Below are 144179 nucleotides of genomic sequence, written 5' to 3'. Positions count from 1 at the left end.
GACTCCATTTATTCCTATGCTTTCCAGTGTTTTAAATAGGAATGGGTGGTGTATTTTGTCAAATGGTTTTTCTGAACCTATCAAGATAATCATATGATTTTTGTTAGTTTTGCTGTTGATATGGTCAACTATTCTCATAGTTTTCCTAACACTGAACTAGCCCTGCATTCCTATTATAAATCCTATATGGTGATAGTGTATTATCTTCATGATAAATTGTTGTAATCTCTTTGGTAATTTTATTTATAATTTTTGCATCTATATTCATTAGGGAAATTGGTCTATAAATTTATTTCTCTGTTTTGACCCAGATTTAGGTATTAGCACCATATTTGTATCATAAAAAGAATTGGGGAGGGCTCCTCCTTCACCTGTATTCCCAAATAGGTTATATAGTATCAGAATTAGTTGTTCTTTAAATGATTGATAGAATTCACTTCTAAATCCATCTGGTCTTAGAAATTTTTTCTTAGGGATTTCATTGATGGTGTGTACATTTTCTTTTTTTCTTTTTTCTTTTTTTTTCTTGTTTTTGGTTTAGGCAATGGGGTTAAGTGACTTGCCCAGGGTCACACAGCTAGTGAGTTTTTTGTGTGTGAGGCCAGATTTGAACTTAGGTCTTCCTGAATCCAGGGACAGTGCTCTATCCACTGTGCCAGCTAGCTGCCCCCTATTTTCTTTTTTCTGAAATGGGATTGTTTAAGTATTTTATTCTCTCTTTCTTTAATCTGGGCAATTTATATTTTTGTAAATATTCATTAAGATTGTCTAATTTATTGTCATACAGATGGGCAAAATAGCTTCTAATTTTTTTTTGCTTTCCTCTTCATTGGTGGTGAAAATTTGATTTTCTCCTTTCTTTTTTAAAAAAATCAAATCAACCAAAAGTTTATCTTTTTTTTTCATAAAACTACCTCTTAGTTTTATTTGTTAGTTCAATAGTTTTCTTAATTTCAATTTCATTAATCTCTCCTTTGTTTTTTAGAATTTCTAATTTGGAATTTAATTGAGGATTTTCAATGTGTTCTTTTTTCTAGCTTTTTTAGTTCCATGCCCAATTCATTGATCTCTCCTTTTTCTTTTTTATTCATATAAGAATTTAGAAGTATAAAACTTCCCTCAAGAACCATTCTTGCTGCATTCCATAAATTTTGGTATGTTCTCATTGTTGTCATTCTCTTGGATGAAGTTATTGATTGTTTCTATGATTTGTTGTTTGACCAACTCATTCTTCAGATTAGATTATTTAGTTTCCAATTAATTTTTAGTGTATCTTTCCATGACATATGATTTTTATTGCACCATGATCTGAATAGGATACATTTAATATTTCTGCCTTTCTGCATTGGAGTGTGAGGTTTTTATGCCCTAAATATGGTCAATTTTTGTGTAGGTGCTATGTACCACTGATAAAAATGTATATTCCTTTCTGTCCACATTCAGTTTTCTCCAGAGGTCAACCATATTTAACTTTTCTAAAATTCTATTGATCCCCTTAACTTCTTTCTTGCTTATTTTGTGGTTAGATTTATCTAGTTCAGAAAGAGGGAGTTTGAGGTCCCCCACTAGTATAGTTTTGCTGTCTGTTTCTTCCTATATCTCCCTTAACTTCTCCTTTAAGAATATGGCTGCTATACCACTTGGTCCATATATGTTTAGTAATGATATTACTCCATTATCTATGGCATCTTTTAGCAGGATGTAGTTTCCTTCCTTATCTCTTTTAATTAGATCTATTTTTGTTTTGCCTTGTCTGACATTAGGATTGTTATCCCCTGCTTTTTTTTTTTACTTCAGTCAAAACATAATATATTCTGCTCTAGCCTTTTACCTTGATTCTGTGTGTATCCCTCTGCATCAAATGTGTTTCCTGTAGACAATATATTGTAGGTTTACAGTTCTTAATCCACTCTGCTATCCATTTCCATTTTATGGGAGAGTTCATCCAATTCACATGCACAGTTATGATTCTATCTGTGTCTTCCTCTCCATCCTATTCCCCGTCCACTTGTCTATGATTTTTTCTCCCCTTTTTCCTTTTCCCTCCTCAGTAGAGTTTTGCTTTTGACCACCACGTCCCTGAGTCTGCCTTCCCTTCTATTAGTCCCCTCTCTTTTCATTCTTTTTGACTTTCTATAGAGTATGTTAGATTTCTATACCTAACGGGTTATGTTATTCCCTCTTTGAACCAAATGTGATAAGAATAAGGTTCAACCAATGCTCATCTCCCTCCTTTCTTTCCCTCTATTGTATTTAGTTTTTGTGCTTTTTCATATGATGTAATTTATCCTTGTCTGTCTCCTCCTTTCTTCTTCTCCAAGTACAATACCTTTTCACCATTTAATTAGATTTTTACCATCACATCAAAGTCAACTTAAACCCACACCCTCTATCTAAATATACCCCTTTTAAATGTCATGATGACATTACAATTCTGAAGAGTTACAAGTGTTATCTTCCCTTGTAGGGATGTAAGCAGTTTGCCCTTATTGATAATATGATGTTGTTATTTTTTTTTCTTTCCTGTTTACCTTTTTATGCTTCTCTTGAGTCTTGTATTGAAGGTCAAATTTTCTGTTGAGCTCTGGTCTTTTCATCAGAAAGGTTGGGAAGTACCTCATTTTGTTGAATGTACATCTCCTCCCCTGAAAGATTATGCTCAGTTTTGCTGGGTAGTTGATCCTTGGTTGTAATGCAAGCTCCTTTGCCTTGCATGCTCTCTAATCTTCTAATATAAAAGTTGCAAGACCCTGCATAATTCTGACTGTGGTTCCATGACATTTAAATTGTTTCTTTCTGGGTGTTTGCAGTATTTTCTCTTTATCTGGTAATATAGGAATTTGGCTACTATATTCCTTGGCATTTTCAATTTGGGATCTCTTTCAGGAAGTGATTGGTGGATTCTTTCCATGACTAATTTGTCCTCTGGTCCTAGGGCTTCAGGGCAGTTTTCTTTCATGATTTCCTGAAGGATGTTATCCAGGCTCTTTTTTCATTATGGTTTTCAGGTAGACCAATAATTTTTAAATTGTCTCTTCTGGACCATTGTTCTTCTGGTTCTGCTCACTTCACTCAGCCCCAGTTCATGCAAATCTTTCCAGGTTTTTCTGAAGTCAGACTGTTCATCATTTCTTATGGAGCAATAGTATTCCATTACATTCATACACCACAATTTGTTCAGCCATTCCCCAATTGATGGCCATCCCCTCAATTTCCAATTCTTGGCCACCACAAAAAGAGCTGCTATAAATATTTTTGTACATGTGAGTACTATTCCCATTTTTATGCTCTGTTAGGGATATAGACCTAACAGTGGCATTGCTGAATCTAAGGTTATGGAGAGATTGGTTGCCTTTTGGGCATAGTTTCAAATCGTTCTCCTGAATGGTTAGATCACTTCACGACTCCACCAACAATGCATTAGTGTTCCAATTTTCCCACATCTCCAACATTTATCATTTTCCTGTTTCATCATATTAGCCAATCTGATAGGTGTGATGTGGAACCTCAGAGTCATTTTGATTTGCATTTCTCTAATCAGTAGTGATTGAAAACATTTTTATATGAGTATGGACAGCTTTAATTTCCTCATCTGAAAACTGCTTGTTTATATCTTTTGACCATTTATCATTGGTTAATGGCTTGTATTCTTATAAATTAAACTCAGTTCTCTATATATTCTAGAAATGAGGCCTTTATCAGAGACACTGGCTGTAAAAATTGTTTCCCAGCTTTCTGCTTCCCTTCTAATCTTGGTTGCATTGGTTTTGTTTTGTGCAAAAAAATTTCAATTTAATGTAATCAAAATTATAAATTTTGCATTTTAAAATGTTCTCTATCTGTTGTTTGGTCATAAATTCTTCCATTCTCCAGAAATCTAACAGAGAAACTATTTCTTGTTCTCCCAATTTGCTTATAGTCTCACTCGTTGTATCCAAATCATGTACTCATTTTGACCTTATTTTGGTAAGTGGTTAAAATGTTTGTGTATGCCTAGTTTCTGCCATACTATTTTCCAGTTTTCCCAGCAGTCTTTGTCAAACAGTGAATTCTTATCTCAGAATCTGGAGTCTTTGGGTTTATCAAATAGTACATAACCATAGTCATTGACTGATGTGTCTTGTGTACCTAACCCATTCCACTAATCCACCACTCTATTTCTTAACCAGTCACCAGTTTTGATCATTTCTACTTTAAAATACAGTTTTGTATCTGATACAGTTAGGTCACCTTCCCAGGCATTTCTTTTCATCAATTCCCTTGATATTCTGGACTTTTTCTGCTTTCAGAGGAATTTAGTTGTTATTTTTCTAGCTCTTTAAATTTTTCTTGGTAGTTTGATTAATTTAGGTAGAATTGTTATTTTTATTATTTTAGCTTGGCTACCCATGAGCAACTGATATTTTTCCCAATTATGTAGATCTGACTTAATTTTTGTGAAAAGGGTTTTATAATTGTGTTCATATAGTTCCTGTGTTTGTCTTAGCAGGTAGACTCCCAAATATTTTATGTTGTCTACATTTCCTTTAAATGGAATTTCTCTTTTGACCTCTTGCTGTTGGAATTGTCAGTAACACAGAGAAATGCTGATGATTGATTTGGGCTTACTTTCTATCCTGCAACTTTGCTAAAGTTGTTAATTATTTCAAGTCATTTTGTAGTTGATTATTTAGGGTTCTCTAAGTATACCATGATATCATCTGCAAAGAGTGATAGTTTTGTTTCCTCATTAAGTATTCTAATTCCTTGAATTTCTTTTTTTTTTCTCATAGCCAAAGCTAACATTTCTAGTGGTATACTGAATAAATTGGTGATAATGGACAGCAATGTTTCACCAATGATCTTATTGGAAATTATTCTACCTCATCCCCATTACATATAATGTCTGTTGATGGTTTTAGATAGACACTACTTATCATTTTGAGGAAAACTCCATTGATTCTTATGCTCTCCAGTGTTTTTAATAGGAATGGGTGTTGCATTTTGTCACAGGGTTTTTTGTTCATCTATTTAGATAATCATATGATTTCTGTAAATTTTGTTATTGATATGGTCAATTATATTCATAGTTTTCCTAATATTGAACCAACCCTGCATTCCTGGTATAAATCCCCACTGGTCATAGGTTATTATCCCCATGATAAGTTGCTTTAATCCCTTGGATAATATTTAATTAAAATTTTTTGCTTCTATATTCATTTGTGAAATTGGTCTATGACTTTTGTTCTCTTTTGGCTATTCCTATTTTAGGCATCAGCACTATATTTATTTCATAGAAAGAATTTGGTAGGACTCCTTCACTTATTTTTTAAAATAATTTACCTATTATTGTCATTAATTGATCTTTAAATGTTTGGTAGAATTTGCTTGTAACTCCATCTGGCCATGGCAACTTCTACTTAAGGAGGTCATTGAAGGCTTCTTTAATTTCTATTTCTAAAATGGGGTTATTTGATTATTTTATTCCCTCTTCTGTTAATCTGGGCAACTTATATTTTTTGTATCTATTCAGCCATTTCACTTAGATTGTCAGATACATCAGCATACAGTTGGGCAAAGTAGCTCCTTATTATTGTTTGAATTTCCTCTTCATTGGTGGCAAATCCACCCTTTTCATTTTTGATACTGGTAATTTGGTTTTCCTTTTCCTTTTTTTTAAATAAAATTAATCAAAGGTTTATCTATTTTATTTTTTTTCATAAAACCAGCTCTACATTTTATTTATTAATTCAATAGTTTTCTTACTTTCAATTTTATTAATCTCTCCTTTGATTTTCAGAATTTCTAATTTGGTATTTAATTGGAGATTATTAATTTGTTTTTTTCTAGCTTTTTAAATTGCATATCCAATTAAATGATTTCCCTTTTCTCTATTTTATTCATGTAAGCATTTAGAGATATTAAATTTCCCCTAAGAAACATTTTAACTGCATCCCATAAATTTTTTGGTATCTTGTCTCATTATTGTCATTCCCTTGGATGAAATTATTGATTTTTTCTATGATTTTTTGTTTGACTCACTCCCTTTTTAAGATTAGGATTGCTACCCCTATCTTTTTTTTTCTTCAGCTGAAGCATAATATATTCTACTACAGCCTTTTACCTTTACTCTGTGTGAATCCCTTGGTTTCAAATGTGTTTCTTGTAAACAGCATATTGTAGGATTCTGGTTCTTAATTAATTCTTCTCTCTGCTTCCATTTTATGGAAGAGTTCATCACATCCACATACGCAGTTATGGTTACTATGTTTGTCTTTCTCTCCATATTATTTCCCCCCATTTATGCTTTCCTCTCTCCTTTCTCCCTTTCCCACCTCACTAGTGTTTTGCTTCTAACTACTGCCTCCCTCAATCTGTCCTCCCTTCTGTCAACAAAGCTCCCTTTTCTTTCCACTTTCTCATACTACTACTTTCCTCTCTTTTTCTCTGCCTTTTATACACCTCTTCCCTTTTCTTTTCCCTTTCTTCTCCTACTTCCCTATAGAGTGTGATAGTTTTCTATAACCAACTGAATGTGTATGTTATTCCCTCTTTGAGTCAAATCTGATGAGAGTAAGGTTCAAACAATGCTTGCCTCTCTCCCTTCTTTTCCACTATTGTAATAGATCTTTGCTCCTATTCCTCTGATTTAATTTACCATATTCTGCCTCCCCCTTTCCTCTTCTTCCAGTACATTTTTCATCCCTTAATTATTTTTTATTTTCACCTAAAATTAAACATTCCCACACCACACCCTCTGTCTCTGTATATTCTTTTTAATGTCATAATAAAGATACAGTTCTCAAGAGTTACTAGTATCATCTTCCCCTGTAGGGATGTAAACAGTTTGACTTTATTGAATATTTTTTTTCTTTCCTGTTTACCTCTTTATGCTTCTCTTCAGTGTTGGATTTACAGATTAAATTTTCCATTCAATTCTGTGTTGTTGTTGTTGTTGTTTTTTGAATCAAGAATGATTGAGAATCCCCTATATCATTGAATATCCATCTTTTCCCCTGAAATTTTATACTCAATTTTCCTGCATAATCGATTCCTTCATTGTAGTCCAAGTTCCTTTGTTTTACAGAATATCATATCCCAGGCCCTGTGATCCTTTAATATATTTAATGTAGAAGCTGCTAAGTCCTAGTTAAGCCCAAATGTGGTTCCATGATATTTAAATTGTTTCTCTCTGGCTGCTTGCAGCATTTTCTCCTTGGCCTGATAATTCTTGAATTTTGTCTTGATATTCCTTGAAGTATTCATTTTCAGATCTCTTTCAGGAGGTAATTAGTAGATTATATCAATGACTATTTTAAGCTCTGCTTCTAGGACCTCAGAGCAATTTTCATTGATAATTTCTTGAAAGATGCTGTCTATACTCTTTTTTCATCCTGGGTTTCAGGTAGACCAATAATTCTTAAATTATTTCTCCTGGATCTGTTTTCCAAATGAGTTGTTTTTCCAATGAAGCATTTTACATTTTCTATTTTTTCACTTTTGAAAGGTCATAGAATATTACAGCCAATATTACTGCTTCTTTATATTGAGAGTAATAACCATGCTTCTGTGACTTATGTAGACACATTCACTTTAAAATTTTAGAGAAGTCATCTCCTATTTTGTATTTGGGAAAGATTTAGAAGAAAATAGGAAATGTGAATTCAGAGAAATTGAATTGAATAGCATTGCTTATAATTAAAAAAAAAAAAGATTACCAAACACTTTGCAAGATAGCACATCCTAATACAATTGATCTCAACATCCGGAAGCCTCACCTCTGATGCATACTGGCTAAGTGAAACTGGGAAAGTTGCTTAACATGTAACTACCCTGAGGAAATTTGCTATGATTGTAAATTGCAGAGCATATACCAATCTACATTGGTAGGGGTAGTTTCTTTAGTATGAGTTCTTTCCATTAATGAAATCACAGATCTGGACCAATCAAATGTATTATATACATTGAATAAGATAGTTACTATGAATGTTCTTCATCCTGGACACTGAAAAGAAGTTCTTCAAGAGTAGAATATCACATTCCATCTTTAATGTTGATTTTGGCATCAGACTTGATTATCATTCTTGTCTATGGATCCCCCCCTTTAAGGGATTAACACATTTCTTTTTTTTTTTTTTTTTTGCTAGGCAATGGGGTTAAGTGACTTGCCCAAGGCCACACAGGTAGTAAGTGTTAAGTGTCTGAGGCCAGATTTGAACTCAGGTCCTCCTGACTTCAGAGCCAGTGCTCTATCCACTGCACCATCTAGCTACCCCGGGATTAACACATTTCTAAAATTAACTTGAGCATTTAGTTCTCTCTATCAAAGCTCCACATGCCTTTTAAGTTTCTAGCTATTGACTAATCTGTTATTATCTGTCATAGTATGAGGAGCTGTCTCAGCAAATAATGATCCAGTCCATGCCCACACAATAATAAGGGAACTTTTTAAAAAGTGGAATCAAACATTCTATTTAATTAACAATGATTGAGACAACCAAATAAACTGTCCTATAAATAGTTGATTTGACCAATTTTTAAAGACATTTTTGAGAACTGAGAAGTTATTTGTTCAAAATGGCTGATCTGTATTAGTTAGGGAAAAAAAAAACAGTTTACTTGCCCAGATCTATTCTTACTTATTCTACATGCATAGAACAGTGTTCTCTGTTTCTTCTAAAATGCTAGACATTTTCCTCCATTGTTCTGGTGAACATGGTGAGAGGGAAGGAAGGATAAGGTGATATGAAGAATTCATGCTTACTCAATAGGAACAAATGGTCACCATTTTCAGTAGGATAGGATTAACCTTTCTGGAGGATAAGGGGTCAGAAGTCCAAAGTTATAGTGGCATACTGCCCTTCTAAACTTTATTTTAGGTGACAAAGTATTATCTAACTGCCTCATCTCTCCCATTTTTCTATTACACAGAAAGAATAAAACTCTCAAAAGAAATGATTAGAGAATCATTTACAAGAACAGATTTTTTCAGCATCATACCTGTTTACAATTTCTTTCAAACTGTTACAAAACTTTGAGAGGCCAGGGATGGTCAAGTCAAACTCCAAATTTATTCCCAGTAAATTTTGTGTCCAGTAAAACCAAGCAATGGGATTTCTAAATAAGGAGCTCAAAACCTTGTTAAGAAAGATCAAGCCAGTGACCCTCCAGTGAATTTACTTTAACAATATATGTACAAGTCAATATCCCTATTGATTATTTAGTCAATGTGCCACAGGAGCATTAAAGAAAAAATTATATGAGAGCTATCAAGTGGAAGATGAATTAGACTTGAATTGCTTGCCACAGAGGAGCAATAGGTTAAAAACTGAGGAAAGGCAAGTGAAAACTAAAGTCAGTGGAAAAATTTCTAACCAATTTAGTTGTCCAAAAATAGTCAATAAGTAGTAAGCTAACCAGAATTGACTATTTACTGTATGTCTGGCACTGTGACAAGCAGTAGAGATTTAATAAAAGGCAAAAATGGTCTCAGCCCTCATGGAGTTTGCAATGGAATGAACTCTAAATCTAAGGAGAATGGGCTATTTTGGGAGGCAATAGGTGAAGATCTTGACACTTGAAGTATTGAATTAGGAGCTGGATTTCTGCTAGTCATAAACATTTCAAAAGGGTTGGTTCTGCAGGTAATGATTAAAATGGATGATATTTCAGATTCCTTGTAACTGAGATTCTTCAAGACTCAGTTTGGAATATTCATGTATAAAACCTTAACATCTTCTTCATGTATCATTTGGAAAGTCGTTAGATCTTATTGCTTCTATCTTTTTCCTATCAGGAAGCCAGGATTAAAAAATATTTTTCTCACATTTAAAAATATTTTAAGAATTTATTTGTGACATTTTTGTGCAGGATCTGCATGCATTTGTTTAGTGTTCCAAGTGACACAAGGTCCTATACCAGCATAAGCTATCCTCATGGCCTAAAATATTGCCTTTCTTAGATTTACAGAATGATAGGGTACCAATTAACAATGTAATAGTGTTTCTCTTTTAGATTTTGGCAAACTTATAGATTTTAAGATTCAAGGACAGAGACAATATTGAGTTTTTGAGTAGTTGATAGGCATACCAAAAAAAAAAAAGGCAAGAAAACAGCAGTGGTTATGGACTTCCCCAGGACATATACTGAGTATCTTGTTTGTTTGGCACTTATTTGGAAATAAAAACATAGAAACTCTGAAGGAAAAAAGCTGAAGAACCATCAACTCCAGCACTGTGTAGTGATTATTGAGCAAGTGGACTTCACCTGCAGAGATAGAGATTGAGAACTAAGGACCCAACCTTCAACTAAGAAGAATCAAGCAAGGAAAAAAAATGTTATATTTCTTTGCATACTTCCTGAGGAGTGAGGAAAATCAAATGCATGAGCCCTTCAAAGAGAAAATTTGAGAGGCTTCTGTCAATTCTTAGAGGTGAGGTCTCTTTCTTTTTTTTATAGTAATTTTTATTTATTTTTTTGTTTTCAACATTTACTTGCACAAGATTTTGAGTTCCAAATTTTCACACCATCTCGCCCAAGATGGCATACATTCTGAATACCCCTTCCCCTTGTCTGCCTTCTCTTCTATCTATTCCGTGCTTCTCTTATCCCTTTCCCCTTCAATTTTCCTTTAGGGCAGGATGGATTTCTGTACCCCATTTCCTGTATTTCTTATTTCCCAGTTGCATGTGAAAACATTTTTAAACATGTGTTTTTAAAATTTTGAGTTCCAAATTTTCTCCCTTCCTCCCACCTTCATTGATAAGGCAAGCAACTAAATATAGGTTATATATGTGCAGTTATGCAAAACACTTCCATAGTAGACATGCTGTGAAAAACTAACTCTATTTCCCTTAATCCTATCCCACCCCCCGTTTATTCTATTCTTTCTTTTGACTCTGACCCTCCTCAGAAGTACTTGCTTCTGATTACCCCCTTTCCCAGTCTTCCCTCCTCTCTATCATACCCCTACTCCCTTCTCCTCTTCTCCCTCCCATTTTCCTGTAGGGTAAGACAGATTTCCATACCCAATTGAGTGTGTAAGATATTTCCTCTTTAAGTCAAATCCTATGAGAATAAGATTCACTCATTCCCTCTCACCTTCCCGTATTTCCCCTCCACTGTCAAGAGCCTTTTCTTTTCTGTTTTTTTTTTTTTTTTTTGTGAGATAATTTATCCCATTCTACCTCTCCCTTTGTCCTTCTCCTGGTATAATCATCTCTCACCCCTTAATTTTGTTCACCAGATATGACCCCTTCATCTTCAACTTACCCTGTGCCCTCTATCTATCTATCTATGTATACCTATATATACGTACATGTAATTTTTCCCCTCCAACTACCCTAATACTGACAAAGGTCTCATGAGTTACAAATATCATCATTCCATGCAAGAATGTAAACAGTTCAACCTTAATAAGTCTCTTATGATTTTCTCTTTCCTGTTTACCTATTCATGTTCCACTTGAGTCTTGTATTTGAAAATCAAATTTTCTATTCACCTCTGGTCTTTTCATCAAGAATGCCTGAAAGTCCTCTATTTCACTGAATGACCATTTTTGCCCCTGCAGGATTATACTCAGTTTTGCTGGGTAGGTGATTCTTGGTTGTAATTCTATCTCTTTTGCCCTCCGGCATATTGTATTCCATGCCCTGCAGTCCCTTAATGTAGAAGCAGCTAAATCTTGTGTTATCCTGATTGTGTTTCCCCAATACTTGAATTGTTTCTTTCTGGCTGCTTGTAATAGTTTCTCTTTGACCTGGAAACTCTGGAATTTGGCTACAATATTCCTAGGAGTTTTCCTTTGGGGATCTCTTTCAGGCGGCGATCAGTGGATTATTTCAATTTCTATTTTGCCCTCTGGTTCTAAAATATCAGGGCAGTTTTCCATGATAATTTCTTGAAAGATGATGTCTAGGCTCTTTTTTTTTGATCATGGATTTCAGATACTCCAATTATTTGTGAATTCTCTCTCCTGGATCTATTTTCAAGGTCAGTTGTTTTTCCAATGAGATATTTCACATTGTTTTCTAATTTTACATTGTTTTGGATTTGTTTTACAATGTCTTCATTTCTCATAAAGTCAATAGCTCCCAATTGCTCTATTCTAATTTTTAAGGAAGTATTTTCTTCATGGATCATTTGGACTTCCTTTTCCATTTGGCCAGTTTTGTTTTTTAGGGCATTCTTCTCCTCATTGGTTTTTTCAGACCTCTTTTGCCAAACACCTATAAAAAATGGCTACAAACAAAATCTAAAGCAGCAGAACCCACAAAAAGACAGAATGAAACAAATTTCCATCCAAACACAGCCTGGGTGATTTATCAGAAAGGTATATCACACCGGGTAGCGAGAAGAGCGCAGATTGGTGTGGGCGCGCAGGCTGCAGCGACCCTGGAGCAGGTCTCAGAGGACTGAATCGTGGCCAGCTGTGGTGGTTTCCAGACTTCTCCACCCACAAACACCAAAGACAACATAGAAGGTCAGTGGGAAAAGTATGTGACTGCGGTGAGAGAACGAGCTAGGTCTCAGCCACCCCCTGGACCGCCACTGTTTCCTGAGCTTCTGGCTCACAAACTGAGGGGGAATCAAGTGGCTGATCAGAAGGGGATTGCAAGGATCTCTTTGCCAGTGCTGAGGCAGGAATCTCTTGCTTTACCAGTGCTTGGATCTGGATTATAGTTCTGAGGGCTGGTTCTGGCATGAGGAGGAATGCTAGTGTGGTGAAGTTTGCTGTGGGGGTGGAGAGGAAACACCTTGCCCCTTATCACAGCATCTTGGAAGAACTGAAAATTTTCAGGTCCCTAGAAGTATCTCTGAAAACAGCTGTACAAGCCCCTGAACCTTGGGACAGTACATTCTCCACATTGGAAACAGACTTTTACCTTAACAAAGAGTTTAAAACTCAAGTAATTGGCCAGGACCATGAGTAAGCAGCGCAAAAAGAGTCAGACTATATTATCTTACTTTGGTGACAAAAAAGATCAAAACATACAACCAGAAAAAGACAGTGAAGCCAAAGTTCCTACATCCAAAACCTCCAAAAAGAATATGAATCAGTCCCAGGCCTTGGAAGAGCTCAAAAAGGATTTTGAGAAAGAAGTAAGAGAAGTAGAGGAAAAACTGATAGTTTTGCAAGAAAATCATGAAAATCAAGTCAACAGCTTGCTAAAAGAGACCCAAAAAAATAGTGAGGTCTCTTTCTTGAGAGAGCCCCCAGTACATTCTGAATGAATTCAGCATTATCACAGCTGAGCTCTTGAGCTGAATAAGAATGAGAAAGTAGCAGAGATTACAGTGCATTTATAGTTCAAGCTTAATCTAATAGCAGAGTAACCCAGCCTAGGAGCAAAGCTACCCATCTAGCACAGACTTCATGAAGAAAGTTCTAGAGAAAGAAAAGACAATGAATCCTGATAGAGAATCCATAAAGAAAAAAAAGAAAAGAAATCAGGGCAGTGGAGGCCTGAATTACAAGGTACCTTGGTCAAATGTGTTATTCCCTACATGGATGACTCAATATTTTACTTTTTTTCTCTTATTATATTTTGTGTTTAATGAACAAAAATAATTTATCCCCTTCCCATCCCTCACTAATAAAAGAAAAATAAAATAAAATTGTAACAAATATTGATAGTCAAATAAAAAAATTCCCAAATTGGCAACATGAAAAAAGGGGGCCTTCAGGGCTCATCCACCTTTGGTGTCCACCTCTCATCCAAATCCCACCTATGGCTCCAAGAAGGTATAACAAGCACAGCAGACACACCCCAGTAGAACCATCTCAACAGATCAGGTAACATGATGTGGGTAATGGGTGTCAAACCTCTTAGTGAGTTAAGGGGATGTGTACCCCCAACTATGTGAAGTCTTTTCGCAGCACAATGGGCCGATGAGAATAATTTGTTTCAATGGCCTTGAAGATAATCTGGATCATCTAGAGCTAGCTTCAGTGTTGGAAATGCCAAGGTAATTCACTGCATCCCAGGCCATCACCAGTCATTTTGACTTTTTTTGTTTCTCCACTTGACTTCAATGATTCTGGAAGATGGTGAGATGATGACTTTATATAATTCTGCCTCACTTAAATACAGTTCATGCATGAGTTAGTACATCACCATGTGGTGTAATTTGTTTGCTTCTGAGACAAAGGATGAACAACAATGCCACTGTAATACTTGTTTTTACTTATGTAAGAAAATTTGTGTGGGAGCCAAGATGGGGGAGTAAGCAATAAGTTGCTATCACTCTCCCTTATCAACCTCTGAAAAATACAGAAAATGGCACCCCAGGAAAAAATCCTAAAATAGCAGAGCCAGCAGAAAGATGAGGTGAAGCACTCTTTTAACCCAGGAATCTTGTAAAATTGGTAAGAAAGGGTCATCTCACTTGGGTAAAAGGGGAGGACATTCCAGGACAAGAAGGGTTTCATCAAGCCCCACCTCAGCAAACCAATGGGAGATGATGAGCCCTGGGGTAGTGGAACAGGTTAAGACCACACCAGGACCCCATAGCATAGCCAGAGGAACCAGCAGACTCCAGATCTGGGAAACCACACATGCTGGTACATCCCTAGGTGGGCAGGCATCTTCCAACAGCAGACCTACCCATGCTTCAAAAACACTCCAGGTGGGTAGGTGTCCTCCAGCAGCCAAATCTACCCATGATTCATTGCAACCATGAGAAAATACAGAAAAAAACCCACCTGACCTCAACACATGCCAGAAACTACCACTAGGACCCCAGCTCAGCACGAGGTAAGCTGCAAGATAGCCTACAGCTGCCAGCACCTGGGTCCCATGAACACAAAGCTAGTGACCAGTCCCCTGGCTCCCAAAAAGCTTAGGACAGTATCCCCTGTGCCCCAGAAGCAGAACCCAAATTTAAAAGGCAGGAAATAGGCAAAATTAGCAACAAAGTAAAAACAAACACTGACCATAGACTGTTTCTGTGGGGACAGGGAAAATCAAAACACAAACACTAAAGACAGCATTGGCAATATACCTACATCTGAAACCTCAAAGGGGAATATGAATTGGTCCCAAGCTCAAACACCTTCTTGGAAGAGCTCAAGAAAGATTTAAAAAGACAAATAAGAAAAGTAGAAGAAAAGTTGGGGAAATAAATGAGAGGTATGCAAGAGAGAGTCAACAGCAAGGAAAAAAAGCACCAGAATTGAAGAAAACACTTACTTAAAAAGTAGAATTGGCCAAATGGAAAAGGAGGTACAAAAATCCACTGAAGAGAACTCTATAAAAAGTAGAATTAGCCAAATGGAAAAGGAGATACAAAAGCTTACTGAAGAAAACAATTTGTTAAAAATTTGAATTGGGCAAGTGGAAGCTAATAACTATATGAGAATCAGGAATCAGTCAAACAAAATGAAAAGAAAGTAAACATGAAAGAAAATACAAAATACTAATTGAAAAACAACTGACCTGGAAAAAATAATTCAGGAGAGAAAATTTAAGAATTATTGGTCTACCTGAAAGACACAGCATGGAGAAAATCTTTCAAGAAATAATCAAAGAAAACTGCCCTGAGGTCCTAGAAACAGAGGGTAAAATCTCATTGAAAGAACTCACTGATAACCTCCTGAAAGATCCCAAAATTAAGACCACAAGAAATATTATAGGTGAATTCCAAAATTACCAGGTCAAGAAGAAAATACTGCAAGCAGCTAGAAAGAAAAAAATAAATAAATATCAAGGAATCAGAGTCAGGATTATGCAGGACCTTGCAGCTTCTACATTAAAGGATCAGATGGCTTGGGATATGATATTGTGTAAGACAAAGGACCTTGGATTACAATCAAGGATCAACTACCCAGCAAAATTGAGTATAATCTTTCAGGCAAGGAGACTGACATTCAATGAAAGAGAGGACTTCCAAACTTCCTTATTTTTTTTCTTTTTGGCTAGGCAATGGGGTTACATAACTTGCTCAGGATCTCACAGCTAGTAACAGCCAATTGTGTGAGGTCAGATCTGAACTCAGGTCCTCCTGACTCTAGGGCCAGTGCTCTATCCACTGCAACACCTAGCTGCCCCCCAAACTTCCTTTATGAAAAAAAACTAGAACTGAGCAGAAAATTTGATCTTCAAATTCAAAACTCAAGAGAAGAATAAAAAGGTAAACATGAAATTTTTAAAAATGATGTTGAATCAGGTTAAACTGTTTACATCCCTACATAAGAAGATAATACTTGTAACTCTTAAGAACTTTATCTTCATTACAACATTTAGAAGGGTTATACATAGACAGAGGGCATGGGTATAAGCTGACTTCATGTGAAGGTAAAAAATAAAACTAATTAAAAGGTGAAAAAATGGATTGTACTGAGAGAAGAAGAAAGGAGGAGGCAGAAAATGGTAAATTACATCACATTAAGAGGTATGAAGATCTCTTTCAATTAAAGGAAAGAAGGGAGGGAGATGAGCATTATTTGAACCTTTCTCTCATTGGATTTTACTCAAAGAGGGAATAACATACACACTCAACTAGGTATGGAAGTCTAACTTACCATATAGGAAGTAAAAGAGGAAAGGGGAAAGAAAAGTGAGAGATGGATAGAAGGGAGGAAAGGAGTAAGGAAAAGGGGAAAGAAAAGGGAAGGGTTCTGTTAGAAGGGAGGACAGATTGAGGGAGGTCATGGTCAGAGGTAAAACACTAGTAAGGAGGGAAAGGTAGAAAGGAGAGAGAAAAGCATAAATAGGGGATGGAAAAAAGAATGGAAAGAAAGACACAGTTACTCATCAAAGCTGTGAATGAGAATGCAATGAACTCACCCATACAATGGAAGTGGATGAAAGAGTGAATTAAAAACCAGAATCCTACAATATGTTTTTTACAAAAAACATATTTGAAGCCGAGTCAAGGTAAAAGACTAGAACAGAATAAATTATGCTTCTGCTGAAGTAAAATAAGCAGAGATAACAATGATTACTTCAGACAAAGCAAAAGCAAAAAATAAACCCAATTAAAAGGTGCAAGGGAGTTCCACACCCAGGAGCCAAGATGGCTGAGTATCTGACAAGTTGCTCTTACCCTCCCTTATTAACCTCTGAAAACCAGTAAATATCACCCAAGGAAAAATCCTAGAACAGTTGAACCACAAGAAATACAGGGTGCAGCAGTGCTATAGCCCAGTTAGCTTGAGGGATTAACGGGAAAGGCCCCTCTTGCCCCACAGGAAGGGAAGCAGTACAGAAAGGGAGGTATCCCAGCAAGCTAACAAAAAGCTTCACCTGAGCATACCAGGAGGAGATCCTGAAACCCAGGTGGTGGAGCAGGCAAACACCAACACCTGAACCCCTGAATGTCTCAGTGAGGGCTGGGGAACCAAACCAGCTCAAAAAAATCACCAAGTGCCTCGGCATTCTACATCAACTGCGTCATCCAGTGCCTCAGCAAAAATAAGGGAAGCAGCACTACAAAGGGCTCCAGATGGATAAACACCCTGCAACATCCATTTGAAAGGAGCTGAAGAAAGCAAAAGGAAAGGAAAAGCAGGCAACCTAGATTTGCCCTAGAGTTCTAGCCTTGCTGATTCCAGCACAACACCAGGTAAGCTGCCAGAACCCTACAGCCTACAACTGCAAACATTGAAGGTCCCAGCACATAAAGCCAGTGACCATGCCCTAGGCTCCCAGCACAAGAAGCTTGGGTCAGTGCCCTCTGCTCCCTAGTAGGAGAGCTCAATCTCTTTAAAGGTCAGGAAATAAGCAAACACCATGAGTAAAAAGAAACGTACCATAGATTCATATTATGACAACAGTGAAGATCAAAGCAGAAATTCTGAAGAGGACAACATTGTCAACAAACCCACATCTGGAACCTCAAAAGGGAATATTAACTGGTCTGAAGGCCAAAAAGCCTTCTTAGAAGACCTCAAGAAGGATTTTAAAAGTCAAATGAGAGAGGTAGAAGAAAAAATGAGAGGTATACAAGAGACAGTCAATAGCCTGGAAAAAGGACAAAGATTAACTGTAGAAAACAAGTCCTTAAAAAAATACAATTGGCCAATTGGAAAAAGTACACTGAAGAAAACAAGCCCCTAAAAAATAGAATTGGGCAAATGGGGAAAGAGGTGCAAAATCTAATGGAAGAAAAACAATTTGTTAAAAATTAGAATTGAGCAAATGGAAACTGATGCCTATGAGAGAGCAAGAATCAGTCAAACAAAAACAAAAGAATGAAAAAATAGATGAAAAAGTAAAATACCTTATTGGTAAAACAACTGACCTGGAAAATCAATCCAGGAAAGACAATTTAAAAATTATTAGTCTACCTGAAAATCATGATGAAAAAAAGAGCCTGGACAGTGTCTTTCAGGAAATCATGAAGGTAAACTGCCCTGAGGTCCTAGAACCAGAGGATAAAATAACCATGGAAAGAATCTATCAATTATTTCCTGAAAGATATCTCAAATTGAAAACACCAAGGAATATAGTAGCCAAATTCCAATACTACCAGGTGAAAGAGAAAATAATGCAAGCAGCTAGAAAGAAAAATGTAAATGTCATAGAACCATGGTCAGGATTACACAGGACCTTGCAGCTTCTATATTAAAACACCATAGGGCATGGAATATAATATTCTGTAAGGCAAAAAAGTTTGGATTACAACCACAGATCAACTACTCAGAGAAAATGAGCATGATCTTTCAGGGGAGGAGATGGATATTCAACAAAATAGGGCATTTCCAAACCTTCTTGATAAAAAAACCAGAGCTCAACAGAAATTTTGATCTTCAAATACAAGACTCAAGAGACATAAAAAGGTAAACAGGACAGAAAGAAATAACATGTTATTAATAAAGGCAAACTGTTTACATCCCTACAAGGGAAGATGACACTTGTAACTCTTGAGAACTGTATTGTTATTGCACCATGTTAAAGGAGAATACATAAAGGGGGTGGATATAAGTTGACTTTGATGTAATGATAATACAAAAAAAAATCTAGCCAAGTGGGTTAAATGGATCCAAGTAAGTGGATTAATCTGATCTAAGAAAATGTAATGAGAGAAAAGGAAAGGAGAAAGCAGACAAGGGTAAATTGCATTACAGGAAAAGGCACAAAAACCTATTACAGCAGAGGGAAATAAGGGAGGGAGATAAGCATTGTTTGAACCTTACTCTCATCAGATTTAGCTCAATAAAGGAATAACATAATCAGTTAGGTATTCAAATCTAATTCACCCTATAGGCAGTAGGGATGAAAAGGGGAAAGAAAAGGGAGAGGAGATAGAAGAGAGGGAAGAAGTAGTAAGGGTAAGGGGGAAGAAAAGGGAAGGGGCTAATAAAAGGGAGGCAGGACTGAGGGAGATGGTGGTCAAAAACAAAACACTAGCGAGGAGGGAAAAGGAGGAAGGAGAAAGAAAAGCATAAATGGGGGGGGAAGGATGGAGAGAAAGACACAGATAGTAATCATAACTGTGAATGTGAATGGGATCAACTCTGCCATAAAAGAGAAGCAGATAGCAGAATGGATTAAAAATCATAATCCTACAATATGTTGTTTACAGGAAACACATTTGAAAAAGAGAGACACTTACAGGGTAAAGGTAAAAGGCTGGAGCAGAATATATTATGCTTCAGCTGACATAAAAAGAAGCAGGGGAAGCAATCCTGATCTCAGACAAAGCAAAAGAAAAATAGATCTAATCAAAAGAGATAAGGAAGGAAACTACTGCTAAAAGGAACCATAGACAATGAAGTAATATCATTACTGAACATATATCCACCAAATGGTATACCATCCAAATTCTTAGAGGAGAAGTTCAGGGAGTTACAGGAAGAAATAGACAACAAAACTATACTAGTGGGGGTCTTCAACCTCCCCCTCTCTGAACTAGATAAATCTAACCACAAAATAAATAAGAAAGAAGTTAAGGAGGTTAATAGACTATTAGAAAAGTGAGGTATGACAGACCTCTAGAGAAAACTGAATGGGGATAGAAAGGAATATACTTTTTTCTCGGTGGTACATGGCACATGCACAAAAATTGACCATATACTAAGGCATAAAAACCTCACAATCCAGTGCAGAATGGCAGAAATATTGAATGCTTCCTTTTCAGATCATGATGCAATAAAATTATATGTAATGAAGAGCCATGGAAAGATAGACTAAAAAAATAATTGGAAACTAAATAATCTGATCCAAAAAAATAATTGGGCCAAACAACAAACCATAGAAACAATCAATAACTTCATGCAAGAGAATGACAATAATGAGATAGCATACCAAAACTTATGGGATGCAGCAAAAGCAGTTCTTAGGGAAAGTTTTATATCTCTAAATGCTTACATAAATAAAATAGAAAAAGGGGAGATCAATGAATTGGGCATACAACTAAAAAAAACTAGAAAAAGAGCAAATTAAAAATCCTCAATTAAACATCAAATTAAAAACATTGAAAACCAAAGGAGAAATTAATAAAAATTGAAATTAGGAAAACTATTGAACTAATAAATAAAACCAAGAGCTGGTTTTATGAAAAAAAGCAATAAAATAGATAAACCTTTGGTTAATTTAATTTAACAAAAATAAAGAAGAAAACCAAATGACCAGTATGAAAAATGAAAAGTGTGAATCTACCATGAAGGAAGAGAAAATTAAACAATAATTAGGAACTATTTTCCCCAACTGTATGCCAATAAATTTGACAATCTTAGTGAAATGGATAAATATTTACAAAAAATATAAATTGACCAGATTAACAGAAGAGGAAGTAAATTACTTAAATGACCCCATCTCAGAAAAAGAAATTGAACAAGCCATTGATGAACTCCCTAGGAAAAAATCTCCAGGGCCATATGTATTTACAAGCGAATTCTATCAAACATTTAAAGAACAATTAATTCCAATACTATATAGACTATTTGGTAAAATAGGTGAAGAAGGAGTCTTGCAAAATTCTTTTTATAATTCAAATATGGTGCTGATACCTAAACCAGGAAGAGTTAAAACAGAAAATGAAATTTATGGACCAATTTCCCTAGTGAGTATAGTTGCAAAAATTTTAAATAAAATATCAGCAAATACATTGCAGCAACTTACCACAAAAATAATACACTATGACCAGGTAAGATTTATAAAAGGAATACAGGGCTGGTTCAGTATTAGGAAAATTATCAGAATTGATCATATCAACACCAAAACTAACAGAAACCATGTGATCATCTCAATAGATGGAGAAAAAAAAACTTTTGATAAAATACAACACCCATTCATATTAAAAACATTGGGGAGCATAGGAATAGATGGAGTCTTCCTTGAAATAATAAATAGCATCTACCTAAAACCTTCACCAAGCATCACATGTAATGGGGACAAGCTAGAAGCATTTCCAATAAGGTCAGGGGTGAAACAAGGATGTCCTTTATCACCACTGTTGTTCAATATTGTACTGGAAACGTAAAGTCCTGTGGACAATGTCTGACACATTGTAGGTGCTATATAAATGATTATTTCCTTCCCCTTTTTTTCATTTATATGTACAAAATATTTCTTTCTATAATATAAATGAATAAGAAGTAAAAAGTGTGCCAATCAATTAGGGAATTAATAAACAAATTATATTTTAAAAATTATTTATTTACTTAATTTAATTTTCAGCTCCACTTTTATAAGATTTTGAGTTCTAAATTTTCCCCATCCCTCCCAACCCCACTCCCCAAGATGGCATGTAATCTTATATAGGCTATAAATGTACAATCATATTAAACAAATTTCCACATTAGTCATGTTGTAAAAAAGAATCAGAACAAAAATTAAAAACCACAAGAAAGAAAAAAAAAACAAAAAAAGAAAATAATATGTTTTCATCTGCATTCAGACTCCCTAGTTCTTTCACTGGATGTGGATAGTCTTTTCCATTATGAGTCTTTTTCTCTTCGATCACTGCATTGCTCAGAAAAGTTAAGTCTATCAAAGTTATTATATGATATTCTTTTTTGCATAAAAGTCAATGTGATAAAAATTATAAGGGAAACAGACAACTGGGAAAAATATTTACAACAGATTTCACTAAGGATCTCATTTCTATGTATCTATTTATCTATTTGTTTTGTTCTCTATCTGCCTACCTACCTACTGACATACCTATCTCTTTGAATACAGAAGAGTAAGAGACATTCCCTAATTAATAAATGGCCAATGGAACTAGTAGTTTTATAAATAAGAAATCCAAAGTATAAACAGCCATATAAAAATGCTCCTCAACACTAATAAATATAGAAATGGAGGACTTTCAAACATTCTTGATGAAAAGACCAGAGCTGAATAGAAAATTTGACTTTCAAATACAAGACTCAAGAGAAGCATGAAGAGGTTAAACAGGAAAGAGAAATCATAAGGGACTTATTGAACTGTTTATAATTCTACATGGAAAGATGATATTTGTAATTCATGAGACCTTTCTCAGTATTAGGAGAGTTGGAGGGAATATATGTATGTGTATATATATATATATATATATATATATATATATGAAGGGATGCCTCTTTTTACCATTTGACCTATTTTGTTTTTCTTCCCTTAGGCAATTGGGGTTAAGTGACTTGCCCAGGGTCACACAGCTAGTAAATGTCAAGTGTTTGGTCTGAGGCTGGATTTAAACTCAGATCCTCCTGACTTCAAGGCCGGTGCTCTATCCACTGTGCCACCTAGCTGCCCTTGACCTAGAGTGTTTTTTCAGCACTTTTTCATGTCTCCTTTACCAATCTCTTGACTCATTTTTCATGATTTCTTACATCAGTCTCATTTCTCTTCCCAATTTTTCCTCTACCAATCTTGTTTTTCAAAATGCTTTTATTTTCCAGATATCAGTCATTCATCTTTTCAATAAGTATTTATTTATTTTTTACTAGGCAATGGAGTTAAGTGACTTGTCAGGGTCACACAGCTAATCAGTGTCAAGTGTCTGAGGGAGGATTTGAACTCAGGTCTTCCTGACTCCAAGGCAGGAACTTTATCCACTGTGTCATCTGGCTGCCCCCTACCCATTCATCTTCAACTGACCCTGTGTCCTCTATCTATCAATCTATCCATACATACAATTTTTTCCCCTCCAACTCCCCTAATACTGAGAAAGGTCTCATGAATTACAAACATCTTTCCAAGTAAACATCTCTCTTTAGATTATACCACCTTGGAAGAACTGAAAACTTACAGTTCCCCAGAAGTGTCTCTGAAAATAAGTGCACAAAATGCCTGAATCTTGGGATATTGTGCCCTCTACTCTGGAAGCAGAGCCCTACTTCAATAGAGTTAAAAGTCAAGTAATATACTGGGGAAAACAAGGAAACAACAGAAAAAAAACTTTGACTATAGAAAAATACTATGGTGACAAAGAAAATCAAAACACACACTTAGAAAAAGACAACAAAATCATAGCTCCTACATTCAAAGCCTCCAAGGAAAAAAACAAAACAAAACATGAATTGGTCTCAGGCTGTGAAAGAGCCCTAGAATCCTAAGAATTTTAGTAATCAGCCCTCTGCTGAGTTCAATCTATGAGTTCAAGTATGAATTAGTAGAGTGAGACCAAAGTAGCTGCACTACCAACAAAGAAGTATGGTTCACATTTTTTAATACAAGATTTGGATTCAGTGGCATGAGAACAAAATGAAGAGAGATTTATGATTATTATTTTAATACTCATAATTCTGTGATACTGGGAGAAGACTGTGGTTATATATGCACATTCCCAGAACAAGTGAGACTAGTTGCTCAAGCTTGGAGCACAGTCTAATGAATTGAGGATATATAGAATGTCCTCTATAGCTATAGAGTTTTTACATGCTCAATGATAAGAATTATAGAAGCTCAATCCTAAATCTCCTCCTAATGGCTTATACATAGAACTACAAGGAGTTGTCTCAAGTCTTATCTCTACTGCAATTAATAAGTGCTATATCATCCTATTCATAAAGCACAGTGAGCATATTTTTTAAAAGGTCATGTATTCATAGATATAGTGTTGCAAAGGACCTCAGAGGACATACAATCTAATCCCCTCATTCTGAAGATAAAGTATCTAAGGCCCAGGAAAAAATAGAGACTTGGCCAAAGGTAATAGGTGTAGAATATGAACCCAGGTCCTCTGATTCCAGAGCCAGAACTCTTTTCATTGTAATATACTGCCTGTCCCATTGTGCCTCCTACTTTTAAGTAGGAAGTTTGTCAGTCAACATGTATTTATTAAGCACCTACTGTGTTAAATGCTAGGGATACAAAGAAAGGCCAAAATCCAGCACTTAACATGCAAACAACTACATACCTATATGAGAGAATAAGAGGAAGAGAGAGAGAGATACAAGCATACATATATATATATAATATGTATATATACACACACATACATACATACATACATACATACATATGTATATGTGTGTGTGACTAGAAATATTTAGGGTCAGCTAGGTGGCATAGCATCCTGAAGTTAGGAAGACTCATCTTCCTGAATTTGAATCTGGCCTTAGATACTTATTAGCTGTGTGGCCCTAGACAAGTCATTTAACCCTGCTTTCCTCAGCTTCTTCATCTGTAAATGAACTGGAGAAGGAAGTGACTAAACACTCTAGTAGCTCTGCCAAGAAAAAGCCAAATGGGGTCATGAAGAGTTGGATAGAACTAAAAAATTACTGAATAATGACGAAGAGAGAGTTAATGGATGGAGGGTATTTGCAATAATGAAGGAGTATCAAGAAAGTTTTCTTGAAGAAGATGACATTTTAGTTGGGATTTGAAGGAAGCAAGAGAAACAAGAAGATGAGAAACAGAGATAAGGAAGGAGTAAGATATAAATTATTTATGTTTCTCCCTTTCTGACTTTGGAAAAGTCACTTAACCTCTCTGTGTCCTAGTTTCCTTATCTATAAAATGACACTGTCAAACTAGAGTTCCTCTTTATTTAAATTTTGTTATTCTGTGATTCTTTGAAAGCAAAGGGGGTACATAGAGCTAAGATGATGGCAGAGTAAAAGCAGTGACTTGCTTGAGTTCTCCCCCAAACCCCTCCAAATACCTGTAAAAATGGCTCCAAATTCTAAAGCAGCAGAACCCACAAAATGACAGAGTCAAACAAATTTCCAGCCCAACACAACCTGGATAGTTGATTGGAAAGGTATTCATGCCAGCCTGGGAGAGGAACACAGTTCGACATGGGCATGCAGGCCACCACAAACCTGTAGCAGGCTTCAGAAGACTTAATCACAGGTAGCTGTGGCAGTTTCTAGACTTCTCAACCCATGAATTCCAAAGACAACTTAGAAGGACAGTAGAAAAAGCTTGTATCTGTGGTGAGAGAGAAGCCCGGGGTCCCAGCCCCAGTCCCTGAGTGCAGCCCCAGGATGGCAGCTGCCTCCAGAGCTACCAGCCCACAGACAGAGGGGGAATTGGGAATCAAGTGGTGTATCAGAGGGGGATTGCAGGGATCTCTTTGCTGGTGCAGGAATCTCTTGCTTTGCCTGTGCTTGGATCTGGGTCACAGTTCTAGGTGGCAATCCTGGAGTGAGGAGGAGTGCTGGTGTGGTGGAACTTGTAGTGGCTGTGGAGAGGAAATCCTCCTCACAGTTCCAAGACAGAAAAGAGTGCTTGTGGTCACTCATAGACCAGAGCACAGGTTAGGAAAAGAGTAAACACCTCACCCCTTATCATATCACTTCCCAAGAACTGAATATTTACAGGTCCCTAGAAGTATCTCTGAAAACAGCTGCACAAAACCCCCAAAGCTTGGGACAGTACATTCTCCACAGTGGCAGCAGATCCCTACCTTAACAAGGAGTTTATAATTCAAGTAATTGACTGGGATCATGAGCAAGCAGCCCAAAAAGTCAGATCATAGAATCTTTCTTTGATGACAAAGAAGATCAAAACATACAACCAGAAGAAGACAACAAAGTCAAAGCTCCTACATTCAAAGCCTTCAAGAAAAGTATGAATTAGTCCCAGGCCATTGAAGAGCTCAAAAAGGATTGAGAAGCAAGTAAGAGAAGTAGAAGAAAAACTGCGAAGAGAAATGAGAGTGATGCAAGAAAATCATGAAAAAAACAAGTCAACAACTTACCAAAGGAGACCCAAAAAATACTGAAGAAAATAACACCTTAAAAATAGCCTAACCCAAACAGCAAAAGAGGTCCAGAAAACCAATGAGGAGAAGAGTGCCTTAAAAAGCAAAATTGGCCAAATGGAAAAGGAAGTTCAAAAGCTTACTGAAGAAAATACTTCCTGAAAGGAAAGGGGGGAAATGGTAGGGAAACCTTAAGAAGTAATTTATTGCAAAATAGAGTAGAGTGGTGTGGGTATACACCACAGCTGAATTAAACTGTAGGGCAAAAGTACAGTTTTATTAAGGTGTTTCATTTTCAGAAAGGTAGAAGACAAACCCTAAGCTCATTTCCCCTAATGGTCAATTCCTCAGACACTGCTGAGTCACCTTGGGCTAATTTAGAGAAATGTCAAATCTGTGAAAAGCAAGGGGTGATAAGCAAAGAGAACCACAGGAAGTTGGTTCCATCTTTAGCTTGTATCATAGAACAAAATTAGACCATTAGTGGCTAGATAACAAAACGTTATTTTTAAAATTCTGTAGTGGTGAATATAGTCAACTCAATGAAAGTTTAAAAAAAAAATCTCAAAAATACAAAATCTCATATGATGGGATCACTTTTATTATGCATGTGTACACACACACATATATTCTTCTATGTGTATATATATATATAGTGTATATATGTATATATGTGTGTGTTTGTACGCATGTATGTATGTATGTATGTATATGTATTCTTCTATGGTTTGAAGGATTCCCAAATGTATTGTTAGTATAAGGCATGAGTATTTGGCTATAAAGGGGACAAAGGCAGTAAAGATATCAAAAGACAAATTGGTAGCCCAGTGGATAGAGAATTGGACCTTAAGTCAAGAAGACTTGAGTTCAGATCTTGGCTCAGACTGGAGGCAAGTCATTTAACCTCTATTTGCCTTAGTTTCATCATTGGTAAAATAGATTATAACAATGCCTACTCTATCAGAGTAATTTTGAGAATAACATGAGATAATATTTGTGAAATACTCTGCCAACATTAGTGAATTGTATAAATGTTCATTGCTATTAATAGTTTTTAAAATCACCAACAGAAATTTTTTTGTTATACAATGAAGGAAAAAGGGAAACCAGTATTATAAATTATGATAAATAGGTTTATTTTGTATGTATGTGTTTTTGGATTAATAAAATTCAACAAAATGAAGAAAATCTTATTTTTCACATATACCTAGAATGATTTTATTTACTTAGCTCAGGTCCTTACTATCACATATACTCAACATTCTCACTTATGCTCATATTTATTCATAAATGGAAAGATTGATACCATGTAAATTGTAAAAGCATTTACTCAGTTAAATTTAAGTCAATTACAACTGTATTACCTGCTTTATATCTGTAAGGCACTGTGGAAAGAAAAATGAAATAAAATACAATGAATGACCTTGACCTCAAGGATCTTACAATGTAGTAGAAGGATAACTATGAATGATCTTACAGTTAGCAAAATGAGGTTGATTTAACCAAAACAAGGGGAGGACATTCAAATCAGGTAAAGGATATGCCTTTGATTTGATTTAACATAGCTTCCCAGTGTTGGCTACACAGTTTTTTTGTCACACCTCAAGGCTTATCTGAAGATCTTCATGGCTATTTATATTCAGGCAACCTGGAAGTTATATCCATGTAAAATAAGGAAGGCTGTGAAGGGTATGGCATATGATATAGTCAACAGGTAGATGGAGAGATCTATGGTCACCTGTAAGTGACCTCTTCTTGCTGCAAAGTGTGGTAGCAATATAGAAATGAAATAACAAAATGGCACCATTCTTGTTTATATAAGCTCAGCATCTCCCTTTGCAGCTTATTACAGGATGTGCCCCTTCTTAGAGTTCCACAGCTTTTGTTGTCGCAATGAGAAGTGATCATTGCATGTTAAAAGTAATAGTTTTCAGTTTACCTCCTGTTCTAACTGCATCAGAAGAAGATGAAAATTGCCAAAATAATAATATTTAAGCCTGCAAAAGAAAGAGGAGAAATCAGAAATAGCTCCATTCTTCAAAAACAAGAGCAGAGAATAAAACAATCTAAACCTCCCACTTACCCTAGCCATTCATTTTCAGTCCTCACACGTGCTGGACACAACCAGGACACACAATCAGATATTAAATAATGTCTGATTCAAGTGGTGTCTACTAAGCCTTATGCAAATCATTCAGTCTGAACCCTTCAGACCCCAAGGTTCTATGAAAAGTAAAAAAGAACTAGATATAGGAGAAAGGAATTTTGTGCCCAAGAGAAATGGACCTAGAAACTTAGCTATCCCAGTGGAGTTTACTTCAATAAAAAGAAAACTAAGACCACCTGGTCTCTTGAATCTGTGCAGGAGAAAATATGAGTGAAAGAGCAATTGAAAGGGCAGGAGTAAAATGATGAAGAAAGAAGTCTGAAATAAATTACCAAGAATGAAAGAAAAAAATGTTGAAATACAAAAAAGTGAAAAGGGAAGGCTGAATATAAGCTTAACTGCCAAACAGATCAAACAGCATTGAGACACAAAAACACATAAGAAAAAATAAAAATTAGTTTAAAAAAAACCACCATGACACAAGGATGACTATTGTATTTAAAGGAAAGTGAACAACAAAAAAATGAAAATAAAAGTAAGGCTGAATTTTTCAGCTTCCCCTCAAATAATGGCATGACAAGGGGAAACAAAAGAATGGTTCAAAAGAAAAACAAAACATTTATAAAATGAAAAACCAGGATGGAAATTGGGTCTGAAAGGCTTTAGCCTCTCAAAAAAGAAAAAAAAAAGATAAAACAAAATAGACAGTTTTGAACATATGACAGAGAATCTCTCCAAAACAGTAGAATTGCTTTTTTTTAAAAAAAAATGACATATTTATCACTCAAAAAAGAGAAATGGGAGAAAATTTCATAAAAGAGAAGTAAAAAAAAACTTTGAAAAAATACATGAATTCCACATAATTTGAAGCAATTGGCCATAAGATATGATGCACAAATATAATTTAATGATATTAGACTCCTAGGGGGAAAAAACAGGATACATTATAAAAACTTAAGTATATAAAGAGAAAGAAGGAAGGAAAAAAGGAAGGAAGGAAGGAGGGAGGGAAGGAAGGAAAGGAGGGAGGGAAGGAAGGAAAGAAGGAAGGAAGGACATTTTAGCTTCACTAACATAGGAAAAAGATGGAGGAAAGATTTCAGTTTTTGAAATACGGAAATTCTAGCTTTTGTGAAGGATTTGGAGTGGAATAACAAAGGAACACGGAACTTTATGTCCTGAATGAGAGAATAAAATTCAGAATGGCAATGACGGGGATAGAAATATGGAAATGAGCAAAATAAATGAAAAATGCACTACATTTTTCATCTGATAACTTTACCTTTCATTATTCTTTATGGTACAACATTATTTTCATTTTATTTATGTAACATAATTTGTTTAAACATTACATAAATCATGGTTACTCATTTAATTAATTCCTAATTCTTTGCTACTAAAAAAAGCACCTGAAAAAATATTTCAGTGCTTATTGGTCCATTTCTTCCTACTTTAATCTCTGCAGTTTTCAAAAGAGGAATTACAGTCGATAACTATATGAAAGGTCATTCCAAATAACTAATAATAAGATAAATGAAAATGAAAATAACTCTATGGTTTCACTACACACAAACTGGCACTCACAAACTGGCAAAGATGGGGGAGTTTCAAGAAGCTCTTGCTAGAGTTAAGAACTGGTTTAACTATTTAGGAAAACAATTTAGAATCATGCCATTAAAGTCACTGGACCATTCATAACAGTTTAAACAGAGACTTTACTTCTGGCAATCTATGCCAAAAGAGTCAACAAGAATAAAGTCTCCATATCAAAACATTCTTAGAAGTATTTTTTTTGTTGTTTTTTTTTTTTATAAAAATAAAAATCCTGGAAACAAATTAAATATCCCTTGCAGAATAACTGAATAAATTTTGGTATGTTAATAAATAATATATTATTGTTCTATTAAAATTTACTTATGTGAGGAATTTAGAAAAACATATATGTACATATACATGAAGGAAAATTATGAGAATAAAATACCAATAAATAACTGTGTTGAAAAACTTTTAAAAATATTTTGTAGTGTTACATTATGTGTTACTTTTGGAGGATTAAGCCCTGTTTTGCTCTCAATGAGTCAACCAACTCAATATGATAAGGAAAACAGAAAACTAGGGAGGAAAAGGTTTCATTTCTCAAATATATAGAGAGCTGAGTCAAATTTAGGAAAATATCATTCATTCCTCAAAAGATAAATGGTCAGAGATATGAACAAATAGTTTTCAGAAAAAGAAATCAATGTTATCTATAGTTATATAAAAATGCTACAAGTCACTATTGATTAGAGAAATGCAAATTAGTTATCAGATTGGCTAATATTACAGAAAAGAAAAATGAAAAATGTTGCAGGAAATGTTGAAAATTTGGACACTAATTCACTTTTGGTGAAGTTGTGAACTGATACAACCATTCTGTAAAACAATTTGGAACTATGCCCAAAGGGCAATAAAATTGGGCACAACATTTAACCCAGCAATAACACTACTATTACTTTTATATTATTGAATTAAAATCTATATCCAAAAGATATTAAAGAAAGAGGAAAATAACTTAAATGTACAAAAATATTTATAGCAACTCTTTTGGCATTGGCAAAGAATAAGAAATTGAGGGGATGTCCATCAATTGTGGAATGGCTGAAGAATTTGTGGTATATGATTGTGATGGAATACTATTGTGCTATAAGGAATGACAAGCAAGATGCTTTCAGGAAAACCTGGGAATTCTTATATGAACCAATTGAACATGTCCAGGAGAACATTGTACACAGTAGCAGCTATATTGTTAGTTTTATGATAAACTGTGAATGACTTACATTTCAACAATAAAATGATACAAGAAAATTCTGAAGGACTTACGATGAAAAATGTTATATATCTCCAGGGTAAGAACTAATGGAGTCTGAAGATACATTAAGTCTGCAGAGGTGAGGAACCTGTGGCCTCAAAGCCATATGTGGCCCTCTAGGCCCTCAGGTGCAGATCTTTGACTGAATCTAAACATCACAGCACAAATTCCTTTAATAAAAGGATATGTTGGGGGGAGGGGCAGAGCCAAAATGTAGAGTAAAGGCAGGGACTCACCTGAGCTCTCCTCCAAACCCCTCCAAATACCTTTAAAAATGACTAAACAAATTCTAGAGCAGCAGAATTCACACACACACACAAAAAGAGTGAAACAAATTTCCAGCCCAAGACAACCTGGAAAGTCAACAGGAAAGGCCTGTTACACCAGGGTAAGGAAATACAGTTCAATAGATGCCACACCAACACAGACCAGCCACAGCAAACCTGGAGTAGGCCTTTGGGTGACTAAATCACTGGCAGCAGTGGCTGGCAGTTTCCAGACTTCTTAGCCCATGAATGCCAAAGACAACTGAGAAGTTGAGCAGGAAAGGTCTGTTGTACCTGGGTGAGAGATAAGCTTAGTCCAGCACAGGCCTAGCCAGCACAGCCGTGGCCCCAGCAAACCAGGAGCAATCATTGGGAGGGACTGAATCAGCAGGAGCAGTGGCAGTGGCAATAGCAGTTGTTGCTGCTGCTGCTTCCAGAGCTCTCAGGCCACTGATGGTAAGGGGATTGAACAACTGGTCAGAAGGAGATTAAAGGGGTCTGTTTGCTCACATTGAGGTAGGATTCTGTTGCTTTGCCTGTACTTGGATGTGGATCACAGACCTGGGTGTCAGTACTGGGGTGAGGAGGAGCACTGCCATAGGAGAGGTTGTGGAAGCAGTGGAGAGGGAATGCTCCACACAGTTGTGGGGCAGAAAAGGGTGCTTGTGGTCACTGACAGACCAGAATATAGGCCAGGAGGGGAGTAACATCTCTCTTTAGATCATACTGCCTTGGAAGAACTGAAAACCTAGAGTTCCCTAGAAGTATCAGTGTAAACAACTGCACAAAGCCCCTAAATCTTGGGAAAGTTCACTCTTCACACTGGAAGCAGATCCCTACCTTAACAAAGAGTTTAAAAGTCAAGTAATAAGCTGGGAAATGAGCTAACAATGGGGGAAAAAACTCTGACAATAGAAATTTCCTTTGGTGACAAGGAAGATCAAAATAAGTACTCAGAAGAAGACAACAAAGTCAAAGCCCCTACATCCAAAGCCTCCAAGAAAAATATGAATTGGTCTTAGTCCATGGAAGAGTTCAAAAAAAGATTTTTAAAATCAAGAGAAGTAGAGGAAAAATTCAGAAGAGAAATGAGAGTGCTGAAAAAAAATCATGAAAAATGTGTCAATAGCTTGGTAAAGGACACAAGAAATTACCAAAGAAAATAAAACCTTTTAAAAAAAGACTAACCGTATCAACAACAAAACTAACAGAAATCCCAATAAGGAGAGGAATTCCTTAAAAAGAAGAATTGACCGAAAGGAAAAGAAAGTCCAAAAGATCACTGAGGAAAATCAATTCTTAAAAATTAGAATGGAGCAAATGGAAGCTAATGACTGTATGAGAAATCAAGAAATTATAAAACAAAACGAAAAGAATGAAAAAATAGAAGACAATGTGAAATATTTTATTGGAAAGACAAATAACCTGGAAAATAGATCCAGAAGAGAGAATTTAAAAATTATTAGACTATCTGAAAGCCATGATAAGACAAAAGAACCTACACATCATCTTTCAAGAAATTATCAAAGAAAACTTCACTGATATTCTAGAACCAGAAGGTAAAATAGAAATTGAAAGAATCCACCAATCATCTCCTGAAAGACATTCCAAAAGAAAAACTCCTAGAAATACTACAACCAAATTCTAGAGTTCTCGGGTTAAAGAGAAAATGTTGCAAGCAGCCAGAAATAAATAATTCAAATATAGTGAAAACACAATCAGGATAACACAACATTTACCAGCTTCTACATCAAGGATATGACGGTTTGGAATATGATATTCCAGAGGTCAAAGGAGCTAGGAATAAAACTAAGAATCACCTACTCAACAAAACTGAGAATAATCCTTCAGGAGAAAAAATTCACATTCAGTGAAATAGAGGACTTTGAAGCATTCTTGATGAAAAGACCAGAGTTGAATAGAAAATTTGACTTTCAAATACAAGACTGAAGGGAAACATCAAGAGGTAAACAGGAAAGAGAAATCATAAGGGACTTATTAAATTTGAACTGTTTACATCTCTACATGGAAAGATGATATTTGTAACTCATGAGACCTTTCTCAGTACTAGGGGAGTTAGAAGGAATATATGTATGTATGTATGTTTATATGTGTATATATATATATATATATATATTTATATATATGACAAAGGGCACGGGGTGAGTTGAATATGAAGAGATGATATCTAAAAAATAAAATTAAGGGATAAGAGAGGATTGTACTGGGAGAAGGAGAAAGGGAGAGGTAGAATGGGGTAAATTATCTCACATAAAACAGACAACAAAAAGCCTTTACAGTGGAGGTGAAGAGGTGGGAGGTGAGAGCAATAAGTGAATCTTACTGTCTTCAGATGTGGCTTAAGGAGGAAATAACATACACAATCAATTGGGTATGGGAATCTATCTTACCCTACAGGAAAATAGGGGGGAAGGGATAAGAAGGGGGTGATAGAAGGGAGGGCAGATTGGGGGAAGAGGTAATCAGAAGCAAACACTTTTGAGAAGGGACAGAGTCAATGGAGAGAATAGAATAAATGGGGGGTTGGGATCAGATGGAAGGAAATGTAGTCACAGCATGACTATTATGGAAGTGTTTTGCAGGACCACACATATATAACCAACATCAAGTGTCTTGCCATCTCAATGAGGGTGTGGGGGGAGGGAGGAAGGGAGAGAATTTGAACCAAAAGTTTTAAAAACAGATGTTAAAAATTGTTTTATGTGTAACTGGAAAATAAGATATACAGGCAATGCAGTATAGAAATCTATCTTGCCCAACAGGAAAATAGAAGGGGAAGGGGATAAGAGAAGGGGGGATGATAGAAGGAAGGGCATATTGGGGGAAATGGTATTTCAAATACATGGCATCTTGGGGTGGAGGAGGTGAGAGATGAGGAGAAAATTTGGAACTCAAAATCTTGTAGAAGTGAATGTTGAAAACTACAAATAATTGAATTAATTAATTTAAAAAAACTAACAGAAATCCTATGATTATCTCAATAAATGCAGAAAAAGCATTTGAAAAAATGCAACACCCACTCCTATTAAAACACTAGAAAACACAGGAATAAATTAAGTCATCCTTAAAATGATAGGGAGCATCTTTCAAAAACCATCAGCAAGCATTATATGTAATGGGGATAAGCAAGAAGCATTTCCAATAAAATCTGGGGTGAAACAAGGATATCCATTATCAGCACTGTTATTTAATATTGTACTGGAAATGTTAGCTTTAACAATAAGAGAAGAAAAAGAAATTGAAGGAATTAGAATAAGCAAAGAAGAAACAAAGCTATGACTCTTTGCAGATGATATGATGATATATCTAGAGAATCCTAGAGAATCAAGTAAAAAATTACTTGAAATAATAAACGAATTTAGCAAAGTTACAGTACATAAAATAAACTCATATAAATCATCAGCATTTCTATATATTACTAAAAAAATGATAGCAAGAGATATAAAATGAAATTCCATTTAAAGTTACTGTAAACATTATAAAATATTTGGTAGTCTACTTGCCAATACAAACTCAGAAACTATATGAACAAAATTACAAAACATTTCACACAAATAAAGTCAGATCTAAATAATTGGAAAAATATCAGTTGCTTATGGGTAAGATAAGCTAATATAATAAACATGACAATTCTACCTAAATTAATTCACTTATTCAGTTTCATTCCAATCAAAATACTAAAATTGTGAATTATCACATTGGAAAAACAACTGACCTGGAAAATGGATCCAGGAGAGATAATTTCAAAATTATTGGACTGCCTGAAATTCATGATCAAAAAAAGAGCTTAGAATCATTTTTCAAGAAATTATCAAGGAAAACTGTCCTGATATTCTAGAACCAGAGGGTAAAATAGAAATTGAAAGAATCCTCTGATCACCTCCTGAAAGAGATCCCAAAAGGAAAAGTCCCAGGATTATTATAGCCAAATTCCAAATTTCCCACTTCGTGGAGAAAATATTGCAAGCAGCCAGAAACAATTCGAGTATCATGGAGGCTCAGTCAGGATAACACAAGACTTAGCAACTTCTACTTTAAAGGATCAGAGGCCTTGGAATATGATATTCTGGAGGACAAAGGAGCTATGATTACAACCAAGAATTACCTACCCAGAAAAACTGAGTATAATCCATGAGAGGGAAAATGGACATTCAATGAGATAGAGACATTTCAAGCATTGTTGATGAAAAGACCAGAGCTGAACAGAAAATTTGACTTTCAAATACAAAATTTAAGAGAAGCATAAAATGTAAACAGGAAAAGGAAATCACAAGGGACTTAATAAGGTTAAACTCTATATCCCTAAATAGGAAGATGATATGTATAACTCATAAGACCTTTCTCATTATTAGGGTAGTTAGAAGGAGTATGTATTGACAGAGGGATAAGGTGTGAGTTGAATATGAAGGGATAATATCTAAGAAATAAAATTAAGGGGGAAAGAAGAATGTACTAGGAAAAAGAGAAAAGGAGAGGTAGAATGTGATCAATTATGTCACATAAAAGAGACAAGAAAAATCTTTTATAGTGGAGTGAAAGAAGGGGGTAGTGAGAGGGAGGGAGTGAACCTTGCTCTCATCAGAATTGGCTCAAAGATGGAATAACATACACACTCAGTTGGGTATAGAATCTATCTTACCCTATAGGAAAGTAGGGAGAAAGGGAATATGAAAAGGAGGTGAAGTGATAGAAGGGTGGTCAGATTAGGGGAGGGGGTCATCAGAAGCAAAACCTGTTGTGAGGAGAGACAGGGTGAAAGGAGGGAGGAATAGAATAAATGGGGGGGAATAGGACAGAGGGAAATACACTTAGTCTTTCACAATATGACTATTATGGTAGTGTTTTCCATGACTACACATATATAACCTATATTGAATTGCTTGCCTTCTCAGTAGGGTATGGTGAAGAGAAACAAAGAGAATTTGGAACTCAAAGTTTTAAAAATGTATATGAAAATTGTTTTTATATCTGAGGGAAAATACAATACTTAATAAAAACAAAAATTCTACAGGGAAAGTCAGCCCAAGTCAGATGGTAAGATCTGAAGATATAAATTCTTAAGACACAAACAGAAGCTATGCCAAAAAGAGACAGAAGAGTATGCAGGGAACTCATTGACCAAATGATATTTTATTTATTTTTCTTTTTAAAAATTAATTAATTTATTTAGTTTTAGTTTTCAACATTCACAAGATTTTGAGTTCCAAATTTTCTCCCTATATCTCCCTTGCCCCACCCCAAGATGGTGTGCATTCTGAATACCCTTTCCCCCAATCTACCCTTTCTTCTATCATCCTCCCTCTCTTATCCCCTTCCCCTTCTATTTTCCTGAAGGGTAGGATAGATTTCTATACCCCTTTGCCTGTTTAACTTATTTCCCAGTTGCATTTAAAAACAATTTGAACTATTTTTTAAAAAAAACTTTTGGTTAAATATTCTCTCCCTTCCTCCCTCCCCACTCACCCTCATTGAGAAAATGAGCAATTTGATGAAGGTTATACATGTGTAGTCTTGCAAAACTCTTCCATAGTAGTCATGTTGTGGAAGACTAGCTATATTTACCTCCATCCTATCCCACCTCCTGTTTATTCTGTTCTCTCCTTTGACCCTGTCCCTTTTCAAAAGTTTTTATTTCTGATTACTCCCTCCCCCAATATGCCCTCCCTTCTATCATTCCCCCCTCTCTTATCCCCTTTTTCCCTATTTTCCTGTAGGGCAAGATAGATTTCCATACCTAATTGAGTGTGTATGTTATTCTCTCCTTAAGCCAAATCTGATGACAGTAAGATTCACTCATTCCCTTTCACCTCCCCCCTCTTCTCCACTGTAAAAAAAATTGTTTCTTGACTCTTTTATGTGAGATAATTTACCCCATTCTATCTCTCCCTTTCTCCTTCTCCAAGTACAATCCTCTCTCACCCTTTAATTTTATTTTTAGATATTATCCCTTCATATTCAACTCTGTGCCCTCTGTCTATACATGCATATTACCTCTAACTATCCTAATACTGAGTAAGGTCTCATGAGTTACAAATATCATCTTTCTATGCAGGAGTGTAAACAGTTCATACTCACTGTCACTGATATCCTTATATCTGTAGACCTTAAGTGAAGTGAATCAAAGACTGTAGAACCTGTTCCCTTAACAAAACACTGGTCCTATGACCCACCAAGTAAAGACCCTCAAAGCCTTGAGCAATATTATTCCCATATGCCTCCAGAATTATAGTATTGTCCTCCATTTTTGGTTTAGTCATGAGAAACCACTCAATCCCAGGAAATGATTGTTTGTAATCCATCTTCCTCTCTCCTTTCCCAATTGTGATTTATGTATAAAATCTCCGTCTTCATTTCAGCAAGGTGGAATTCTGATCAGAATTCCCAACTTACAAATCTGTTGCTCATAATGAAACTGATTAATTAAACTGACAAAAAAAGGATTTGTTCTGTATAATTTGGACTCAGTTAAAAGTATACGCCCAAGGAACTAAAAGGCCACATGCAGCCTTTAGGCATACCCCTGGAAAGCATACATTTTTAGGTTTTTTTTTCTTTTTGTCTTTTTTCTTTTGCAAAATGGTTAATATTGAAATATGTTTTGCATGACTACTCATGTATAATATATAGCTAATTGTTTGCTTTTTCAAGGGAGGATGAGAGAGTGAGGTAGAAAATTTGGAACTCAAAATTTTAAAAAGTGAATGTGAAAATCATTTTACATGTAATTGAGAAAAATAAAATGAGTGAGTCAAATACCTGAGCTGAATAGCAAAATCACAGGTTAATGAGGCATACTGAAAAGTATATATTTGTATTAATATATGAATAGCTTGTAAATATATTCCCAGTTAGAAAAAGAAGGGGGAGAGAGAGACAGGGACAGAAAGAGAGAGAGAGAGAGAGAGAGAGAGAGAGAGAGAGAGAGAGAGAGAATATAATAGCTAAGTTGGAAAATTTTAGAAAATAAAAGTTTGATTTATGATGGACACTATCCATCAGACCATTCTATAACTCTTTGACTATCATTCCTCATATTTCCCTCTTTTTTCCCATGCCTTAGGAAGAAAAGAACTTAGATCTCTGGGTATTCAAACTGCAATACCATCTCTCTACACCTGTGACCACTCTAATCCCAACTCTACTTGTGGTGCATTATTTTGAGGAAGTCTTTTGTAGTCTCACTGCATTCCATAACCATGCATTATGTTTCATGTCTTAGAAGATGATTAAAAAAAAAACTCTAAATGTTAGGAGTCTATACAGATTTAAACCAATCCCTCTCTTCCTCTAGAAGAGATGTTACAAGGGTAAGAGAAAATCAGGGACAGATAATTTTTTATGAATTGAAGAGGAAAGAAAATGCAGTGGGTTCTCCCCTTCTTTCTCTATTTTAAAAACACTCAGAGTTTCTTTCCAGTCCTTGACAGTCTATAATGTGTTTGTCCTTTCAAAAAAAGAATATCAACATTGTTTTCCCAGATCTTTAGCATTCTGTGATTCTATAATTTAATATGGTATTACATAAAAATTGTGTATTTTCCTGGAATCATTAATTATTTTATTGACTTGTGTACTTAAAAATGAGAAAGATTGATTAGTGGTCTGTCAAGTGGGTGAACAAAAGGAGAGTCCCACAGGTTTTAGATAAAAGGGCTTAATCTGCTTTCTGCAGCTATGCAGCAGCCAGTGAAAAGGCTACTCCAACCTGCTATTATGGCCTTTAGCCAGGTCCACAAAACCAGAATGGTGAAAAAAAAAACAGCCTTCTTTCACACAGGATTATTATCTTCCCCTTCCCAAGAACTCATATTTCACTTGGGGGATGAAAGAGGTTAGTAAAGAACTGGAGCCTGTAAATAGCTTCTTCATTTGTAGGTATGTGATGGCTTCAGTGTATCATGTGATGAATTATTATTCCAAAGTTATCTTTGCCTTTGTTACCTGCAAGAGTAAGAACTTCTGTAAATTCTTTATTTAGACCCAGCAATAAGTTTGCACATCTAGTAATGCCTAACCCATTTTTAATCTTCCACTTTGCTCCTGAAGATATTCCTTGGTACCATTTTCTTTTATAGCTCTTCTAAGAAGATAGTATGCAACAAAAGTGATACATAAACATTTAAAAAAGAATGCCTTATAAAGATGTGTAAAATTATTTGTCATAATTGTCAAGGTATTTGAACTTGACTAAGAAGATAAACACTAAAGAAGACTTATACCTTTGTTTATTTGGGTTTTAATGTCTATACATATCTAAAGGAGAAATCTATTTGAATTATTTTATTTATAAATGGCTTGTCAGCAGCAAAATAATTCAAACATTTATTTGAAAAGATGTGCATGAAAAATATTCAAATCTTTACAGTAAAATAAATTAATTTGGTTTACAAATTACATAATGATTATATTATACTATGCTTATTGTTACACATTTCATTGTTTATAAATAATCAGAGCATTCATCAGTTGGGTAAATTCCTAAGGTTCACTTTTTAGATTCACAGATCTCATTTTTTCTCTTTGTACTGGCTAATTCTGGTTGTTCCTTGCTCTAGGTTATAGCACATGTTTACCGAGCTTCAGAAACCCTTATCTTACAGCTAGGTATAAATGCTAATGACAAAAACAATTCTAAGGAGGGAATCCTGACCCACCTAGTTTTATCTTTGAGCAAGACTTTTTGAAGATTATGAAGATGTCTGGCTTGTTCCAAAAAAGAAAAAAAGAAAAGTTTTTAATCCCATTATTGAAGATGTGGTAGATCTGCAATGTATGTGTGTGTGTGGTTTTATTTTTTATGTTTTGCATTAATTGTATGACAACTACCTTAGGTAGAAATGTATTTGTCCAAGTTCTGCTCAAACATTTTAATTTTCTCTTTTTTTGATTTTTGTTTGTTTCCCTTTATATTTCATATTCAAATATTTTCACAGCTTATATCATCTTTATTCTTTTCAGAATTTAGGAATCTCAAAAATGTTTGGTTTTGTTTTTAAAAATAAAAAAATTAAAAACAAAACTTTAAAAATTATCCTTAAATCGCACATCATTATAAATTCCTTCTGCTCTGGCTTCTCTACTTTTTATAATAGCAAAGTGAGCTGAACTAAATACAAAGCAATGATTTCTCATTCATTTCTGAAAATGCATTGTTGGTGAAGTTGTGAACCAATTCCACCATTCTGGAGAGCAAATTGGAAACATGCCCAAAGGGCTATAAAACTGCGCATACTTTTTGACCCAACAATACCACTTCTATTTCTGTATCCCAAAGAGATCATAAAAATGGGGAAAGGACCCACATATACAAACAGCTCTTTTTGTGGTGGCAAAAAAAAATTGGAAATTGAGGAGATATCCATCAATTGGGGAATGGATGAAGAATTTGTGGTATATGAATGTAAATGGAATCTTATTGTTCCATAAGAAATGATGAGCAGGCAGATTTCTGAAAACCTTGAAAGACTTATATGAACTGATGCTGAGTGAAGTGAATAGAACTAGCAGAATATTGTTACTGTGCAATGACTAACTGTGATAGACAATTCATGATTCAAAATGCTAACCATATCCAGAAAAAGAACTATGGAGTCTGAATGCAAATTGAAACATACTGTTTGTTCTTTTTTTGTTTCTTCTTTCTCATGCTTCCTCCCATTGGTTCTAATTCTTCCCTATAATATGACTAATGTGAAAATGTTTAATATGAATGCATATGTAGAGCCTATATCAGGTTGCATACCATCTTGTGGTAGAGTTTGGCACAGGAGGGGGAGAAAATTTAGAACTCAAAATCTTATGTAAGTGAATGTTGAAAACTAAAAATACACAAACTAATTAGTAAAAAATAATAAAAAATTGAGTCCTTTTAATTGATAGTTAAACCTTAAAGTTTTAACATGGTTCTCCTTCCTTCTTACTGTCTATTACTTCCTAAAAGGAAGATAATACTAATTGAGTAAATTAGAACTCTCATATTTTTTCCCTAAGAAGTCTTAGGTGAAACTTTTGGCCCTTGTGTTAACATTGTTTTCTTATCTCTCAGTGCACAGACAAATACGATATATAGGTATAGATATAAATATAGATATAGATACAGATATAGATATAGATATCAATATTGATATAGATATAGATAAAGATATAGATATATCCCGGCACAAATTAATGTTATGAGGATCTTCTTAAATTCATTTAGTTCAGTTCAATATTAAGGGAAAACTTAATTTTAAAATTTCATTTCTTTTAATTTATTATAAAATTGGGGTGCTAGCTTAAGGCCTTTATTACAAATCAAGTTAAAAACTAAGTGCCTATATTACAAATCTAAAAGATTGTAAACTCCTCAAGAGAAGGGATTGTTGGCTAATGGAAGGAATGCTTTTGTTTGTTTGTTTGTTTTTGGAAAAGGTAATTTTTTTTCTTTTTTCTAATTACATGTAAAGATTGTTTTCAACAAATCCTTTTATAAGATTTTGAATTCCAAAATTTTTTCTCCCTGTCACCTTTCCTTCCTCCCCAAGATGGCAAACAATCATATCTAAGCTATACATGTACAATCACATTAAACACATTTCCACATTAGTCATGTTGTGAAAGGAGAATCAGAACAAAAGGTATAAACCACGAAAAAGAAAAAAAATAACAACCAAAAAAGAAAAAATAGTATGCTTCAATCTGCATTCAGATGCCATAGTTCTTTCTCTCAATAGCATTTGAATAGCATGTGAATAGCATTTTCAATCATGAGACTTGTGGAATTATCTTAGATCATAGTATTGTTGAGAAGAGCTGAATCTATCAAAGTTGATCATCAAACAATGTTGCAGTTATTGTGTACAATATTCTCCTGGTTCTGTTCACTTCACTCAGCATCAGTTTGTGTAAGTCTTCCCAGGTTTTTCTGAAATATGCCTGTTTATCATTTCTTATAGCACAATAGTATTCCATTATATTCATATATCACATGTTCAGCTATTCCCCAATTGATAAGCATTCCATCAACTTCCAATTCTTTGCCACCACAAAAAAGAGCTTTTATAAATATTTTTGTACATGTGGGTCCTTTTCCCATTTTTATGATCTCTTTGGGATTCAGGCCTAGTAGTGGTACTGCTGGTTCAAAAGGTATGCACTGTTTGACTGTCTTATGCGCATGGTTCCAAATTGCTCTCCAGAATGGTTGGATCATCTCACAACTGAGCCAATAATGCATTAGTGTTCAAATTTTCCCACATCTCCAACATTTATCATTTTCCTTTTTGCTTTATTTGCCAATCTGATAGATGTGATGAGGTACCTCAGAGTTGTTTTAATTTGCATTTCTCTAATCAGTAGTGATTTAGAGCATTTTTATATGGCTATACATAACTATTTTCTTCATCTAAAATCTACCTTTTCTTATCTTTGACCACATATCAATTGTGGAATGACTTGCATTCTTACACATTTGACTCAGTTCTCTATATAGAGAACTATAAATAGTTTAGAAATGAAGCCTTTATCAGAAATACTGGCAATAACAATTGTTTCCAAGCTTTCTGTTTTCCTTCAAATCTTGGTTGCAGTTTCTTTGTTTGTGCAAGAACTTTCCAATTTAATGTAATCAGAATTATCCATTTTGCATTTCATAATATTCTCTATTTCTACTTTGGTCATAAATTCTTCCATTCTCTATAGATGTGACAGATAAACTATTTTTTTTCCTCTCTTAATTTGCTTCTGGTATCAACCTTTGTATTTATATTGCATACCCATTTTGACCTTATCTTGGTGTACAGTACAAGATGTTGGTCTATGCCTAGTTTCTGTCATACTATTTTCCAGTTTTCCCAGCATTTCTCTCAAATTGTGTGTTGTTATCCCAGATGCTGTAGTTGTGCAGTTTATCAAATAGTAGATTACTATAGTCACTGACTACTGTGTGTTTTGTATCTAACCAATTCCACACATCCACCTCTCTATTTCTTAGCCAGTATCAAATAGTTTTGATGATTGCCACTTTATAATATAGTTTTAAATCTGGTACAGGTAACCTACCTGAAAGGAACCTTTCAATGTAAGCTCCAGTTCCTGACTCCTATCTCTAGGTGTTTTACACACTGTAAAAATATGTTGACAAGATCATGGTATTTCAATAAGTCTGTGTTCATATTTCATAACACATAAAGTGCTGTCTAATATTTAAATAATTATATTTTGCTTTTTTGTACAATTATTTGTGAATGATTATCTACACAAGGAATTGTAAGAAGGTGCCACCTGTCTACAGGGTCTCCTTTGGCCTCTCTTTTTCTCTCATTATTCTGATTATATGTTTAGATGCCAGTACTGTCTAGGTTCCTCCATACAGAATTAATGTATCCATCTAGGAAGACACTTGTGGTTTAGTATTTCCATATCTAAATGTTTTATATTTCTTGCTGAAGATTTTTTATTATTATAAATTATTATAAATGATAAAATATAGCTAATAGTTTCTATGGGTGTAGAGGAGAGGAAAATAAATGAAAAAGTATGTAAAGAAGAATTTTTATATATAATTCAATTCAACAAAAATATAGTTCTTTCATCCTTGATTAGCCAGAGGTTCAGATTACTATCACTGTGCAGAGTATATGGAAAGCTTAAGAAAATATTGACGTCAGTTTTTCTTCGTACTACCATGATTAGTGTGAAATCTAGATTTCACCTGGACTGTAGCTGACTATTCTATATAACTCCTACTTTTCTACAACTAGAGTTCCCAAATTATACTATACTACTAGGCTAAACAATTAAAACCAATAGGAGGAATCACCAGAAAGAGGAAACAAAACACAACAGAAGAAAAAAAAAGGTAGCAAATAGTATCTCCAATCTGCATTCAAACTCCATAGTTCTTTCTTTGAATGTGGGTAGCATTTTCCATCATGAGGCCTTTGGAGGCCTTAGATCCTTGCATTGCTGAGAAGGGTTAAGTCTATCAATATTAGTCGTCACACAACATGGCTGTGACTGTTTGAAATGTTCTCCTGGTTCTGCTCACTTCACTTAGCATCAGACCATACACGGCTTTCCAAGTTTTTCTGAAGTCAGCCTGTTCATCATTTCTTATAGCACAATAGTATTCCATTACATTCACATACCACAACTTTTTCAGCCATTCCACAATTGATGGGCATCCCCTCAATTTCCAATTCTTTGCCACCACAAAAAGAGCTTCTATAAATATTTTTGTACATATAGGTCCTTTTCCCATTTGTATGATCTCTCTGGGATATAGCCCTAGAAGTGCTATTGCTGGGTCAAAGGGTATGCACATTTTTATAGCCCTTTGGGCATAGTTCTAAATTGCTCTCCAAAATGGTTGGATTATTTCACAACTCCACCAACAACGCATTAGTGTTCCAATTTTCCCCCATCTTCTCCAACATTTATCATTTTCCTGTTTTGTCATGTTGGTCAATCTGATAGTGATACCTCAGAGTTGTTTTGATTTGCATTTCTCTAATCAATAGTGATTTAGAGCATTTTTTCATATAACTATAGATGGCTTTAATTTCTTCATCTGAGAACTGCCTGTTCATATCCTCTGACCATTTATCAATTGTGGAATGACATGTATTCTTATACATTTGACTTAATTCTCTGTATATTTTAGAAATGAGGCCCTTATCAGAGATACTGGTTGTAAAAATTCTTTCCCAATTTTCTACCTTCCTTCTAATCTTAGTTGCACTGGCTTTGTTTGTGGAAAAACCTTTCAATTTAATGTAATCAAAGTTATCCATTTAGCTTTTTGTAATGTTCTCTATCTCCTGTTTGTTCATGAATTCTTCTGTTTTCCATAATTCTGATAGGTAAACTATTCCTTGCTCTCCCAGTTTGCTTACAGTATCAGCCTTTATATGTAAATCATGAACCCATTTTGACTTTATTTTGATATATGGTGTGAGATTTTGATCTATGCCTAGTTTCTGCCATATTCTTTTCCAGTTTTCCCAGCAATTTTTGTCAAAGAATAAGTTCATATCCCAAAAGCTGGGGTCTTTGGGTTTATCAAATAATAGATTACTATAGTCATTGACTACTGTGTCTTGCATACTTAGCCTATTCCACTGATCCACTACTCTATTTCTTAGCCAGTACCAAGAAGTTTTGATGATTGCTGCTTTTTAATACAATTTAAGATCTGGAATGACTAGGCCACCTTCCACTGCATTTCTTTTCAATAGTTCCCTTGATATTCTGGATCTTTTGTTATTCCAAATGATCTTGTTATTATTTTTCTAACTCTATTATTATTATATATTAAATATAACTCCATTATATTTATTATAATATCATAAATTATATATAACATATAAATATATTATAATATATTATGTAATATTGAAATATAATATAATATAATATATTTATATGTATAAATATATAATTCTATCATATAAATAGATTATGTAAATATATAATTAATATATTATATTGATATAATAAAATGACAATTCTAGCTAATCTAATTTACTTATTCAGTGACATACCAATCAAACTATTAAAAACTTATTTTATAGAGCTAGAAAAAATAATAACAAGATTCATTTGGAAGAACAAAAGGTCCAGAATACAAAGGGAATTAATTAAAAGAAATGCTGGGGAAGGTGTCCTACCTGTTCCATATCTAAAATTATATTAAAAAGCAGCAATCATCAAAACTACTTGGTATTGGCTAAGAAATAAAGTCGTGGATCAGTGTTAGGTATGCGAGACACAGTAATCATTAACTATAGTAATCTACTCTTTGATAAATCCAAAGACTTCAGCTTCTGGGATAAGAACTCACTCTTTGACAAAAACTTCTGGGAAAACTGGGAAAGAGTATGGCAGAAACTAGACATAGACAAAGATCTTACACAATATACCAAAATAAAGTTAAATGGGTTCATGATTTAGTTTTAAAGGCTGATATTATAAGCAAAGGAGGAGAGCAAACAACAGTTTACCTGTTAGATTTATGAAGGAGATTAGAATTTATGACCAAATAGGAGATAGACATTATGACATGCAAAATGGATTATTTTGATTACATTAAATTGAAAAGTTTTTGCCAAAACAAAGTCAGTGCAACCAAGATTAGGAGGAAAGCAGAAAACTGGGAAAGAATTTTTACAACCAGTGTCTCTGATAAGGTTCTCATTTCTAAAATATATAGAGAACTAAGTCAAATTTGTAAAAAAAAAAATACAATTCATTCCCTAATTGATAAATGATCAAAGGATATAAACAGGCAGTTTTCAGAGGAAGAAATTAAAGCCATCTATATTCATATGAAAAAATGCTCTAAATCACTATTGATTAAAGAAATGCAAATCAAAACAACTCTGAGCTACCACATCACACTAATCAGATTTGCCAACGTGACAAAAAAGGAAAATTATAAATGTTGGAGAAGATGTGGGAAAATTGGAACACTGATTCATTGTTGGTGGAGATGTGAAATGATCCAACCTTTTTGGAGAGCAATTTCTAACTATGCCCAAAAGGCTATAAAAATATGCATACCCTTTGACCCAGCAATAGCACTTCTAGGGCTGTATTCCAAAGAGATCATAAAAATAGGAAAAGGACCCTTATGCACAAAAAAATTTATAGTAGCTCTTTTTGTGGTGGCCAAGAATTGGAAATAGTAGGAATACCCATCAATTGTGGAATGGCTGAACAAGTTATGGTATATGAATGTAATGGAATACTAATGTGGTGTAAGAAATGATGAGCATTCAGACTTCAGAAAAACCTGGAAAGACTTGTATGGAAAGTGAAGTGAGCAGAACCCGTAGAACATTGTATACAGTAACAGTCACATTGCACAATGACTAACTTTGATAGACTTAGCCCTTCTCAGCAATGTAAAAGATCTAATACGTCTCCCAAAGTCTCATGACGGAAAATGCTAGCCACTTCAAGGGAAAGAACTATTGAGTTTGAATGCAGATCAAGGCATACCACTGGCTCTTTTTTTATAGTTTTGTTTTGTTTCTTCTTTCTTGTGCATCTTCCTGTTGGTTATAAGTCTTCCTTACAACATGACTAATGTGAAAATATGTTTAATAGGAATGTATATGTAGAGCTTAAATCAGATTTCACTCCATCTTGAGGAGGGAGGTGTGGAGGGGGGGCATTTAAAACTCAAAACCATATGGAAGCATTTGTTGAAATCTAAAAATAAATTAATAAAAAAGTTACAAAAACAAACAAATTTAAAGGATGAATAGCTGAACAAAGGTATAAGTCTGCCATACTTGTTTTAATTCCTCAAATAAATGTTATCTCTCCAAAATATTGAACGAGTATGAAGATTTAGGTAGTTTTGTACTCACGTGATAAATAAATCTTAATTCCTTGTGACTTTCTGTAATTCAGTATACCTTGGTTTTCTGACACTGACCCTGAAAGACCAGAGACTATTGTAAGAAAACTGCAAGAGTACCATAGATTTAGAGAAAAAGCCTTTGAACAGTAGAAGGAGCAGAGAAGAGTCCCTGATTAGGACTTAGGTTTTCTTTTCTTTAAACTTAGACTTTGCCTTTTGTCTTAGTGCTAACCAAAATATTGACAACTGGGAAATTATTTTATTGGCTATAAACTATTGATGATAGATAATGATCATGAAGATCACCTGAAGTGTATTGAGATAAAAATATGACAAAAATAGAAATATCGCCATCATCATCATCACCATTATTTGCTTACCTTCAGGCCTATATGACCATGATAATTTTGTAGATTTATCTGAAGATTTCTTTTATACAGAATATATATCATTGTCTGTTATGTCTCTAGCTCATATGCATATGGATATATCCAATAATGTTTTAATGTAAAGTGTATTTTGTTTAGAAAAAGCAAAATGGTTTGTTTTATAGTTTATCCTAGGGGGCACAGATGTGACTAATAATTTAAGGCATGTCAAATCTTTTGTGAGGTGTATGCTACCAAATGAGAAAAATATTGCCATCTTGTGGAAAAAGACTTCCACAGCAGACAAAGCAAAACAAAGGTTGGAAAAGAGCTTTGGGAGGATATATCTAGCTAGCTAAAGCTATTAAAAAAATATGTTTTGAAGTCCCAAATTCAATACTAACCTCTAGTAATTTTCTGACTAATGACAGAATTACATGCATTAGGGTCTATGATGTAGCTGCTAACTTGCAAAGTATATGAAGGCTATTTAAGTAAAAGTTTTTAAAAATCCCCTATTCCACAAAATGCACACCCAGGATCAGCACATTAATTTTTTGTGCCAATCATAAAATCATGTAGAATCCTATAGATGCTGTTTTACAGGTTGGTTGTTATTATAACTACTTTATTAGAAATTAGTCTAGTCATGCCTTATATTAAAAAGACATTTCTTTTTATACCGCAATTTCATGTAAATCAAAGTCAAGTTTATCCTTCATTGTTTATTAGATTTTATGAATTCCAGGATTTACAGAAAAATGGAAGAGAAGAGAATAAACATTTATATACCACCTATAATGTGCCAGGCACTGTACTAAATTTTTTGTTTGTTTTTGTTTTTAAAATATTATTTCATTTCATATTATGACCCTGTGAGGTAGATGCTATTATTATTCCTATTTTGCAGTTGGGAAAATTGAAGCAAAGAGAGGTTAAGTAACTTGCCCAGGATCATACAGCTAATAAATTTCAGGGGCTATGTTTGAACTCAGGTCTCCCACTCTATCTCTATCTACTATGTCACTACCTGTCTCAAGGTGTAAGGTATTACATTATTTATCCCACTTATTTTCTCTTTTGAATAAGCAAGATAGGCAGATGTATGTGATGTTGTCTAATAGTTGCAGATATTTCTATTGTCTCAACAAGTTTTCACCACAGGTCTTGCTTTAGTGCCTAAAATTCCCACCATTTGTCACTCAACTTAATTTTACTTCTGGAAACTACAAATTTTATTTGGAGAAATAACACATTAGAACAAGAACATTTAACTAATTAACTTAATTCATGAATTACCTGATGTATCTTTTTTTTGCCTTTTTGGTGAGGCAATCAGGATTAAGTGACTTGCCCAGGGTCACACAGCTAATAAGTGTCATGTGTCTGAGGTAGAATTTGAACTCGGGTCCTCCTGACTCCAAGACTAGAGCTTATCCACTGTGCCACCTAGCTGCCGGAATTACCTAATGTATCTTAAGGACAAGTAAGATCTGATGAGAATAGTAGAATCACTAAATGTGCAACATGGCCTGGTTCCCCAGAAAGATGACAAAGGTGGAATGCTCTGGGCAGTCAGGAGGCTGCAGGTGAGGTAAAGGCCTGGCATATAATTTAGTATAGAAATCCAACACTTGACTCCCCAGAACTCAAACCATTTTTTCATCTACATTTCTTAGTTTATTACGTGGATCAATTGTACAAATAATGAAAACAACATGTGAACACAAAACCAAAATACATTTAGGAAAAAAAAAATTTGGTGAGTCATAGGCACAGTGTTCTTTCCAAAAGATAAAAATCCACAAATTGTCCTTGCCTACTTATGACAATTTTGATATACTAAATTGGACTATATAACTTTATAAAAAATCAAATAACTTACCTTAAAGGACTGAAGAATTTGATATGAAGATCCTCATTGTTTCTGTTTTAATCTTTTCCTTAGAAAATGAAACATCACCTTTTTCCCAAATAGACATGCTTATTCTTTAAACTCCAAACTTAGAGAAAAGAATATGTATGAATACATTCAAACTTATAAAAAAGTATATCTATGAATACATTGCTAAGCTGCTTCCTAAAATCTCCTAATTAAAGAGGTTTTTTTTTTCAACAGAACTCTTGGGGTGCAACTGAAAAATCCAAATTGTTCCTAATCAGCACTTTCCCCCTTAATGAATAGGGCCAATGAGTTGATATTAAAATGTGCATTTATAAATAGGATTCTGCAGACATGTGACATCACACACCTGCCTGATATCATTAAATTGCAAATGCAGCTCTTTTTCTCTCTTTCTCCAGTTTGTATGTATTTATAGAAATTGATCAAATTGTTTTGCATATAGGATACAACTTCCATTAATTTCTTCCTTTTAAAAACTTTTTTAGTTCTCTGCTTTAATAGTAATGGGAAAACTACTTCTGGGGTTCATAAATCGATGTATTAAATCTGTCACAAAATAATCTGGTAAAGTACTAGTACTATTACACAGAAAATGGAGTTCTAGAATATCTCTTGAAATAGACTGCAAAAATGTTGTTGTCTCTTTTACTTTTCTAAAATGCCTTTAATAATCCCTATTTCAAACTGATGCAGTCAGAGGGCATGCAATCAAAAGAAATTTAAGCTGGGTCTACCTGGGGCAAGCACACCAATTCTGCACCACAAAATTTGGTCAGATTGATTTACTGTGACCCACCTATGTGACTCATGTCTGTGGTAGAGCAATAGAAACACTGGTTTCATTCTTCCTATACCATTAACTCGTTGAGAAGGATAGTAACCACATTTATTTTCTTTCCCTTTTCTTGTTTTAATAAGTTTTTATTTATATCTTCTCATTCTTACATAATCTGAGTTATCCCCAGTATTTTCCCCTCCCAACAACATATAATTTCAATCCTGATGCTGTTTCTACTGACCAATGAAATGGAATTTAGAAGCATATCTTCCAAAAACAAAAACAAACTATCAACTGAGTTTTTAAATCTTTTAAAATCATTAACTCTTTCATACCTGCTAGGTGAGGCAGAGGGTTAAAGGAATTCTATAAGAATTTCTGGTATCTGAAATATAGGCAGCTCAGTAGTCTAGAAATTCAGGCATTAATCCTGTAGAAATATTTGTCCTAATAACCTCTACTCATATTACAGACAAAAAGAATCAAAGCAGGCCTCTCAGAGCAAGAATCACAGAATATAACAGCTCAGTGGACCTTAAATCTTATCATGCCAAACCACCTTGTTTTGTAGAAGAGGAAGTACATACCAAAAGTTCAATGAAATGCCCAAGTGCATGCCAGTAAATAGTAGCAGAATCAGAACTAGGTCATATATTTCTTGACTTCTAACAAATGTACTATTCACTTTACTCCACAGCTTCCCAGAGGTTCTTCTGACTTCTATAGCTGTGTCAATGGCTACCAGCTCAGTATACTGGCCTTCAAAAAAAGATATCTGGAAATGTGTGATGGTCTGATATAAGCCAGCTGCTCAATTCTTTTTAATTCACTGCTGTAGCTTCTATTGTAATTCTCTATAATACCTAGAGCTGAGGTAAGTGACCAATTCTGATTTAATCAGAATTCATGACCATTTAGTAGATTCATATTTTCCAAAGATATCTGATAACATGACATTCACTTTATATGAATTCATAGATACCAATATGCATTTATATATCAATATTAACTTATATACCAAATATATATGTATGTATTTACATATATATACAAACATATTTATACATATACTTGTGTGTATGCATATATATGACTGTGTGCATATATCTATATGTGTGTGTACATATACACATATATCTATATTTCAATCTATCCATCCATCTAGTTGTTTAATCATTTTTGGTTATGTTCAACCCTTCATAGACCCCTTTTTTTGAGGGGAGGTTCTAGGCAAAAATACTGGCATGGAATGCTATTTCCTTCTCCAGCTCAATTTCTAGATGAGGCATACAGAATTAAATGACTTGCCCAGTGTCACATAGCTGAAAGTGTTTAAGGTCAGATTTGAACTCAGGTCTTCCTGACACCAGGTCTGTCACTCTATCCATTGTGCCAACTGACTACTTATTATACAAATAAACATACACATATATGTGTATGTATGTATGTATGTACATATACATATATGCAAATACACACACGTGTGTGTATATAGATATAGATATAGATATAAACATGGCATTAAAACATTGGGGAAGGACTTATAAACTCTATCTAAATCCACAGAGAGGCATATGTATATATAGGGGGAAATAACTTAATAAAGAAGGAACATTTCCAAGTAACAAAGGTATTATATTTTTATATGTAGGTATAGAGTTTTAATGTAAGATTTCAGATTTGCTGCCTCAAAAGAAATTAAAGTATTTGTTTAAATTATTTTCTTTTAGGATGAGTTCTATCATATTGTAAAATAGAATTTATATTTTTCTCCATTGAATAAAAATATTTTGAAGCTTTCTTTCCTTTTGGATGGGCTCTTCAATCTAGTTATAAAAGCTAAATGTTCTAAGGATTTCCCTGTTTCAGATTATTTTCCTAAGATTTTTGTGTTGCCTTATTTAGACATAAAGATTTCCATTGTATTGAAAAGACACAAATTATCCACAGTCGACCCAAACAGGGACAATGTGCTGAAAATTATTATTTTTTATTATTAACATTATCATTATGAATAGTGATCATAATATGCACACATAGAGTCACTTTCATTCATCAATCTTAAAGAAGTATAACATTCTAATTAAGTTTTACAGCACCCTAGAGAATCAGGTAAGTATTATTATTTCAATATTCTAAATGTAGGAACTGTGACAAAGGTTGAATTCATATCTCTTCCACACCTCAGTAGAGCTTTTTGGAGCTTCCAGTTCACTTATTACAGTGCATTTCTGATCCAGTATCACTCCAGCACACAAAAACTTTTCAAGAAACACTTTAAAATATTCCACATGGGAGTATGGATTTGGGGAAGTTGAGGGAAGGGATTAGCACCTAAGATGAATTCTACAGACTGCATGGCAAAAGTGTAATTATCTGGTAAAGAGACAATTCTGTACTGTACCTGCTTTGCAGAATCATGGGCTAGCATAACAAATACTTGGTATAAGGGGAAAGAATACCCACGAGTCTAAAACTTTGCCAAAATTCTCTTATTTTGAATCCCCCATGATTACATTTGATTTTCAAGTTAGTTGGATTGAGGTTGCATGCACTATTAGTTAATAAAAATATGAATAAATGAGTGTGGTTAGATTTCAAATTCATGTAAGTAATTCATAATGTTAAAGTTAAATGAATCACTATTAATAAAGCAGTTTGGATTGAAAGGTGTTCTTCAAAATTGGAATGCCAATAGAAAATGATGGATATTTTGGTCCCTTTAACATGGAAATTATTGGGAAAGAGAAAGGTATCTCTGTAAATTCAAAACCAGGACTCTGGAAAATGGTTAGTCAATACCATAAAGAAAGATGTTTTAATTGCAAAATTCTATAACAACCTTTGATAAGCTAAAGTCCAGTCCCTGCTCTCCAAATGACCACTTACCTTCTCACTTAGCTCTACCATCATCTCTAGTTCAATACAAAAAGTCAATGTAGTATCAAAAGAAAGGAGAGCCAAGATGGCAGAGAGAAGCCAGGCAGTTATCTGATTTCTCCCAAGTTTCTCTCAGAAACAACATTAAATCAAGACTCTAAATAAATTCTAGAGTGATGGAACCTGCAAACAGACAGAGTGAAATAATTTTCCAGCTTAAGATAACTTAGAAAGACTTCAGGAAAGGTCTGCCTCACTTAGGTAAAAGAGGAATACAGTGCAGCAGAGATGGTGTCACAGCAAGCCAGCAAGAGACTTTTATCCACAGCAAAGATCAGCAACTGAGGCCCCTTGGTCCTGGCTCAGCAGGCCAGTGGCATAGCAGGCCAGTTGTTAAGAATCCAGCCCCAGTGCAGAAAGCAAGTTGCCAGATCCAGAAACTAGACAACAACAGGTGCAAATAGGCCAGGCCAACCCAACACTGTCAGCAATCTGCCAGCTCCTGAGGGCCCAGTGCATAAATCAGTAATCAGGGCCCTGGCACACAGCACAAGAAATTTGAGACAGTGCTTCCTGTGCCCCAGCAGGAGAGCTCAAATTTAAAAGCAATGAAATAGGCAAAAAATGAGTAAGAAGCAAAAAAGAAATTTGACCATAAAAAAATTACTATGGTGACAGGGAAGATCAAAACACAAACTCAGAAGAGGATAACATCCCAAACCTCAGAAGGGAATATGAATTGGTCTCAAGCCCAAAAAGCCTACTTAGAACAACTCAAAAAAAATTTTAAAAGTCAAATAAGAGAGGTAGAAGAAAAAATAGGAAAAGAAATGAGAGGTATGGAAGAGAGAATCAACAGTTTGGAAAAGGAAGGACAAAAATTGGCGGGAAAAAAACAATTCCTTAAAAAATATAATTGGCCAAGTGGAAAAAATCCACTGAAGAAAACAACTCCTTTAAAAGTAGAATTGGCCAAATGGAAAAGGAGGTACAAAAGCTAACCGAAGAAAATAATTCCTTAAAAATTAGAATTGGGCAAGTGAAAGCTAATGACTCTATGAGAAATCAATTAAACAAAATCAAAAGAAAGAAAAAAATTGAAGAAAATATAAAATATAACACTGGAAAAACAAATGACCTGTAAAATCAATGTGTAAGAGATAATTTAAGCATAATTGTATTACCTAAAAAACCATGGAAAAGTGGACAGCATCTTTCAAAAAATTATCGAGAAAAACTACACTGATAACCGAGAGCCAGAGGGTAAAATAGTCATTGAAAGGATTTACTAATCACCTCCTGAAAGAAATTCCAAATTGAAAACTCCAAGGTATATTGCAACCAAATTCTAGAATTATCAGGTCGAAGAGAAAATACTGCAAGCAGCCAGAAAGAAACAATTTCAACATCATGGAACCACAGTCAGGATCATGCAGTACCTAAAAGCTTATACATTAAGGGATATGATATTCTTGAAGGCAAAGGAGCTTGGATTACAACCAAGAATCAACTATCCTGCAAAATTTAGCATAATCTTTCAGGGGAAAAAATTGACATTTAATGAAATAGGGGACCTTCAAACTTTTCTGATGAAAAGACCAGAGCTGAACAGAAAATTAGATCTTCAAATAAAAGATTCAAGGGAAGCATAAAAAGGTAAACAGGTTAGGAGAAAATGTCATTCCATAAGGTAAAATTGTTTACATCCTTACAGAGAAAAATGATACTTGTAACTCTTGAGAACTGTATTTTTATTAGGGCAGTTAGAAAGGGTATCCATAGTAGAGGGTGTGGGTATAAGTTGACTTTGATGCGATGATATAAAAAATAATTATGGGATGAAAAAAAGATTGTAGTAGGAGAACATGAAAGGGGGTGGAAGAATATGATAAATTGCATCACATGAAGAGTGATAAAAGACATATTACAGTAGAGGGAAAGAAGGGAGAGGCTGAGTATTGTTTGAACCATACTCTCATTGGATTTGGTTAAAAGAGGGAATAATGTACACATTCAGATGAATGTAAAAATTTGTCTTACCTTGTAAGGAAGCAAGAGAAGAAATGGGAAAGGAAAGGGAGAGGGACTAATAGAAAGGAGAACAGTTTGAGGGAAGTGGTGGTCAGAATCAAAACACTAGTGAGGAAGGAAAGGGTGAAAGGAGAAAGAAAATTATGAATGAGGTTGGGGAAGGGGATAGAGAGAAAGTCATAATCAGTAATCAAAAATATGAATGTGAATGGGATGAATTGTCCCATAAAATGGAAGGGGAAAGCAGAACAGATTAAAAACCGTAATCCTACAATATGTTTTTTACAAGAAGCACATTTGAAGTAGAGAGAAACATAAAGTCAATGTAAATGTTGGAGCAGAATATATTATACTTCATCTGAAGGGAAAAAAAAGCAGGAGTAGCAATGCTGACCTCAAACAAAACAAAAGCAAAAAGAGATCTTATCAAAAGAGATAAGGAAGGAAACCACATCCTGCTAAAAGGTGCCATAGACAATGAAGTAATATCATTACTAAACATGTATGCACCAAGTAGTATACCAGTGAAATTCTTAGAGATGTTAAGGGAGTTACAGGAAGAAATAGATATCAAAGCTCTGTTAGTGGGGGAACTCAACTTCCCCCTGTCTGAAATATATAAATCTAACCACAAAATAAACAATAAAAAAGTTAAGGAGGCGAACAGAATTTTAGAAAAGTTAGATATGGTAGACCTCTGGAGAAAACTGAAATGAGATAGAAAGGAATATATCTTTTTTTTTCTCAGAAGTACATGGCAGCTATACAAAAAGTGACCATGTGTTAGGTCATAAAAACTCACAATCCAATACAGAAAGGCAGAAGTATTAAATGCATCCTTTTACACATCATGATGAAATAAAAATTATGTTTAATGAAGGGGCATGGGAAGATAGACTAAAAGTTAATTGGAAACTAAATAATCTAATCCTAAAGGAGTTGGTCAAAAAAACAAATCATAGGAACAATCAATAATCTAATCAAAGAGAATGACAATAATAAGACAAAATACCAAACTTGTTGGATACAGCCAAAGCAATTCTTAGGGGAAATTTTATATCTCTGAATGCTTACATGAATAAAATAGAGAAAGAAGGGATAAACAAATTGTACATTCAACTAAAAAAAACTAAATAACTAAAAAAAAAAGAATAAACCCCCAATTAGATGCCAAATTGGAAATTCTAAAAATCAAAGTAGAGATTAAGAAAATTGAAATTAAGAAATCTATTGAAGTAATAAATGAAACACCTGGTTTTATGAAAAAGCTGACAACATAGATAACTTTAGTTAATTTGATTATAAAAAGAGAGAAGAAAACCAAATTACCAGTAACAAAAATGATGAGGGTGAATCAACACCAATGAAGAGGAACTTAAAATAATAATTAGGAGCTATTTTTCCCAACTGTATGCCAATAAATCTAACAATCTAAGTGAAATGGATGAATATTTACAAAAAATAAGTTGCCCAGATTAACAGAAGAGGAAATTAAATACTTAAATAACCCCATTTCAGAAAAAAGAAATTGAACAAGCCATCAATGAACTCCTTAAGGGGAAAAAAAACCAGGAGTAGATGAATTTATAAGTGAATTCTACCAAACATTTAATGAACATTTAATTTCAGCACTATATAAAGTATTTGGAAAAATAGGAAAAGAAGGAGTCTTACCAAATTCTTTTCATGACACAAATATGGTGCTAATACCTAAATCAAAAAGAGCCAAAATAGAGGAAAAAATCTATACCCCAATTTCCCTAATGGATATTGATGCAAAAATTTTAAATAAAATATTAGCAAAGAAATTACAGCAACTTATCATAAGAATAATATATGACAACCAGGTGGAATGTATACCAGGAATGCAGGGCTGATTCAATGTTAGGAAAACTATGAGAATAGTTGACCATATCAATAACAAAAACTGACAGAAAACATGATTATTGCAAAAGATGTAGAAAAATCTTTTGATAAAATGCAGCACTCATTCCTATTAAAAACACTGGAGAGCATAGGAATTAATGGAATTTTTCTTAAAATTATTAGTATCATCTATCTAAAACCATCAGCAAGCATTATATGTAATGGGGATAAGCTAGAAGCATTTGCAATAAGATTAGGGGTAAAACAAGGATATTCAATATCACCACTGTTATTCATTATTTTGCTAGAAATTATGAATAAATCATAATAAGCTTTAGCAATGAGAAGAAAAAAGAAATTGAATGCATTACAATACACAATGAAAGAAGAAAGCTGTCACTTTTTTTTAAACAGAAATCTTTCATATTAATACCTATACTTTTTATTCATCATTAAAAGTTAAAATTACTGAGAACATACATATTCTATGTATATATACATATGTATATATATCTTATACATATATATATACATGTATATATATCTTTCATATTAATACCTATACTTTTTATTCATCATTAAAAGTTAAAATTACTGAGAACATACATATTATATGTATATATACATATCATATATGTATATATACTATATATAAATGAATGAAAGGAATAACAAACATTAAGACAATATTTTGTCTATCACTAATATCACAACTTGAACCACTTCAAATGCTCAGTGTACTGGTAGTTGACTCCTCTTTACAAGTCTGGAAACTTAGTATTACTCCACTCAATTCTTTCCACATGTAAATTGTAATCTTTTAAAAAACCTTCTCATCATTTCTGTTCAAAGTGGGTCCTTTCATATGTTTCTCTTTCTGCAATCACAGGAAAATCTTTTACCTTCTCTCAAGTTCTTCTTAGAATTCTCGCTATATTTTTTTTTACTATCATAACACAGTACAGTTCTTTTTTGGAAATTCATCTTTTTAATTTTTAGATTAATTTTTAATTTTTAATATTCACTTTTATAAGATTTTGAGTTCTAAATTTTTCCCCTTTCTCCCTTCTTCCCTCTCCAAGATGGCATGTAATCTGATTGATACAGGTTATACATGAATAACCATATTAAAATATTTCCATATTAGTCATGTTGTCAAAAAAGAATCACAACAAAAAGGAAAAGTCAAGAGAGAGAGAGAAAAAACAATGAAAGAAAGAGAAAATATACTTTTATCTGCATTCACACTCCATAGATTTTTCTCTGGATGTGGATAGCATTGTCCATCATGAGTCTTTTGGAATTGTCTTAGATCATTACATTGCTGAGAAGAGCTAAGTCTAACAAAGTTGGTCATCATACAATGTTGCTTTTACTATGTACAATGTTCTCCTGGTTCTGCTCACTTTGCACATCATCAAGTTCATATAAGTCTATCCAGGTTTTTTCTGAAATATACCTGCTCATCATTTCTTATGGAACAATAATATTCAATTACATTCATATATCACAACTTGTTCAACCATTCCCAATTGATGGGCATCCCCCCAATTTCTAATTCTTTGCTACAATAAAAAGAGCTGCAATAAATATTTTTGTACATGTGGGTCCTTTTCTCTTTGTTATGATCTCTTTTGGATTCAAACCTAGTAGTGCTATTGCTAGATGAATACTATTCACAGTTTTATAGCCCTTTGAGCATAATTTAAAATTGCTCTCCAAAGTGGTTGGATCAGTTCATAACTCCACCAACTATGAATTAGTGTTCCAATTTTCCCACATCTCTAACATTTATTATCTTCCTATTTTGTCTTCTTAGCCAATCTGATAGATGTGATGTGGTACCTCAAAGTATTTTAATTTGCATTTTTCTGATCAATAATGATTTAGAGCTTTTTTCACATAAGTAAGGAGGGCTTTAATTTCTTCATCTGAGAACTGCCTGTTCATTTCCTTTGACCATTTATTAATTGGGGAATGACTTGTATTGTTATAAATTGGCTGAGATCTCTATATATTTTGGAAATGAGGCCTTCAACAGAGACACTTGTAAAATTTTTCCCCTGTTTTCTGCCTCCCTTCTAATATTGGTTGCAATGGCTTTTTTGTGCAAAAACTTTTTAATTTAATGTAATCAAAATGATCTACTTTGCATTCATAATGTTCTCTATCTTTTCTTTTAAGGTCCCTAAGCTTTGCATGCTACTAAGTTTATTTTTTTTCTTTTTTATAATTAACTTATTTTTAGTTTTCAACATTCACGTCCATAAGATCTTGGGTTTTAAATTTTCTCCCCCTTTCTCTCCTCCCCCCTTCCCAAGATAGCATGCAATCTGATATAGGCTCTATTTAAATATTCATATTAAGCATATTTTCACATTAGTCATAATGTATGGAAGAATTAGAACTAAAGGGAGGAACCACGAGAAAGAAGAAATAAAACAAAACAACAAAAGAAAAGGAGAGCAAATAGTTTGTTTCCATTTGGATTCAGACTCCATGGTTCTTTTTCTGGATATGAACAGAATTTTCAATTATGAGTCTTTCAGAGTTGTCTTAGATCCTCACACTGCTGAGAAGAGCTAAGACTATCACAGTTCGTCGTTGCACGGTGTTGCTGTTACTGTGTACAATATTCTGCTGGTTCTGCTCACTTCACTCAGCATCAGTTCATATAAGTCTTTCAGGGTTTTTCAGAAATCCTCCTGCTCATCATTTCTTACAGATTAATAGAATTCCACTACATTTATATACCACAAATTCTTCAGCCATTCCCCAGTTGATGGATATCTCCTCAGTTTCTAATTTTTTGCCACCACAAAAAGAGCTGCTATAAATATGTTTGTATGTGGGTCATTTCCCCATTTTTATGATCTCTTTGGGATGCAGAAATAGAAGTGGTATTGCTGAGTCAAAAGGTATGCACAGTTTTATAGCCCTTGGGGCACAGTTCCAAATTGCTCTTCAGAATGGCTGGATCAGTTCACAACTCCACCAACAATGCATAAGTGTTCCAATTTTCACACATCTCCAACATTCATCACTTTCCTGTTTTGCCATGTTAACCAATCTGATAGATGTGATTTGGTACCTTGGAGTTATTTTGATTTGTATTTCTCTAATCAATAGCTATTTAGAGCATTTTTTCATATGACTGTAGATAGCTTTGATTTTTTTATCTGAAAACCACCTGTTCGTACCCTTGGACCATTTATCAATTGGGGAATTACTTGTATTCTTATAAATTTGATTCAGTTCTCTAAATATTTTAGAAATGAAGCCTTCATCAGAAACAATGATTATAAAAATTGTTTCTCAGCTTTCTGCTTCCCTTCTAATTTTGGTTGCATTGGCTTTGTTTATGCAAAAGCTTTTTAATTTAATGTAGTCAAAATTATCCATTTTATATTTCATAATGTTGTATAATCTCATTTGGTCATACATTTTTCCATTTATTCATAAATCTGATGGATAAACTATTGTTTGCTCTCTTAGCTTGCTTAGAGTTATCAGCCTTGATGGTTAAATTGAGTACCCATTTTGACTTTATCTTGGTATACAGTGTGAGATGATGGTCTATGGCTTGTTTTGGCCATACTATTTTCCAGCTTTCCCAGAAGTTTTGTTAAATAGTAAGTTCTTATCCCAGAAGTTGGAGTCTTTGGGTTTATCAAATTACTGTTACTATAATAATGATTATATTATATCATATTATAATAATATTATATCATACTATATCACATTAGGTCATGTTATATCATATCATATATCATATATCATATCATATCATATCATAATGATTATTGGAATTATTGACCACTCTGTCTTCTGTATTTAACCTGTTCCACTCATCCACCACTCTTTTTCTTAGCCAGTACTGAGTAGCTTTTATGATTGATGGTTTATAATACAATTAAAGATCTGGTTGGGCTAGATCACCTTCCCTTGTATTATTTTTCATTAATTCCTTTCATACTTCAGATCTTTTGCTCTTCCAGATGAATTTTCTTATCATTTTTTTTAGCTCTATAAAATAATTTTGGTGGTTTGATGGATATGGCACTGAATAAGTAAATTAGTTTAGGCAGAGTTGTCATTTTTACTATATTAGTTCATCCTACTCATAAGCAAATGATATTTTTCCAATTACTTACATCTGACTTTCTTTATATATATATATATAGTTCCTTGGTTTGTCTTGACAGGTAGACTCTCAAATATTTTATATTGTCTTCTGTTACATTAAATGGAATTTCTCTTTCTATCTCTTGCTATTGGGCTTTATTAGTAATATATAGAAATGCTGATATTTATGTAGGTTTATTTTATATCCTGCAACTTTGCTTAAGTTGTTTATTATTTCAAATAGTTTTTTACTTGATTTTCTAGGATTCTTTCAGTATACCATCATATCATCTGTGAAGAGGGGTAGCTTTGTTTCTTCTTTGCCCATTCTAAATCTTTCCATTTCTTTTTCTTCTCTTATTGCTAAAGCTAAAATATCTAGTACAATATTGAATAACAGTGGTGATAAAGGACATCCTCAATTCACCCCTGATCTTATTGGAAATGTTTCTAGCTTATCTTCATTAAATATAATGCTTGCTGATGGTTTTAGATAGATGCTACTTATCATTTTAAGGAAGACTCCATTTACTCCTATGCTGTTTAGCTTTTTAAATAGGAATGGGTGTTGTATTTTGAAAAAGTTTTTTTCTGCATCTATGGGGAGAATTGATATAGTCAATTATGTTGAAAGTTTTTCTAATATTGAACCTGTCCAGCATTCCTGGTATAAGTCCCATGTGTAGGAGCCATGTACCACTGAGAGAAAGGTGTATTCCTTTCTATCTCCATTTAATTTTCTCCAGAGGTCTACCATATTTAACTTTTTTAAATTCTATTCAATTCCCCAACTTCTTTCTTGTTTATTTTGTGACTAGATTTATCTAGTTTAGAGAGGGGGAGATTGAGGTGCCCCTCTAGTATAGTTTTGCTATCTATTTCTTCCTGTAACTCCCTGAACTTCTCCTCTAAGAAATTAGATGCTATACCATTAGGTGCCTACATGTTTAGTAATGATATTACTTCATTGTCTATGGTACCTTTTAGCAAGATATAGTTTCCTTCCTTATATGTTTTGATAAGATCTATTTTTGCTTTTGCTTTGTCTGAAATCAGGATTCTTACCCTTGCTTTTATTTTCCTTCAGGTTAAGTATAATACATTCTGCTTCAGCCTTTTAAATATACTTTGTGTATATCCTTCTGTTTCAAATGTGTTTCCTGTAAATAACATATTGTAGGATTCTGGTTTTTAATCCACTCTGCTATCTGCTTCCTTTGTATGGGAGAGTTGATCCCATTCACATTCACAGTTGTGATTACTAACTCTGTTTTTCTCTCTATCCTATCCCCCATTCCCAATTTATGCTTTTTTCCTCTCCTTTTTCACTTTCCCTCCTCACTAATGTTTGGCTTCTGAACACTGCCTCATTCAATCTAACCTCCCTTTTATCAGCCCCCTCCCTTCTCTTTCTCTTTTCACCTCCTACTTCCTATAGGGTAATTTAGATTTCTATAACTAACTATGTTATTCTCTCTTTGAGCCAAATCCAATGAGAGTAACAAGTGCTTACCGTCTCCCTTCTTTTCCTTTACTGTTATAGGTCTTTGCACCATTTCATGTGATGTAATTTTCTGCCTCTTCCTTTCCTCTTCCCCCAGTACAATCCCTTTTCACCTCTTAATTAGATTTTTGTGTCATTGCAGCAAAGTCAGCTTATACCCATGTTTTCTGTCTACCCATACCTCTTTTAAATGTCATAATAAAAATACAATTCTCAAGAGTTATAAGTCTCATCTTCCCACATAAGGACATAAACAGTTTGCTCTTATTTAGTAGCACTTTTTTTTTCCTGTTTACTTTTTTATGTCTCTCTTGAGTCTTGCATTTATTGATCAAATTTGCTTTTGAGCTCTGGTCATTTCATCAGGAAGGTTTGGAAGCACCCTCTTTCATTGAATGTCCATCTCCTCCCCTGAAAGATTATGCTCAATTTCAATGTATATTTGATCCTTGGTTGTAATCCAAGCTCCTCTGCCTTATGGAATATCATATTCCAAGCCTTTCAGTCATTTAGTGCAGAAGCTGTAAGGTCCTGCATAATCCTGACTGTGATTCTACTATATTTAAATTGTTTCTTTCTCACTACAGTATTTTCTCCTTGAACCGATCATTCTGGATTTTGACTACAATATTTTTTGGAGTTTTCATTTTGGGACCTCTTTCAGGATGTGATTGGTGGATTCTTTTGATGACTATTTTTCCCTCTGGTTATAGGACATCAAGGCACTTGATAATTCTTGAAAGATGCTGTCTATGCTTTTTTTGGTTCTTGGTTTTCAGGTAGACCAATATTTTTTAAATTATCTTTCTTGGCTCTATTTTCCAGGTAAGTTGCTTTTCCAATGAGGTGTTTTACTTTTTCTTCCATTTTTTTTCATTCTTTTGATTTTGTTTGACTGATTATTGTTGTCTCATAGAGTCATTAGCTTCACTTGTCCAATTCTAATTTTTTTTTTAGGCAATTGGAGTTAAGTGACTTGCCCAGGGTCACACAGCTTGTAAGCGTCAAGTGTTTGGTCTGAGGCCAGATTTGAACTCAGGTACTCCTGGCATCAGGGTCAGTGCTTTATACACTGTGCCACCTAGCTGCCCCCAACTCTAATTTTTAACAAATTATTTTCTTCAGTTAGTTTTTGTAACTCCTTTTCCAGTTGACCAATTCAACTTTTTAAGGAGTTGTTTTCTTCAGGGCACTTTTTTCCCCCTTTGGCCAAAAGTATTTTTTAAGGAATTATTTTCCACAGTCAATTTTTGTCCTTCCTTTTCCAAGCTGTTGACTCTCTCTTGTATACCTCTCATTTATTTTCCCAATTTTTCTTCTACCTCTCTTATTTGACTTTTAAAATCCTTCTTGAGCTCTTCTTGAGCTATTTGGCCCTGAGACCAATTCATATTCTCCTTTGGGGTTTTGGGTGTGCATATATTGATAACGTTGTCCTTGTCTGAATTTGTGTTTTGTCTTCCCTTTCCCCATAAAAAGAATCTATGGTGAATGTCTTTTTCTGCTTTTTGTTCATTATGTTTACTTATTTCCTGGCTTTTAAAGTTGCTTGAAGCACAGGGGGCACTGTCACAAGCTGGAGCCTCAGGTGCTGGCAACTGGAGGCTGTAGGAGTCTGACCTGGGGTTGTAATTGGGATATCTAACATGTGCTGAGGACACTTGTGTTTTTTGTTTTTGTTTTTATTTTTGCATTTCCCTAGACTACATTGAAGCTCTCAGGTTGGAGATGGGGGGTCTGGCCCATGGAGAATTCCTGCTCATCCAGAGTTGTTCTGAAGCACAGGGATGTTTGGATCTGTGCTAAAGCATGTGAGATTTGGCTGCTGGAGGACACCTTCTCTCCAGTGCACATGGTGGTTCTCTCAGTTGGAGTATGTCAATTCCCCTGGCATGTGGGGTGTCCTGATGTTTGCGCTTGCCTGCTCCACCACCCTGGGACCCGTGATCTACTGGTGGCTAGTGGAGGTAAAGCTTGCCACTGACTTGCCAGGATGCCTTTCATCCTGCATTTCTCCCCCTCCATCAGAGTGAAAGAGAACTTTTCTGTCAATCCCCCAAACCTCCTGGGCTAAAAGACTTCTGCATCCTGTCTTTCTGCTGGTTCCACTGTTTAATGATTTTTTTCTGGGACAATATTTCTGGATTTTTAGAGATCAATAAGGGGGATTGAGAATGATGTGCTGCTTACCATCTTGGCTCCCACAAGTTAGGACTCACCTCTTGATACTTAAGGATTTGACATTATATGTGTGTATCCCTTTCTATTTTAATTTCACTTATGCTACCTGTAAGTCTCTAAGCACCTTGCAAATCTGTTCCAAATTCACTTCAATCCTTTCTCTGTTTCTGAAAAGAATTTGCATCCATACAACACTCAAAAATGTGTTAGAAGTGATCAAAATGCTGAAGTAAACAATCCAGTGACTATTCATACCAAAACATTCAAGACAAAATTGACTCCATCATTATTTTCAGGAAAAAATGCAGATGTTTGTCATGTTCAGGTAACAGATACTTTAAAGGTTTTTGTTCTTGCTACATTGAGACACCTAAATAAAGATATATCTTACCAAAACAATAGAAATGCTTATGTAGCTTTAGTCTGAGCTCACTGCTTTAAATTTTTTCCAGTTTGGTTAGTCAAATTCATCAAAGTTGTTTATATGAGTAAACACAATCATAATCAGAACTATTCTCAAAAGTTGTGATATTTTAAAATTGTTGCTAAAATATCTGATTCTGTTGAAAACAACCTAGAATCCCAGCCTGGCAACCCTGATTCTAGATTATTATTATTATCTAGGCCACTATCATCAGCTCATTATGCATTGTAAGCAAGTCACTTCTCTGGACCACAATTTCTTCTTCTGTAAAATGAAGAGCTGTAGTAGTGTGTTGAATGACTACCTCTATTAGGAAGAATGTCCATTACCAACAGATCCAGTCATTTAAAACAGTTATGTGGTTAGTTGGTAGAGTTAGAATAGGAATAGGGTTAATATGTGTGTATGTATGCATAGAGATATATATGAAGATATAGATTTTTAAAGGGAACCTTTCATGAAGGAGTTCATAAAATCATGGAATGTTAGCAGTGGAAAATACCTCAAAAATGATATAATCAAACTACATTATTCTGCTATTAACTAACTGTGAAACTTCAAGTAGATTACTTCATTTCTCTGAATTGTTTCCTCATCTATCAAATTAAGGGTTTGGGGAAGGCAGAGCCAAGATGGTGGAGGGAAAGCAGTGACTTGCTCAGCTCTCTCCCAAAGCCCTCCAAATACCTACAAAAAATGGCTGTAAACAAATTCTAAAGCAGCAGAACCCACAAAAAGCCAGAGTGAAACAAGTTTCTAGCCAAAGACAGCCTGGATGGTTGATCAGAAAGGTATATCACACCAGGCAGGGAGAGGAGTTCAGTGTGGGTGCACAGGCTGCAGCGACCCTGGAGCAGGGCTCAGAAGACTGAATCCCAGGCAGCTGTGGCAGTTTCCAGACTTCTCAACCTCTGAACTCCAAAGACAACTTAGAAGGTCAATGGAAAAAGTCTGTGAATGTGGTGAGAGAAGAGGTAGGTGTTAGCTGCAAGTCTGCAGCATGGTCCGGGGCCGCGGCTTTTTCCTGAGCTCCTGGCCCACTGACTGAGGGGGAATTGACTGGCTAATCAGAGGGGGATTGCAGGGATCTCTTTGCCAGTGCTGAGACAGGAATCTCTTGCTTTACTGGTGCTTGGATCTGGGTCCCAGTTCTGAGGGGCGGTCCTGGGGCAAGAAGGAACACTGGTGCAGTGGAGCTTGTTGTGGTGGTGGAGAGAAAACACCTAGCCCCTTATCATAGCACCTTGGAAGAACTGAAAATTTTCAGGTCCTTAGAAGTACTTCTGAAAACAACTGTACAAACCCCCAAACCTTGGGACAGTACGCTCTTCACATTGGAAGCAGACTTTTACCTTAACAAAGAGTTTAAAACTCAAGTAATTGGCCGGGATCATGAGTAAGCAGTGCAAAAAGAGTCAGACTATAATATCCTACTTTGGTGACAAAGAAGATCAAAACATACAACCAGAAGAAAACAACAAAGCCAAAGCTCCTACATCCAAAGCCTCCAAGAAAAATATGAATCAGTCCCAGGCCTTGGAAGAGCTCAAAAGGGATTTTGAGAAGCAAGGAAGAGAAGTAGAGGAAAAACTGAGAGTGATGCAAGAAAATCATGAAAAACAAGTCAACAGCTTGCTAAAGGAGACCCCAAAAAATACTGAAGAAAATAACACCTTCAAAAATAGCCTAACCCAAATGGCAAAAGAGGTCCAAATAGTCAATGAGGAGAAGAATGCCCTAAAAAGCAAAATTGGCCAAATGGAAAAGGAAGTCCAAAAGCTTACTGAAGAAAATACTTCCTTCAAAATTAGAATAGAGCAATTGGAAGCTAATGACTTTATGAGAAATCAAGACACTATAAAACAAATCCAAAAGAATGAAAAATTAGAAAACAATGTGAAATATCTCATTGGAAAAACAACTGACCTGAAAAATAGATACAGGAGAGAGAATTTAAAAATTATTGGACTATCTGCAAGCCATGATCAAAAAAAGAGCCTAGACATCATCTTTCAAGAAATTATCCAGGAAAACTGTCCTGATATTTTAGAACCAGAGGGCAAAATAGAAATTAAAAGAATCCACCAATATCCTCCTGAAAGAGATCCCCAAAGGAAAACTCCTTGGAATATTGTAGCCAAATTCCAGAGTTTCCAGGTCAAGGAGAAAATATTACAAGCAGCCAGAAAGAAACAATTCAAGTATTGTGGAAATGCAATCAGGATAACACAAGATTTAGCAGCTTCTACATTAAGGGACTGCAGGGCATGGAATATAATATTCTGGAAAGCAAAGGAGATAGGATTACAGCGAAGAATCACCTACCCAGCAAAACTGAGTATAATCCTGCAGGGGAAAAAATGGTCATTCAGTGAAATAGAGGACTTTCAAGCATTCTTGAGGAAAAGACGAGAATTGAATAGAAAATTTGATTTTCAAATACAAGACTCAAGTGGAACATGAAGAGGTAAACAGGAAAGAGAAAATCATAAGAGACTTATTAAGGTTGAACTGTTTACATTCCTGCATGGAAAGATGATATGTGTAACTCATGAGACCTTTGTCAGTATTAGGGTAGTTGGAGAAGAAAAAATTATATGCCCTTATATATAGATATAGATAGATAGATAGAGGGCACAGGGTGAGTTGAAAATGAAGGAGTCATACCTGGAAAATAAAATTAAGGGGTGATACAGGAATATACTAGGAGAAGGAGAAAGGAAGAGGTAGAATGGGGTAAATAATCTCACACCCCCCCAAAAAAAACAGAGAAGAAAAGGCTCTTACAGTGGAGGGGAAATGGGGGAAGGTGAGAGGGAATGAGTGAATCTTATTCTCATAGGATTTGACTTAGGGAGGGAATAACATACACACTCAATTGGGTGTGGAAATCTGTCTTACCCTACAGGAAAATAGGGGGGGAAGGGGACCAAAGAGTAGAGGAATGATAGAGAGGAGGGTAGATTGGGAAAGAGAGTAATCAGAAGCAAATACTTCTGAGGAGGGGCAGGGTGAAAAGAAAGAATAGAATAAATGGATGGGTGGTATAGGATTAAGGGAAATAGAGTTAGTTTTTCACAGCATGTCTACTATGGAAGCATTTTGCATAACTGCACATATATAACCTATATTTAGTTGCTTGCCTTATCAATGAGGGTGAGTGGTGAGGGAGGAAGGGAGAAAATTTGGAACCCAAAGTTTTAAAAACACATGTTTAAAAAAATGTTTTCACATGCAACTGGGAAATAAGAAATACAGGAAATGGGGTACAGAAATCCATCCTGGCTTAAAGGAAAATTGAAGGGGAAGGGGATAAGATAAGGGAGGGAGAGAGAGAAGGGAAGGCAGACTAAGGGAAGGGGTATTTAGAATGCATGCCATCTTGGGGTGGGGGGAGGGATGAGATGGGGTGAAAATTTGGAACTCAAAATCTTGTGGAAGTAAATGTTGAAAACAAAAAAAATAAAAATTACTATAAAAAAATTAAAGGTTTGGACTAACTGATCTATGAGATGCAACATTCTAGATTCTACATATAAAAAAAGTCTTCAAATCAATCTAACAAATTATCATGTCCACACAGGTCTGAAAATAAGCAAACTGATGATAATGATAATAATAACAATTTATTATTGTCAGGTTTTAATACCAAGACGCTTCAGATAATCTTCATGATCATTATCTATCATCAATAATTTATAGCCAATAAGATCATCACCTACTTGCCAACTACCTTGTTATTACCAGGACAAAAGGCATACAGTCTAAAGTTGGTGCCATATTCAAAGTCATTTTAGCTAGATAGGACCAATGAGTTTGTGTACTGATGGCGTAGCTTTCAAGAACAGAGGGTCATCTCCACCCTACAATGATTCATATAGGACTTAAAAAATAAGGTTAAAGTAAAAATTACATTCTGATTTCTACAAGGCTTTATGAATCAGATAGGAACAGGGATTAGATGACCTCTAAAGTCCCTTCTAATTCTAAGATTCTATGAAATCTTTATGAATATATTATGAAGCTAGGCTAATTCTTGGCCTCTCTTCGGAATCATTATTGCCAAGATTCTTTTAGGCTATTCTGCATGCTTACAAAATTTTTGTAGGCTGATAGATTTATTTAAACTTATCTGCAAGTCTGGCCTTATATTTAAAGGTGAATAATCAATAATTAAGCAGAGCAGTACCTGCTTAGCAACCAAGTCTACACTTTAAAATATAAATAGGTTTTTAACTAGAGGGGAATTTTCTCAACAGGTGTGAAAACAAATTCTGTTTTTCTTCAAACAGTATATTGGACAGTAATTAAAACTTTATTATGCTCATTGTTTATTTTTAAGTTCAAATTGACTTAACAATCATTAAAACCTCAGTCTTCTCATTTGTCCACAGTGAGATTCATTTGTGTGCTTCAGTGACACTCACAGGAGGCTTCAATAAACCCCCAATTATTTGGAGAAAAGGTAATAGTAATGTATGTTTCAAAGCTGAATAGTATTTTAAATGAATCATTTATTATTTACATAGAAAAAATTAATTTAATGTGTTATAATTTATTTAGGATGTTGCTAGTTTCTTGTGGAGTGGATATTTTATTGATTTAGTAACCATGCAATTTGGGAGGTAGAGTGGTAAAATGGAAAATGCATTAGATTTGCAGTCAGGATATTTGGGGATTAAATCCCAAGTCTAGTGGTTAGATTTTTGATAAGACACTTTAAGGTTTGTAAAGCACTACACACACACACACACACACACACACACACACACACACACACATATATGTATATGTATATATATATGTATGTGTACATGCACACCTAGATGTATATAGATATGCACATATGTGTATATATACACATATGCATTTATATATGTGAAGGTGTGTATTGTGCTCCCTGTGTAAGTTACAAGTGTCCACAAGAGGCTGCCTAAATGGGGGTTGCAGGAAATCATGAATAGATATTTCTATAGTTTTCTTCCTCCATCCTTCACCAAAAGAGACTTTGATTCCTGCCAGGAGGAGAAGCAGGAGAATCATGCCAGGGGCCAGCTGGAAAATCTGCTTTCCTTAGAGGAAGAAGACTACAGGACTATAACTATTACTATTGCTCTGTCCCTATATTGTTAGTCCAGGGGAAATATTTTTAAATTTAAGCTGAACTTGATGGTTATTCCTTAATGGAGAAGGAATGCCCCAAGCTTTTTGAAGGCTTGATTTCTTCCCAGCAAATGCCAGTTCCACAGTGAACACACATAGCAAATAGTAAATAAACCCATTTATCCATAGTGATATCAAACCAAAATCAGAGAAAGCATATACATATATACATATGTGTATAAATGCACATATAAGTAGTTATGTATGTATGTATAAAATCTGTTTTGAACTAAGAGAGACTATACCAAATCTCAGCCCAAGGAGATATATCCCAAAGTCTCTGGTTTAGTAAGTTGGCAACAGGGACATAATAGAGGTACTGGCTTCTCCACATACTGTGTCTTCTAAGAGTCTTTATTCCTTTTCAGGGACCTGAAAAGAATGTGGAACCATCTTCCCTCTCAAATCTAATATCCAGAAGAACAGAATGTCTCTTCTCTCCCAAGCTTTTGCCAACTCCACCCCTCATTCAGGCCCAGAGTATTGAATAATTGATTTCTACCAAGGAGGAGAGTCCCACGCAAGTATACTTTGACATGGAGTTTTTGGGGTTTTTTTTATTTGTTTGTTCTTGTTTTCTTTCATTTTGTTTTTTGTCTAGGCAATGGGGTTAAGTTACTTGCCCAGGGTCACACAGCTAGTAAGTGTTATGTGTTCAAGGCTGGATTTGAACTCAGGTCCTCCTGAATCCAGAGCCAGTGCTCTATCCACTGTACTACCTAGCTGCCCCAACATGCAGTTTACATATATAATATCATATGCATGTTATCTGGTTTTATACAACATCTCAAGAGGTAGGTTCCACTAGTATTCTCATTTTACAGATAAAGAAATAGGCTCTGAAAGTTTAACTCACTTGCCCAAATTCATATAGCTATTAAGTGTTAAAGAGATTTGAACCTAGATCTTCTTAACTCTGACATCAATATTCTACCCACTATACCATTCTCCCTTTCATAGTACCTGTGAGTCTCAGTTTCCTTATCCATTAAAAATGACAATAATACTACATATGCTACCTACCTCCCAAGGGTTTTCATGATCAGTGCTTTGCGAACCTGGAATAACTCTGTAACAATGAATTATTATGTTAGATAGCTAGAAAGTTATTTTTTTCAATAATAATTCATGGTTTTATCATATTCTAATATGTATGTAGTGCTTTCCCCTCCAGAACCCAATGAGGCATATACTGAAAGTATTTTCATCCCCAATTTGATAAATTTGAAAACTGAGACTCAAAGAGGTAAAATAAATTGCATAGAGCCACAGAGTTCCCACATGATAGAATCAGGATTTTAATCTATTTATCATTAACTATAAGGCCAGTGCTCTTTTTCCTATAGAATATTCAACAACTCCCTGCTTCCCCAGTCAGGAAGAAAGAAGTTCAAGAGTTGAAAAAGAAAGAATATTATAGCTGGAATTGAATTGTCTATGTGTATGTAATAATAAGTTTTGCTTACTGGTCAAAGCAATTAAAAGAGTAAAATCCCAGTTTGAGTGTTGTACTGTGTGACTTTGAGTGTTTAGGAACAAGCACCCTGATTTCTATGACACATCATCTTTCCTGTTCAAGTGACTTTTTGGGAGAAGAGCTAAAAGAACCAAAAGACTTTTTGACCACAAAGAACTAAGAAAAAAAGAAAAAGAAAAAAAAAAACAGTTCATTGCATGGTTTATTCATAAACAGAAAAATAATGAAGTTGTTCCTGAATTCTGTCCTCCTAAAGGCATATGGAACTAGTTCATTTGATATATGCAAATATAGTACACACATACAAATCCACTTAAAAATAGATGCATATGGAGATAACTGATCTGTATATAGACAGGTCTTTCAATGAAAAACTTGGCAGTCTTATCCAGGCTTTTAGAATCATTCACATGATTAAAACCCAACCAAAGCCGTGGGTAAATTTATATTGTACTGGAAGATGCTAGATTTAAAACCAACAAGACCTCAGTTTTAATACTACTTTAGATAATTTCTAGTTCTCTGACCCTGGATATGTCCCTTAACCTCTCTCAACCTTAGGCTCCTCAAGAATAAAGTGAGGGAAGCTGAAGTAGACAGCCTCTAAGATCTGATTCCAGTGCTCAAGTTATGGTCCCAAGAATTTTCCCACTAGAAAAAAGGGACCCATGAGAATGTAAGCTTCCTGTGGGGGTAGAGATGGAGGGTAATCACAGAAGCAAATGCCAGAGGGAGGAAGATGAAGCTACCTTCATCCAGGGTGGAAATAGAGATTAAGTAGCTCACCTGGGATATAGCTGTTTAGGATCCTTTAACTTTTAGCCCTGGGCCAAAGCCACACATAGTTGCCCCAACTTAGTTCGGGTTTTAATTACAGGAGAACTGAAGTGAGGTAAGAGGTAAGGAGTCAGTAATTGAATAGTCCCATGGAGCTTCTTTCCCTAAAGAAGTTGATGCTTATCAATAGGATTTCAAGGACAGTATACAACGATCAACTGAGGAGAGTAAAACATTAAATACACCAATAAGAGTAGCTAGCATTTCTATATGGCTTTAAGGATTTGCTACCTCATTTGAGATAACAAGGAGGCCGATGCTATTATCACCATCATTTTACAGATGAGGGAACAGGTTGACAATGTAAACTGGGCCAGACTAAGATCATGTGGCTAGTAAGTGTCTGAGGTTGAATTTGAACTTAGATTTTCCTGCATCTTAAGTCTAGCACTCTATCTACAATACATCCTAACTAGAGAGCAGGTAGAAGCAAAAAATAACCAGGAGTCAAATTAACTAAAGCAGTAGAGTTGAAGCAGATAACTCTCCCAAACAGCAACAGAATGGTCAAGATCCAAATCACAGAGAAGTTAGTCAAAATTATAATAATGCATATCATTAGAGAAATAGTGTTGGTATATTGCTTCTTTTTGAAAGTCCACAGTATCATTCACGAAACAGCATTTTAAAAAAAATAAGCACTTTGAAATATAGCATATAGTAAGTCAATTGCCAAGTGACTTCTGGCCATATTTCTTGCTGAATCACATAGTAATAAAAACATTCTTACACATACAGATTGTTAGCATAGCTCTTCAGAGGATTATGGGTTTCATATGACATTGTATGGTTAGTTCACAGAAATCAACTCATTCCAGATAGAGAGGAGAGAAAGGCAGTGGATGGGGGAAGAGATCATAGAAGTACTAAATAAGGACTTGGCTTCTGGAAGAAAGGGAAGAAGAACCAGCCTTATACAAAATTAAGAAGAAAAGTATGTCTGGCACCCTCTGACTTTCATTCTTCTGCCTTAAGTCCCCTTCTTAGCTCCTGACACTCCTGAATGCCACTTTGTGGCCATCCAAAATACCCTGCTGAGGCACAGGACTTCCCTACATCAAAATGTTCCATGTTCCAAAATTATTTCTACAGGACTAATACGGAAGTATGTTTTGCATTACTGTACATGTTTAACATATCAAGTTGTTTGCCTTCTCAATAAGGGGGTAGGGTGGGAGAGAATTTGGAAATCAATTTTTTAAAATGAATTCTTAAAACTATTTTACTTGTAATTTGGAAAAAATTTAAAAAAGCATAATTACCTCTCCTCAACTGCCTTCTATTCTCAAATTTAAATTACCTCTCCTTTGGTGAGATTTAGTAATATTTATTTCATAAGAAGTAGCACAAAGCGGTCAATGTCTAACAGCTATTTCATATTAGTTCCCCACTTAAAACTTCCAAAGCTGTGCAATTATTTAACCAAATGGGATATTTAATTGGCAGAATTTTAGAAGAAGCCCTGACTTAGCAGCTGTACTCATAATGTGGGGGCAGAAACTGATTTGAGAGGGATTTCAATTGTTAGCTAATAATCAAATTTTCAAGCTTCAATGTGCTTCAGGTTCTCCAGAAACTTATCATACTGCAAGACAATATCATCCTTGAAATTCACACCTGTCCTCAGTTGGAGAAAGTGGACAGTAGACAGCTAATCTAGGATCTTGGAACTATGCAAAACATTGAGCAAAGTGGTCTCTTTGGACTGTTACAATTCTGGAAAAGAATCTGAAAAGTGAGATGCACCTAGGTTAAAATAGTGAGCTAATAATCTATTAATTCCAGGCTCAAAGTGGAAAAAGTGCAGGCATTTTCCTTAGTTTTTTTTTTGTTTGTTTGTTTGTTTTTTACCTTGGTGTTTGTCATTTGTCACCTGAAGTTTAAAGAAGCCATACTCATACAAAATGAGGATGAATGAACTGTTTGGAAAAGTCCCACCCCCACACCTAAAGAAAAATGAACTAAAGGCAGCTCTTCTCAGATGAAGGGAATGAGGAAGAAGTGGTTAGAACATGCTCAGGTTGATTCTCTGGCTAATAGGATGATTGACATACAGATTCTTCCTGCTAGTTTGGTATTCTAGTTCTCTCTACATCTAACACCCAATATCAAAGGTTGTTTTTGACTTTCCTGCTTAAAGAGAACCAAAATGATATCACTATACCACAATCAAGGTAAACTGTGTCTGAGTGTGGCTGATTAGACCAATAAGAGCTTGGAGGCTCTACCACAGATTTGGCACAGACACTCCATATCAACATTTGGAGTGGAAATGTCTCTAAATTTGAGCATTTCATACTTCTTTTGAGCTACTGCAATTCTGCTTTGCTCATAGAACACAGTACCTTCTTTGATGTGGGCAAACCAAGCTGGGTGGTCCTTTACCAGTGTCTTGTATGTCTTACAATCAAATCTAAAATTTTTCAGAGAGACCTTGCAAGTGTCCTTATATACCTTCTTATGACCTCTGTGTGAGTACTTCCCTTGTGTGAGTTCTCTGTAAAATAGTCTTTAGAAAAACAAGCATTTGGAATTTGAACAATGTGGCCAGCCCATCAGAGTTGTGTTCTCTGTAGCAGAGTTTGAATGGTTGGTCACTTAACTAAAGAAAGAACCACAATGTCTGGTACCTTACTTTGTGAGGTGATCTTTAAAATCTTCCTACAACAATCCAAATGGAAGCAATTTACTTTCCTGTTTTATTGTTGTTGTTTGTTTGTTTGTTTGCATTTAGGTAGACAGCAGACATTGTTGGTGATGAAAAGGTCATGAGATATATAAGTATTCAGTAGTAAGTGACCATCGCTGTTGCTATTTCGAAATCCATTCCTCCTGAAGACTCCCTGCCATGATTGATAGTCTGTGCCTAATCTGGCATTAAAGTCATCCAGATTATAAGCTTGTCCTCTTTCAGTATGATGAGGGTCTTGCAAATCTTCATTTTTTTTTCTTTTATCATTATGGTAGGAGCATACACTCTATGATGGTATCATGCCAATTTCCTGGAAGTAGCAATCATATTGTCATGAGCCTTGTTATTCACTCCTTTTTGGAGGCATACAAGTTTGTTGACTAGATTAGTTTTAATTGCAAAACCTATCCCAGTTTCACAGGTGCTTCCCATCACTGTGGCCACACCAGAAAAATGTATACCAAGCTGTGATTCTGGTAAGCTGGGCTTCATTTTTCCAGGCTTGTTTCACTCAGGGCTGTTATTTGGAGGCAATACTTGCTGAACTCTCTCACAAGAGCTATTCTTTCAGGTCAACTGAAGTTCTTGTTGTCCATAAGTGTGCATACATCCCATGTACCAATGGTGAGTGGAATTATCTTCACAAAAGTTTTTGTACATTCGTGTGTGTGTGTGTGTGTGTGTGTGTGTGTATGTGTGTGTGTATGTGTGTATTCTGACCACAGGATAGGCTCCCACAATAAACAGCTCAAAGTTAGGTTAGGTAAAGCAGGCAATTTTAGGGGACCTATGCTAACCCCTTCTTCATGACTGGAGATAAGCAGTAAGGTTCTTAAAAAGGCTTCCTAGAGGCGGAGCCAAGATAGTGGAGGGAAAGCAGTGACTGTCTTGAGCTCTCTCCCAACACCCACCAAATACCTAAAAAAAATGGCTCTAAACAAATTCTAAAGCAGCAGAACCCACAAAAAGACAGAGTGAAACAAATTTTCAGGCAAAGATAGCCTGGATGGTTGATCAGAAAGGTATATTGTGTTGGGTGGGGAGAGGAGCACAGTTCGGCGTGGGTGGGCAGGCTGCACCAACCCTGGAGCAGACCTCAGAGGACTGAATCCCAGGCAGCTGTGGCAGTTTCCAGACTTCTCAACCCATGAATGCCAAAGACCACTTAGAAGGTTAGTGGGAAAAGTCTGTGACTGCAGTGAGAGAGGAGCTAGGTCTCAGCCGCAGGTCTCGAGCACGGCACTGGGCCTTGGCTTTTTCCTGAGCTTCCGGGCCACAGACTGAAGGGGAATTGACTGACTGATCAGAGGGGGATTGCAGGGATCTTTTTGCCAGTGCTGAGTGAGGAATCTCTTGCTTTACCAGTGCTTGGGTCTGGGTCACAGTTCTGAGGGGTGGTCCTGGGGCGAGGAGGAATGCTGGTGGGGTGGAGCTTGTTGTGGTGATGGAGAGGAAACATCTCGCCCCTTATCATAGCACCTTGGAAGAACTGAAAATTTACAGGTCCCTAGAAGTATCTCTGAAAATAATTGTACAAGCCCCTGGACCTTGGGACAGTACACTCTTCACATTGGAAGCAGACTTTTACCTTAACAAAGAATTTAAAACTCAAGTAATTGGCCGGGATCATGAGAAAGCAGCACAAAAAGAGTCAGACTATATTATCCTACTTTGGTGACAAAGAAGATCAAAACATACAACCAGAAGAAGACAACAAAGCCAAAGCTCCTACATCCAAAGCCTCCAAGAAAAATATGAATCAGTCCCAGGCCTTGGAAGAGCTCAAAAGGGATTTTGAGAAGCAAGTGAGAGAAGTAGAGGAAAAACTGAGAGTGATGCAAGAAAATCATGAAAAACAAGTCAACAGCTTGCTGAAGGAGACTTCCAAAAATACTGAAGAAAATAACACCTTCAAAAATAGCCTGACACAAATGGCAAAAGAGGTCCAAAAAGCCAATGAGGAGAAGAATGCTCTAAAAAGCAAAATTGGCCAAATGGAAAAGGAAGTCCAAAAGTTTACTGAAGAAAATACTTCTGTAAAAACTAGAATAGTGCAATTGGAAGCTAATGACTGTAAGAAATCAAGATACTGTAAAACAAATCAAAAAGAATGAAAAATTAGAAAACAATGTGAAATATCTCATTGGAAAAACAACTGACCTGGAAAATAGATCCAGGAGAGAGAATTTAAAAATTATTGGACTATCTGAAAGCCATGATCAAAAAAAGAACCTAGACATCATCTTTCAAGAAATTATCAAGGAAAACTTTCCTGATATTTTAGAACCAGAAAGCAAAATAGAAATTGAAAGAATCCACCAATCTCCTCCTGAAAGAGATCCCCAAAGGAGTTTTCCTTGGAATTTGGCTACAATATTCCAAGGAGTTTTCCTTGGAATATTGTAGCCAAATTCCAGAGTTTCCAGGTGAAGGAAAAAATATTACAAGCAGACAGAAAGAAACAATTCAAGTATTGTGGAAACACAATCAGGATAACACAAGATTTAGCAGCTTCTACATTAAGGGACTGCAGGGCATGGAATATAATATCCTGGAAAGCAAAGGAGATAGGATTACAGCCAAAAATCACTTACCCAGCAAAACTGAGTATAATCCTGCAGGGGAAAAAATGGTCATTCAGTGAAATAGAGGACTTTCAAGCATTCTTGAGGAAAAGACGCAAGTTGAATAGATAATTTGATTTTCAAATATAAAACTCAAGTGGAACATGAAGAGGTAAACAGGAAAGAGAAAATCATAAGAGACTTATTATGGTTGAACTGTTTACATTCTTGCATGGAAAAATGATATGTGTAACTCATGAGACCTTTGTCAGTATTAGGGTAGTTGGAGGGGAAAAAATTATATGCACTTATATATAGATATAGATAGATATATAGAGGGCACAGGGTGAGTTGAAAATGAGGGGGTCATATCTGGAAAATAAAATTAAGGGGTGAGACAGGAATATACTAGGAGAAGGAGAAAGGGAGAGGTAGAATGGGGTAAATTATCCCACAAAAAAAAAACAGAAAAAAAAGGCTCTTACAGTGGAAGGGAAGCAGGGGAAGGTAAGAGGGAATGAGTGAATCTTATTCTCACAGGATTTGACTTAAGGAGGGAATAATATATACACTCAATTGGGTGTGGAAATCTGTCTTATCCTACAGGAAAATGGAGGGGAGGGGACAAGAGAGTAGGGGAATGTTAGAGAGGAAGGTAGATTGGGAAAAGGAGTAATGAGAAGCAAATACTTCTGAGGAAGGTCAGGGTCAAAAGAAAGAATAGAATAAATGGATGGGTGTGATAGGATTAAGTTAGTTTTTCACAGCATGTCTACTATGGAAGTGTTTTGCATAACTGCATATATATATATATATATATATATATATAGTTGCTTGCCTTATCAATGATGGTGGGTGGGGAGGGAGGAAGGGAGAAAATTTGGAACCCAAAGTTTTAAAAACACATGTTTAAAAAATGTTTTCACATACAACTGGGAAATAAGAAATACAGGATATGGGGTACAGAAATCCATCCTGCCCTGCAGGAAAATTGAAGGGGAAGCGGATAAGAGAGGAGGAGAAGAAATAGAAGGGAAGGCAGACTAGGGGAAGGGGTATTTAGAATGCATGCCATCTTGGAGTGGCGGGAGGACCGAGATGGGGTGAAAATTTGGAATTCAAAATCTTATGGAAGTAAATGTTGAAAACAAAAAAAATTAAAATTACCATTAATAAAAAAAATACAAAGGTCAAAGAATTGGATGACAGCAAGAGAGGGCGGGCAGGGGAAGGTTTCAAGAAGAAGAAATGGCAGCCTCCCTTAAGTTGACAGAATTAAGAGAGGAAGGCCTCCAATAAATCAGGTAACCCCCTGCTGGAAGGAATCAGATAACAGACCAGGCTTGGATAGTTTGCTAGCTGCTTCGTAGCCAGAGAGGGGTAAAATGTGCGGGGAGGGAGATCTCTAAGATCACAGAACCATTTAAGTATTTTCTCTAGATAGGTGCTAAGTTCACTTGCTCCTTCAAAATAAAGGATTATCAGTCATATCTGCTGCCTTCTAAATTTTACCATGCTGAAAATGAATTATATCACTCATGTCTAGTCTCTAGTTATGGTTGAAGTTATGGAAGAGCCTTGAGAAAAATAATAATTTTTTTACAACTCTTTTTCTTTAAAAGCTTCCCTATCTCTTTTTTTAATAAAGGACAAAATTAATATTTTATACAAATTAAATGTGCCCAACATCACCAGTGTGAATATGTATGGCTCTTATTAAAACCACATTTATATGTATTAATGTATGTACAGGTATGTTACATATATATAAACCTGCATTGTATACACATAATTATCCAACAATCTATTTTTGTCTTCTAAAGAAGCTGTGGTACATTTCATAAGTTCTTTAGTTTCATAGGTATGTTAAATTTGGCTTTTAGATAGCAATGCACAGGTGATTGCAGTTAGAAGATCTGGTCCCCAGATGAGAAAAACGTCATCTTTTTTTCCCGCTGACTCCAATGTATTTACCTATTCACCCCATAAAATGATGTTTTCCCACAGGGTTTGAATAATACCTTTCTCAGAGCTATTATGTTGCCATGGTTGAATGGTACTTAACATAAAGCACTATTAAAGAGTGACATTATTACAAAACAAAAAAAAAGGAAGAACCAACAGGAATCATTGACTGATTGGATATAAGGAGGCAGACAGTAAGGGAGCAAAGATAAATCTGAAGTTTCAAACCTGGGTAACTGGGAGAATGGTGGAACCATTAACAGAAATGGGGAGAGGAAAAATAGGGTTGGGGAGGGGAATGAAGACTTTGGTCGTAGGCATGTTAAGTTTAGAGCAGTGGTGGAACATCCAGGGGGAAAGGCCTCATTAAGTTGTAATCTCTATATTCCTTTATCTTGCCCAGTACCTAACCCAATGATTTGTACTTGATAGGTACTTAATAAATGGTTGTTGAATTAATTTTTTTTAAAAAAGGCTTCTTACATTCCCAGAGGGCTACCTAATCCCACTTCTGCTTCAGTCTAGTGAAAAGATCACCTTATGGGTTGGGCTGCCTGTGCGTGGGGTTGTGACTATAGCTCTCAGTGTATTTCTACCTGCTACTTCATCACTTGTCTACCACCACAGAGCTTGGAGGTAGGTAGAAATGGTAAAATGATATGAGTGATGTCTTTTGACTCATGTACAAATTGGATTCAAGTGAGGCAGAGTTTCAAAGTCATCAGCCTCCCTCTCTCTTCTAGAGTCTTTGAAGTCCAGTGGCATGACAAAAGTCAAGATGACTGGCAATGGTTTGGGATGCAATAGATGACCTTGGCATCTGTGATATCTAATCAAACTTTATGTACTCCACAGCACTATGTCAGCTTCCTTCATGGCTGTTGGAAAAAAATGTCCTCATCTGTTCATTCTGCCAAGGGAAGTCTTCACTTTCTTGGGGTAAAGACTCCAACTCACCAATGGGTCTGAGACCCCTTGATTACACTCTCAGTTAGCCCATCTGCCACTGTGCATGCTAGAGCTTCTTGGAGATGAAGGTAATAATTGTATGAATCACCTGGACACCAAAGGTAGAAAGCAGTCCTGAAAAGGGGGCTCAGCAGCCATCATTACAGAGGTACTAGTCTTCTCTGAACACCCATACACCCCAATACTAAAGGTAAAAGTGGGAATTAAGAGTAGGAATTTGAGCATTTTCCATTAAGCAATTAAAGTTTCTTTCTCAGGGGTTTCTGCTCTTCTTTTGTGTGTAATATCTATATCAAGACAAAGAAGGAAATGTGTGGAAAACATTTAGGAAAAGAAACACTTCTCTTAAATCATACCATGCCCTAAATCATATGCCCTTCAAGTAACAAGGAGAGGAGGAAAAATGATTATGGCCCCATTCTAACTTTCATATTATCAAAGGGTGAGATAAATAGGAGGTTCTTGACAGAATAGGAAGTTACTTGAAGGTCCTTCAAAAACCATGAGGAGACAAATAGGTCTGAGACAAGTTTGAAAGATGTCAACCCTTATCTTTTAGCTATGGACTTTGTCCCATCTTCACAGACAACTATTTGCTGTGATGGGACTTCGCAGACCTCAGACATTGCACTAGAAACTACTGTAGAAGTAAAGGAAGGGCAGAAAAAAGACTGACTCCTCCTAATTTGTCTGTCCCACAAGGAAGATAGTTAGAAGGTGGTTCTGGAAAGGAAAATAACAATAACACCTAACATTTATATGGATTCCCTATCTCTGTGAGATAGTTAGTACATTGTCAGAATCAAAGCGGTTAGCTTCTTTGACAGTGGTCACTTAATAACAATTGAGACTTGAAACCCATTCTGACAATCTGTCTAGTGCTTTTCTTACCACATTAACCTGTCTTTAATGACCTTAAGACCCAAAAACATCTGCAAAATACTTTTTCTCTACTGGAGAATAGGTAAAATGTAAGGTCCTTGAGGAGAGGAATGGTTTCATAGATTTTTTCTGTGTATCTTCAATATCTAGCACAATGCTTGTCACATAGGAGGTGTGCTTTGTAAATGTGTTTTGATTAAATGACTGATTGGAAATGTGGTAAGGCCTAGTCACAGTTCCCTCTGTGGAACTATCCAGGAATTTGTCAAATAATCTTCCTGACTCACCTAGTTGTTACCCAACCATCATAAAGGGAAGAGGAAAGAGTAGCAGAGATTAGAAATTAGAAATTAGAAGAGACTTGAGTCAAAACCTGTCTCTGATACTAGTTATGTCACCTATGACATGTCACTTAACCTCTGTTAAGTTCTGTTTTCTCATCTGTAAATGAGGATAATAATACTCATAGTATATAACTTAAATAGTTGTGAGGGTCAAATAAGACAATGTATGTAAGCACTTAATTAATCTTGAAGTGCATTATAAATATTAGCTATTAATATCTCATATACCCTTAGCTAATTCCAGAAATCTTAATTTGATTTTGTATGTGACAATAATTACAGTCATTTGAGTGAACTACTTACCATTTGTCTAATTATCATGCAACAAAATATGTACATCATTACTTCTGTCAGATTAACTTTGTTGTAAGATTTATTTGATTTTAACACTTAAATCTATTCACAAAGGGTTTTTTTGTAATTTTTGTAACTCCTGGGCTCTTTTTTGTGGCCCCTTTCTTAATACAACTAGGTACATAGTACTGTTAGGAATATTGTCATAAATCTTGCTGATTTTTCTTTTATCAGACCAGACCAGATACTGTGAATTCAAAGCAAGGATACTTAATCAAATAAAATAATAAAACAATAATGAGAAATTTGATCAGTTATTAAGTCTTTTCAGCACCCACTCCCAATGGCTGCTAACCCACCACTTTTTCCAGGGAGTACTATTTTCAGTTCCCAATTAACCATTTTATCTCCCCAGTATAATGGGAGAAGATCTTATCAGCTCACTCAAAGAAGCATGCTGTGACTAACATATATGGAACTTCACTTTGGTTATGTACCTATTTTTCCATCTCATTATAGCAGCAAGTCTTTGGAGCACTGGTTTCCTTACACTACACCCAGATCAAATATTTTCAGTACTACAACTAAAGAGCATTGTGGAGAGCACCAGTACCATTTTTCTAATCTTTGCTAGCCTTGGCAGGATTTCAATATCTCCATCTCTAATTGTCCTTCTATTTCTCACTCCTCTCATTTGCTTGCATTTTGCATTTCATGGTACATTCCCCCAGCCTTCTTAAAATCCCCTATCCCCAGAGTACTGTTCATCATGTTAAAGAAAACAGTGTCTGTCTAAAAATGATGCCTTTGCTTCCTCTAATGACTCAGCTACACAGGTACTTTTTATAAATATATGTCATAAACATTTATGATGGGCACACAACACAGTCATAGATAACAATCCCAAATCTGCAGACATTTATATAAAAGACTAGAAAAAAATTTCTATAAATGTAGCATCCTTTAGAATATATGTGTGTGACCTATAAGAAAAGAATAAAGGGTACATAAATCAATAGCATATTGAACAAAATTGCAATAGTGTAGATCAAAACCCCTTTAGGAGGTAGTATTTGAGTTTAACTTTGAAGAAAACTGGGGATTTTAAGAGGTACATTCCAGGCATGTCAGAAAGCCATACAAAGGCATGGAGGTAAGAGACAAATAGAATACCATGTGTGAAGAACAGCAAGAGAGTCAGTTTCACTGGACTGTGGAATGCAGAATGGGGAATACTTTATAATAAAGCTGGAAAGTTGGATAAGAGATGCATTGCTTATTGGGTCTTTTCATTCATTCCCTCTCCATGATCCCATATGGGATTTTCTTGGCAAAGATACTGGAGTGGTTTGCCATTTCCTTCTCCAGTTCCTTTGACACATGGGGAACTGAGGTAAAGAGTGTTAAGTGACTTGTCCATGGGTCTTTAAGGTCCAAACAGAGCAGTGTGAATTTGATGATAGACATAATATAGGATGAACAGATATTATTAAACAGAGAATAAACAGGCCAGACCTGTGCTTTAGTAATTTAACATGGACAGCTGTTTGGAAGATGGATTTGGATAACAAAGACACTTTAGGCAGGGAGATCATTTAGAAGGTTCTTGAAACAGTCTAAGCAAGGAAGAAGAAGGGCTTAAACTAGGATGGTCACATAAACAGAGAGAAAGAAATCAATGTAGGAGAAGTTGTGAATAAATGACTTTTCACCAGATCAGATGAGATGAATAGATTGTGTGTTGTGGTTTGTCTTTCGTTTCTAAAGAGAACCATGACATCAGGGAGATGATGAAATGACTTATAATTGACTTTGATTTGAGTGAGGGAGGGCTGTGCAAAGTCACCAGTCACTCACTTTTTCCTCCAGAGCCATCTGGATCCAGTAGCTGGATATCCGTCAGGATGACTGGAGATGGCCAAGGATGCAGTGGGAGACCTTGGCCCTGTTAAGCTAAGGTCGTCTCAAGTTCTCACTTTGAGTGAGGCAACCTCCATTCAGTGAATAGACCTCTTTAAGAAGTGAGTCAAAGGATGGCCCCTTTAATAAAAAAAAATCAAACTGGAAGGTGAAGACCCTCAGGGTTGCTAGTCAAAAGAAAAACAATTACTATTTACATTCACTTTGAGCCTGGAGGACCCAAAAAATAATCATTAAGTGGTCCTTGGACAGGGACCTATTGTTGTCCAATCCATGAGATCCAGAGTGAATTGGGTTTAAGGCTTAGTTTTTGAGACACAAATCCGGAGCTTGGCATCAGGGCAGCGTCTGCCTCCTGAGCTTCTGGCCCATAGACTGAGGGGGAATCGAGTGGCTGATCAGAGGGGGATTGCAGGGATCTCTCTGCCATTGCTAAGGCAGGAATCTCTTGCTTTGCCTGTGCTTGGATCTGGGTCACAGTTCTGAGGGGTGGTCATGGGGCAAGGAGGAGTGCTGGCCTGGTGGAGTTTGTTGTGGAGGTGGAGAGGAAACACCTCGCCCGTTATCACATCACCTTGGAAGAACTGAAAATTTTCAGGTCCCTAGAAGTATCTCTGAAAACAGCTGTACAAACCCCTGAAGGTTGGGACAGTACATTCTCCATATTGGAAGCAGACTTTTACCTTAACAAAGAATTTAAAACTCAAGTAATTGGCCGGGATCATGAGAAAGCAGCACAAAAAGAGTCAGACTATATTATCCTACTTTGGTGACAAAGAAGATCAAAACATACAACCAGAAGAAGACAACAAAGCCAAAGCTCCTACATCCAAAGCCTCCAAGAAAAATATGAATCAGTCCCAGGCCTTGGAAGAGCTCAAAAGGGATTTTGAGAAGCAAGTGAGAGAAGTAGAGGAAAAACTGAGAGTGATGCAAGAAAATCATGAAAAACAAGTCAACAGCTTGCTGAAGGAGACTTCCAAAAATACTGAAGAAAATAACACCTTCAAAAATAGCCTAACACAAATGGCAAAAGAGGTCCAAAAAGCCAATGAGGAGAAGAATGCTCTAAAAAGCAAAATTGGCCAAATGGAAAAGGAAGTCCAAAAGCTTACTGAAGAAAATACTTTCTTAAAAATTAGAATAGAGCAATTGGGAGCTAGTGACTTTATGAGAATTCAAGACACTGTAAAACAAATCCAAAAGAACAAAAAATTAGAAAACAATGTGAAATATCTCATTGGAAAAACAACTGACCTGGAAAATAGATCCAGGAGAGAGAATTTAAAAAGTATTGGACTATCTGAAAGTCATGATCAAAAAAAGAGCCTAGATATCATCTTTCAAGAATTATTAAGGAACACTGTACTGATATTTGAGAACCAGAGGGCAAAATAGAAATTGTGAAAATCCACCAATCTTCTCCTAAAAGAGCTCCCCAAAGGAAAACTCCTAGGAATATTGTAGCCAAATTCCAGAGTTCCCAGGTCAAGGAGAAAATATTACAAGCAGCCAGAAAGAAACAATTCAAGTGTTGTGGAAATGCAATCAGGATAACACAAGATGTAGCAGCCTCTACATTAAAGGACCGCAGGGCATGGAATGTAATATTCTGGAAAGCAAAGGAGATAGGATTACAACCAAGAATCACCTATCCAGCAAAACTGAGTATAATCCTTCTGGGGAAAAATGGTCATTTGGTGAAATAGAAGACTTTCAAGCATTCTTGATGAAAAGACCAGAGGTAAATAGAAAATTTGCCTTTAAAGAACAAGATTCAAGTGGAACATGAAGAGGTAAACAAGAAAGAGAAATCATAAGAGACTTATTAAAGTTGAACTGTTTACATTCTTCCATGGAAAGATGATATTTGTAACTCATGAGACCTTTGTCAGTATTAGGGTAGTGGAAGGGAAAATATTATATGTATGTATGTACTTATGTATGTATGTATGTATATAGATAGATAGAAAGAGAGAGGGTACAGGGTGAGTAGAAGATGAAGGGATCATATTTGGAGAATAAAATTAAGGGGTGAGAGAGGATTATACTAGGAGAAAGATAAAGGGAGAGGTAAAACGGGTAAATTATATCATGCAAAAAAAAACAGAAAAGAAAGGGCTCTTACAATGGAGAGAAATGGGAGAAGGTGAGAGGGAATGAGTGAATCTTATTCTCATAGGATTTGACTTAAGGAAGGAATAACATACACACTCAATAGGGTATGGAAATCTGTCTTACCCTACAGGAAAATGGGGGGGAAGGGGACAAGAGAGTAGGGGGATGATAGAGAGGAGGGCAGATTGGGAAAAGGGCTAATCAGAAGCAAATACTTCTGAGGAGGGACAGGGTCAAAAGAAAGAATACAATAAATGGATAGGTGGTATAAGATTAAGGGAAATGGAGTTAGTTTTTCACAGCATGTCTACTATGGAAGTGTTTTGCATAACTACACATGTATAACCTATATTAAGTTGCTTGCCTTATCAATGAGAGTGAGTGGTGAGGGAGGAAGGGAGAAAATTTGGAATCCAAAGTTTTAAAAACATATGTTTAAAAAAATTGTTTTCACATGCAACTGGGAAATAAGAAATACAGGAAATGGGGTACAGAAACTATCCTGCCCTACAGTAAAGTAGAAGGAGAAGGGGATAAGAGAAGAGGGGAGGAGATAGAAGGGAAGGCAGACCAGGGTAAGGGGTATTCAGAATGAATGTCATCTTGGGGTGGGGGGAGGGGGGAGATGGTGTAAAAATTTGGAACTTAAAATATTGTGGAAGTAAATGTTGGAAACTAAAAGTAAATAAATGTATTAATAAAAAAAAGAATGCTTGAAAGTTCTCTATTTCACTAAATATTCATTTATTTCACTGAGTGTTCATTTATTTCACTGAATGTTCATTTTTTTTCACCGAAGGATTATGCTCAGTTTTGCTGGGTAGGTGATTCTTGGTTGTAATCCTATCTCTTTTGCCCTCTGGAATATTATATTCCAAGCCTCCAGTCCCGTAATGTAGAGGCTGCTAAATCTTATGTTATCCTGATTTTGTTTCCACAATACTTGAATTGTTGATTTCTGGCTGCTTGTAACATTTTCTCCTTGACCTGGGAACTCTGGAATTTGGCTACAATATTCCAAGGAGTTTTCCTTTGGGGATCTCTTTCAGGAGGTGATTGGTGGATTCTTTCAATTTCTATTTTGCCCTCTTGTTCTAAAATATCAGGGCAGTTTTCCTTGATAATTCCTTGAAAGATGATATCTAGGCTCTTTTTTTGATCATGGCTTTCAGATAGTCCAATAATTTTTAAATTCTCTCTCCTGGATGTATTTTCCAGATCAATTGTTTTTCCAATGAGATATTTCACATTGTTTTCTATTTTTTTCATTCTTCTGAATTTGTTTTACAGTATCTTAATTTCTCATAAAGTCACTAGCTTCCAGTTGTTCTATTCTAATTTTTAAGAAAGTATTTTCTTCAGTAAGCTTTTGGACTTCATTTTCCATTTGGCTAATTTTGCTTCTTAAGTCATTCTTCTCCTCATTGGCTTTTTGGACCTCTTTTGCCATTTGGGTTAGTCTTTTAAGGTGTTATTTTCTTCAGTATTTTTGGGAGTCTCCTTTAGCAAGCTGTTGACTTGTTTTTCACTCTCATTTCTCTTCCCAGTTTTTCTTCTACTTCTCTTACTTGCTTGTCCAAATCCTTTTTGAGCTCTTCCATGGCCTAAGACCAAGTCATAATTTTTTCTTGGAGGCTTTGGATGTAGGAGCTTTGACTTTGTTGTCTTCTTCTGGTTGTATGTTTTGACCTTCTTTGTCACCAAAGTAAGATTCTATGGTCTGACTCTTTTTGAGCTGCTTGCTCATAATCCCGTCCAATTACTTGAGTTATAAACTCTGTTAAGGTAGGGATCTGCTTCCAGTGTGGAAAATGTATTATCCCCAGCTCTGGGGGATTTGTGTATCTATATTCGGAGACACTTCTAGAGACTTGTACATTTTCAATTCTTCCAAGGTGATATGATCAAGGGTGAGGTGTTTATTCATTTCCTGACCTGTGCTCTGGTCTATGAGTGACCATAAGCACTCTTTTCTGTCTTGGAACTGTGAGGAGGATTTCATTTCCACCACCACTGCAAGCTCCACCATGCTAGGGCTCCTCCTCCTCACCCCAGGACCACCACCTAGTACTGTGACCCAGATCCAAGCACAGGCAAAGCAAGAGAATCCTGCACCAGCAAAGAGATCCCTGCAGCCCCCCTCTGATCAGCCACTCAATTCCCAATTCCCCCTCAGTCTATGGACTTGAAGCTCCGGAAGCAGCCACCACCACTGCACTCTGGAACTGGGGCTGGGACCATGCTTCTCTCTCACCACAGACACAGACTTTTTGAACTGACTTTCTAAGTTGTCTTTCATGTTCATGGGTTGAGAAGTCTTGAAGCTACCTGTGATTCAGTCCTCTGAGGCCTGATCCAGGTTCACTGAGGCCTGGTTTGTCTGCATGCCCATGCCAAACTATGCTCTTCTCCCCACCCCACAATATACCTTTCAGATCAACCATTCAGGCTGTCTTGGGCTGGAAATTTGTTTCACTCTGTCTTTTTGTGGGTTCTGCTGCTTTAGAATTTGTTTAGAGCCATTTTTACAGGTATTTGGAGGGGCTTGGGGGAGAGCTTAAGCAAGTCACTGCTTTTACTCTGCCATCTTGACTCTGCCTCTTTTTTCAATTTTTTTTTTGTGCTGGAGTGTACAGTGTGTCCAAGTGAAAACTACCTTCTCTGGTGTGAAGGCTGCTGAGACCTTTTTAGGTGTGTTTTCCACCTTTGGTGTCTACCTATTTCATCCAACTCTTACCTGTGGCTCCAAAAAGCTGTAGCATGCACAGTGGCCAGTAAACCAGTTAGACAAATGGGTTAAACCATGTTGAGGGTAACCAAGGGGTCTCGAACCCGCTGGTGAATTGGGTAAAGACTTCTCTGTTGAAATGGGCAGATAAGAATAATCTGTTCCAATGGCCATGAAGGCAGCTGAAGCAGGTGCTGTGGATCACTTAGAGCTTGGTTAAACATTGAAGACACCAAGGTCATCTACTGCATCTTGAGCCATCACCAGTCATCTTGGCTCTGTCCTGCCTTTGGACTATGATGACTCTGAAGGAGAGAACAAGGCCAACAACTTTATGCAATTCTGTGTCAATTAAATTTAATTTACCCATGAATCAAAAGACATTACCTATACCATTTCACCATTTTTTATGTATCTCAAAGTCTTGTGGTGATAGGCAAGTGAAGAAGCAGCAGGTATGTATACACTGGGAGCTGGGTGTCTGAGTGTCTGAACAGCCTTTTAAGGATTGCACTGCTCATGTCCTGGTGTGAGGAAGGGGCTAGAAAAGATGCCCTAAAAACTATCTGCTTACCCAACCCCAGTCAGATTATTGCAGTAGGCAGGGAGCCCACCCTGTGGTTGAAACACAGACAAAAAAATGTACAAAAACTTCTATAAAGATAATTCCACTCACCATTGGTACATGGAATGTGTACACGATTATAGACATTCCATGATGGCATGCTTGCTCAGGTTCCGGATAATGGACAATGCTCTTGTGCTTTCCCAGTCACCAACAGAGTAAGACTCTGTTGTTTGTTCTCATGCTTTTTAGCATGATGTTTTCTGCCCTGTTTTCAAATGCCTTTGATAAGGATGAACATGGCGTCAAGTTCATCTACCACAATGAGGGTAAATTCTTCAAGTTGAAGAGGCTACAAGCCAAGACCAAAGTAGAGGGGCTGTTGATGCATGATTTTCTGTTTGCAGATGATTGTGCACTCAATGCAGGCTCTGAAGCTGAGATGCAACAAAGTGTGGATCAATTCCCTACTTCTTGTGCTAATTTTGGCCTAACAATCAGCACCAAGAAAATACAGATGCTCCATCAGCTACCACCACAACATGCATGCATGGAATCATCAGTTACAGAAAATGGAAAAGTTTTGAATGCTGTGGATAAGTTCACTTACCTTGGTAGTGTACTTTCCATGGATGTGTATATTGATAATGAGGTTGATACAGGCATGGTAAGAACTAGTTCATTGTTTGAGAGCCTCAAAAGGAAAGTGTGGGAGAGAAGAGATTTTGGATTGACTATCAAACTTAAAGACTACAGAGCCATTGTGCTGACCTCATTCTTGTATGCCTGTGAAATGTGGACAGTATACCAGCACCATATCAGGAAACTGAATCACTTTCATTTGAATTGTCTTAAGAAGATGCTGAACACCACCTGGCAGGATAAGATACCCAATACTGCATTCCTTTCTCCAACTAAACTGCCAAGCATTCGAACTCTACTTAGTGCAACTCCAGTGCACTGGCCACATTTCTTGAGTCCAAAACCTATGCTTGCCAAAAAGACAATGTTACAGAGAACTCACACAGGGTAAGTATTCACATGATGGTCAGAAAAAAGGATACAAGAACACTCTCAATGTCTCTCTTAAGGACTTTAGAATTTATTGTGTGACATGGGAGACACTGGCACAGGACTGCTCAGCATGGTGTGCCCTCAGCAGAGAAGGCACTGTGCTCTATGAGCAAAGTAGAATTGAAGTAGCTCAAAAGAAACATGAGATGTGCACATTTAGAGGATTCACCCCAAATGTTCACATGGATATGCCCAACCTATGGTAGAATATTCTGAATTTGTATTGGTCTGATCAGCCACATTGAGACACACTGTATCCTAACTCTAGCATAGTGATGTCATTTTGGTCCTCTTTGAGAATGAAGGACAAGAACCATTTTTTTGCCTCTTTTACCATGCTATTAATTCTGTTTTCATAATTTTCTTGCATCATTCTCATTCCTTTTTATCAGTTTTTCCTCTATTGCTCAGCTCCTATAAAAAAAAAGGAAAAAAAAAACTCTTCCAGGAATTTTTGTTGGGCTTCTGCCCAATTTGCCTTTTTCTTTGAGGCTTTGATTGTAGCTCTTTTCATGTCTTCTGCATTTCTTGGTCTTCTCTGCTACTGTAGTAGCTTTCTGGGGTCAAGGTCTTTTATTATTTGGTTATTTTTTCCAGCCTATTTCTTGACTTTGAACTCTATGTCAAAACTGGGTTTTGTCACCAAGGGGTGGAAAGGCACTGCCTCAACTTCAGGCTTTTTTTTTGCTATTGTTTTCAGAGTTAGTTCTGTTAGTTAGTTAGTAGGGAATCTATAAGTTTTCAGTGCTTCCAAAGTAGTATGATCAGTGAAGAGGTGTGGTCAGTGCTCTCCTGGTCTGTGCTCTAATCTCTACTCATGAAGGGCTCCTGTTCACCTGCAGCCAAAAGTGCCGCACTCCTCCTGGTCCTAGAATTTTGACTAGGTCTCCTACTCTCCTGAGGCCACAAGTGCCAGTGCTCCTCTCTGCTTTGGAACTGTGACTGAACACAAGACCTCCTTTCCACCCTGGAACTGCAACCCAGAACTGCATATAGACAACATAACTGCTAAATAGCACCAACTCCTGCACCTAGTGAAAGCAGAGAGTCCCCTGTAATCTCTTCCTGACCAATTGTCTGACTCTCTTACCATTTCTGGGCTGAGATCTCCCAAAGTTGCTACTGTCACTGTCACTGCCTCCAAAGGCCAGTGCCAGTGCTACTGCTACATGCACTCCATGCTGGCCACTACCTTGGTGTCACAGACTTCTCCTACCAACCTTCAAAGTTGTCCTCAACAAGAAAAAAAAGTGTTTCACTCTGACATTTTATTGGCTCTGTCACTGTAGAATTCCATTTGAGACATTATTTGAAAGTTCTTTGAAGGAGAATATTAGGAGAGTTCAGCTGGATTGATGCCTCTGCCATCTTTCACTTAATGCTTTTAAGTTTAGTCTACATTATTAACAAAGTCTCCATCACTTTCCTAATCAACAAAACAATAAATCAAGCCTGGATTTGTAGCAAGATCTGCTCCAATACCCCAATTCCCTAATGGAGTTGAGAATCCATTGACATAAGCATTCTCCTCCAATCATACAAATCACAACCCATCTGTGCCAACCCAACTATAAAAATATCATCAGTGCCATCCCATATTTGCAATAGGGGGCACACCAAACAAGCTATGGGGGGGGGTGTTCCTTGTTTTTTTGTAACATCAGAAGGATAACAATCGAGTTCTCTGTTCTTTTTTCAATGTTATCTCAATCTTTGCTCTGTGACTGGTTCATCTTTCTTCTAAATCACACATTTCTTTGATGGCATCTTTCATACCAATTCTATGTAATTCCTTGTTTATAATATATTTCATTAGACATAGACACAATATAGCTCTCCATTTAATTTGTGTGATCTTCAATTTCAGTTATTAAGAAAAATCAATGTTCTCTGATTCTTAATCATACAACAATATATATCATATGCCAGAAGATAATTGGTATTAAAAAGATGAATCTTTTTGTTACATGAAAAATCTTGGAAATATTATTTTTTCTGAGAGAATACATCATTCTTTCTATGTTCTATTTTAGACATAGTTCATTATCAATACACATTGGATATATTATATATTGCATAAACATATATTAATACACATCATATATGTTGCACATATAGGTTATATACCTTCTACAAGTGGGTTGCTAACATACAAAACATACCAATGGGTGAGCTCTACAGATCACCCATCAAAATGCATCTCATATTCTGAAAAATAGGTATACTTTATTTTTTCCCCTTTCTGATTGGGTAGTTGATTCCTTTGAGTGATTATGAATCTAATTTAGAATGGTCTTAAATGTTTTGGATCTTACTGCAATCAGCACAATGTTATACACAAACAGAAAAATACAGAGGATCTCACAATTCAATAAGTTATCCCAACTGAACTGGGACTCTGTGCTGGATCTCTCATGTCAGTGATTACACACCTTTGATGAGTATATGCCTTACATTTGGTGTCTCATTTGATTTTAATAATTATATTGTCATTATTCAAAGCTGTATCTTTTGTGATACTTTTCAAGGAGTCATAATTTTGATTTTTGCATGGAGATACCATATTGGAGGAGAAATCTCAAATTATTGTTTTTCACTACTGAACTGAATGAATTTTTTTTTCTAATCAACAAACAGCAAGCATAATGGGATCCTGTCTTCTCTATCTTTCAGTCAATTTTAAGACATATTCTACCAATTGGCTATCTATTGAGAAACCCTATCTGTCCTTTTTTAATACTCTTCAAGAATGTCTTTTGCGAGTGTTTAGAGTCATTAAAATGGTAAACACATGTATGCATATATGTAAATATATACAAATGTGCATATTGGTTGGTAATTGGTCATTTATATTCTCTTCATCATCTTTTTCATAAATAACATATTTCAAGGTGTTTTTAATTTTTCTTCTTTTTTTGGCAGACTTTTGGTATCTTCTCTTTTAGAAACACTGATGGTTGATTTCTTAGTGCTTTCAAAATTATAACAGATCCATCATGGACCTTTTCAATGAATCTATTAATAATCTAGTCTATCTGTTTTTCTTATGTTTTATTTCTTCAGCACCATTTCTGTTTCTTGAAGAAACATATCTGGGATTTTGTACTATGCTAAGAGCTATATAATTACCTCATTTGACTTTGGCAAGAACTCTGGGGGATAGGTGCTATTATTTTCCCCACTTTACAGATGAGGAAACTGAGGCAAATAGATAAAAAGATTTGCTCAGGGTCACACAGTTGGTCAGATCTGAATTCAGGTCTTCCTGACTCTAGGCCCACTACCATTATGCCACCTAAATGATATTTTTTTACTTCTCCCTTGTTTTGGTATTTCCGAGAGACTTATCAAAGATTCAAGATACTTTTTTTCATGGAAGTGATGACAGGTCCAACAAAGATTGATATGAATCATTTTCCCCAACCTCTGAACAAGAGATATTGATGATGTGAGGAGGAATCTGCCTGACCCTAAAAAGAGCAAAAGTTAAAGAAAGTTTCTTATCCTAACCCTGTGTGAAGAGGTAAAGGAAGCATCCCTTAGTAGCTGCTTCAGGGATCCTTTAAGTCACCACCCAGGTAGTACAGTGAGGCTACTGAAAAAGACAGACCAAAATTTGTGATGACTAGCCCCTAAGCACGTGACCTGGGATGTTGGAGTCTAAGAGAAAAACTCTAACCAGAGGCCTGAACCTTAAATAAACAGCTTGAATCTAAAAGGATAACAAACAATAATCCCCCAGGTCAGTCAGCCTGGGAGAACAAAAGTAAAGGAGTCATGATGAAGTCAAAAGAAATAGAATGAAGCTGATCTAGACAACAGCAAAGGTGCCTCTTTGCATTAAAACTACAAAGCCAGAACACTAGAGATCGTCAGGACAAAGTAACAGCTTGGCTGGCAGAGGTATTGTGATTGAAGAGGCCTCTATTATAGAGGGCATCACCCAGTGATAAGATAAAGAGACAAGGAGTTGCCCAGAAAAGTGGTCCAGAAGTAACTCAAGACAGTACTCACCACAAATCCCCCTGAGGCTTGTATTAAGAGGAAAAGAACTGCCTGGAGAGGTATCCTAACAGCAGATAATGCCACAGAAGGAAGACCTCCTTTCACTGTCATTAGAACATAATTTTCTCACTGTTACCTTTTTCTCATCATTGTAGGAGTTTGTAAAATGGATCTATTTACTATTATTATATGAGGTGGTTAAGAAATATTTTATGGTATGGATTTTCTTGTTTGTAAGATTATTTTTGTTATGTTTCAATTAAATGTTTTCTTATTTGATTTCTGGCCCTTTACATAGTCCAGCAGTTCTCAAACTTTTGGGCCTTAGGAACCTTTTGAAATCTTTAAAATTAATGAGAACATTTCAAAGAGATTTGTTTATATATGTTATCTTTTCTGTATTTGAAATTAAATGTCTTAATATTTTGTGAAAACAGTTTTTATCTCATGGATCCCTTGAAACTAGGTTCCCCCAGACCACAGTTTGAGAATTGCTATCCTAGTCTATGCAAAAAATCTACATTTGATGGGAGATACAGGCAAGGATGTATTTCCCTTTACCCCCATAGAAGTAAAGCATATTTAGTGTGGGGATGTCAGGATGGAAAGGGACATGCCTGTAAACTTAATTTTGGTAGAGTCAAGGTGGGAACAAAAGAAAGGTTAGGACTGTTCTTTCATGTAGATTAGGCAGTTAAGTGGTACAGTGCATAGAGCACAGGACTTGGAGATAGAAATACTTGAGTTCAAATCCTGCCTCAAATATGTACCAGCTAAGTAGATGTAAGGAAGCAGCTTAATCCGTATCTCAGTTTCTTCATCTATAAAGTGAATGTAATAATAGCACTTACCTCACAGGGTTGTTGTGAGACTCAAATTAATATATGTTAAGAGTTAATATATGTTAAGAGCTTTGAAAACCTTAAAGTACTTTATAATAGCCAACAACAATTATGGAAAGATAAGAGACAACAGAAAGAAACAATACCTATTCACTAACTTCCATTGCCCTTCTATTTTCTCTACTCAATTGTAGTCAATATTTATGAATTATCATTTCATCTTTTCTGAGACTCAAGAACTCCAGAAGTTTCCAGAAGGAAGCAGAAGAAACAGAATTTGTGCAACATCAGGAAATAAGACTTCCCCAGGGCAGCTAAGTGGCACAATGGATAATGTGCCAGGCCTGGAGTGAGGAAGACTTCCTGAGTTCAAATCTGGCCTCAGCACTTACTAATTGTGTGACACTGGGCAACTTAACCCTGTTTGCCTCAGTTTCCTCAACTGTAAAATGAGCTAGAAAACAAAATGGCAAACTACTCCAGTATCTTTGTATGCCAAGAAAACCCCAAATATGGTCAAAAAGAGTCAGACCTGACAGAAAATGACTGAAAAATAACAACGTCCTTTGGGACAGAGAAAGGAAAAGGAAACTGTCCTGTAAGAAATATGCCTCAGAGAAAGAAGGGATATGATTGGCACACTGTGATATACATATTTGAAGACTTTTTTTTTCTTTTTGCTGCCCTCAGAACCAGAATTTTTGATTGTCATGTAAGTAATGGGACAGAGGCTAATGATGTTCTGAGGTTGACTGGAGTCACCAAAATTGTGAGTGTGGCAACCACTGACTGTCACTGTCACTGCAACTCTTTCATCAGGTGACCAAGAATTCTAGAGCTGAGACCTGCAAAGAAAAATGTGATGCTGAAGCTCAGAATAGATGCCTTAACAGGAGAGGTACTGATTGGCATCACTGTTTTCTACTGTGAATCTACTTTGGCTGGCTATATGGGAAGAAGAAACTGATTTCAAACACTGTCTTCCCTGCTTTTCTATTCTGTTCTGTGATCCATAGAGGGTGTACAAGATAAACACACATATCTTTGTTTACTCTTTTACATGAGTTGAAAGAGCTGTTGGTTTGGGCCTCCCAGGCACCCTCCTCCCATTACTTTCACTCCAAAGATCTGAATTGTTGCTCTTTGTGCCTTCAGAATTTAATTATTGAGAGTGAAATGTCTCTCTGTCTTGCTCTGTCTTCACCAGCCTATAGAATTTTCTTCATGGGATCAATCAATAAACTTTTAAACAGTGCCTACTATGTTCTAAGCACTGGGGATACAAAAAAGGAAAAGGAGGGATACTACCTATCTTTCCTCTGAACCTTAGAAATCTCTTCTCCCAAAATTAAGGGCACATAACAAACTATGCTCAGCTTTTCTGTCTTCTATCATAAGACTTGGAAGGAAGTACTGACTTCCTCCAAAAATTTCCATAATTCCAATCATAGCAACAAATTGCTCCCTGTTGGTGAGAGTTAGATCCACTACTGACTTTTTTTTTCTATTTCATTCCTCTTCCTGTTCAAGGATGAAGTTAGTTTTAAAGCAAGTCAAGTATTAGCTGCTGTATTTGGGGAAGACAAAATGTTCCAGCAGATGTCTGAATGCTTGAAGTCATCCAGCACTATTTACATCATGCCTCTCTAACAGACTTGTGGTCTGTTTTGTGAACTTTTCATCTATTATCTATTTTTTTCCTTTCCAGGTGGCCCATGGAAAATTGTGAAGACAAAAAATACTTTTTTTTTCCCTCTGATGATCTTCATGCAAATGTTCTCCTTCCTTCATTGGGACTATTCTCTATGGTATCTAGCTTGGTGGATAGGCATAAAATATAGTTCCAATTCCTTTTCATTTTAAAGCCCTTTTAATTAGATTTTCAAGCCTCCAGACAAATACATTCATATGGGTGTCATACATCCCTGGCAATAGGTCCAACACTCATATTTTAAACCACGATCCCTTCTTAACTTGTTGTCCACTTCCCAAATCAGCTTTTATCATATGTGTCTTGTTGTCAGTGGTAATGATGACAACATCACCTGTGTCCTTATGGCCTTTGGACTTTTGTATAACAATTCAAAATCATAATACTTTCAAGGTTCTTCTAGCAGTATTATTTGTTCTCACACAAATCACTCGAAGTGAGTAATATTCGCCTTGGGAGAGTCTTTCTATTCTTATAATATAAAAAATTAAAAGAAGAATTTTATTCATGATAATTATAGTGAAAGAGAAGTCAATCAATCAGAAATCAGAACTATTTCTTAGTAAATTTGAAATAGCATATATGGAGAAGGTGAAATGGGAGAATGAAGGAATATAAATTCTTTTAAGAACCCATTGAACCCTTGTTAAAAATGTTCACAGGCTGTCACAATGTAATACTACATGTATTTTAATTATATTACAAGTGATATATTTTCAGGATATTTATTACACTTTAACATATCAGAAAATATCTAGTCCCCTCAAGGTAGGTACCCTATCAAAATTCATTCACACTTAATCCTATGCTATTCTTCTTCATGTTTTCCAGTAGATCCTCCATGGAAAATTTTAACATGTTGCTAAGGGTTTTTTTTTTAATTTATCTATTTTAAAAATAATTTTCAACCATTCAATGTAACATTACAACAACCCTTGTGTTAACTCTTACTGATCAAACCACTGATCTTTCTTCTTTCTAGTCATACACTTCATAATGAATACAGCCAACACTTGTATAATGCTTTAAGGTTCATGAAAGAAAAAAAAGAAAGAAAGAAAGAAAGAAAGAAAGAAAGAAAGAAAGAAAGAAAGAAAGAAAGAAAGAGAGAGAGAGAGAAAGAAAGAAAGGAAGAAAGCAAGCAAGGAAGGAAGGAAGGAAGGAAGGAAAGAAGAAAGGAAGGGAGGGAGGAAGAAAAAAGAAAAAGGAAGGGAAGAGAGAGAGAGAGAGAGAGAGAGAGAGAGAGAGAGAGAGAGAGAGAAATGAGGGAGGGAATAAAGGTTAATCTACTTTCTTCCTATTATTTAATCTGGGTCCAAATCTATGCTAATAGCAGGTAGATGAATAGTTTGCTATTTAGATAGACTAAACTAATTGATATCCTTTCAACCACTCATTATCATCTGGTCAAAAGGTGTTTTTTCATTTAATTTTTCCCTTATGAATTATTAGGCCAGTTTCTTCAGAATCAATATCCTCAACAAGAAAATCCTATAACACTGTGCTTGATGTAATTGGTGTAATACCATCTGTAAACAGGATCATTTGGAGGACCTCATTACCTATAAGTATTTGTTCTTTCCTTTTAGAATTTGCTCAGAATATCTTCCATGACAAGGGCCATGAGTCCATTGTGACATATCTATCAATTTTATTATCTCTTGATGTTAATAATCAGAGGCTTATTGAACTGAAGAAACTTGAAACTTGGAAGGTTTTTTTTTTTTTTCATAAAGATCCCTCTATGACTAACACATATGAGAAAATCCATGTTGGAGGAGAGCTTTTATGATTGCACTTTGCTCTACCAGGTCAAAGGCTTTTTGTAGTAAACAAGCAATAAATAGATACTTTGTACATTTTAGTGAATTTTGTGATCATAATGATGTGATTTATTTTTTAAAATGTTAGCATACTCATGTTTAAAAGGATATATTGAGTACTTCCAGGAACCAAGATTGTTGAGTAAGCAGTAAATCATTGTCACTCTCCCATATTCACCTGTGAACAATCATAAAATAGTGCCCTAGAACAAATCCTGAAACAGAAGGGCCAATGGAAAGATGGGGTGGAGCTGTCTTTTTGCCCAGGAAACTTGGAGGATTGACAAGAAAGGTCTGTCTTACTCGGGTAAAAGGGAAGCACATTCCAGGACAGTATGCATAAGAACAAGTCAGCAGCAAGCCCCACCTCAGCAAAGCAGAGGGATATCCTGAGCCCCAGTGAGTTGGAAAAGGCAAATGCCAATATTAGGACCCCCCACATGCCTTAGTATAGCCAAGGGAACTGTCAGACTCCAGCTCAAAAAAACCACATATACTTCAGCACAACCTTGGCCAGGCAGGGATACTCCAGCAGGCAGTTGTAACTATGCATTGGCATAGCCATGGACAGGCAGGCATGCTCCAGTGGCAAGACATCCCCTTGCTCTGGCACAGCAAAGGGCATCTGGGTAACTTCTGGCTGCCAGACATCCAAGTGCTTAAGTACAGCACAGGGAAAATAGGCAACCTCCAGTGGCCAGATTTCTACATGCTTCAGTGTAGCCCATAGGAAATGCAGAAAAAAAAAACACCTAGCCTCAGCACAAGCCAGATCACCATTAGAACCCTGGCTTAGCACCAGGTAAGCTACCAAACACCTACAGGCTCCAGGTGCCAGCACTTGATGCCCTGGAACGCAAAACCAGTGACTAGGACCCTGGCCTCCAGCACAAGAAGTTTGGGATAGTGCCCCCTGTGTTCCACCAGGAGAGCTAAAATTACAAAGTCAGAAAATAGTCAAACAAGATGAACAAGAAGAAAAAAATGAAAGAAAGAAAGAAAGTTACTATGGTGACAAGAAAGGCCAAACTCAGAAGACAACAACTCAATAAACCAACAACCAAAACCTCAAAGAGGAATATGAAGTGGTCCCAAGCCCAAAAGGCCTTCTTGGAAGAGGTCAAGAAGGATTTTAAAAGTCAAATAAGAAATGAAGAAAAATTGGGGAAAGAAATGAGAGGTATGCAAGAGAAAGTCAACAACTTGGAAAAAGGAAGGACAAAAATTGACTGAAGAAAATAAAGCCTTAGAATATATAATTGACCCAATGGGGAAAAAAAAAAAACTCTACTGAAGTAAACAATTCCATAAAAAATAGAATTGGCCAAATGGAAAATTAGGTACAAAAATTCATTGAAGAGAAGAACTCTAAAAAGTAGAATTGGGCAAATAGAAAAATAGATACAAAAGTTAACAGAAAAAAGATAATTCCTCAAAAATTAGAATTGGGCAAATAGAAGCTAATGATTCTATGAGAAATCAAGAATCAGTCAAAAATCAAAGGAATGAAAAAAAGAAGAAAAAATAAAATACCTCATTGGAAATATGACTGACCTGGAAAATAGATCCAGGAGAGAAAATTTAAGAATTATGAGTCTACCTGAAAGCTATGAGAAAAAAAGAGCATAGACAGCAACTTTCATGAAATTATCAAGGAAAATTGCCCTGATATTGTAGAACCAGAGGGTAAAATAGTCAATGAAAGAATCCATTGATCACCTCCTGAAAAGATCTAAAAATGAAAACTCCAAGCAATTTTGCAGCCAAATTCCCGAATTATCAGGTCAAGGAGAAAATACTGCAAGCAGCCAGAAAGAAACAATTCAAATATCATGGAACCACAGTCAGGATTATGCAGGACCTAGAAACTTCTAGGTTAAAGGATCAGGAGGCTTGAAATATGATATTCTGGAAGGCAAAGGAGCTTGAATTACAATCAAGAATCAAATAACTGCCCCAAAAAATCTTGGAGGGGGAGAGCCAAGATGACAGAGCAAAAGCAGTGACTTACTTGAGCTCTCCCCCAAACCTCTCCAAATACCTGTAAAAAAAAAAGACTCTAAACAAATTCTAGAGCAGCAAAACCCACAAAAAGACATAGTGAAACAAATGTCCAGCCCTAGACAACCTGGTTGGTTGATAGGAAAGGTCTGTTGCACCAGTCTAGGAGAGAAGCACAGTTCAGCGTGTGCCATGCAGGGAGAGACTGGGCCAGAAGAAATCTGGAAGAGGACTCAGGGGACTGAATCATGGGAAGCTGCAGCAGTTTCCAGACTTCTCAACCAACAAATGCCAAAGACAGTTTAGAAGATCAGTGTGAAAGGTCTGTCAGACCTGGGTGAGAGAGGAGCACGGTCCTGCCCTGGCCCTAGTGGCAGCCCTGGGGTGGTAGGCCCAGCAGAAGTGGTTGTTTCTGGAACTCTCAACCCACAGAGAGCAGAAGGATCAAGTGGATGATCAGAGGGGGCTGCAGGGATCTCTTTGCTGGTGCTGAGGCAAAATTGTTTTTCTTTGCCCTTGTTTGTATCTGTGTCACAGTCCTGGGTGGTATTCCTGGGGTGATGAGGAACTCTGGTGTGTTGGAGCTTGGGATAGTAGAGAAGGAATCCTCACAGTTTGAAGGCAAAAAAGAGAGCTTGTCATCACTCATAGATGAGAGCACAAGCCAGGAAAATAGTAAACAGATCTCCTTTGACCATACTACCTTGAAAGAACTGAAAATTTACAGGTCCCTAGAAGTATCTCTGAAAACAGCTGAACAAAACCCCTGAAGCTTGAGACAGTACACCCTCCCCACTGGAAGCTGAAATTTACCTTAACAAAGAGTTAAAAAGTTAAGTGATTGACTGGGAACATGAGCAAACAGAGGCAAAAGACTCAGACTATAGAATCTTACTTTGGTGACAAAGAAGATCAGAATGTACAACCAGAAGACAACAAAGCCAAAGCTCCTACATCCAAAACCTCCAAGAAAAATCTGACTTGGTCTCAGGCCATGGAAGACCTCAAAAAGAATTTTGAAAATCAAATAAGAGAAGTAGAGGAAAAGAAAATCATGAAAAATGAGTCAAAAGCTTGCTAAAGGACACCCAAAAAATACTGGAGAAAATGATACCTTAAAAAATAGACTAACCCAAATGGAAAAAAGAGGTCCAAAAAGCCAGTGAGGAGAAGAGTGCCTTAAAGAGCAGAATCAACCAAATGGAAAAGGAGGTCCAAAAGCTCAATGAAGAAAATAATTCCTTAAAAATTAGAATGGAGCTAATGACTTTATGAGAAATCAAGAAATTATAAAACAAAACCAAAAGAATGAAAAAGTAGAAGACAATGTGAAATATCTCATTGGAAAAATAACTGACCTACAAAATAGATCCAGGAGAGATAATTTAAAATTATTGGACTACCTGCAAGTCATGATTAAAAAAAAGAGCCTAGACATCATCTTTCAAGAAATTATCAAGGAAAACTGCCCTGATATTCTAGAACAAGAGGGTAAAATAGAAATTGAAAGAATCCACAGATCACCTCCTGAAAGATATCTCAAAAGGAAAACTCTGAGGAATATTATAGCCAAATTGCAGAGCCCCTAGGTCAAGAAGAAAATATTGTAAGCAGCCAGCAAGAAACAATTCAAGTATTGTGGAAGCACAATCAAGATAACACAGCATGTAGCAGCTTCTACATTAAGGGATCAGATGGCTTGGAATATGATATTCAAGAGGTCAAAGGAGCTAGAATTAAAATCAAAAATCACCTACCCTGGAAAACTGAGTGCCATCAATGAGAGGAAAAAAAAAACTGACATTCAGTGACATAGAGGAATTTAATTCTTTCTGGAGAAAAGATCAGAGCTGAATAGAAAATTTGACTTTCAAATACAAGACTTAAGAGAAGCATGAAAAGGTAAACAGAAAAGAGATATCATAACAGACTTAACAAAGTTGAACTGTTCACATTCCTACATGGAAAGATGATATTTGTATCTCATAAGACCTTTCTCAGTACTAGGATAGTTGGAGGGAATATATGTGTGTGTGTGTGTGTGTGTGTGTGTGTGTGTGTACATGTATGTGTGTATGTGTATGCATAGGGGGTAATCAGAAGCAAACACTTTTGAGGAAGGACAAGGTCAAAAGAGAGAATAGAATAAATGGGACAGGATAGGACAGAGGGAAATACAGTTAGTCTTTCATAATATAAGTATTATGGAAAGGTTTTGCATGAGTGCACATGTATAACCCATATTGAATTGCTTGCCTTCTCAATGAGTGTGGGTGGGGAGGCAGGAAGGGAGAGAATTTGTAATTCACAGTTTTAAAAACAAATATTATAAATTGTCTTTACATGAAACTGGGAAATAAGATATATAGGCAAAGAGGTATAGAACCCTATCCTACCCTACAGGAAAAAAAGAAGGGGAAGTGAATAAAAGAAGGAGGGATGAAAGAAGGGAGGGCAGATTGGGGGAAGGAGTATTTAGAATGCACATCATCTTGGGGTGGGGAGAGGGGAGAAATGGAGAGAAAATCTGGAACTCAAAATCTTGTGGAAGTGAATGTTGAAAACAAAATAAATACTTAATTAAAACAAGAATCAACTACCGAGCAAAATTTAGCATAATCTTTCAGGGGAAATGATGGTCATTCAATGAAATAGGGGACTTTCAATCATTCCTGATGGGAAAAAAAACAGATCTGAAGAGAAAATCTGATCTTCAAATATAAGACTCAAGAGAAATATATAAAGTTAAACAAAAAAGAAAATAAAACAGGAGAAATTAAAAGAATTATAATAGGTAGTAATGACACAAAACAGTCACTCCTTGAAGATGATATGATGGTATACATAAAGAATCCCAGAGAATGAACTAAAACACTGCTTAAAATAATTAACAACTCTAGCAAATTTGTAGAATATAAAATAAACCTACATAAACCATCAGCATTTCTGTATCTAGAGTCATAGGAAAAAACTCTCTAAATCACTATTGATTAAAGAAATGCAAATCAAAACAGCTCTGAGGTACCATGTCAGATAGGTAAAAAGCCACAACAGGAAAATGATAAATATTGGGGAAGATGTGAAAAAATTATAATGTTAATGCATTGTTGGTGGAGCTGTGAACAGATCTACCCATTTGGGAGAACAATTTGGAATTATATGCAAAGGGCTATAAAAATGTACATACCCTTTGACTCAGCAATAACACTTCTAGGGCTATACCCCAACATCAGTTGCTCATGAGTAGGCTGAGCTAATATGGTAAAAATGACAATACTACCTAAACTAATTTATTTGTTCAGTGCCATACCAATTAAACTACTAAAAATTATTTTATAGAGCTAAAACCAAAGGTACAGAATATGAAGGGAATTAATTAAAACAAATGCAAAAGAAGGTGACCTAGCCATACCAGATCTAAAATTGTATTATAAAGCAGCAATCATCAAAAGTACTTGTTACTGGTTAAGAAATAGGGTGATGGATCAGTGGAATAGATTATTTATACAAGACATATTAGTCAATGACTATAGTAATCTACTTTTTGAAAAACCCAAAGATTTCAGTTTCTGGGGTCTCACTATGTGGCAAAAGTTGCTGGAACACTGGAAAATAGTATTACAGAAACTAGGCATAGACCAACATATTACACCATATACCAAGATAAGGTCAAAATGGGTATGTGATTTAGACATAAGGAATGATACCATAAGCAAAGGAATCATCAGATCTATGGAGAAAGGAAGAATTTATGACCAAACAGGAGATAGAGAACATTGTGAGATGCAAAATGGATCATTTTGATTACATTAAATTAAAAAGATTTTAAGGGGCAGGGAGGTGTCACAGTGGATAGAATGCCAGCCCTGAAGTCAGGAGGACCTGAGTTCAAATCCAACCTCAAACCAAACACTTGACACTTACTAGCTGTATGACCCTGGGGAAGTCATTTAACCCCAATTGCCTAAAAAAAAAAAAAAAAGGTTTTTGAAGGCAGAGTCAAATTGGGAACCCTCCAAATGCCTTTGAAATGACTCTAGTAAAAATAAAATTACTGTAACCAATTCTGGAGCACACAACCTACAAAAAGACAGAATGAAAAACTTTTCCAGCACAAGACAACTTGGAAAGTCAGCAGGGAAGGTCTGTTGCTCCAGGATGAAATTGGAGCACTGTCCAACACAGGCAACATACAGACCCACACCTAGTACACCTGGAGCAGGCCTAGGGGGACTGAATCACTGGCAGCAGTGACAGTTTCCAAATACATCAGCCCAGAGATACCAAATATAACCTATAAGGTTAGTGGACTTCAGAAAAACCTGGAAAGACTTGTATGGACTGATGCTGGGTGAAGTGAGTATAACCAAAAGAATGTTGTACACAATAACTGCCACATTGTACAATGACAAACTTTGATAGACATAGTTCTTCTCAACAATGCAAGGATCTAAGACATCTCCAAAAGTCTCATGATGGAACATGCTATCCACATCCAGAGAAAGAACTGTGGAGTCTGAATGAATATTGAAGCATACTGTTTGCTCTTTTTTTTTCCCTTTTGTTTTGTTTCTTCTTTCTCATGGTTCCTTCTATTGGTTCTAATTCTTTTTACAACATGACTACACTAAAACATGTTTAATAGGAATTTAAATGTAGAACCTATATCAGATTGCATGGAGAGATAGGCAGGGAGAGAGGAGGAGAAAATGTTAAACTCAAAGTTTATGGAGTGATTGTTGAAAACTAGAAATTAATTAATTAATTTAAAAAAATTGAACACAATAAAATGAGTCAACAACTTTCTAATGGAGACCCAAAAAATACTGAAGAAATCACACTTAGAAAAATAAGTGACATGGAAAATAGATCCAGGAGAGATAATTTTAAAATTATTGGACTAGTCAAGATTAAAGAAAGAGCCTAGACATCATCTTTCAAGAAATTATCAAGGATTCCACTTTCAGGAGTCAAGATGGTAGAGTAGGAAGTAAGTCACTTTCACCATCTCTTATTAACCTGTGAAAACCCAGAAAATATCCCCCAGGAAAAACCCTGGAACAGCTGAACCACCAGAAAGATGGAGTACTTGAGGGATTAACTGGAGAGGTCCCTCTTGCCCTGTGGAGGAGGAGCAGTACAGAACAGAAGGCATCCCACCAAGCTAGCAGAAAGCCCCACAGCCTCAGCATAACAGGGAGAGATCCTAAACCCCAAGTGGTGGAGCAGGCAAGCACCAACATCTGGACCCCCAAGTGCCTCAGTACAGGCAGGGGAACCAGTGGAAACCAACTCAGAAAACCCTAAAATGCCACAGTGTTCTATGGCAGCCAAGTCTCTCAGTGCCTCAGCAAAACTCAGGGAAGTGCAGCTCCAAGGGGGAAATTCCTAGGCAGAGAAACATCCTGCAGCAGTGAAACATCCATTTGAAAGGAGCTGAAGAAAGTGAAAGGAAAGGCCTGGCAAGCAGGCAACCTCCAGGGGCCAGACTATCCAATCCTACCTCTAGAGTTCTAGTGTTGCTGATTCCAGTCTAACATCAGGTAAGCTGCCAGAACCCTATAGCCTCCAACTGCCAGCATCCATGCTCTGGAACACAAAGCCAGTGACCAGGACCCAGGTTCACCACACAGGAGGCTTGGGTCAGTGTCCCCTGATGCCTAGCAGAAGAGCTCAATTTTTTTAAAGACCAGGAAATGAGAAAACACCATGAGCAAAAATAAATGTACCATAGATTCTTACTACATAAACAGTGAAGCTCAAGGCAGAAATTCTGAGGAGGACAACATTGTCAACAGACCCACATCTGGAACCTGAAGAGGGAAGGCCAAAAAGCTTTCTTGGAAGAACTCAAGAAGGATTTTAAAAGTCAAATAAGAGAAGTAGAAGAAAATTGGAAAAAAGAAATGAGAGGTATGCAAGAGAGAGTCAATAACTTGGAAAAGGAAGAACAAATCTTTTTTTTTTACATTTTCTTTTTTTATTATTTTATTAATTTTTTCATTTTTTGTTTGCCCCTCCCCCAACCCAAGATGGCATGCATTCTAAATACCCCTTCCCCTAGTCTGCCTTCCCTTCTCTCTCTTCCCCCCTTCTCTTAACCCCTTTCCCTTCAATTTTCCTGCAGGGCAGGATGGATTTCTGTACCCCATTTCCTGTATTTCTTATTTCCCAGTTGCATGTGAAAACATTCTTTTAAACATATGATTTTAAAACTTTGGGTTCCAAATTTTCTCCCTTCCTTCTTTCCCACCCACCCTCATGGAAAAGGCAAGCAACTCAATATAGGTTATATATGTGCAGTTATGCAAAACACTTCCATAGTAGACATGCTGTGAAAAACTAACTCCATTTCCCTTAATCCTATCCCACCCATCCATTTATTGTATTCTTTCTTTTGACCCTGTCCCTTCTAGAAAGTATTTGCTTTTGATTACTCCCTTTCCCAATCTGACCTCCTCTCTATCATTCCCCTACTCTCTTTTCCTCTCCCTCCCCATTTTCCTGCAGGGTAAGACAGATTTCCACACCCAATTGAGTGTGCATGTTATTCCGTCCTTAAGTCGAATCCTATGAGAATAAGATTCATTCATTCCCTCTCATCTTTCCCCATTTCCCCTCCACTGTAAGAGCCTTTTCATTTCTGTTTTTTTTTTTGTGGGATAATTTACCCCATTCTACCTCTCCCTTTCTCCTTCTCCTAATATAATCCTCTCTCACCCCTTAATTTTATTCTCCAGATATGACCCCTTCATTTTCAACTCACCCTGTGCCTTCTATCTATCTATCTATCTATATCTATATATACATACATATAATTTTTCCCACCAACTACACTAATACTGACAAAGGTTTCATGAGTTACAAATATCATCTTTCCATGCAGGAATGTAAACAGTTCAACCATAATAAGTCTCTTATGATTTTCTCTTTCCTGTTTACCTCTTCATGTTCCACTTGAGTCTTGTATTTAAAAATCAAATTATCTATTCAACTCTGGTCTTTTCATCAAGAATGCTTGAAAGTCCTCTGTTTCATGGAATGACCATTTTTTCCCTTGAAGAATTATACTCAGTTTTGCTGGGTAAGTGATTCTTGGTTGTAATCCTATCTCCTTTGCTTTCCAGAATATTATATTCCATGCCCTATGGTCCCTTAATGTAGAAGCTGCTAAATCTTGTGTTATCCTGATTGTGTTTCCACAATACTTGAATTGTTTCTTTCTGGCTGCTTGTAATATTTTCTCCTTGACCTGGGGACTCTGGAATTTGGCTACAATATTCCTAGGAGTTTTCCTTTGGGGATCTCTTTCAGGAGGAGATCAGTGGATTCTTTCAATTTCTTTCAATTTGCCCTCTGGTTCTAAAATATCAGAATAGTTTTCCTGGATAATTTCTTGAAAGATGATGTCTAGGCTCTTTTTTTGATCATGGCTTTCAGAGAGTCTAATAATTTTTAAATTCTCTCTCCTGGATCTATTTTCCAGGTCAGTTGTTTCTCCAATGAGATATTTCACATTGTTTTCTAACTTTTCATTCCTTTGGATTTGTTTTACAGTGTCTTGATTTCTCATAAAGTCATTAGCTTCCAATTGCTCTACTCTAATTTTTAAGGAAGTATTTTCTTCAGTAAGCTTTTGGACTTCCTTTTCCATTTGGACAATTTTGCTTTTTAAGGCATTCTTCTCCTCATTGGCTTTTTGAACCTCTTTTGCCATTTGGGTTAGGCTATTTTTGAAGGTATTATTTTCTTCAGTATTTTGGGGAGTCTCCTTCAGCACGCTGTTGACTTGTTTTTCATGATTTTCTTGCATCACTCTCAGTTTTTCCTCTACTTCTCTTCCTTGCTTCTCAAAATCCCTTTTGAGCTCTTCCAAGGCCTGGGACTGATTCATATTTTTCTTGGAGGCTTTGGATGTAGAAGCTTTGGCTTTGTTGTCTTCTTCTGGTTGTATGTTTTGATCTTCTTTGTCTCCAAAGTAAGATAATATAGTCTGACTCTTTTTGCACTGCTTACTTATGATCCTGGCCAATTATTTGAGTTTTAAACTGTCTGGTAAGGCAAAAGTCTGCTTCCAATATGGAGAATGTACTGTCCCAACCTTCAGGGGTTTGTACAGCTGTTTTCAGAGTTACTTCTAGGGATCTGAAAATTTTCAGTTCTTCCAAGGTGGTATGATAAGGGGCGAGGTGTTTCCTCTCTACCACCACAACAAACTTCACCACACCAGCGTTCCTTCTAGCCCCAGGACTGCCCCTCAGAACTATGACCCAGATCCAAGCACAAGTAAAGTGAGAGATTCCTGCCTCAGTACTGGCAGAGATCCTTGCAATCCTCCTCTGATCAGCCCTTTGATTCCCCCTCAGTCTGTGGGCCTGAAACTCAGGAAAAATCAGCGACCCCGGGCCATGCTCAAGACTTGCGACTGAGACCTAGTTCCTCTTTCACCGCAGTCACAGACTTTTTCCACTGACCTTCCAAGTTGTCTTTGGCGTTCAGGGGTTGAGTAGTCTGGAAACTGCCACAGCTGTCCGCGATTCAGTTCTCTGAGGCCTGCTCCAGGGTTGCTATGGCTTGTGCGCCCACACTGAACTGCGCTCCTCTCCCCTCCCGGCGTAATATACCTTTCCTATCAACCATCGAGGTTGTCTGTGGCTGGAAATTTGTTTCACTCTGTCTTTTTGTGGGTTCTGCTGCTTTAGAATTTGTTTAGAGCCATTTTTTTAGGTATTTGGAGGGCTTTGGGAGAGAGCTCAAGAGAGTTACTGCTTTTCCTCTGCCATCTTGGCTCCACCCCCCCAGAACAAATCTTTAAAAAGCAGAGTTGGTCAAACAGAAAAGCAGACACAAAAACTCACTGGGGGAAAAATTCCTTAAAAAATAAAATGGGCCAAATGAAAAAGGAGGTACAAAATCTAATAGAAAAAACAATTTTTTAAAAAGTAGAATTGGGCAAATGGAAGCTAATGACGATATGAGAGAGCAAGAATCAGTCCAACAGAAAGAAAAGCATGAAAAAAAATAGATGAAAATGTAAAATACCTCACCAGTAAAACAGCTGACCTGGAAAATAGATCCAGGAGAGACAATTTTAAAATGATTGATCTACCTGAAAATAATGATGAAAAAAAAAAAAAAAGAACCTGGACAGCATCTTTCAGGAAATCATCAAGGAAAACTTCCCTAAGATGCTAGAACCAAAGGGAAAAGTATCCATAGAAAGAATCCACTAATCACCTTCTGAAAGAAATTCCAAATTGAAAACACCAAGGAATATAGTAGCCAAATTCCAAAATTACCAGGGCAAAGGGAAAATACTATAAGCAGCCAGAAAGAAACAATTTAAATATCATTGAGCCATGGTCAGGATTATGCAGGACCTTGCAGCTTCTACATGAAAAGATCATAGGGTGTGGGATACAATATTCCATAAGGCAAAGGATCTTGGATTACACCCAAAGATACTCTACCCAGCAAAAATGTGCATAATCTTCAGGGGAGGAGATGGACATGCAATGAAATAGGGGGCTTCCAAACCTTCCTGATGAAAAGATCAGAGCTCAACAGAAAATTTGATCTTCAAATATAAGACTCAAGAGAGACATAAAAAGGTGAATGGGACAGAAAAAAACAATGTGTTATTAATAAGGGCAAACTGTTTACATCCTTTCAAGGGAAGATGACACTTGTAACTCTTGAGAACTGTATTGTTATTACAACATTTTAAAGGGGTATAAATAGAGGGGGTGGGTATAAGTTGACTTTGATGTAATGATAAAAAAATCTAAACAAGTGGGTGAAGTGGATCTAAGTAAGTAGATTAATCTGATCTAACTAAGGCAATATACTGGGAGAGAAGGAAAGGAGGAGGCAGACAAGGGTAAATTACATTACAGGAAAAAGCACAAAAACCTATTGCAGTAGAGGGAAAGAAGGGAGGGAGATGAGCATTGTTTGAAGTTTACTCTCATCAGATTTGGCTCAAGGAGGGAATAATATAAACAGCTCAGTATAGAAATCTAACTTGCCCTGTAGGCAGTAGGAGGGAAAAGGGGAAAGAAAAGGGAAGTGGGATAGAAGGGAGGGAAGAAGCAGTAAGGGTAAAGGGGAAGAAAAGGGACAGGGCTAATAGAACGGAGGCAGGACTGAGGGAGGAAGTGGTCAAAAGCAAATCACTAGTGAGAAGGGGAAGGGAGAAAGGAGAAAGAAAAGCACAAATGGGAGGAAATAGGATAGAAAGACACAAATAGTAATCATAACTGTGAATGTGAATGGGATGAACTATCCCATAAAATGGAAGCAGATAGCAGAATGAATCAAAAAACATAATCTTACAATACGTTGTTTACAGGAAACACATTTGAAACAGAGGGACACAAACACAGTGTAAAGGTAAAAAGCTGGTGCAGAATGTATTATACTTCAGCTGAAGTAAAAAAAAAAAAGCAGGGGTTGCAATCTTGATGTCAGACAAAGCAAAAACAAAAATAGATCTGGTCAAAAGAGATAAGGAGGGAAACTACATTCTTCTAAAAGGCTCCATAGACAATGAAGTAATATCGTTGCTAAACATATATGCACCAAATGATGTGGCATCCAGATTCTTAGAGGAGAAGTTCAGGGAGTTGCAGGAAGAAATAGACAGCAAAATTATAATAGTAGGGTACCTCAATACCCCACCCCAAACTAGATAAATCTAACCACAAAATAAATAAGAAAGAAGTTAAGGAGGTGAATAGAATAGTAGAAAAGTTAGTTATGCTAGACCTCTGGAGAAAATTCAATGGAAAATAGAAAGGAATATACTTTTTTTTTCTCGATGGTACATGGAACATACACAAATTTGACCATGTACTAGGGCATAAAAACCTCACAATCCAATGCAGAAAGGCAGAAATATTAAATGCATCCTTTTCAGATCATGATGCAATAAAAATTGCATGTAATAAAAGGCCATGGAAAGATAGACTAAAAAATAATTGGAAACTAAATAAGCTATGTCTAAAGAATGAATGGGTCAAACTACAAATCATAGAAACAATCAATAACTTCATTCAAGAGAATGAAATAATGAGACAACATATCAAAACTTATGGGATGCAGCAAAAGCAGTTCTTAGGGGAAGTTTTATATCTCTAAATGCTTCCATGAATAAAATGGAGAAAGAGGAGATCAATGAGTAGGGCATGCAACTAAAAACACCTAGAAAAGGCACAAATTAAAAATCCTCAATTAAACACCAAATTAGCAATACTGAAAACCAAAGGAGAAATTAAGAGAATTGAAATTAAGAAAACTACTTAACTTATAAAACTAAGAGCTGGTTTTATAACAAAACCAATAAAATAGATAAACCTTTGGTTAATTTAATTTAAAAAAAGAGAACCAAATTACCAGTATCAATAATGAAAAAGGTGAATCTACCACCAAGGAAGAGGAAATTAAAACAATAATTAAGATCTATTTTGTCCAACTGTATGTGAAATGGATGAATATTTACAAAAATATCAATTGCCCAGATTAACAGAAGCAGAAGTGAAATACTTAATTAACACCATCTCAGAAAAAGAAATTGAACAAGGCATTGATGAACTCCCTAAGAAAAAATCTCCTGGGCCAGATGGATTTACAAGAAAATTCTATCAAACATTTAAAGAAAAATTAATTCCAATACTATATAGACTATTTGGGAAAATAGGTGAAGAAGGAGTCTTACCAAATTCTTTTTATTATATAAATATGGTGCTGATACCCCACCTAGGAAGAGCCAAAACAGAGAAAGAAAATTATAGACCAATTTCCCTAATGAATAGAAATGCAACAATTTTAAATAAAATATTAGCAAATAGATTACAATAACTTATCACGAGAATAATACACTATGACCAGGTCAGATTTATACCAGGAGTACAGGGCTGTTTCAAAATTAGAAAAACTATTAGCAGAATTGATCATGTCAACAACAAAACTAACAGAAACCACATGATCATCTCAATAGATGCAGAAAAAGCTTTTGACACAATATAATACCCACTCTGGGGTACTACATCACACCTATCAGATTGGCCAACATAACAAAACAGGAAATGTTGGAGATGTGGGAAAATTGGAACACTAATGCATTGTTGTTGGAATTGTGAAATGATCCAACCATTGTGTAGAACAATTTGGAAATATGCCCAAAGGGCTATAATAATGTGCATACCCTTTGAGTCAGCAATACCATATCTAGGTCTGTATCCCAAAGAGTTCATAAAAATGGGATAAAGACCAATATGTACAAAAATATTTACAGAAGCTCCTTTTGTGGTGGCAAAGAATTGGAAATTGAGGGGATGCCCATCAATTGGGGGATGGCTGAAGAAGTTTTTGTATATGAATATAATGGAATACTATTGTTGCATAAGAAATGTTGAACAGGCAGACTTCAGAAAAACCTGGAAAGACTTGTATGGACTGACACTGAGTGAAGTGAGCAGAACCAGAAGAATGTTGTACACAGTAACAGCTACATTGTGAGATGACTAAAATTGATAGACTTAGCCTTTCTCAGCAATTCAAGGATCTGTGACATCTCCAAAAGTCTCATGATGGAAAATGCTATCTACGTCAAAAGAAAGCGTTTGAATGCAGATTGAAGCATGGTATTTGCTATTTTTTCTCCTGTTTTGTTTTGTTTCCTCTTTCTTGGTGGTTCCTTCTATTGGTTCTCATTCTTCTTTACAACATCACTAACATGAAAATATGTTTAATAAGAATGTATATGAATAGCCTGTATTAGATTAAGTGCCATCTTGGGGAGTGAGGAGGAAAGGGAAGGGGAGAAAAATTTAAAACTCAAAAGCTTATGGAAGTGATTGTTGATAAATCAAAATAAATTATTAAAAATAAATTATGAAGGAAAACTGCCCTGATATCCTAGAACTGGAGTGCAAAGTAGAAGTTGAAAAAATCCACCAATTACCTCCTGAAAGACATCCCAAGAAGAAATCTTCCAGGAAGATTATAGCCAAATTCCAAAGTTCCTACTTTGTAGAGAATATATTGCAAGTAGCCAGAAAGAAACAATTCAAGTATCAAGAAGTCACAGTCAGGATAACACAAGAATTATCAGCTTCTACCTTAAGGGAGCAGAGGGCTTGGAATATGATATTCTGGAAGTCAAAGAAGCTAGAATTAAAACCCAGAATCACCTACCCAGAAAAAATGAGTGTCATCAATGAGAGGAAAATACTGATATTCAATGACATAGAAGAACTTAATTCTTTCTTGAGAAAAAGACGAAAGCTAAGTAGAAAAATTGACTTTCAAATACAAGACTCAAGAGAAGCATGAAAAGGTAAATAGGAAAGAGAAATCATAAGGGACTTATTAAAGCTGAACTGTTTACATTCCTACATGGAAAGATGATATTCGTAACTCATGAGATCTTTCTTATTATTATGGTAGTTAGAGGGAATATGCATATAAACATATTTATTTATGTAATTATTCATGTATGTATGTACATATATAGACAAAGAACACAGGGTGAGTTGAATATGAAGGGCTGATATCTAAAAAATAAAATTAAGGGGTGAGAGAGGAATTTACTCAGAGAAGGAGAAAGGAGAGGTCAAATGGGGGTAAATTACCTCACATAAAAGAGGCAAGAAGCTTTTACAATGGAGTGGATGGAGGGTAGGTGAGAGGGAATGAGTAAACCTTACTTTCATTGGAATTTGCTTAGGGAGGGAATAACATACACACTTAATTGGATATGGACATCTAACTTACCCTATAGGAAAGTAAGGGGAAAGGGGATAAGGGGCGGGTGTTAGAAGGGAAGGCAGATTGGTGGATGGGTAATCAGAAGCAAATATTTTTGAGGAGGGAGCAGGTGAAATGAGAGAATAGAGTAAACAGGGGCCAGGATAGGATGGAGGGAAATATAGTTAGTCTTTCACAACATGCTTATTATGGAAGTATTTTGCATGACAATGCATGTATAACCTATATTGAATTGCTTACCTCTCAAAAAGGTTGGGTGGGGAGGCAAGAAGGAAGAGAATTTGGAACTCAGAGTTTTAAAAATGAATGTTAAAAATTGTCTTTACATGAAACTGGGAAATAAGATACATAGGCAATGCAGTATAGAAATCTATCTTACCCTACAAGAAAATAAAAGGGGAAGGGGATAAGAGAAAGGGGGCTTGATAGAAGGGAAAGCAGATTGGGGGAAAGATTAATCAAAACCAAAACATTTTTGAGGAGAGACTGGGTGAAATGATGTTTTCTTTTACAATATGACTATCTTGGATATGCTTTTTAAAATTAATTTATTTATTTGTAGTTTTCAACATTCACTTCTACAAGATTTTGAGTTCCAAATTTTCTCCCCATCTCATCCCTCCCCCCACCCCGAGATGGCATGCATTTTGAGTATCCCTTCTCCTAATCTGCCCTTCCTTTGATCTCTCCACCCCTTTCTCTTATCCCCTTCCCCTTCAATTTTCCTGTAGGGCAGGATGGATTTCTGTACCCCATTTCCTGTATTTCTTATTTCCCAGTTGCACATGAAAACAATTATTTTTAACATTTGTTTTAAAAGTTTGGGTTCCAAATTTTCTCCCTTCCTCTCTCCCCTATTGAGAAGGCAAACAAGTCAATACAAGTTATACATATGTAGTCATGCAAAACACTTCCATAGTAGTCATGTTGTGGTATATTTCCCTTCATCCTATCCTGCCCTCCATTTATTCTATTCTCTCTTTTGACCCTGTCCCTCCTTAGAAGTGTTTGCTTCTGATTACCCTCTCCCCCAATCTGCCCTCCCCTCTATCATTCTCCTGCTCTCTTGTCCCCTTTGCCCCCTATTTTCCTATAGGGTAATATAGATTTAAATACTCAGTTGAGTGTGTATGTTATTCCCTCCTTAAGTCAAATCCAATGAGAATAAGATTCACTCATCCCCTCTCACCTTCCCTGGTTTCCTCTCCACTCTATTCTTGTCTGTTTTATGTGAGATAATTTACCCCATTCTACCTCTCCCTTTCTCCTTCTCTCCATATAATCCTCTCTCACCCCTTAATTTTATTCTCCAGATATCACCCTTTCACCTTCAACTCACCTTGAGCCCCCATCTATTTATCTATCTATCTATCTATCTATCTATCTATCTATCTATCTATCTATCTATCTATCTATCTATCTGCCTGTCTGTCTGTCTGCTGTCTATCTATCTATCTATATATGTATGCATATATATATATATATATAAATTTCCCTCTAACTACTCTAATACTGATAAAGGACTCATGAGTTACAAATATCATCTTTCCATGCAGAATGCAGTTCAACCTTAATAAGTCTCTTATGATTTCTCTTTCCTGCTTACTTCTTTCGAGTTCTCTTAAGTCTTGTATATGAAAGTGAAGTTTTCTATTCAGCTTTGGTCTTTTCATCAAGAATGCTTGAAAGTCCTCTATTTCACTGAATGTCCATTTTTTTCCCTGAAGGATTATGCTTAGTTTCGCTGGGTAGGTGATTGTTTGTTGTAATCCTATCTCCATGGCCCTCAGGAATATTATATTCCAAGCCCTGTGGTCCCTTAATGTAGAAACTGTTAAATCTTGTGTTATCCTGATTTTGTTTCCACAATATTTGAATTGTTTCTTTCTGGCTCCTTGCAATATTTTCTCCTTGACCTGGGAACTCTGGAATTTGGCTACAATATTCCTAGGAGTTTTCCTTTGGGGATCTCTTTCAGGAGGTGATTTGTGAATTCTTTCCATTCCTATTTTACCCTCTGGTTTTAAAATACCAGGGCAGTTTTCCTTGATTTCTTGAAAGATTATGTCTAGACTTTTTTGATTATGGCATTTAGATAGTCCAATAATTTTTAAATTGTCTCTCCTAGATCTGTTTTCCAAGTCAGTTGTTTTTCCAATGAAATATTTCACATTGTTTTCTATTTTTTTTCGTTCTTTTGGATTTGTTTTATACTGTCTTGATTTCACAAATTGTCCCTAGCTTCCAATTGCTCCATTCTAATTTTTAATGAAATTTTTTCTTCAGTAAGATTTTTGACTTCCTTTTCCATTTGGACAATTTTGCTTTTGAAGGCATTCTTCTCCTTATTGGCTTTTTGGACCTCTTTTGCCATTTGGGTTAGGCTATTTTTGAAGATGTTATTTTCTTCAGTATGTTTTTGGGTCTCCTTTAGCAACTGTTGACTTGTTTTTCATGATTTTATTGCATCACTCTCAGTTTTTCCCCTACTTCTCTCACTTGCTTCTCCAAATCCTCTTTGAGCTCATCCATGGCCTGGGACCAATTCATAGTTTTCTTGGAGGCTTTGGATGTAGGAGCTTTGACTTTGTTGTCTTCTTCTGCTTGTATGTTTTGATCTTCTTTGTCACCAAAGTAAGATTCTATGGTCTGACTCTTTTTGTGCTGCTTGCTCATGATCCCAGACAATTTCTTGAGTTATAAACTCTGGTAGAGAAGTCTGCTTCCAGTGTGGATAATGTACTGTTCCAAGCTTCAGGGGTTTTGTGCAGCTGTTTTCAGAGACACTTTGGGGGACCTGTAAATTTTCAGTTCTTCCAAGGTGCTATGATCAAGGGCGAGTTGTTTACTCCTTTCCTAGCCTGTGCTCTGGTATATAAGTGACCAAAAGTAATCTTTTCTGTCTTGGAACTATGAGAATGATTCTCTCTCCACAGCCACTTCAAGCTTCACCACGCCAGCACTCCTTCTCAGCCCAGGACCACCACCCAGAACTTTCACCTAGATCCAAGCACAGGAAAAGCAAGAGAATCATGCACCAGCAAAGAGATCCCTGTAATCTCCCTCTGGTCAGTCACTTGATTCCCAATTCACCCTCTGTGTGTGGGTGGAAGCTCTGGAGGCAGCTGCCACCCTGGGGCTGCACTTGGGGACTGAGGTTAGGACTCCCGCTTCTCTCTCACTGCAGATATAGACTTTTCCTACTGTCCTTCTAAGTTGTCTTTGGCATTCATGAGTTGAGAAGTCTGGAAACCACCACAGCTGCCTGTGATTCAGTCCTCTGAGGCCTGCTCTAGGTTGGCTGCAGCCTACGGGCCCTTGCCGAACTGCATTCCTCTCCCAGACAGGTGTGATATACCTTCCCTATCAACCATCTAAGTTGTCTTGGGCTGGAAATTTGTTTCACTCTGTCTTTCTGTGGGTTCTGTTGCTTTTAATTTGTTTAGAGCAATTTTTTATAGGTATTTAGAAAAGTTTGGGAGAGAGCTCAAGCATGTCATTGTTTTTACTCTGCCATCTTGTCTCCACCCCTCATGAATATGTTTTGCATGACTTTACATATATAACATACATGGAATTGCTTGCCTTCTCAATGGATGGGGATGGGGAGGGAGAAAAGGAAAGGATTTGGAACTCAAAGTTTTAAAAACAAATGTTAAAAGTAGGTTTTTTACATGTAACTGGGGAAAAATTAAATACTAATTGAATAAAAAAAATTGAAGCAACTTTCCCTCATAAAGTCCTTATTTCTCTGTCACACAGAGAACTGAGTCAAATTGATAAAAATAAGAGTCATTCTGCAAATGATAAATGATCAGAAGATATGAACAGTTTTCAGATGAAGATATCAAAAATACCTACAGCCATGTGAGAAAATACTCTAACTCACTATTGATTGGAGGAAAGTTATTACAACTTTGAAGTACTACCTCATAACTATTAGATTGGCTAATAGTATAGAAAAGGTAAATGACAAATGTTGGAGGGGATATGGGAAAAAATGTGACTTTAATGCGCTATTGGTGGAATTGTAAACTGATTCAGCCATTCTTTAGACAGTTTGGAACTATACCCAAAGGACTATAAAACTGTTCATACCCTTTGATCCAGTAATACCACTACTAGGTCTGTACCCCAAAAAGATCATATAAAATGGAAAAGGACTCACTTGTACAAAAATATTTATAGCAACTCTTTCTATGGTGGCAAAGAATTAGAAATTGAGGGGATGCTCATCAGTTGGGGAATGGCTGGACAAGTTATGGTATATGAGTGTAATCAAATGCATAAGAAATTCCATAAGAAATGATGAGTAAGAGGATTTCAGAAAAACCTGGAAAGACTTACATGAACTGATGCTGAGTGAAGCAAGCAGAACCAACAGAACATTGTACACATTAATAGCAACATTGTGCATTGACCAACTTTGATAGATTTACCTCTTCTCACCAATACCATGACATGAGACAATTCCAAAAGACTCATGTTGGAAATACTATCCACATCCGGAGAAAGAACTATGGAGTTTGAATGCAGATCAAAGCATACTATTTTCTTTGTTTTTGTTTTTGTTTTCTTTCTTGTGGTTTTTCCTTTTTGTTCTGATTCTTCTTTCACAACCTGAATAATGTGGAAATATGTTTAATATGATTGTACATATATAGCCTATATCAGATCACATGCTATCTTGGGGAGGTGGGAGTGGAAGGAGGGTGAAAATTTAGATCTCAAAATCTTATAAAGTGAATATTAAAAACTAAGAATAAATAAATAAAAAGAATAAAAAGAAGAGATAAAAAAATATATTAGATGTGCTAGCAAACCTGATGAAACTTCTGTGACATCATCAACTTGCCCTGACACTAATTAGAGGGGGAAAGGATAAATGATAATACATGCCACAGAGTGTATCACATCATCTGGCACACCGTCCTAGAATGTCTATGATTTCAAAAGCAAAACAACAAAAAAACCTAAAGAACCATTCTTGTTCTCTTCTCATATTTTGATTAGGATAACTTCAATATGTGCATAGATCATTCTCATAAAGAACCTAGAAAGGTGAAAAAGTTGGTCTATAGGTAAATAGTTATTGATTTTTTTCTTTATTACTTTTTTTAGGCAATCATATCATCCTTTATTTTCTTTTGCTTTCCTTTTAGTAGCTTCCCTTCTTTGCTATATCAAGTAGAATTTAGCCTTCAGTTCTTTGAAGAGTATTGCTTCCAGCACAGGTTGCCTCAATGTATATTTGATATGGTTCAGGGAATCTTCCTCATTCTGTCTTTCTAAATGCCATTTCTATTTCTTCATATAGCACAGGGAGAAATGAGGTGTTAGGGTCCATATGTGATGGTTCCTCTGTCACTGATGATGAAAATAGATTATAGAAAAGTTGACAAATTTGTTCCAATTTACATCTATTTGTCCTCCTGCCAGTTACATTTATGAATTCTCTTGGGATGATGTTACTCATTTAGGTCTCAAGCCAAGATTTTTACAGACTTGTTATCAGTTCCACTTCTTTTACTTGTTTTAGAATGAGCTACTCATAATTTTCTGCCACCTCCTCTATAGTGTATTACAAATGAATGTGTGTTCTAAAATAGCATTGTCCTTGACTGTCACCTCTCTTCATTTCTCAAGTAGATTAAGTGTTCCCTGGTGAAGAAAGTTTCTGAGTTTTTTTTATCCTCCTACACACTCATAGAGTATGCTTCCTCTCCTCTCACTTGCATCTCACCTATATGCAATATGACTTCTGACCTCATCAATTGAACTGAAACTATTTTCCCCAAAGTTATGAACAATCCCTTTATTGCTTTTTCTGATGATCTTTTATCAGTCTTTTTCCTTTGTTACCTCTCTGCTGATTTTGGCACTGCTGAACACCCTCTCTTCCTGATATTCTGTCTTTTACAAATTTCGTGATACCACTCTCTGCTACTTATCATCATTGCTACTTTTCAATTTTATTCATTTTTTTTGCCATAAAACCATTCAAATCACAAACTCTAACTGTGGGTATACCCCAAAGGCCTTTCCTGGAATGAATTCTCTTATCTCTCTATACTCTACATCTTGGTGACCTCATCAACTTTTATGATATTTATTATCATCTTTAGTCAGATGACTCACATATTTATATATCCAGTCTCAGTTTTGGAAATTTAGTCCTAAATGATCAATTGCTCATTATACACTTCAAATTTGATGTCCCATAGATATAAGAAAAGAAATACATTCAAAACAGAACTACTGTCTTTTCCTCAAAACCATGCTTTAATAAACTTCCTTCTATATGAACAAGGGCACCACCATCTCTTGGGTTTGTAAACTCAGTATTATCCTTATCCTACATCTTCATCATGCAATATATTCAATCAGTTCCCAAATCTTGTCATTTTCTATCTCTGCAATATCTCTACCATTTGGTACCTTCTCACTACTCACACAGTGGCAACCTTAATTAACACTCTCATCACCTCTCACCTGTACTATTTTGGTGACCCTCTAATTGATTTCCATAACTCAACTTTCTCCCTCCTTTGTTTCTTTGATTATGAAGTTATATTCCTACACACTATGATCATGTCACTCCCCTACTCATTAAAATCCAGTGGCTTCCTATTGTCACTAGAATAAAATAAGTGCTTCTCTCTTTGGTTTTTAGAACCCTTCATAATTTGGCCCTCATATTTGTACCAGACTTTTTACACATTACTGATCTCACACTCTACCATCCAGTCAAATTAACCTTCTCTCTATTTCTCATGTAAGTCATTTTGTCTTCCATCTTATAAACCTTTGCTTCCTCTCTCTGACTATCCCCAATGAGGCAGTTGGTGGCACAGTAGATAGACAATTAGACTTGGAGTCAGGAAAGTCCTAAGTTCAGATCTGACTTTCAACACTACTAGCTATGTGACCCTAAGGAAGTAGTTTAACCTCTGTTTGCCTCAGTTTCCTCAATTATATAATGGGGATAATGATGGCACCTAACTTCCAGGGTTGTTTAAAGGATCATATGACTTAATATTTGGTTTTTTACAAAGTGTGTATCATGTATAGGCACTGTGTAAATTCTTAGTCCTCCCCTTTTTCCCTCACATGCCTAGAGTTCAGTCTTCTCACCTATAGCTCATAGAATTTCTCATTTCCTTCAAGATACAGCTTGATCACCACCATCTACCTAAACCTTTCCTAAGCAGCTAAGTGGTTCTGTGGATGGAGAGTTGGGCTAAGAGTCAAGAATCCCAGTGCTCAGATCCTTGCTGTGTGATTTTCGGTAAGTCACTTAAAGTTTCTCAGTCTCAGTTTCTTTATACTACTACTACTATTACTACTACTACTACTACTACTACTACTACTACTACTACTAATAATAATAATAATAAATATATTTTACCTATATAATATATACATAATTTTGCATACATGTATAATTTTGCAAATATTAAAGTGATCTAGAAATGCTAATTATCCTTATTACAATCGACCAAATTTCAGAGGCCTTCTTTCCTAAATAACTTCTTTCAACTACTTTGAATTTATTTTACAGTCATTCTGCATATATTTATTCTTTATATACTTATTCAAGCACTTGTATCTCTTAATAGAATACGTGTGGTCATTTTGTATCTCCAAGGCCTAGCATAGTGCATGACACATAGCACTTAAAAATTCTTCCTGATTGATTGCGTGGTTATAGGGGCAAATGTTTTATAATGGCTAATTTTTTGTCAAGAAAAGGTACTAATCAAGACCAATTTCCATTTCACACTCCTTCTGCCTATATTACTGACTCCTTTGAATATACCAAGGTGGAGCTGTTAAAATTGTTTATAGTGTCTTCCTATTATTAGCTTTTCTTCCATTTTATATTAATTTCAAACATCATTATAACTACAGAGAGACAGTTAGCTGATTCTTATTTTACTTCTCCAGCTATAGCCAGATATTTCCTTTCTGCTTCAATATATTCAGCTTCATTTTTTGTGATGTGGTTTTGTCTTTAATACTTCTAGTAATTTTGAATTCTCTCCAGAAAGCAAATTATTTATAATATAAAGGTATAAGTTTTATGCAAAGTCTATACTGGTGTCCCTTCTCAATTCTAAACCATGTTTTCTAACGTGATTTTTATCATTCTCACCTGATTTTGTTTTGTTATTTATCACAAATGTATTAATGGAAAGGTGGAGCGAAGATGGTGGAGTAAAGTCAGGGACTTGCCTGAGCTCTCTCCCAAACCCTTCCAAATACCTTTAAAAAATGATATTTTAAAATTCTAGAGCAACAGAACCTACAAAAGATGGAGTGAAACTATTTTCCAGCCCAAGAAAACTTAGAAGGTTGACAAGAAAGGTCTATTGCACCAGGGTGAGAGAGGAACTCAGTCCAGCATACTGTGCCAGTGCAAACCAGGCCTCAGCAAATCAGGAGTAGTCCTGGAGTGAAAAATTTCTGGCAGCAGTGGTGATTTCCAGACCTCTCAGCCCACAGACATCAAAGACAATTGAGAAGGTCAGCAGGAAAAGTCTATCACACCAAGGTGAGAGTGGAGCACAGTTCAGCATAGGCTGCACCAGTACAGCCCCAGCTGCAGCAAACCAGGAGCAGGTCTTGGGAGTCACTCAATCAGTAGCAGCAGCATCTTCTTCTGGAGCTCTCAGCCCACAGAGGCTAAGGAGGGGTCAATCAATTGATCAGAAGGAGATTTCAGGGGTCTCTTTGCTATCATGGGGGCAGGACTCTGTTGTTTTGCCCATACTCAGATCTGGATCTCAGTCCTGGGTGGCAGTCCCAGGGCAAGGAAGAAAACTAGCACACTGGAGCTTAAGGCCACAGTGGAGCAAGGGATCCTCCTCTCAGTTCTAGTTCATAGATTGCCAAGGGCAAAAAAAAAACTTACTATATTTTGACTAGATCTGCTGATGATAAGCCACTCTGTACCTACTTATGTGAGTCCTCAGAAACCAAACTGTCTTTTGTTAGTTATGTACTTAAAACCATTCTACCCTTGTAGAATCTGCCAGAGCTTATCCTCTTCCAGCATTGCCGTAGAAAACCCAGGTGAATTCCATGCCACAATAACACACTGTATTGGGACTTTGTGAAAAATTGATTAATGCGAATATTGATTATATAATAAATTATTAGAAAAGAAAACAAGAGAAGATGCATACAGTAATCAAAGCATGATTTGGAGGAAACAAAAGGAGATGAAATAAAAGATATAGATGAAAACTTTAGTTTCAGCAGGAAATCTTGGTCTAGCAAGATGCTTGAGCTTCTGATCATGATTAATTGAAACCTCTCATAATTGAAAAAATATAACAAATAAATCAAATAAAATAAAAGAACAATAGACTTTAAAAAGAAGAGTAAAGGAAATTCTCACAGAGGAAATCTTTCAGAAAGTTAATATAAAGCCAGAAGAAAATATAATATAGAGAATAGATTGAAGAATAATAGAAACAGAAAGAACAGGGCATGATAAAAAGAAGCCAGATTTTAAATAAATGAAAAGTTTTCCTGAAAGAAAAAAAAATATAATAAAATGAAAGTTTCATCCAGAAGGGAAAAACATTCCATAAGAACCTTCAATGAGGGTAAAAAATTTATTAGAAAGTATAGGGAAAGATTCTACCATTATAAAAATGGATAAAAGGATTCCAGTTATGATAGCAATGTGAAAGGTTGTAAAGGACCTCTTTCATTTCTCTTACATGAACTTCAGAAAACATTTGAAAAGGACCAGACTAGAATAAGAATAAAGAAAATTAAAGGGAAGAAAGTAATTACTAGAAATTAGTTTCCTAATTATATGTAAACAAAATTAATAGGTGAATTCTTATGGAAATAAAAATGCGCAGATTGATAGAATAACAAATATAGAAACTAAATAACCTAAAGTTGCTGTTGTTCAGTCATTCAGTCATGTCCATTTCTTCTCTATACCACAGATCACAGCATGAACCAAGCCCTTTTATCCTCCACTATCTTTCAAAATCTGTCCAAGCTCACATTTGTTGTTTCCATAACACTACCTCTCCATCTTATCATGTGATGTCCCCTTCTCTTTTGGTCTTCAAATTTTCCCCCAAATCAGGGTCTTTTCAAATAAGTCTTGTCTTCTCATTATTTGGCCAAAATGTTTAAGCTTCAACTTCACTATTTTTCCTTCTAATGAGTAGTCTGAATTAATTTAAATATTGACTGATTTGATCTCCTTGCTGCCCAAGGACTCTAAAAGTCTTCTCTAGCAACACAATTGAAAGGAATTGATTCTGCAGTGCTCAGTTATATATATATATATATATATATATATATATATACATAATATTATAACTTTCTAGTACCTGGAAATACCATAGCTTTGACCATATGGCTATTTGTCAGAATGTTGATATTTCTTCTCTTTAGAATGTTGTCACAATTGCCATAGCTTTCCTTCCAATGAACAAGTGGTTTTTTTTTAATTTCACAGGGACCTTCTCCACCTATTTTTGAGTCCAAGAATATAAAATCTGACACTTCTTCCATTTCTTCTCCCTCTATTTGCCAGGAACTGATGGTACCAGTTATCAAGATCTTAGTTTATTCTGATGTTAAGTTTCAAGCCAGCTTTTACACCCTCTTTCACTCTCATCAAAAGGTTTTTTAATTCCTCTCCATTTTGTGCCATCAGAGTAATGTCATCTGTATATTTGAGATTATTGATATTTCTTCCAGCAACCTTACTTCCAACTTTTGATTCATCCAGCCTGACACTTAGCAAGATGTATTCTGCATATAAGTTAAATAAATAAGGTGACAATATACAGAATTGTCATACTCTTTTTCCAATCTTTTTTTAAGATTCATTAATTTATTTATTTTTAGTTTTCAACATTCATTTCCACAAGATTTTGAGCTTCAAATTTTCTCCCCATCCCCAAGACAGCATGCATTCTGAATACCCTCTCCCCTAATCTCCCCTTTCTTCTATCCCCCCACCCTTCTCTTATCCTCTTCCCCTTCAATTTTCCTGTAGGATAGGATAGATTTCTATACCCCATTGCCTATATATCTTATTTCCCAGTTGCATGTGAAAACAATTTTTTAACATTTGTTTTTAAAACTGTGGGTTCCAAATGTTCCCCCTTCCTCCCCACCCACCCTCATTAAGAAGGCAAGCAACTTGATGCAAGTTATACTTGTATAGTCATGCAAAACACTTCTATAGTAATTATGCTGTGGAAAACTAACTATATTTCCCTTCATCCTATCCCATCCCTCATTTACTCTATTCTCTCTTTTGACCCTGTCCTTCCTCAGAAGTGTTTGCCTCTGATTACCCCCTCCCCCAATCTGTCCTCACCTCTGTCATCCCCCTAATCTCTTATCCTCTACCCTCTATTTTCTTGTAGGGTAAGATAGCTTTTCATACCCAAATGAGTGTGTATGTTATTCCCTCCTTAAGCCAAATCCTATGAGAATGAGATTCACTCATTCTCTCTCACCTTCCTCCACTTACCCTCTGCTGTAAAAGCCTTTTCTTCTCTGTTTTATGTGAGATAATTTACTTCATTCTACCTCTCCCTTTCTCCTTCTCCCGGTAAAATCCTCTCTCACCCCTTAATATTATTCTCCAGATATCACCATTCATCTTCAACTCCCTCCAACTACCCTAATACTGACAAAGGTCTCATGAGTTACAAATATCATCTTTCCATGTAGGAATGTAAACAGTTCAACCTTAATAAGTCTCTTGTGATTTCTCTTTCCTGTGTACCTCTTCATGCTTCTAATTTTCTATTCAGCTCTGGTTTTTCATCAAGAATGCTTGAAAATTCTCTATTTCACTGAATGCCAATTTTTCCCCTGAAGAATTATACTCGGTTTTGCTGGGTAGGTGATTCTTGGTTATAATCTTATCTCTTTTGCCCTCGAGAATATCATATTGCAATCTCTCAGTCCCTTACTGTAGAAGCTGCTAAATCTTGTATTATCCTGATTGTGTTTCCATAATACTTGCATTGTTTCTTTCTGGCTGCTTGCAATATTTTCTCCTTGACCTGGGAATTCTGGAATTTGGCTACAATATTCCTAAAAGTTTTCTTTGGGGATCTCTTTCAGGAGGTGATTGGCCAAATGGAAAAGGAAGTCCAAAAGCTTACTGAAGAAAATATTTCCTTAAAAATTAGAATAGAGCAATTGGAAGCTAATGACTTTATGAGAAATCAAGACACTATAAAACAAATCCAAAAGAATGAAAAATTAGAAAACAATGTGAAATATCTCATTGGAGAAACAACTGACCTGGAAAATAGATCCAGGAGAGAGAATTTAAATATTATTGGACTATCTGAAAGCCATGATCAAAAAAAGAGCCTAGACATCATCTTTCAAGAAATTATCCAGGAAAACTATTCTGATATTTTAGAACCAGAGGGCAAAATAGGAATGGAAAGAATTCACAGATCACCTCCTGAAAGAGATCCCCAAAGGAAAACTCCTTGGAATATTGTAGCCAAATTCCAGAGTTTCCAGGTCAAGGAGAAAATATTACAAGCAGCCAGAAAGAAACAATTCAAGTATTGTGGAAATGCAATCAGGATAACACAAGATTTAGCAGCTTCTACATTAAGGGACTGCAGGGCATGGAATATAATATTCTGGAGAGCAAAGGAAATAGGTTTACAACCAAGAATCACCTACCCAGCAAAACTGAATATAATCCTGCAGAGGAAAAAATGGTCATTCAGTGAAATAGAGGACTTTCGAGTATTCTTGATGAAAAGACCAGAGTTGAATAGAAATTTGATTTTCAAATACAAGACTCGAGTGGAACATGAAGAGGTAAACAGGAAAGAGAAAATCATAAGAGACTTATTATGGTTGAACTGTTTACATTCCTTCATGGAAAGATGATATTTGTAACTCATGAGACCTTTGACAGTATTAGGGTAGTTGGAGGGGAAAAATTATATGTATGTATATATAGATATAGATAGATAGAGGGCACAGGGTGAGTTGAAAATGAAGGGGTCATATCTGGAGAATAAAATTAAGGGGTGAGAGAGGATTATACTAGCAGAAGGAGAAAGGGAGAGGTAGAATGGGGTAAATTATTCCACAAGAAAAAAAAAACAGAAAAGCAAAGGTTCTTACAGTAAAGGGAAAATGGGAGAAGGTGAGAGGGAATGAATGAATCTCATTCTCATAGGATTTGACTTAAGGAGGGAATAACACACACTCAATTAGGTGTGGAAATCTGTCTTACCTTGCAGGAAATTGGGGGGGAAAGGGCAAAGAGAGTAGGGGAATGATAGAGAGGAGGTCAGATTGGGAAAGGGAGTAATCAGAAGCATATACTTCTGAGGAGGGACAGGGTCAAAAGAAAGAATAGAATAAAGGGGTGGGAGGGATAGAATTAAGGGAAATAGAGTTGGTTTATCACAGTATGTTTACCACGGAAGTGTTTTGCGTAACTGCACATATATAACCTATATTGAGTTGGTTGTCTTTTTAATGAGGGTGGGTGGGGAAGGAGGAAGGAAGAAAATTTGAAACCCGAAGTTTTAAAAACACATTTTTAAAAAAAAATGCTTTCACATGGAACTGGGAAATAAGAAATACAGGAAATGGAGTATAGACATCCATCCTGCCCTACAGGAAAATTGAAGGGGAAGGGGATAAGAGAAGAGGGGGAGAGATACAAGGGAAAGCAGACTAGGGGAAGGGGTATTTAGAATGCATGCCATCTTGGGGTGGGGGAGGGCCAAGATGGGGTGAAAATTTGTAACTCAAAATCTTGTGGAAGTAAATGTTAAAAACAAAAAAAATAAAAATTACCATTAAATTTTTTTTAAAAAAATTGGATTTTCAATGAGACAGAGTACTTTCAAGCATTCTTTTTTTATTAATTTATTTTGATTTATCAATAATCACCTCCATTTGCTTTTCAGTTTAAAATTTTTCTCCCCCTTCCTCCCCACCACCCTCCCCAAGATGGCGCATAATCTGATGTAGCTATACATTTCCATTAATATTAAACATATTTTCACATTAGTGATGTTGGAAGTAGAAATTAAAACCAATAGGAGGAACCATCAAAAAGAAGAAACAAAACTCAACAGAAGAGAAAAAAAATAACAATTCAACTTCCAAAGTTCTTTCTTTGGGTGTGGATAGCATTTTCCATCACAAGGCCTCTGGAGATGTCTTAAATCATTGTATTGCCAGTAAGGGTTAAGTTTATCAATATTAGCCATCACACAACATGGCTGTTATTGTGTACAGTGTTCTCTTGGTTCTGCTCACTTCACTCAGCATCAGTCCATACAAGTCTTTCCAGGGTTTTCTGAAGTCAGCCTGTTCATCATTTCTTATAGCACAATAGTATTCCATCCCCTTCATATACCACAACTTGCTCAGCCATTCCCCAATTGATGGGCATCCTCTCAATTTCCAATTCTTTGCCACCACAAAAAGAGCTGCTATGAATATTTTTGTACATGTAGGTCCTTTTCCCATTTGTGTGATCTCTTTGGGGTATAGCCCTAGAAATGCTACTGCTGGGTTAAAAGGTAGGCACATTTTTATAGCCCTTTGGGCATAGTTCCAAATTGCTCTTTGAATGGTTGGTTCATTTCACAACTCCACCAACAATGGATTAATGTTCCAATTTTCCCACATCTTCTCCAACATTTATCATTTTCCTGTTTTGTCATATTGGCCATTCTGATAGGTGTGATGTGGTACTTCAGAGTTGTTTTGATTTGCATTTCTCTAATCAATAGTGATTTAGAGCATTTTTTCATATGGCTATAGATGGCTTTGATTTCTTCATCTGAGAACTGTCTGTCCATATCCTTTCACCATTTATCAATTGGGGAATGGCTTATATTCTTACAAATTTCACTTAATTCTCTGCATATTTTAGAAATGAGGCCCTTATCAGAGAGACTGGTTGTAAAAATTCTTTCCCAATTTTCTACCTTCCTTGTAATCTTAGTTGCATTGGCTTTGTTTGTGCAAAAACTTTTCAATTTAATGTAATCAAAATTATCTATTTTGCTTTTTGTAATGTTCTTTATCTCCTGTTTGGTCATGAATTCTTCTGTTCTCTATAGATCTGATAGGTAAACTATTCTTTCCTCTCTCAGTTTACTTACAGCATCAGCCTTTATATCTAAATCATGCACCCATTTTGACTTTATTTTGGTATATGGTGTGAGATTTGGTCTATGCCTAGTTTCTGCCATACTCTTTTCCAGTTTTCTTAGCAGTTTTTTTTCAAAGAATGGGTTCTTATCCCAGTTATCAAATAATAGATTACTATAGTCATTACCTACTGTGCTTTGCATATTTAGCCTATTCCACTGATCCACCACTCTATTTATTAGCCAGTACCAAGCTTTTTTGGTAGTTTGATTGGTATGGCACTGAATAAGTAAATTAGCTTGGGTAGAATTGTCATTTTTATTATATTAGCTCGGCTTAGCCATGAGTAACTGATGTTTTTCCAGTTATTTAGATCTGATTTTATTTGTGTGAAAAGTGTTTTGTAATTGTGTTCATAGAGTTCCTGAGTTTGTTTTGGGAGGTAGGCTCCTAAATATTTTATAATGTCTACAGTAAGTTTAAATGTAATTTCTCTTTCTATCTCTTGCTGTTGGGCTTTGTTGGTAATATATAGAAATGCCAGTGATTTATGTGGGTTTATTTTATAGCCTGCAACTTTGCTAAAGTTGTTTACTATTTCAAGTAGTTTTTTACTTGATTCTCTGGAATTCTCTAAGTATAACATCATGTCATCTGCAAAGAGTGATAGCTTTGTTTCTTCTTTGCCTGTTCTAATGCCTTCAATGTCTTTTTCTTCTCTTACTGCTAAAGCTCACATTTCCAGTACAATATTGAACAACAGCAGTGATAATGGACATCCTTGTTCACCCCCAATCTTATTGGAAATGCTTCTAGCTTGTCCCCATTACACATTATGCTGGCTGAAGGTTTTAGATAGATGCTATTTATTATTTTAAGGAAGACTCCATTTATACGTATGCTCTCTAGTGTTTTTAATAGGAATAGGTGTTGTATTTTGTCAAAAGCTTTTTCTGCATTTATTGAGATGATCATGTGGTTTCTATTAGTTTTGGTGTTGATATGATGGATTATGCTAATAGTTTTCCTTTTATTGAACCAGCCCTGCACTCCTGGTATAAATCCTACCTGGTCATAGTGTATTATCCTTGTAATAAGTTGCTGTAATCTTTTTGCTAATATTTTATTTAAAATTTTTGCATTTAAATTCATTAGGGAAATTGGTCTTTAATTTTCTTTCTCTGTTTGGACTCTTCCTGGTTTAGGTATCAGCACCATATTTGTATCATAAAAAGAATTTGGTAAGATTCCTTCGTTACCTATTTTACCAAATAGTCTATATAGTATTGGAATTAATTGTTCTTTAAATGTTTGATAGAATTTGCATGTAAATCCATCTGGCCCTGGAGATTTTTTCCTAGGGAGTTCATCAATGACTTGTTCAATTTCTTTTTCTGAGATGGGGTTATTTAAGTATTTTACTTCCTCTTCTGTTAATCTGGGCAATTTATATTTTTGTAAATATATATCCATTTCACTAAGATTGTCAAATTTGTTGGCATATAGTTGGGCAAAATACTTTCTAATTGTTGTTTTAATTTCCTCTTCCTTGGGGGTAGTTTCACCCTTTTCATTCTTGACACTAATAATTTGGTTTTCTTCTTTCTTTTTTTTAATTAGATTCACCAAAGGTTTATCTGTTTTATTTGTTTTTCATAAAACCAGCTCTTAGTTTTATTTATTAGTTCAATAGTTTTCTTAATTTCAATTTTATTAATTTTTCCTTTGGTTTTCAATATTTTTAATTTGGTGTTTAATTGAGGATCTGATGAGAGTAAGATTCAAACAATGCTCATCCCCCTCCCTTCTTTACCTCTGCTCTAATAGGTTTTTGTGTCTTTTGCTGTAATGTAATTTATTCTTGTCTGCCTCCTCCTTTCTCAGTACATTTTCTTAGCTCAGTCTAATCCACTTGCTTGGATCCATTTAACCCACTTCATTAAATTTTTTTTTTTTATCATTACATCAAAGTCAACTTATATCCACCTTCTTTATGTATACTCCTTTAACATGGTAAATAACAATACAGTTCTCAAGAGTTGCAAGTGTCATCTTCCTTTGTAGGGATGTAAACATTTTGCCCTTATTAACAACATATTGTATCTTTCTGTCCCATTTACCTTTTTATGTTTCTCTTGAATCTTGTACTTGAAAATCAAATTTTTTTGTTGAGCTCTGGTCTTTTTATCAGGAACATTTGGAAGTCTCCTATTTCATTGAATATCCATCTCCTTCCCTGAAAAATCATGCTCATTTTCGCTGGGTAGTTAATCCTTGGCTGCATTCCAAGCTCCTTTGCCTTACGGAATATCATGCTCCATGTCCTATGATCTTTTAATGTAGAGGCTGCAAGGTCCTGTGCAATCCTGACTGTGCTTCCATGATATTTAAATTGTTTCTTTCTGGCTGCTTGCAGTAATTTCTCTTTAATCTGATAATTTTGGAATTTAGCTATTATATTCCTTGGTTTTTTCAATTTGGGATCCCTTTCAGGTGGGGAGTGGTGGATTCTTTCTATAGTTATTTTACCTTCAGGTTCTAGGACTTCAGGGCAGTTTTCCTTTATGATTTCCTGAAGGATATTGTCCAGGCTCTTTTTTTCATCATGACTTTCAGGTAGGCCTATAATTTTTAAATTGTCTCTCCTGGATCAATTTTCTAGGTCAGTTGTTTTACCCATGAGGTATTTTATGTTTTCATCTATTTTTTCATTTTTTTTTTGTTTCTGTTTGACTGATTCTTGCTCTCTCATAGAGTCAATGTACTTTTTTTCCAGTTGGCCAATTGTGTGTTTTAGGGACTTGTTTTCTTCAGTGTACTTTTTTTCCAATTGGCCGATTATACTTTTAAAGGACTCCTCTACCTCTCTCATTTAACTTTTAAAATCCTTCTTGAGTTCTTCTAAGAAGGCTTTTGGGGCTTCAGACCAGTTCATATTCCTTTTTGGTGTTGCAGATGTGGGTTTGATGACAGTGTTGTCCTCTTCAGAATTTCTGTCTTGATCTTCACTCTTCTCATTCATATTATGAATGCTTTATGCAAGAGTCAAGAGAAGCATGAAAAGGAAACAGGAAGGGGAAAGCATTCATATTATGAATCTATCATACGTTTCTTTTTACTCATGGTGTTTCTTCATTCCCTGGCCTTTAAAGAGATTAAGCTCTCCTGCTGGGGAGCAGAGGGCACTGACCCAGGCTTCTTGTGTCGGGAGCCTAGGTCTTGGTCACTGGCTTTGTGTGCTGGGGCCTCTTACGTTGGCAATTGGAGACTGTAGGGTTCTGGCAGCTTACCTGGTGTTGGGCTGAATTCAGCAAAGCTGGGACTTTCAGGCAAATCTAGGTTGCTTGCTTTTCCTTTCCTTTAGCTTTGTTTAGCTCCTTTTAGATAAGTGCAGCCAGGTGTTTATCTGCCTGGGGCCCCTTGCAGTGCTGCCTCCCTTATTTCTGTTGAGGCACTGGGATACTTCTTTATTGTAGAATGCAGAGGCACCTGGTGGTTTCCTGAGCTGGTTTCCACCAGTTACCCCAGCCTTACTGAGGCACTTGGAGGTCCAGCTGTTGGTGTTTGCCTGCTCGACCACGTGGGCTTCGGGATCTCCTCCTGGTTGGCAGTTGGAGGCTGTAGGGTTCTGACAGCTTACCTGTTTTGGGGCTGGAATCAAAAAGGTTGGAACTTTCAGGCACCTCTAGGTTGTTTTCTTAAGCTCCTCTTAGATGAATGCTGCCAGGTGCTTATCTGCCTGGGGCCCTTCATAATGCTGCTTCCCTCATTTTTGCTGAGGCACTGGGAGACCCATTTGCTGTAGAATGCCAAGGCACCAGAATCTCCTCCTGGTGTGCTAAAGTGGATCTTTACACTAGCTGGCTGGGTGACCCCTGTTTTGTACTGCTCCCCTTCTCCCAGGGTAAGTGGGACCTTTCCCTTTAATCCCTGTAGCTACCTGGGCTACTGCACTGCTGCACCCCATCTTTCTTCTGGTTCAGCTGTTCCAGGGTTTTTTCTGGGGTGATATTTTCTGGGCTTTCAGAGGTTGATAGGGGAGGGTGAAAGTGACTACCTTTTTACTACACCATCTTGGCTCCCCTTTCAAGCATTCTTGATGAAAAGACCAGAGCTGAATAGAAAATTTGACTTTCAAATCCAAGAGTCAAGAGAAGCATGAAAAGGAAACAGGAAGGGGAAATCATAAGGGACTTAATAAGGTTAAATTGTTCATGTTCCTACATGGGAAGATGATATTTATAACTCGTAAGACCTTTCTCATTATTAGGGTAGTTAGAGGGAGTTTATAGAGACAGAGGCACAGGTGTGAGTTAAATATAAAAGGATAGTATCTAAAATAAATTAGAGGTGAGAGAAGAATGTACTGAGAGAGAAAGGATGATGTAGAATGAGGTAAATTATCTCACATAAAATAGCCAAAAAAAAAAAGCTTTTACTGTGGAGGTGAAAAGGGGGTCCATAGGGGGAGTGAATCTTACTCTCATCAGAATTGGTTCAAAGAAGGAATAACATACACACTCATTTGGGTACAGAAACCTATCTTACCCTATTGGAAAGTAGCAGGGAAAGGGAATAAGAGAAGGGGTGGGGCATGATAGAAGAGAGGGCAGATTGGGGGAGGGGATAGTCAGAAGCAAAATACTTTTGAGGAGGGACAGGGTGAAAGGTGAGAGAGAATAGAATAAATGGTGTGGGTAGGATGGAGAGAAATACAGTTAGCAATAATAACTGTGAAAAAAAATTTGAAGGAAGTTTCTCTGATAAAGGCCTCATTTCTCAAACACATAGAGAACTGAGTCAAATTTATAAAAATAAGAGCCATTCTCCAATTGAAAAATGATCAAAATATATGAACAGTTTTCAGATGAAGCAATCAAAGCTATCTATAGCCATATGAAACAATACTCTATTGATTGAAAAAATTGCAAATTAAAACCATTCTCAGGTATTACCTCATGCCTATTAGATAAGCTATTAAAGCAGAAAAGGTCAATGACAAATGTGGGAGAGGATTTAGAAAAATGAGACATTAATGCACTATTGGTGGAGTTGTGAACTGATTCAGCCGTTCTGTAGAGCAATTTGGAACTGCGCCCAAAGGGCTATAAAATCATGCACACACTTTGACCTATCAACACCACTACTAGGTCTGCATCCTAAAAGAGATAATTAACAAAAAGGAAAAGGATATACATATACATATATTTATATATTATATATGTGTGTGTATGTATGTGTGTGTGTGTGTGTAAAAGCTCTTTTCTGGGGGCAAATAATTAGAAATTGAAACATTGTCCATGAATTGGGGAATGACTGAACAAGTTGTCATATAGGATATGGTGGAATACTATTGCATTATGAAAATGGTGAGCAGGATGCTCTCAGAAAAACCTGGAAAGACTTGCATGGGCTGATGCAAAGGGAAATATACTGTATACAAAGTAACAGCAATATTGTAAGATGATCAGATGTTAATGACTTAGCTATTCTCAACAATACAATGATCTAAGGCAACTCTGAAGGAATTATTATGAAAAATGCTATCTATCCCCAGACAAAGAACAATTGATATCTGGATAAAGATTGAAGCATGCTTTTTTTGAAATTTTATTTTTCTTGAGTTTTTTTTTGTTTGTGTTTTCTTTCACAATGACTATTATGGATATGTTTTGCATGACTACACATGTATGTGTTAAATTGTTTGCCTTCTCAATGAGGAAGAATTGAGAGGAAGTAAGGGAGAGAACTTGGACCACGAAATTTTTAAAATGAATGTTAAAAATTGTTTTTATATGTAACTAGGAAAAGCAAAATACTGAAGTAGAAAAGAAAAAAAGAAAATAAATTAAAGGAATTGTTAATGAACTCCCTAGGAAAAAAATCCCCAGGGCCAGATGGATTCACAAGTGAATTCTATAAAACATTTAAAGAACAATTAATTCCAATACTATGTAAACTATTTGCAAAAAAACTCCTTTTATGATGCAAATATGGTGCTGATACCTAAACTAGGGAGAAGTAAAAAAGATAAAGAAAATTATTGACCAATTTCCCTAATAAATATTGATGCAAAAATTTTGAACAAAGTACTAGCAAGGTGATTACAGCAATATATATCAAGAATTATACACTATGACCAGGTGGAATTTATACCATGAATGGTTCAGTATTAGGAAAACTACCAATATAATTGACCATATCAATAACAAATGTAACAGAAATCATATAATTATCTCAATAGATGCTGAAAAAGCTTTTGACAAATACAGCACCTATTCCTATTAAAAAATTCCTATTAAAAATGGCATAGAAATAAATGGAGCATTCATTAAAATGGTAAGCAGTATCTACCCATCTAAAACCATCAACAAGCATTATCTGTAATGGGGATAAGCTAGAAACTTTCCCAATAACATCAGGGGTAAAGCAAGGACGCCCATTAGTAACACTATTATTCAATATAGCACTAGAAATGATAGTTATACCAATAAAAAAGAAAAAAATTGAAAGAATCAGAAAAGGCAATGAGGAAAAAAGCTATCACTCTTTGCAGATGATATGATGGTACACTTATAGAATCTGAGAGAATCAACTAAAAATTACTTAAAATAATTAACAACTTTGCCAAAGTTGCAGGATGTAGTACAAACCCACATGAATCATTAATATTTCCTTATATAACCAATAAAGACAATCAGCAAGAAATAGAAAGAGAAATTCCATTTAAAATAACTACATACAATGTCAAACATTTGGGAGTCTACCTGACAAGACAAAGTAAGGAATAACATGAACACAATTACGAATCACTTTTCACATACATAGAGTCAGATCTAAACAATTGGAAAAATATTAATTGTCCATGGGTAGGCCAGTTCAATATAATAAAAATTATAATTTTGCCTAAACTAATTTACCTATTAGTGCCATACCAATCAAACTACCAAAAATTATTTTATGGAGGTAGAAAAAATAGTAATAAAATTCATCTGGAAGAACAAAAGGTTCAGAATATTGAGGGAATCTATAAAAACAAATACAAAGGAAGGTGGCCTAGAAATACCAGATCTCAAACCATATTATAAAGCAATAATCATCAATCTGGTACTGGCTAAGAAATAGAGTGGTAGATAAATGGAATAGATTGAGTATACAAGACACAGTAGGCAATGATAATAGTAACCTAATAATTGATAAACCCAAAGACCTCAGATTTTGGAATAAGGAACCACTATTTGAAAAAAAACTGCTGAGAAAACCGTAGAAAGCAATATGAGAAAAGCAAAGCTGGGAAAGCAATATGACACAAACTAGGTTTAGACCAACACCTCACACTATACTATATATATATGTATGTATGTATGTATGTATATGTATATATATATATATACTATACTATACTATATGAATGATTTAAACATAATATGTGACACCATAAGCAAATGAGGAAAGCAAGAAATAGTCTACTTGTCAGATCTATGGGAATGGGAAGAATCCATGACTAAACAAGAGATAGATAGCATTACAAGATGTAAAGTAGATAATTTTGATTATATTAAATTAAAACACTTTGGAACAAAAAAAAATCTAACCAAGATTAGAAGGAAAGCAGAAATTACAATTTCTGTAATTTTGATATACATTAAAAGCCAAAAGGATGCTTGGAGTTTGTTTGTTTTTGTTATTTTTTTTTGCTCGACTCCATTCAGCATTTTTCACCAAGGTCCAGTGTAGAAAACTAACATGAATTTGTTTAGTGAAAAGGAAATAAGAAAACTGGGAAACAATCCGTAAGTGTCTCTGATAAAGCCTCATTTTTCAAATATATCAAAAGAGTCAAATTAGTAAGACTACAAGCCCATCCCCAACTGATAAGTGATCAAGGGATATCTCTAGGTATATGAAGAAGTGCTCTAAATCCTTATTGATTAGAGAAATGCAAATTAAAACAGCTCTGAGATACTACCTCACACCTATCATATTGCCAATATGACAAAAAATGAAAATCACAAAGGTTGGACAGGATGTGGGATGCACTGTTAGTGGAGTTGTGAACTGATATAACCACCCTGGAGAACAATTTAGAGCTATGCCCAAAAGGTAACCTGTGATCCAGCAACACCATTACTAGGTCTGTATCCCAAAGAAATGATTAAAAAATAAGAAGGGACCTACACATGCAAAACTATTTATAGCAGATCTTTTCATGGTGGTAAAATATTGGAAACTGAGGAGATGTTCATAAATTGAGGAATGGCTGAATAAGCTGTGGTATATGAAAGTAATGCAATACTATTATGCCAAAAAAGTGATGAACAGGCAGATTTTAGATAACCCTGGAAAGACTTGTACAAACTGATACAAGTGAGCAGAACCAGGAAAACACTGTACACAGTATCAGCAACATTGTGTGATGATCAGCTATGAATGACTCAGCTCTTCTTAACAATGCAATTATACAAGACATGTGCCAAGGACTTACAAAGGAAAATGTTATCCATACCCAAATTAAAAAAAAAAAAACAGATGGACTCTGAATGCAGATGGAAGCACATTTTTCACTTACTTTGTTCTTTCATTTTTTTAATCTGTTTCATCTTTTACAACTGTGACTAATATGGAAACATTTTTACATGATAGCTCATGTCTAAACTATATTAAACTGTATACCATTCTTAGAAGAGAGGAGGGAAGAAGGGGGACAAATTTGAAACTCAAAATCATGTAAAAATGAATCCTAAAATTTTTCTTGACATATAACTGGGAAAAAATAATGCTTAAAATTATTTAATTTTAAATTTTTTCTAAAAATTATTTTTAAAAAATGGGGAAGAAAGAATCCTACTCAACTCTTTAAATGAGAAAAATACAGTATTAATACCTAATATAAAGAGAGATAAAGCAGAGAAAGGAAGCTATATGCCAGTATTTCAAATGAATATTGACACAAAAATATTGACTAAAATAAAATCAAGAAAGATATAGCAAGATATCATAATATTATACATTTTTGATATGATGGTTTTATACCAGTAATGAGTTCAGACCAGCATCTGACATCACATACCAAAATAATCTCAAAATGAATACATAACAAAGATATAGAAGATCATTAACAAATTAGAGAAGCAGGGAAGGACATATATTTCACATCTATAGATAAATGATATGTTTTGACCAAGCAAAGATTTCAGAGGATTTTGAGAGATAATATAGACAATTTCATTTCCATAATATTGAAGTTTTTCCATAAAAATCTATATAGTTAATATTAGAAAGGAAAAAGGAAATTAGAAAAAAGAGCTTTATGATAAATTTCTCTAATAAATTATTCATTACATGCACACACACAGAGATATACATTTATATGTATGTATATGTATGTATGAGACATATACACATATGGAACTCATGTAAATATTAAGAATAAGGTTTTTCTAAATAAATCAATTATCAAAGAATATGAACAAGAATTTCTCAAAAGAAGAAAAGGAAGCTAACAATCATCAGAAAACAAGTCCTAAATCATTAAGAATAAGTAAAATAAGAGTCAAAAATCATCCAGTATTCCTCTTCACATCCATTAGATTGTCAAAGATGGAAAAAACAAAAAAAAAATGAGAAGCATTGGAGGGAATGTGGAGGAAGACATAAACTACTGTGATGTTGTTGGAATAATGAATTTATAAAGACATCTGGAAAGCCATTTAGAATTATTCCCAAAGTCATTATCATTACTCTGTGATACCACTACCAGAAATATTACCCACATTGATTAAAAAAAGAGGAAAAGGAATATCTGCAAAAATATTTATAGCAACTTCTTGGCAAAATTAATAAACTAGTTATATAAAAAGAGATGTGCTTTTGTAGATATGTGAAATATGCTAACTTATTTTTTAATATGGGATATGTCAGTTAATTGACAGTGACGATGCAAAAAATAATGAAAATATAAAATAAAGCAGAACCAGAACAGTTTACATCATAACATCACACTATAAAGATGAACAATTTTAAATACTATAAGCACTAATAAAGAAATAAAGGAATAGGGAATAAGAATTCATATAACATCTACTATGTTCCACTCACCATACTAAGTGCATATGATCCCATCTGATCTTCACAAGATCCTTGGATGGTAAGTGCTATTATTATCCCTATTTTACAGCTGACGAAGTGAGGAAAACAGAGGTTAAGTGACTTGCCCATGTTTATGCAGCTAGTAAGTATCTGAGTCCAAGTTTGAACCTAGAGTCACAGAGCTGGTATCTGAAGCCAAATTTGCACTTCTTGGGAGAAATTGAATAGCATGCTTTATCATCAATTCCATGGAAATATGGATGTTCATTGGGTTGATCAGATTTCTTAGGACTCTCATAATTTGTTTTCAGTGTTAGTATTATATAAATTGAAAGGTCAAGAGGTGATAGATTCAGGATGCATATTGATTTTATATATACACACATACACACATATAGAAATTATATACATACTTATAGTAAAATAGGAAATTACCTGTGTATATTTGTGTATATGTGTGTGCATACACATACATGTGGTATAGGATACCACCAATGTAGGAAAATATTTTTTTAATGAAGTTTTTGTTTTTTCTGCAATGAAGTACGGCATGGGAGAGGAGAAAAAAATGTAAAATACAATGTATTTTTCAAAAAGAAATATTCAATAGAGCTTCCATGAAAAAATTTAAAACCATAGAGGAGAATAAAGTTTAGAAGGTGACACTAATAATAATGGCAATTATATTACTTTTATATTAAACTTAATACATGTTTTTGAAAAATTCTGTATACATCATTGGTTTACAGCTTGATTACCAATCCTCTTTTCTATTCTTCTTTTCATATTTATATGTTTACATTTGTTTTAAAAAATAAAATCTAAACAACCCAATCCCATTATGGGTAAATGAGTAAGCTATAAATCACATCCCATGGTGGGGGGAGAATGGAGGATTCATGGTCTGTGAGACATGCTTATGAAAAACACTAAAAATGTAAGAAAGAAAGAGTCTTTTTAATATAATAAAATAAAAAAAAACATCGATCCAAAACCAAAACTCTACATTATTTAGAATGAAGAAAATCTTAAAGTGTGCCCAGTAAGAGTTGGGTTAGGAAGGATATCTGCTCTCACTATTATTATCTGGCAAAATAAATGGAGAATAAGCAACAAAAACAAAAATGTTAATTGAACTAATAAATGTCTAGGTAAGTAGCAATATACAAAATAAATCTACAAAAATAACAGCATTTCTGTATCTTGCTAATCAAAACCAAGAAAATTGGATCACAACAAAAAACACTTAAATAATAGCAGAATGTGTAAAATATCTGGTGTTTAACCTTTCAAAATTGAAAAATGTACTTAATATTTGAAAACAATCTTCACAGAAATAAAAATGACCTAAATAATTTTAAAAGGTATCCAATGTTCATGGTTAGGTCACTCTAATATAGTAAAGTTTCAGCTACCCAAATTAACCAATAGTTTTAATCTTGTATCACTCAAAATAACAAATAAGAAAATAAGAAAACAATAAAAATATCATAAAAGTTAAATAGTATCTAGTGAAATTATGAAAAAGTAGAAAATAAAGGAGTATGATATTGTCAAATCTTAAATTACAAAGTAAAACAGAAATTTTTGAATCCTTTCTGGTAATGTATAAAAATTAAAAATAAGTCAGAATAAGTTATGAAAATAAAATTAGCAATTTAATAAAAAATATAGTGTTTAATGACTTTAAAAAACACAAAATACCTGGGATGAAATTCTTTATTCATCAGAACATGCTAAAAATAAATAGCAGTTTGGCCAAAAATAGGTTTACATCATCATTTTTATGCCATAGATCACAATAAATCTCAAATAATCTAAATGCAAAGCAATCAAGCCATTAAGAAGAGAGAATACAAAGTTACAAGCTAATATAGCTTGGAACTTCACAGGTTATCTTATCTGGCTCCTTCAGTTTATAGATGAGAAAACTAAGGCTGACAAAGGGTAAATGACAACTAAGTTAAGTGGAACACCTGTCAGAGTATCTGAACCTCAATCCTCTGACTCTTTAGTCAGTTCTTTTCCTACTCCTTTTATTGCTACTATCAATTGTGGCTAGGGAAAAATTATAACAATATTAATTTTACTGAATATTATAAAAGACAAAGGAGGCAATTTCTCTTATGCAAAAATAAATACATTTTTCCACACAAAAAAATTTCAAGTAGAATAAGGAAAAATATATTAAGAGTGGTGGAATGGGTTTGCATAAAAATGAAGATTTCTACACAATCTTCAAAGTGAGTTGACATCAATTATAGTTGATAAAGAAACATTCCTTAATAATTCTTTTGAATAATAGTTTTTGAAAGAAGAAATAAATTATTAACTGACATCTAAAAGTTTTTAACTTATTAATAATTGGAAAATGTGAATTCAAGTTTCTCTTAAATAACACCATATATTCCTAAAATGTCAAAAATAATAAATGATGAAAAAAGTCAATGTTGGATGGGTGCAAGTGGGATGGACAAGTTAATTGTTGATGGAGCTGCATGCCTCTGATTATTAAAAATAAGCATTTAGAATTATAGAAAGATCATGGGAAATAAAATTTAAGATGACCAAATACAGTATAGGAGGTCAGAAAGAAAGACCTGTGACATGGGAAAGGAGGCTGGTCTGTAGTCCATGTGGATGAATCACCACTGGTGGGACTAAGTAATGGTGACAGAAGTGGTTATGGAAGCTCCTAGAGCTCTCAATGCAGAGACAGTAAGAGTATATCAAACTAGTCAGAAATAGATTACAGGTTGCCTTTGTGCTAGCATTGGACACAGGACCAGATGGTGTTTGATATATGCACTACATGTACCCATTTCTAGATCATAGTTCAAGGGCAGAAGGGAGCACTTTCAGTCAAGAGGGAATAGAAGCCTGGGAAACAGTAAAACTTCTGGACCCCAGGGAGGAGAGACCCTGAACAGTAGTATCAATTGTAATCCCAAGAAATCAGAGTCCCTTCCTAGGTAAGAACCAGAATTCAGACCAAGAAAGCAGTGATAAAACTTCTCCCCAGATCACACCACCTTAGAAACTCAGAAAACTTTCCCACACCCAGAACTACCTCTGAAAACTTCACTGCAAAAAAGTCCAAAGCTTTAAACAGAGTCCCTCTCCATTATGCTAGGAACAAAGTTTAACATTGACATAAAGTTCCAAATCAATTCAGAGGGAAGAAAAATGAGTAAACAACCAAAGAAGAAAATGACCACAAAACGCTGCTGTGGTGACAGGGAAGATCAATACACAAACTCAGAAAAAGACAATGAAGTCAAAGCAGCTATAAGGAAAGCCTCAAAGAAAAATGTGAATTGGACATAAACCCAACAAGAATTCTTGGAATAGCTAAAAACTTATTTTCCAAATCAATTAAGAGTGATAGAAAAAATAGGTAAATAAATGAGGACGAAGTAAGAAAATTATGAAAGGACAATTAGCAACTTGGTAAACAAAAAAGTAGCACAAAATTACTG

The sequence above is a fragment of the Vombatus ursinus genome, unplaced genomic scaffold (assembly GCF_900497805.2).
Source record: "Vombatus ursinus unplaced genomic scaffold, bare-nosed wombat genome assembly UNPS02014805.1, whole genome shotgun sequence".
NCBI classification, from domain to species: Eukaryota; Metazoa; Chordata; class Mammalia; order Diprotodontia; family Vombatidae; genus Vombatus; species Vombatus ursinus.
The sequence above is the reverse complement of the archived record's forward strand: the minus strand, read 5'-3'. Positions refer to the sequence as shown.